Raw genomic sequence first — 131,590 nt, 5'->3', positions numbered from 1 at the left:
TGTGCTACCTGTGTTGAGCACCAATTGTATATAATTCCTCACATCCAGGCTCTCTTCCAGTCCTGTTGACTCCACCTTAAAAACATTGGCAGAATGCACCCTTTTCTTACTCAACATGCTATCAAAGCTCTTATCCATTCTCTCATCATCTCCCCTCTTGACTATTGCAACCTCTAGATCTGGCATTCCTGACACCCATATAATCACACTTCAATCCTAAATGCTGCTGCAAAACTGATATTCCCCTTTCACCACTTCACATCTGCTGCCCCACTGTGCAAATCCCTACACTTGCTCCCTGTATGCTCCAGGATCCATATTACTCACCCTTACCTACAAAGCCCTCAACACTACTACCCCTGCATACATCTCAAATCTCATATCAAAATACTCTTCATCCCACCCTCTTAGATCTACTTTTGACCTGCACCTTTTCATCTTTGTTAACCACCTCTCACTCCCATCTAAAAGACTTCTTCCGTGCTGCTCTCCACTTATGGAATTACTTAACATGCTCAAGCAGACTTCCCCACAGCCTTCAAATCTTTAGACACTTTTCGATAACCCATCTTTTTTTAGAGCTAACCTTATCCACAATAAAGCTATTCACACTAATGCACCCTTACAACTGTCTTCACTCTGAACCACATTTGCTCCTCTTATTTCACCTGTGCCTTCTTCTACTTAGAATGTAAGCTCTCTAATGATCAGGGTTCTCTGTACCCTTTGTTTTCATGTCTGCGTTTATTTTGTCTACCTTGTATGTACTGTTTTCTCTTCTGTATGGCCATGCGAAACACTGTGACGCCTTACAAATCTACGATAATCATAATAATGATTCAATTGAGGATAATGATTCAGAAGTCCACAACCACAAAGTACTAAGTACAAATAGCTTAATTCCAGGCATCAACTTATAAAGCTGTTACAGCTTCAAGAGTGCAGTTAAGAATTGAACAAATTTATTGAACACACAAGGAGGAAACAGATAAGCAATTTCATTTTGCTCCTAGTTGAATTCCTCTTAAGGAACAAATGCCAGAGAAACAGATGCTTCCAATATGAATTGCCATCACAAATATAATTTATTGACATGTTGTCAGGAATATGGACAGAGGCTGGGAAAGTTAGAAACAGTGGCAGACTCAGGTGCTCCACTGCATCTCAGACCATTTAAACTGTGTACATTGGTTGCTTCATCATTTCTCTGACTCAAGTGTTAGATATTACTTATCAGCATTATGAGGGCTGGACTGATCCGCTGTTGGGATTGGTTAGTGGTGGGTTTACTAGGCTGTCAGCGTCATTCACTTGTTGCTTGTAATAGTGTTAGCTTTTCTAGGCATTTGTACTCTGTTTTTTTTTTTACGTCGCCTCATTATCAGCAAGCTTATTTTGACTACTGCTTGCCGTCGGTCTTGAACTCCGCTTGTTACCATTTGTCTTTGTCTGCCATCTGCCCTGCCCTCGGTTTGTGACACCTACTATTCTGTTGGCTGCCTGTTGACCAGTTTTTGTTGTTTGTCTTACTCCTAGTATACCTATTCTACCTAGTATACCACCATTTACTGCTCAGGGCTTAGTCCGGCGGTTCTCAAAGTGTGCGCCACGGCTCCAAGGGATGCCGCGGCTGGGAAGAGAAGAAAAAAAAACAACAAAAAACTTACCAATCCGGCGGCGCCCGGGACCCTGCATCCTACCTACCTGCTTCTCACTGAATGTCGGGTGTGATGACGTCACGCCCGACATTCAGTGATAAGCAGCAGGAGAGAGGAGGATACTGGGTTCCGGGCGCCGCCGGATTGGTAAGTTTTTTTTTGGGGGGGGGGTTTTTTCCACTTCCTGGCTCCCTGGGATGCAGACGGGGCACAGAGTGAGGGGAGATGCAGAGGGGGCACAGAGTGAGCGGAGATGCAGAGGACGCAAAGAGTTTGTGGAGATGCAGAGGGGGAGCAGAATTTGTGGCGATGCAGAGGGGGCGCAGAGCGTGTGTAAATGCAGAGGGGGTGCAGAGCGTGTGGAGATGCAGAGGGGGTGCAGAGCGCGTGGAGATGCAGAGGGGATGCAGGGCGTGTGGGGGTGCAGATCGCGTGGAGATGCAGAGGGGGCGCAGGGCGTGTGGGGATACAGAGGGGGCGCAGAGTGTGTGGGGATGCAGGGGGGGCAGAGCGTGTGGGGATGCAGGGGGACGCAGAGCGTGTGGGGATGGAGGGCACAGTGTGAGTTAGCTGTAAATTATTCTTTGACAGATATATAATTGAAAAAAATATATATATTTCCTTTGGATTTATGTATATTATTTTTGCATACAACTAAATAAGTATTTCTGTCCTGACCTAAATACTTATTACGTTTTTTTGACCCAACTACTTGTAAAACAGGACTGCTCTGTAATTATTTTGGAGGGGTGCCTTGAAAAAATTATGGAGACTCTAAGGGTGCCGAGAACTGCAAAGGTTTGGGAACAACTGGCTTAGTCTATACTATACCATTTAATATACCATTGTATACACCACTCTTCATATAAACCCATACTATCGCATACAAGACCTGTGGTCAACTGGGTACCCAATGGCACCTATAGGGGCTGCTATAGGTAAAGACCAGATGCACGTCTCTGTGTTTATTAGGAAGTTGGTGGCAAACATTACATAAGACCCCACAATAAACTCTGCATCCTCAATATTAAGTCACACTCATGCAGAATACACCTGCACAATCACCTCCACCACCACCATCCAGTCACACTTAACTTTCATCACAAAAGCATTTCACACCTTATCAACAACAATCATATGAATGTTATGCCAACTGTCAAAGGAATTGCCAGCAAGTATGTATTCTCCATGCTCATAGACCGAATATAGCACCTAATTGTTAAAAATGCTGTTTTTACAAATGTTTTTATCTGATTAAACAATATGAGTTATTAATTTATAGTATTGTGTATGTTTTATTTCAAGCTAGGGATGTATTACACACTCTGCAAGGTTGTTTAAAGATGTACAGATAGAGAGTGGATTCCATATTTTAAGATCATATGTCACCAGGTTGACATTCCCTTTTTAATTATTTATTTTAAAAGTATAGGGTGTTTGAAATTCTCCAACCCATGAAGCAGAGAACTTGTTATTCCGGTAGTTACCATACTTCTTAACACTCCCTTGTCAGAATGATTGATTCATCAAAATGCAATACCACTCTGATAAGAGGATTAAACAACATAGGTTATTTAGACAGAAGTAAATAGAAGTAAAATAACAGAAGTGAACAGAAACGTTCGTTTGCATACACTGAAATTATTCCAAAGTGGTTAAGCAAAGCAACAGCAATACTGCACATTTCTGTACAATGTGATATTTTATTAATCCTTTGTCCATTTTTTTTGTTTGATATGAGGTGTATACTGTATGTTTCTTTTTTTGTATAATAGTCATTCATTAGAGAAATGCTGCTAAGCATACAATGAAAAATAATATAGCCCTATACATTTTATGTATTTTGCTAATTTTCATGTAAATAAGAAAACAATTATATTTGGGGTCTTGATTATTACCTTGTTAATTAAAATCTAAAATAATTTGTGCATTTATCATAAAACCATTCTTTGAGGTTTTGAAACGTTTTCAGGGTCATCTGCGTTCCTGGCTCCCCAATGCTTTGAGCACACAGCAGATCCTGGCTCCATTTGAGCTTTCATGTACTTATCCTGACATGTCTCTAAAAATCTATAACTAAAATGACTCAACTTTCCTGAGAGGAAAATGGGAAGAAATAACCGATTGTATGAATTTATTTCTATTAACTGTTTGCCTGGTTTATATTATTGTAAATGCAGATACTGTGTTTTAGGTAGTGATATGTTTGAGAGAGCATGTTTTGGGACATTTTGATGACTTTAATTTTTCAGGTAAATTAGCATCTGGCCTGGCTAAGGGAGGGGGAAGGCTTCACTTTGACAACTGCAATCCTTTGCTTGAATGTTACCATGGGGGTCATTATGTGTATGTGCCTCTGTCCTGTGGAATTTGTCCCAATGATGAGGCATTCAGATATCTGAAATATCACAGATAACTGCATATTGTATTTAAATCTTGCCTGCTGTATCTTGTGTGAAATTGCTCTCCGCAGGCTCAGAAATTGACTTTACGCCAGTGAACCCAAGTGCATATCATTCAAGTCCAAATACAAATGTCACTTTTGACTGCCTACGATTTGAAGGACAGAACGTGGGAGGGAAGGGAAGCGTATGCATGTAGAGTATTTACAGTAAGGAAGTGCCAAGATTAGGTGTACTCACATCAGATTCAAGCTCTGGGCATCTCTGATGTACTTGATTTTTAGCCGAATCACTTGTACCGGGTTGGGTATGTATTTACGATGATGAAACACTTAACCTGCGGGGTCCGGACACTGCTGCTTTAAATCTGGACCCTGCAGGTTACGTCTTTAAACACTTGAACTGCGGGGTCCAGACATTGTCGCTTTAAATTACCATTGATGTAAGTCGTGCTGACGTGAAACTGAAGGGCCGAAGTCCTGTGTCTTCGGAATGACAGCCTGTCATTGTGCCGTATCCATTGGAGATCTGGAGCTTCGGTGTTCAGGTAAGTCCCTTTATATTGTATTCGTTTTTGTAAGAATTCGGGTCTTTTTGTAGGACTAAAGCCAGTCGGAATTTTCATCATCATATATACGATTACCACTGCTTGTACGAGCTACAGAGCAGACATAAGTGCATTTTATGTACAGTGGGCATTAAGAATATTCCTAATATATGTATTTCATGTAAAAAAAATTATACATACATAAGCATAATGTCTATTGACCCAGTGAAATCTAGTCCTGATTGGTTGGCTCATCCACTAGGATTTATGCAGTATTTCAAGAGCTTACTTGAATTTATGGCATGGGTGGAAACTGGTTTGGCTCTACATAGAGCCAAACCAGGGTGATTATCATTAACATATAGTGTGATATGTAACAGTCTTCATAAACTCTACATATGGGTAGTATACAATACTCTTCCTACAAGATCCTGCACAACAGCTATTGTCTGCTGTAGTTCTGTGACCCACAGATCAGAGCTAACCCTTTAATCCATTCCCTGGCTGTCCAATGTGGAACCCATCTCCCTGATTCACTGCTCTGCCTGCTACCCTGCTGTACTGATCCTAAGTAAGCAGTCAGGAGGAACAAGAAGCAGGATTGGCAGCAGCTATACCAAACAACCAGAAGTAAGCAGTAAGCAGTGAAGATGTCTGATGGCACACAACTTTGCCCACAACTGGTGCTCAGTTGGCACTGGTGGTCTATGAGTATCTGGTGGCCAAGAAACACCAGTAGGAGAGTCAATAATATTAGGTTATTGAGGGCAAAGGGAATTCCAAGGCAAATCTGTAAAATCACAGATGAAAAAATGTATGGACAGGGTAGCAGAATAGACCCATCCTGTTACAGTATGTATGTTTAATCAAATAATAGAAAACAATATATTTTTGGCATTTACTGTTATATATATATTTTTTAACGTTATTGTTCTATCACTTCTTATTATGGCATATTATAATTTCCTTAGAAAAGTGCTATTTACTATGTTATATTTGGGAAAGGGTTTGTGACTGAGGTCACCATGGCTTGTGTATCTGGACAGCATGTTCCAGATCTCTCAAGTACTGATGTCTAGGACCTGAGTCAGGTGACACCTTCAAGTTCAAGCCACTCAAGATAGCCTTGAACTTGTCAGTTGTCATGTGGAGACAGAGTACTAACTTACACTATAACTGTAGGGTGTAGAGTGTAAGAGATAAACAATCATGTGGTCCAAAAGGGAGTTTCCAGGTCTCATAGACTGCTGTGCAGAGCTGAGAGGAGAAAAAGAGCACTTGAAAGTATGCTGGAGCTGCTAGTGCCAACACTGTCAATTTGCTGAGAGAGTGCAGAGACAGGTTACACAAATAAATTGACAAGAGCACTGGAGATAGGGAAAGAGAGAGTAATATAGAGAGAGGCAGTTTAGAGGCTAAGTAGGAAAGAGACAATCCCCATGGCAAGTAAATGTCAGCTCCAATGTAAATCTGTGAATCAATCTCAATATTATTTATTACCTATAACAACCTGTTTTAGACTGGGAAACCCATACAGAATTCTTTCTCCCCTGGGAACCCCCAATGTTTTGGCATATATATGAGTGTATAGATCGATGTCTGTCCATGCAATGAACTAAAGCTTCATGAAATTAGGTCCTCAGAACCATGCTTGTTATAGTCAGATGTTAATAATAGCCGATATACGGGTATACAGTCATACGATCAGTAAGACTGAGAGTAATTTCGGATAAAATGGGATATCTTACCGCAGCCGCGGCTACAGAAAATACTCGGATCCCGTGTGTGAAACCACAGAGCATACGTTGGACATCCAGCTGAGATATAGCTTCTTACTGCTTCAGCGGCTAACTAAAATATACGTTCCACATACCTCCAGAATATAACAATTGTGTCCATTCCGTGGTTCTCGTATATATGCCCAATTTCTTCAGAGTCATCTCTAGAGAGAGTTTGGTACCTTCTCTACTACATCTTAAAGGAACGAAATTTTATATATTTTTTCAATGATTTTTACCAGCTGGTGATATATAAATTATTGGAGTATATTCCTTTACATGTATGTATATTTGTAAACTAAGATCATGTGGTCTATATCTTATTGAACCTATATTAGAGTTCTTGTATTTTTCATCTCAAAAAGGACAAGTGTATACTTAACTTATTTAGTTTATACCACTTCATTGTGGCTGTGTGTGCTTGCTATATGCACTCTGCACATTTTATTATGAATTTTTATTAAATGCTTATTAAGGTACTTCTGCGCAACTCTCTGTTTTCTTTTTCTATGTATATGTTGTTGGGAGAATCAACACTATCTCCTATTGCGAGTTGCTGCATTTGATATCTGGGAGGCACTGTGTCCTATATTTAAATATTTGAACCTCATATTAGCGCCAGAGATTTAGTTTGTTTATTTTGTAAAAGTAGTACAATATACAATAAATGCAATTAGAAACTGTAAATGGCAAGATCACATTGGTAAGTAGAAGATAAACAACCAAACAATATAAACAAGTTGTCCGAGTGACAGATGAAGTGCAAACAGGTCTGTGCATGGCGAAAGTAACAGCATAGCACAGTGCTATATGGAGGGGATGATTGGGATTGATCCAGGGGCAAGGATGGGAGGGAGGGTGTTGGGGAGAAGGAAGTGACTATGGCAATAAGGCAAATTCAAGAGGTTCCAGGAAGCAAGGCATCATGGTAAGCATATCACGGATCTCCATGTAAAAGGAGATGACCTTATTATTCTGGAGGCTGGTGATCTATTCCATTTTGGAAATAAACCATTTGCAGTTTATAACTTCTTGGCAGGTTACGTTTCTTCAGGTTCCCAGTGATTTGGTATTCAGCAACGCAGGATATGTGTCAAATTAGTTTGTCAAGCGATTTTTCAATGTGTGGGATAGGGTCACAGAGCTCAGTCACCCCAAGAGAATGTTATATCTGCCATCAGAGTTTGTAGAGCAGGAGAAGAGCGTGGTCCAAGGTACAGGTAAACAAATCAGGGTCTCAGGCAAGGTCCAAGGTACAGGCAGGGGTCATACACAGAAGTTCAATCCAGAAGGTAAATACCAAACAGAACAGGAGCAGGTTAGCAGCAGCCAGGAACTAATGGATGAACTGCACAGAGCACATCTTGAGGCAGGTATTTGAAGCAGTGTGACAGGTGCAGTTCTAATTAGCATCAGACAAGGAGATTAACTCCTTCAGGCATTTTGCAGAGTTCAAGAGCAGGACAGCAGCACCTCTGATGGATTATAGGTACTGCTGCCAGATACAAAACAAAGGCAGTCATAACACAATTCATACATTCATTACTAAAATAACAGAGAACAGCTGCCCTCTTATGGAATAGTTTGTGCTAAATCCAAAATGGTGAAGACAAATCACAAGAAGAAAAAGGGGGGCAAAGAAAAGGCTCTGTTCTCTGAATATTTCAAAACACCAACCAATTTGTAATTAAAAGGTTTATTTAATGTAAGTAATCATCAATAACACATAGCCATTACATTTCCACAACATATAAAATACTCATCCACTGCAATATATTAAATAACATAAATAAAACATAATAACAAAAATCCACCTCTTAGAGCATTTGTAAATTATTTTTAGGATGACTATTTATTCAATCCTGGGTGTGCACTCCCCGGAAAGTCAATATGAAACACTCTCCACAGAGAAAAAGTCAGTTGAAAACCAGCATGGGTGTTAAATGCAGTCTGATATTAATTCAGACAGTGTGAAATCAGGTTGAAAAAGTAATGATAAAAACTTTCAATTCCTTAGCCACTCGTACTTCAATAAATTTAAGTGCTCTTGATGCCCACAATCCACTGATGTAGTTTAAAGTGCAAATAAGTTTAAAACAGATCTTTCTTGGATACAAAGCAATATTCCAGCTAATTGCCAACCACTGATAGCCAACCTTCCAATTCCTCCTGCTGTCTCCTTTTTGATCAGTCCTCAAGAAATGAGCAGGATATTCGTACCTGCATGTCCTTTTGTAGCAATACTCTGGCCAGAGATTTTCTATAACATTCAATGCTTGCAGACTCTTGCGGCGATATCTGCTCACCTTTGTAAATAAGGATCGTACAGTGTTGCATATTAAACTCTTTTAATTACAGCTATGGGGGTAGTGAGGTGGTAATATGTCCATCCAGAAATCAAAGTTTAAAAACTGCAAATAAAGCATAAAACCTCTTACGCGTTTCTCCACTGCAAAAACGTGGTTTACTCAGAAAGTAGCAAAATAGTAATAGTCCCCTTCTTTATCCAGTCTATGGGATTCTGGACATAATTAATATCAGGTGGAATCAGAGAGAGAAAAAAAACACTCAGCAGATCACTAGTTTCCAATTACCTAAAGGTTGATGTAAGCATGAAATCACATATATTTGGGTGTTAAACGGTTTAATACACAACATAGATAACCCATTATGTCACTTTAAGAAAAAAATATAGAAAAAAAATTTCACAAACTTAAAACCACATTGGATCATTATTCCAAAATAATGGTCTTTAGGACTAGAACTTTAGACCTTTCCCATCAAAAGCAGTTATTTTACTCATGAGCCATTGTGGGATGTTAATAATACAACCAATTTGTGATAATTGTAAGTGAAGTCAAAAGCAAGATAACTCAAGGATTAATACCTCAGATGGATCAAGAGATGAACAATGGTTTCTGCTGTGAAAAGTTCTATGTTCGTATCTCAAAGTAAATACTGTGTCTGGCCCGATGATGGTAATAGATGTCTTTATTTGTAATTTATGGCCATTATTGGTACTTTTGTGTTATCTATATATAAATGTATTCCTATTGTGTCTATGTGGACTCTTATGCCTTGCTGATAGTATAATTTAAAAGAAGGTGGTTGATTATTTACAGGTCATGCTGGCACTTGGAGAACCACAAGTGCCAACATGGCCTGACACCAATGGCTGGCTGAGACTTGTAGTTCCACAAAACAAAATGTTAAAAAAAAACCACAACTCTCTGTTTAAAACCCCAACGTTTTATTAAAAATAATAAAACCCCCCAAAATACACTAAACATCCTCATTTATACAACATAAATGTATTAAAAATAATAAAACTCCAATATACTCACCATTTTGATGTCTTCAACTGTTGTCAGCAGCTTTTAATCCAAATGTGTTTAAAAACCATGTCCCAAATAATTTGTAAGTCCAAATGTCCATGCTTGTAAATATCCTCTGTTCTTCTGGCCAGAAGTCCCCCCTTGTTGATTGCAGTCTTCTGCTCTTCTGGCAGAAGGGCCCCCATAAGTGTATCTCAAATACAGAACATGCTTGGTTAAAAAAATAAACCCTGATTATAAACTTAGCTTGTATCTAATACAAGCTCCGATATGCAATAAGTTTAGCACAGGCACAAGGTCTATTTATAGTCTAAGGGCTTTTCCCACGCTCTCATGGGGGAAAGTTTGGGATACAGTTATAGTTTGCCTAGTGCTGGCTATGTGAAAATCGGAGAGACCCCACGCAAATTTTTCCCCAATTTTCACGCAACCAGCAGTAGGCTAGCACTAGGGTTAATAGTGGTTGGTCGGGGGGACCCGACGCATTTTTTTTTAACATTTCTCTATTTTTAAACTTTTGAAAACTGCCGGACTTCCAGCTATATAAGACAGCCAGTGTAACAGTGATGTGTTTACTAATCTCGCAGCTAGGAAACACAGGAGAGTTTGCTAAACACGGGAGAGTTTGAAATCGCAGCAAATCGCCAGAGATGACCAGCGATTTTGAAGATCAGAGTAAAAATCGCAGCTTAATACATCTGGTGACTTGGGGACTAAAATTGCAGGTTATCGCTGAAAAAAACGGACCTTGATACATTTATCCCCATGAATCGCAAAAAGAGATTACTGGCTGTAGTAGGTCACATGAACTGAATTATTGTGTTTTTATCTCTTGAGAGATATGCCTCTTATTTACTCTGGATAATTCGTTATTACATATTTTATATCAAAATTGGGCATTGGGATGCTATATTTGCAGTGAAATTACGAGAAATAGAAAACACTATTGGTCGAATCCGATCATGTGATGGGATCTTTCCGTGCCCATATCCATTACAAATATACTTTTCTCCTTTAAGATATCCACATAAGGCTACACTGATTACTTGTGTATGCGAACCTTATGTTGTGCATCAGTGGAAAAGATGATTAAAAAAAATTGCTGTAATGATCCCTTAAGATATTATAAAGACTTATTGTGATTGGTCGAGAACAATCACATGATTGGGTCCTTCGGGATGTAGTATTTAATGAGTGTAATCAAACTACATTGGCTTGCTATATGTGGAAGCTTGTTTAAATATTATTTTTTAATGTTAGAATGCAAATAGCAGGTTTTTAGGAATATGAATTTGGATGATGCTATAAAAGAGAGTCTAGAAGCTATGGTCATTATTCACCTTGATAAAGACTCAGACGGGTCGAAACACGTAGGTGAGGACTCCCTGTGACAGGTTGAAGTGCCCTTCCTGCTTGCAGCTCTTTGGACTAGAACAACAGGGACCCCATTTAAAGAATTCGCTAAGAGACTTATGATCTGGACATATGGGTAGGCAGCTACTTCACATAGCATTGAGAGATGCATTATTCCGGTGTTCTATCTCATATTGTTTTTATCAAGATGTTTTATGTTCAATAAATATTGTTTGAGGTAATGCACAATTCTGCTATTCCTCTTATTTCCCCCCTTATCTTGATGATGTAGTGATCCATCCATTCTTAGTATTTTGGAGTGAAGAAATTGCGGCAATAGTGAACCCTTGGGGTGGAGATATGTGAGAAAATAAGCATACTAAGGGGATTTAAACTTCCCGGAAGATATTAATACACAGATTGTGTTTTATAACTTATAACCAAAGAAACTAATATATATCTCTTCTTGGGGAATGGTATCTTATTTGAATACAAGACAATATATTTAACATTCTACACTAGATTTTCTTTGTCAAGATAGCGCCAATGGTGGTATATATTTTAGTTATTTGATAACTCATTTGGAGTGTGTTTGGGTGATCACTCCTATATACTTCCAAGGCAGTCACCTATATCAAGGAGTGCTCCGTGCTGTATATTATTTTTCTTAGACAAAATGGTACTACCAAGAGCAAAAAGAATATCAGGCATCCTGAGGAGGATCACAGATGCATGAAGGAGGACCAGATTCCTGCAGGTATGTGAGCAGGTCCGTTCCTTCCCTGGGATATTTTAATGACGGCAGTCTTTCCATCAAGGTCTAGGTAAGCTTAAGGGGAATCCCCATCTATAGCATATCTCTTTGTCTCGAAGATTCTTTGTAAGATCTCTCAGTTTGCAATGTTTTGCAATGGTTATTGGTGCAAGGTCTTGAGAGAATTGCAATTTAACATTGTCATAGAGGAAGTGTGGCTTGCCCCGGAATGCGTTGATGCATTCCGTGTCCTTGTCCTTAAAACTAAGTAGGTGGATGATGACATCTCGCGGCTGCTCATTATCATGTCTTTTCAGATAAAGTGCACAGTGAGCCCTCTCGATAAGTACCATACGTATGCTGACTTCAAGGCTGAAAAAAGAGAAAGGTTTCAAGATTGTCCTGGGTAACAGATTGTGTGATATTGTGAATTTGAAGGTTATTACATAGCCAAAATTGGTAATAATTGAAAGAAGTTGTGAATGAAAATCATGTTCCCAGATGCCAAATCAGTAAACACAATGCTCCAGTGAGCAATACAGAAGTCTCTTCAGTTAAGGAGAAGTCCCATGCAAAAGATCCGTTAGTATGTGGATAAATAAGCCAGTTTTTGCTATATTTCCAAACATTAAAACTCAGTCTGTGTAGGCGAATAATGATAGATGACTCACCAATGCAGTATCCAAAGTTCCATACATAGGGGTGTGCGCGTTCCAGTGGATATCCCAGGCTTGGTACCGGAACGAGTTGACACTTTTGCAGGTAGCTCCTTTCCCAGCTCCCGGCGATAAGGACATGAAGCGATGTGGAGGTCAGACAATCACCGTCTGATAAACAATTGCGATGTAGTCAATTTCTATTAGTGAAATATGTAGCAATAAATTCAACGCGTTTCACCCGCTTGGGGCTTCCTCAGAGATTGGTGAAATGTGTGATATCATGGGATAGGTCCTCCCCATACTTTATAGGTAACTCCTAACAGGTGGAGGTCTGTGATTGGCTCTGCACTCGTGATTGATCAGTGACAAGCCTTCCTACTCATCATGTTCAGGTGAAATGAGAAGCAGAAAGTGCATAATGTGGAAACATAAATGTCATAAGAATGAAATTTGACACTTGTTTACAGGTTTCATTCAATGAATGCAAATACCAACATAGTAAAACCAATCCAGTTGTTTTTCATCAGGTTAAAAATCCAGTTGTTTTTAATCAGGTTAAAATGTCTCTACCTGTTTGTCCAATCAAAGGTCTACAGAATGATATATAATATATATGATATATAATATATCTTCTTCTACAGAACCTTTATCTATATCGTACAAATACCATTGCTAGGTTAGCAACATCAGTGAACTCATCTACCTATAATGCGCAATATGGAATATTTTTAAGACTGTAAGACTCAACATTATCAGAGATGTTTGCTGTGATACTGTATTGTTAGAGAAAGAAACCATTTTCATTTTCTCCTTTCCTTTTTCCCCAAAATAGCCAAAATGAATGTGATTTCTAACGTGCATTGGTGTGAACGAGTCCTGCACTATAATGCAGGAAGAGCTGTCATATGATACCAATTTACTGCACTTTTTTTTCTGAATGTTGTACATAAAGCAAAAAATAATGTCTAATGATGTTCAAAGTCTACTATAAATAAATGAATGCAAATCACTTGCTTCAAGTGAAGTCAATAACATTGATTAACTCGTTACAATGGTACCTGTCACAGTGTGGGTTAGGCAGCAAGTGAATAGTCAGTTCTTGAAGTTAATGTGTTGGAAGCAGGAGAAATGGGCAAGCGTAAGGCTCTGAGCAACTTTGACAAGGGCCAAATTGTGATGAGTATATGACTAGGTCAGAGCATCTCCAAAACGACAGGTCTTGTGGAGTATTCCTGGTATGCAGTGGTTAGTACCTACCAAAAGTTGTCCAAGGAAGAACAAACGGTGAACTGGTGACAGGCTCACGGACACCCAAGGCTCAATTATGTCCGTGGGGATCGAAGGACAGCCTGTCTGGTCCAATCCCACAGACGAGCTTCTGTAGCACAAATTGCTGGAAAGTTAATGCTGGCTATGATAGAAATGTGTCAGAACACACAGTGCTTCGCAGCTTGCTACATATGATGCTGAGTAGGCACAAACCATTGCCTATGCTGACCCCTGTTCACCGCCAAAAGCCCCTACAATGGGCATGTGAGTGCCAGAACTGGACGATGGAACAATGGAAGAAGGTGGCCTGGTCTGATGAATCATTTTGCTTTTATATCATGTGGATGAGCTGGTGTGTGTGGGTCACGATGTACTATGGGAAAAAGGCAAGCCGGCAGACACAGTATGATGCTCTGGGCAATCTTCTGCTGAGAATCCTTGGATCCTAGCATTCATGTAAATGTTACTTTGACACTTACCACCTACCTAAACATTGTTGCAGACCAAGTACATCCCTCCAGGGCACTGGTATTCCCTGATGGCAGTGCCCTCTTTCTGCAAGATTATGTGCCCTGCCACACTGCAAATATTGTTCAGTAATGGTTTGTGGAACATGACAAAGAGTTTAAGATGTTGAGTAGGCCTCCAAATTCCCCAGGTCTCAATCCAAATGAGCATCTGTGGGATATGTTGGAAAAACAAGTCCGGGCCATGGAAACTGCACCTCGCAAATTACAGGACTTAAAGGATCTGCTGCTAATGTCTTGGTGCCACGTCTCGACGAGTAAGAGCTGTTTTGGTGGCACAAAGGGGACTTGCACAATATTAGGCAGGTGGTTTTAATGTTGTAGCTGATTGGTGTATATAAATTATATGATGCTTCCCTCGTATATGGGGATATTCTAAAAAGGATAAGGAATACATTATTATTATTTTTTTTTTATGGCCAGTAAAAAATGAGTTTAGTTTAGTTGGTACTAAAAGTCTCTTTTATAGAACATAAATAATGTATCATGCTTTATGTATTTTTATGAGTTAATCAATACTCCACATTATAAAAGAGGATAGTAAACAACTATAGTATGTCTTCTTAACAAAGCATTGCAAAAAACAGTTATCTTAAGGAATAAAAAAGGGCAAAATGAAGTTTTTACATCCTAAATAATGACTTTTTAATAGAATGGGGTGTAAAATGTATAGTTGTTTAATCACAGGCATTGTAAAGGACATTTTCAGAATCCTCCACTTTTATAGAATATCCCCCTAGCAACCATTCCTTTTTCCGTTATCCCCTTTACATACATTTTACAAGCAACCAGTTAATTGTTTGCTATTAGCGTATTTGAAAAAACAAAGCATGTTGATTGATAATAAGAAGGGTTTGTTTTCCCAGCAGCATATATTTTACTAACCAAGCTCTTGTTAGAAAGAGTTTGCACAGAATGATGTAGGCAGCTGCATGGGAGCCAACTTTTTAAAAAGATTAAGGGTGCTCATGCAATGCATAGACATGGTTACTGGTCATGGCAGCACCAATATTGAGAGTGCTCAAGCACCCACATTACCCATCATCAGCATCATAATCAGCTATTTATGTGCCACTAATTCTGCCCCATTGGAGCTTACAGTTTAAATTCCCTAACATATACACACAGAGACAGAGAGAGACAGAGAGAGAGAGAGAGAGACTAGTGTCAATTTGATAGCAGCCAGTTAATCTACTACAATGTTTTTGGAGTGTGGGAGGAAACCAGAGCACCCGGAGAAAACCCACACAAACACAAACTCCACACAGATATGGCCATGGTCCGTAATCGAACTCATGACCCCTAGTGCTGTGAGGCAGAAATGCTAGCCACTAAGCCACCATGCTGCCCCACAGAACTGGCTCTTATGGGCAGCTATAAGTGTTGTTTTAGTAGTTTGTGAACAAGAGTAAAGGAAGAGTCAGTGTGACGAAACTAGTGTGATAACACTGTAAGCACCCTGTTCCTTGTTTCTCACATAATGTTTATTATAGCAAGTACTTTTTATAGCCCTTGCCCAGCTCATCAGACTACAACTGCAGTGTCTAATTACATGTGGATAAGGGGACACTGTAGCTGATTGTAAATATGTATATTGTTTATTGTATATTGGTGATGGGCCAGTGAGGTTGTTATTCATTGTCCTTAAAGTGAAGCAAGGGGGGTTATGGGTAGGGATCAGGTTGCAAGATACAGGTGAGGGGGAAAGATAATTAGAGTCCATTGTTCTCACAAGACTACTTCAGACATTTGGTCTACAATCAGGGAGGGGAGTTTCTGTGGAAATTAGAACCTAGATATAAGGAGCCACTCTAAGGGGGGAGGTGATACTCATTCTGAGGATTGATTCATGGAAGGTGTAGTGTAGCTGGTTTTGAGTTTTTCGTTCTCTACCAATGGACTACAGCTGCAGCTAAGAGAAGAACTCCATGGGCCTTTAAGTCAGGACATCCAGGTGACTGTAGCTCCTTAAGCTAGTGGGGTAAGGGACAGATGGTGTGGTAAACCTGCTTGGCATTTATTTACTGTGTGTGAATAATAATCTAGTGATTGTTTTTATTACAATAAATGTATCGCTTTACTTTCTAACTGCATTTGCCTGAGTGACTATACGAATTCTAGAAGGTACTGGGTAGACTTCCCTGGCATAGGAAGGAACCTGTGGGTTGCCAGACAGAGGGAAGTGGGTAGAATTGGGTCAGAAAACCTGGTATCTTCACAGTCAGTTCTTCCTTCATGCCTTTTAATATGCCAGCTAGTTGAACAACTTCCCACATCCCTATTGACCCATAACTCCCAACATTTGGGCAGGCAGCATTGGGACAGGAGTGTGTGGCCATAACATGATGGAGATGTGGATGCTTCATGATGGGGCGTGGTCACACCCCAAGGAGCAGACCTAGCTCTTTTAAAACGCTAGGCTGCTCTGTTCTCTCCTCTCCTTCAAAAATCTTCATTGCCATGCGCACTGCACTCATTCACCTCTGCCATGTAGAGCATCAGTGAAAGACAATACCTCCCAACTTTCACACCAATTAGAACAAAGTTGTCCTGATCGGGATGGCAGGACAGAGTCCTTAAATCGGGACTGTCCCTTTTATGGTGACAGGGAATGTGCGATTGGAACACATCCTGAACACTTTGAACACAATTCAGTTGGTGATTTAAAAAGGCCACCAATCACATTGGTCTGAATGTGCAGAGAAGCAGCACTAGCATCGCAGCAGCAAGTTTATATGCTGTCAGAAAAGCACATGATCTATTGAAGCTTAAAATACATAAATAATCTATTATAGATATGAAATTGTTCTACATATTTTATAGGCAATCTTGTTTACTCATTATTTTTACTTTTTTACAGATGGTCTGTGAATTTATGGATATGTGACAACTGTCCCCATATGAGCTCAAGACCTGCTGTTATTATTTTAGAGCACTTCTATAGATGTTTGATATATTGCCTTATTATTGCACTTAAATATAATATTTTCGAAACACCTAATCATTATAGGGATTTAAAACAAATACGTGAAGCACACTAATATTTTTTCTGTCAAACACATAGATATGTAAAAGAAACACACAAAATCCCCAGCACATCATCTTAATTACATGAATTTGTAAATATATAATAAGCCATCAACCTTCATGGTGCTTCCGCTAATAGAATGATCCAAACCCTAATCAGCGAGATTAGCGTACCCATATTGGGATATAATTATTTTTGCTTTTTTAATTGAGAGCACACTTACCAGAAAACTTCTGTTTTAGTAATGCAATTATTTAAAATTAAATAAATTGATACCACATATTATGTGAAATAAAACCAAGTTTATTTGGATTAATTTATTATCTTATTAGTTTAGTCATTCTACATGTGAAGCGAGGTAATAATTAAACTATTCCTCAAAGACAGAGATGTGTGAAGGGTTGCACAAAAACTTTAACAATCAATATCCTATTCTTATCCTGAAAAATTAATTAAATATATACCAAAAATATAATAAAATCAACCCCTTCATTAAAACCACATGGAATTATTGTGTTATGGGGAATATAACTAAAATGTACTATATTTCTTAGTTCATTGAGCAATTTACCCTTACTCATACAAAAATGTCCACATCACTCCACTGGCATCCTATATAACTGAAATTAATATATTTGTTTTCTCTAATATATTGCCTCTAACATTGTGTTTGAAACAAAATTAACACATCTTGCAATTCATGCAGATTGACCATAGCCTCTTAAATATTTTTCACAGCAGTATACAGTCGGGTCGTATTAATTGGAATTAACCTTTTATATATAATTTTAGTTTATAGGAATATTATCTTTAAGTATCATGTGCAATTGTAAAATAATATCAATATTTATTACGGCTCTGTTCTATTTCTTTATTGTGTTTGTTGTTCCGTGATAAAGAAAATCTTGTGGCTATTATCCCAGCAGATCTAGATGTTACAAGTTTGTTCCTCTCTATTCTACGTCATTTTCGCTTTAATGAGTTATTTCTGTTGATATCCCTAAGGCTGGATACACCCTACAGAAAATTTCTCTTATATCAGTAACGATTGAACCAACGAGTGTAGAAAAAAACCTTTCAATCAGCTAATTCATGTGTGCACACTATACATGTTTTAAAAGATTTACCTTCAGATCTGTGCTCTTCATCTGTCATAACCATCGGCTGAAAAGATCATGACTCTGTAAACTCTATGGAGATCCTGATCGTAAGTGCGTACACACTGCAGGATTGGAACAACGTTTCAGCGATGAACGAGACTTTTACTCCTGTTTAAAAATCTTGTTCAACGATATGAATGATTATCGTTCATCGTTGCAGGGTGTACACTATTAATCGGATGAAAACTCTATAGTATGTACCCATCCTTACAGCTAAATTACTTAAGTATAAAATCTGCTTTTCCATGACCTTTATTTAGTTTTGTATGGTTACGTTTTAGCCTACTAAATTAATCTTTGTGTATTGCTCTCAGCTATTGTTGCCTATGTTCACACCCTAAATATAAAAATGTGTTCATATTATATTTTTTAAATTGGGTACTTATTTCAATACTACATGACTGAGGATTCGCCTCTACTTTAAGATCAAGAAAGTACATTCGTTTTTTTTAAGTACATCACAAGAAAAGTGCAAATTAAATGATTTGTATTTAAAATAAGAAATTAATACATTTAGTTCAGATAATGTGCCCAATAATTATATCATTTTTATACGTATGCTATATAAAGTATGATTAAAAAAACATTATTGTGCCAAATATAGTCATAGTCCCACTTACCTAAAAATATATTGGCAAAACTTGATGCAAAAACGTATCAATCGCCACTCCACTGATCTATAAATATTATTCCTCTTCATAATAATTATAAATAAATTATACTTAATATGAAAACAAAACAATCCAAAATAAACTCTCTTTGTTTCAAGGGAATATCCTTTTTGTGATGTAAATAGTATTCAAGAGTGTGAGTACTTGTTGATGAGAAATGGAGGTGTATTATGGATCTATTGCAGATTACTAAATAGTCACTATGCCCGTCCACATCCTCATATATCCTAATTGAATAATTAGAATCCTTTAAATTGTTTTTGTAAAACTATTGGATTTTTTAAAAGAAGGTCAATATATGGACACATTTGATTTGAGAGATGATAGGCCTACCTGGAAGTTTAAAAACTTTATAAAAGATTTATATTTTGGGTTGTGGTACAAATGATGGAGTTTTGGGTTTTAAATGGACAATTAATCAGTTCCCTCCTTGTGTATAATTCCCCTCTTGTGTGCCATAAATATAAGTTGTTTAAGTGAATTATTGAATTTCCTGGTGGGATCTTTATTTAACTTTATTATCACTTAATAACATCAATCCCTTTTCTATACAGTCTTTATTCAATATTAGCACTTCAACTCCTCTATTTGTCTTTCTTTGTAGGTGATTATTCCTGCTCCTCTGATTTACTCAAATTCATATCACCCATTGTCATGATCCATCACTCACCTAAGCCTGTGTGACATGTGCATAACAAAGGGTTAATCAAAAACAACCACATGGTCTGGTTTAAATATAATTTAAACCATCTCTGTCGATCCTACACACTGACTTTTGCCTTACCATATATGCCACCACCAAGGTTTTTTCTGAAGAACTGACACTCTTACTCAGGAAGCCTTTGGTTCTCCCTTTAAACTGATCTATCACAATTTTCTTTCATCAGGGTTATCATAAACCAATTGATCTCATCTATTTCAACTATATGGAATTCCAATACCAAGCTAAGTCTAACATGTGAATTTGTAAAAATACAGAGATATGAACTTATTAAGTGTAATTTAATATGGAAAATAAATCCATAATGCTTAAGATGAAAATAGTTAACACAACGGCATACAAAGCTATAATACAGTAGCTTCTTGTAAATGAAAAAGGAATAAACAAGAGAAGATGGTATACTCACGAGTTGCAAAGTTTTCTATCCCTGGGAAAGCATTAATACTGGAACACTTCTAAAATATTGATTCCCAAAAGTGAACAAAAACTGTTAGATTTACAGGACATTTTAAACATGCTTCAGGTGCCGACACTCTCCATCCACTGCGTTGTCAGAACCAGAAAGTCTGTGTACATGCAAAACATTTTTGTTTTATAACTTTCAAACACCTTCCAAGGCAGGGTTCCTTTACACTGGCCTAACTTCTTACCACAATGCCCTACAAAGATCATATTACCTCCACAAAACAGTTCATAAGTTTCCCCTTCATTTAATACAGATATGACTCCTGTAAGTATAATATTCGCGAAAATATGAAATCTTCCTGTGTCCCTTTCCTTCAGCCTCCTGTCACTAAGTTGAGATATCCTGAGATGTCACAGAACCACAAAGAATGTTTTTGTATATTACGGAGGATATTTATGTAACCTTAAAGAGTGGTTTTAAGAAGTTTTAGCTTTTAAGACCTGTACCATAAATTGGTATTGGGCATTGGGGTATTGGTAAGAATGGTTTTAAAAGTTTTAGCTTTTAAGACCTGTACCATAAATTGGTATTGGGCACTCACCTGTAGCTACACATCAGGCTATTTCTATCTATAAATAACTTGCGGGTAGAGCACAATAATTTAGAGACAATAATAGATATAACAACGTAATTTAGTCTCTCCCTCTCAGGTTTTAACCCATTACTGGAAACAGAGTTCATGTAAGCCAAACCAAGCTAATACTATGAATTAAATTGCCAACACCTATTTACAGTTTTATATGACTTGCAAGGAGCTTGCATATGACAACCGCATTATGAAAAAAAATCCTAAACTCATCAGAAAAGATTTGATAAAATACCTCTGGTGCTGATCCAAGAGCTTGATGGGCTAAAGATACTAGTATGGTTACTCTGATAAATACCTTCCAAATTCTCCAACAATTATCCAATAATTTATTGTTCTTATATTTTTAAATAATGATATTGGTCCCACCGTGGAGGGTGTCACACATTGCACCAGCTAAACCTGCATTATGGTCACTGTTCTCACCCGTTTCCCTCTTTCTGCATTCACTTGGTGGGCTGAACTGAGCAGGCACACACCTGGTCTGCTCAATTCTTCCTGCATTCGCATGATTGGCTAATTGCCGTTCAGCACTGTCTATTTAAAAGACCTAATTCTCTACCAAGTAGCCATATCTTCAGGTCTACTCCTCTGTTCAGATGTCCTGTTCCCTGGCTCCTGTTTGCTACTTGTTCTCTGAAGTCTCCAGCACATCTATACACAGATCATCACAGGCTTTGTGACTACTCCACTACCCTGTGGTAACGCTCTGCAGATTATTGCTGCCTGTTCTCTGAAGTCTCCAGCATATCTATCCGCAGATCATCACAGCCTCTGTGCCTATTCCACTATCCTCGTGGTAAACGCTGTGCCAGTTATTGCTACCATCGCTACCAGCTACCTGTGTTAATCAGCACACTGCTCTACTGTCTCCTAATCTCTCAGCCATCCTGGAACTCTTCATCCAAAGCATCTTCAGTTATAGTCCTGGTTTTCTTTACAGTTTTGCTCATCACCTCCTAGGAGAACTGCGACCTGCGGTCAGGGAGCTGCAAAGACCAGGCATTATTGCTGGAGCCTCGGGCGAAAACCTCCCACTCCGTTAGACTCCACGCCTTCTAGGAAGTAGTGCCAATGTGAGCAGACTATACGGGTACTCCTCTGGTTCTGACAGAGGGTTTTTTCTGGTTTTAAAAAATCTTTTAAAAAATTCAAATCAATAAATAAATCTAAATTTTTGACTTTTACTAGGTGCATATTTGAGTCCTTTGTGTAACATTTGAATAACCTTTGCACTGGTAAGACTGGGCACATTGAATATGCCTACAGATATACTGCTTTGATCTGCTAATAATAGTGGACATTTCTCTTGCTCTGTAACCTCTTCTATCCCTACAGTTCTCTTACTTCATTCTCTCCAGTGTTCTTTTAGTGATTTCTGTTTTAGGTACAATTTCAGCCGAAAATTGCACAATAAAACAATACAAATAAAACATAATTGAGGGACCAATCAACAGGAAATGGAAGTCACCATTCACTAAAAGACGGATGAAGAATAAGTAAAAACCTATTCAAAGTGCCCAGTGTATTTTCAGCTGGCTTTGGCCACTCGCTTTTAATAAATATGTTTTCATTTTATCAGATATATTCCCTTGTATAGACATATTTTCATCATATATATGCATCTTTCATACGGTTGTTTAGCGCTGGATCATTTCACTTCTGAGCTTTGCTTATTTGACAGGTCCGGACAACCTGTAAGATCTGTAGCAGAAAAACAATCGTTTAATCTGTACTTACTGTGCACACAAACTTCTGTATTGTGTATATACTGTGCTTTTTTTAGTCAAACCTCGCAAACTAATTTTTATCAAATCTCTGTTTGAGATCCTCCTCTTGCTCCATATGATGAAATCATTTCCAATTGAGGACCCTTGTCAGGCACTCAGGCAGAGACATGCTGACATGCAATATAAGTGTTTGTTTTGTTTGTGAATATGTCAGACCAGATATTTGAGATGTCAATGGCAGAAGTCATCAGAAAGAATAGCGAATGATCAGACAAATAACAGAGACCAAGTGCAGCACACAGGGAACTGGATAAGATTACAGCAGTACTGCAGAGACACACAGATAGGAACACTGGTAACTGGATTCAAATAGTCAGCAGTCAGTTCAGACAAACCAAAGTTCAGTGGCAGGAGACAGATGGACTGGCCGGAGGAAGGCCAGAGATCAGGGAAAGCCACAAACAAAGATAATCAGGAACAGAAGCAGGGGGTCAGGGAGCAAATATAACATTGTTATCTAAATCCAGCTGGGTCAATGCATGTGGATTCCGGAACATAGGCAAACTGCTGAAAGACTGGAAGCAAAAATACAAAGTCAATGATCTGGAAAAGCATTGCTCTGAGGTAGAGCTTAAAACAGGCCACTGATTACAATGATCAGCACAACTATTTTTGTGGGGAAAAGTTTCTGGAACTGTAGTATTAAGTCTGCCCTTCCACACTATATAAATGAACATGGGTAGCACTAAAGACAGAAGTGAAATTATACGGATTATGGACTGCACAGTGCCTTAATGGTTAGCACCTCTGCCTCACAGCATTGGGTCATTAGTTCGATTCCTGACCATGGCCTTATCTGTGTGGAGTTTGTATGTTCTCCCTGTGTTTGCGTGGGTTTCCTCCGGGTGCTCCGGTTACCTCCCACACTCCAAAAACATACTAGTAGATTAATTGGCTGCTATCAAATTGACCCTAGTCTCTCTTTCTCTGTCTGTCTGAGTGTGTATGTTAGGAAATTTAGACTGTAAGCTCCAGTGGGGCAGAGACTGATGTGAATGAGTTCTCTGTACAGCGCTGCAGAATTAGTGGCGCTATATAAATAAATGGTGATGATGCTGATGATGTTTGAATAATGGATGGCCTGAGTTTGCCAAGGTTCAGAGTTTATAGATAAACTTAACAGATACTTTCACTTGTCCTCATGCCCTGTGCCGCTGTAAACTGTAAAACTTAGTTCTGTCAATTCTTTTGTATGGGATAGTGAAGTGTTTATGTGTCTCATTCTTTTTTCTAAATGTTATTAATGAAACTTAATATAAACATCTTTCAAAGAACTAATAAGAGAACTGCAATATCTGTGGATGAACTTTATTTCTTAGGGGACTAATTATACACGCAGATAAACACAACCCATTCTCACTTCAATGACAGGCATGTCAGTAAAGTTATATTAGCATGATATAAACCTCATTAATTACATTTAAAATTCACACTTTCTCTGAAGGTTTTTTCATGTCTCTTTTGACGATTGAATTCAACATGACTTTGCAATATAACAACCAGTGATTGCAAGATAACACCCAGTGTAAAACAAAATTAATTAATTATTAACAAATATGATTTTCATCAAAATCATACAGTAATAGAGTGTTGTAAATTATTTAAAAACTACTATAAATATGAACTGCCCCCTGACAATGTTGATCCCGAGCCAACCTCTCCATGAGAGAGGAGTTTGAAAAATGTTATGTCTCAAACTCTAATGAATAAAAAAATAATAAAAAGTTTAGAACAATAATTTTAATATGTTTTAGGGCGGGTAAGGCAAACAACAGGTGAGTTACAATTTAGGCCGCTTCATCAAAAGATTTGTGAATTCTTACAATAATAGCCACAGGCCCTCTGAGGTCATGCACCCTGTGTCCCCCTATGCGTCACGATAATGACCTTTACAGGATGCCACTGCCTGATATTGACGCAGCTAAACTGGGAGGCGTGGAGTCTAGCGCACCACCGGTATTCACAAGGGACCCCCGCAAGGAGGTATGGGTTTGGCTGCGTGAGGTGCGCAGGTCGCAGTTCTCCCAGTTAGCATACAGGGCAGCAGGAGAGACAGGTCAAAAAGCCAAACATTGGTGCAGTACAAAAGGAGTGATCCAAAGAAGATGTCAGAGGCAAGTAAGGGTCAAATACCGGGTATCAACAGAGCCAAATCGCAGGGCAGAGAGTAGTCGGGAGCAAAGCCAAGGAGTCAGGTACCGAAGAACAATATAAAGGAGGAAGCAGGGAACAGAGCCCTGGAGCTGGTGAAACCAATACTCTAGCATCAGACTCATGGAGGGAGGATCCAGAAATACCTGCTAGTGGCCCCTAATAGGTGTCAGATGCACCTGACCGCCGATAAAGAGGGGGAAAGAAGCGTCCTGTCCCATTGCCCACCAATGGGACGGGTCTACTGTGCATGCGCACCCAGGGAAAAACCCGGAAGTCCGAGCTGGGCAGAGACACAGGCATACGTCCCGGGCACGTAGGAGCAGTGCGGGGACAGCGCCTGACACTATGGATGGCCCTGGATGTACACCTTGCAATATCTAGTCTGTGTCAGATCAAATTAGACAAATATGATCTGTAATACTCAACCTCCCTTTGTTGTGGAGCACCGTGTGGTGCCTTGTAGATGAATTTCTGTGGTGATGTATAGCTGGAGCTGTGGGTCCGTATGGCTGTTGTAGGGTGGAGCTGGTAAAATGATGAGTCACAAGAAAGACGATGATTTGGAGTGCTGCGGGAAAAATGTTTCAGTGTTAAGCGCAAATTTATTTTGGACATGGTCAAGCATGGACTTTTAGATTTACAAATTTATTCGGTGACAGTCATTTTTTGATTGATAGCTGCTGACAACAGAAGAAAACTTCATTGGTGAGTATATTGGGGATTTATTATTTTTAATAAAAATATGTAGTGTAAATGAGGGTGTTCACTGTATTTATTGTGGGTTTATTATTTTTAATAAATGTTAGTGGTTGTAATGAGGATGTTGTGATTTTGTTAACATTTTGTTTTGTGGAAGTACAGGTCCCAGCCAGCCGTGGGTGTCAGGGCATGTTGGCACTTGTGGTTCTCCAAGTGCCAACATGCCCTGGCTGCCGTGGGTATGCTGGTGCTTGTAGTTATACAAGTAGCAGCATGCCCACACTATTTAGGGCAACCTGGCTGGCTGGGACTTATAGTTCCACAAAGCAAAATGGCGTCTGTTTTTTTTTTCTATCACTTATATCGCTGTTATTACCATACACCCACTGCCCAGGGGTGTAGGAAGAGCCCTAGTGCTATCAGCACTGGGCTGGGTGTCCGTAGGGGGGGTGCTTGTTTTTGTCGGCGGACCCCACTCCCTAGGGAATCCAGCCCAGCGCTGAACAGTCTGGTTTTGGTTAGTCATTATGGCAGAGGGACCCCTGCCACGTGTCCCACTGCTATAGTACCACCAACCCCGGCTGGTTTGCCTAGTGCTGGTTCTGTGAAAATAGGGGGGACCCCACGCAAAATTTTTCCCCAATTTTCACGGAACCAGCAGTAGTCAGGCAGCACTAGGGTTAAGACTAAATAGAGGGGGGACCCCATGCTTTTTTTTTTAACTTTGATCTGTTTTCATACAGCTCCGGCAGCTGTATGACAGGCAGTGTAACAGTGATGTGTTTATACAACTCGCTGCTACAACACAGGAGAGTTAGCTAACACAGGAGTGTTTTACATCGCAGCAAATCGCCAGAGATGACCATCGATTTTGAAGATCAGGGTAAAAATTGCAGCTTGATACATTTGAGAAAATTTTGACTAAAATCGCGGGTTATCACCTGCAATTTGCCGCGATTTTAACACCCTGAAAAAATCGGACCTTGATACATTCACCCCCACGTGTCCCAAATACTATATGTTGACCATGTATACGGTTGAACACAGAAATCATTTTGAAACCTTAAAATATACCAGTGTGACATCCAGAAACCCAGTATCTAGACATTGTCAACAAACAGAAAGGAAAGAAAAAAAAAATTATTTCTATTTCTTTGTGATTATGACATACACAAAGTAAGATCACATTTCCAGAGTCACTGTGAAGAGCTCTGTTAAACAACTTTTTGAGAAAGGGACAGGGTAGGGAAAACCAGAGGTACATTTGAAATGTACTTTATTTATTTCAGATTTAGTGCTATCATGGACAGAAAAACCTCATACTTTTATTTTTAATTTCTTTATGGTTCTCATGTAATTTCAGCAAATATATTTTGTGTTCTTAATGTATGAAAAATGATGTATTATATCTGCTAAGCCAGCTCAAGCTCTTATTATCAGCTAGTGCTGACAACACTGCTTTTTGTGCCAGTTTGAATGGTTTGTACGTCAACAGCCCGGTTAACTGGCACTACGTGCATGCTCTTGTTGGCAGGAAATTTGTCTCTGCTGAGAAGAAGCTTTAACACTCAGCCTGCAAATTTATTGGAGCTGTAAATGGACATTTAAAAACACATTACATATAGTTCATGAATCTTACTATAGACTGGAAAGCACATGTCCTTTTGTTTCCATAAATGCAGAAAACACTAAAGAATGTTGCTGCAAGAGTTTTTTTTAAAAAGACCATGGGCCTGAGTCATTAAGGCAAGCAAGGAGCAAATGTTCTCTGGTTACAATGCAAGGGGTGCAAATTAGTTTATTATTTTGCACATACATTAAATACTGGCTGTTTTTTCATCTAACACACAAATACTTAATAGCTTTATTATTACACTGAAATTTAAAGTTGATCTAGGACATGCCCTACCCCAATTATAAATCTGTCCTCACATTTAAAATTTACCTTCTCCTCCAAAACAACATGGTTTTGCCAAGGTTCAAAGTTACTCAATTTTTTTTGCTCTACTTTCCTTAATGAATCAGGCCCAGTGTGTCTGTAGGGGTGGTGAACGAGTATCAAGTTATCCTGAGATCTGAGAGGGATGCTCCAGATCTTAGTGAGTGCTGTGAAGAGCTGAGCGGTACTACCAGGCATGCAGTGGCAGCAGGGCCGGATTTACCATTAGGCAACCTAGGCAATTGCCTAGGGCCCAGCGGTCCCCAGAGGGCCCTCCCAGGGCTGGAGGTGAGACCACCCTTTAAAAATGGGTCGCTACTTATGGGCCAGTGCTATGTGCTTGCCCCCCCGGGCTAAAGTCTTCCAGATAGCCCCTGAATAGGGGTATATGTTATGCTAAAAACTAGTGCTATGGATTTTTTCAGGGAGGTGGCCCCAAACCAGTATCTTGCCTAGCGCCCCACAAAAATAAAAATAATTTGTTAAAAAACAACTTGATCACAATATACATTTACCTTCACAGCAACTGCATGGATTTCCGAAGACTCTGGTATGCGATGCGTGGTAATTCTGAAGATGCTGCATGCCGAACACATTTAAAGAGGTACGTTTATGTTAGGGTTAGGGTTAAACTTCCGATACTTACCTGACGTCACAATCCATCGCTGGCATGCAGCATCTTCAGAGTTACCACACATGAAATACCAGAGTCTTCGGAAATCCACGCAGTCACTGTGAAGGTAAGTGTATATTGTCATCATGTCGTTTTTTAACAAAACGGGTTTTATTTGTAGGAACAGTGCTTGTCTGTATCCTGAGCATCGGGATAACGTACCCCACCCCTACACACGCCACACCAGTGTAATTCTCTCTGTGATCAGTTTCTCATACCTCAAGCAATTTGCTGTATTCATTGTTTTGGAATTTCTCCAATTTTATAGTTTAAAAAATTGAGTCTTATCCCACATATTCTCACACCAAAAAAATCCTTGGGGTATTGGGGAATAAAATTAAATACTAAATATCACACTCTTGATATGACAGAAATGCACCAAGAAATGAGTATAACATAAGAACTGGTCTTTAAGTTATCCTGTCGTTACCCCTCTCCATCACTTGATGGCAGACTTTTACTAGACAGCACTTTAACTGCAGTAACAATCGAAACAATAACAGCCATGAAGCTGCCTGAGTCAGCAGTTTGCAGTTGGTACACATCACAGATTCAGGTATGCTGGCATTCATTAGGCACAGTGCCACATTCTCGAGGAAGTGGAGAATTGCAGCATTACTCAGAAAACATTTCCAATACCCCTGAGCAATGTGAATACATTTAGATTCCTGTTTATGAGCCTCACCCAGCTACAGAATTTGGAGTGCGGTGAATTATGGTAATGATTTAATTATGAAGCGCCAACAAAGTCTGCAGAGTTGCACAATCACAAAAGTAACAATATAACAGATGGAATTTACGAAGCACGTAGTTACTGTGGCTGGTTCAGACCATAAAACAAGAGCACTGCAATAGAAAAGCACTGAAAGTAATGGTCCGTGGCAAGAGTACAAGAGATAGAAGGACTGATTCAAGCCTGTACGCAACTTGTACGTAAGTTGTGTATTTAAATATTGCACTGAACTTGCGCATAGTTCCGATTCAAATCCAATGTTATCTCAACGTTTCCATTTGGATCTGGGTTCAAGTATACTAAACAGTATTTGCCAAACATAGACATGCAAAATAGACTGCAGTATATGCACAAGCGTATTTAAAATAAAAATTCACATCAGAACGCATAAAACTTTTATTTGATCATGAAACAAAATAACTGTTATCAGTATAATGATTAATCTAAATAATAATTTTCAAGCTACCAATACCTTAGCTGCCTTATACCTAACAGGGCTGTCAAGGAACTCTACATAATTAAACCATGTCTGCTCGTGCTGCATCTTTAATCTCCTTCTCCTCCGTGGATACCTCCCTCTCCTCCCTGAAGAACTGCCAAACTTATATAGACACAGGGAATAGATATTACAACTCGAGTGGCATTAGATCTGCTTCAGACAGACTGTGACACGGAACATCTGGGCAGCATGGAATCTGTCATGTTGGAATACGCTGCATTGAACAGAGATTTAAACCAATATATAGACACAGTTGAGGAGACCGAACTTAAGTTAAAACGTGACCCACTGGATGAGATCCCGGATTTAGGAGAGCTTGTACACGAGAGATACACTGCACTTCAGAAGAATAATATAGAGGAGGCCCTGAGGTAGGACAATAAATATGTCCAGTTAAAAGAACAGCTAAGAGACCTGAGAAAACAAATGGGTGTGTCACCGACCCCTGCAGACTAAGCTTTGGAAGATGCAGACGAGGAGATCGCGATCACCCAGAGCACTCCTATAACACAGTTGGGGATGGTGAACCCAGTGAAAAACAAAGTATGTGGTCACACATATGAGAGAGTGTCACTCACCGGACCGTGAGTGCCTCTGCGCTGGTGCGTGGTTCTCTAGCCTTCCTGCCGGCGCCTGTCCTGAGCCACGGCCGTCCACCATCTTGATGGAGTGGGCATGCGCAGCACCCAAGAACTTATGACCTTTGCTTTTAATCTAATTGGAGGATCAGGCACCTCTCCCTATTTAAGGCACCTGTGCTCATTACCTCGTTGCCTGATCTTGAGTCTCATTCCCTGTGAGTCTCTGAAGGTGTCTCCTGTGTCCTGCTAGTGTCTTCAGCTTCCTGCTGATTACCTGTGCTACTCATCGGTGGTTTCCCTACCCGCTACTGATTCCTGTATCCTGCTCGTGTCCTCAGCTGGCTTCCGATTACCTGCTCTGCTCACCTGCGGTTCCCATACCCGCTACAGCCGTTCAGCGTCCCTGCTGTGCCTGCATATCCTTGTGGACAAACTTCTCTACTCGTCAGCGGTATGCTTACTTGTTATTGACTATCAACTGTTACTTTGCATATCCGCCTAGGACAAGCTTCGCTACCCAGCAGCGGTATCCATACCCGCTATAGACTATTTGTTGTTACGCTGCATATCTGTTTGGAACAAGCTTCTCTACTCAGCAGTGATATGCATACTTGTGATTGACTATCAGTTATTATCCCGCATATCCACTCTGTGCAAGCCTCTCTACTCAGCAGCGGTATACATACCGTTATAGACTATTAGCTGTAAACGCTGCATATCTGTTTGAAACAAGTTCCTCTGTGCTCTCAGTGTCTTCATACCGTTATTGACTCTTTGCATGCCTCCACTCATCCGCACCTGAACGACTCCTCACTTACTAGCAGTGGTACAACTTGCTGTACGCAGACCACTGACTTTCCCGCTACCTACCTGCACCTGGACAAGTCTTCTCACCATAGCAGTGGTACAACTTGCTGTATGCAGACCACTGACTTCCCCGCTACCTACCTGCACCTGGACAAGTCTTTTCACCATAGCAGTGGTACAACTTGCTGTATGCAGACCACTGACTTCCCCACTACCTACCTGCACCTGGACAAGTCTTCTCACCATAGCAGTGGTACAACTTGCTGTAGGCAGACCACTGACTTCCCCGCTACCTACCTGCACCTGGACAAGTCTTTTCACCATAGCAGTGGTACAACTTGCTGTACGCAGACCACTGACTTCCCCGCTACCTACCTGCACCTGGACAAGTCTTCCCTTCATAGCAGTGGTACAACTTGCTATCCGCAGACCACTGACTCTCCTGTTACCTTCCTTCACCTGCTCACGTCCACCCTGGTCTCCGTGGTTCAAACCTGCCTTTCCACTATAGATGCAAGTCGCTGACTCATCTACCAATATAGCTGCAAGTCGCTGATTAATTTACCAGTATAGCTGCAAGTCACTGACTATCATCAATTCCATTGGCATCCTCTCTCCATCTGCTGTTATATACGTTCCACTATTCACCCTGCTGCCAGAGGACTGCTGTGCAAACTCCGCCTCTCTGGTAAGCATAGTCAACTGGTGAAATCCTGGGCAAGACCCCTAGTGCCCGTGACAGAGAGAAGCAATTGAAAGGCTGATTGAAAACAAACTTCAGAAGGGTAAATCTGCCAGGTGCCCAAAAATTGGCTGTGATCCCTGTGATATGAGTATATTGGATCTTGTTCCAGACAATGTACTAAAAAGAGCCATTGAAATTCAGAGCAAAAAGCAAGGTCATCACTGAGCTTTGAATCAGCCTAAATTCCCCCCAAAAAATTAATTGCTAGGTACGTTTACCGTAAAGTGCAAATTACAAACACTTTGGGGTCGATTCAGTTGATCCGCTAATATTATTCTAACGCTACGGTTAAAGTAAAAAAAAATACCGCTCTGCATTCTTTAATTCTTTTACAGTAGACCACACGAGGGGGGAAATGTATCAAGCTGAGAGTTTTCCGGCGGGTTTGAAAAACCAATCAGATTCTAGCTGTCATTTATTTAGTACATTCTACAAAATGATAGCTAGAATCTGATTGGTTGCTATAGGCAACATCTCCACTTTTCAAACCTGCTGCATAACTCTCAGCTTGATACATTTACCCCCAGATGTCAAAATGTTGTGCTAAGTCATCTGCATCATCAAAGGGTGTCTTTGAGTTTTGCAAAGCACACAACAGTATAAAGCACATGTAGCTAACAGTAGCACACAGCTGAAAGGAAAAGTGGTGTAAAATGGAATTGTCCTTGGGCCCTTCCACCCACCCTTCATCATCATCATCATCATTTATTTATATAGCGCCACTAATTCCACAGCGCTGTACAGAGAACTCACTCACATCAGGCCCTGCGCCATTGGGGCTTACAGTCTAAATTCCCACACAGACTATGGTCAATTTGATAGCAGCCAATTAACCTACTAGTAAGTTTTTGGAGTGTGGGAGGAAACCGGAGCCCCCGGAGGAAACCCACGCAAACATGGGGAGAACATGGTCGGGAGTTTAACTCATTGCTGTAAGGCAGAAGTGCTGACCACTTAGCCACCGTGCTGCTCTATAGCCACCCTTTATGTTGAATCTTAAAAAGGACATGCGCACTTTAACAAACCAAGCACTTAAGCGACAAGGAGTGCCACTTTTGTGGCTGAAGTGCTTGGTTTGTTTGAGCCCCCACAAAACAAGCTAACAATGGGCTTAAGGCACATAAGGTAACAGTGCTGTTAATGAACTCTACTGTGGCAAGAAGTTGTCATCATCCTCAGCTTCATCCTCACCCTCATCAGTGTGTACATCATAGTCACACATTATTAATTCATCACTGCTGGAATCCACCATTAGAGAAGTCTCTGTATTTTGATGTAATTGGCAGGAAAGGCCTTCCTCGTGGAAATTGTAATTTAATTTTATTAACATCATCTTTTCCACATTTTGAGGAAGTAGACTCCTACGCTGATCACTGACAAGGTTCCCGGCTGTGCTGAAAACTCTTTCCGAGCACACACTGGAGGGTGGGCAGCTTAGGTAGTACAAAGCAAGTTGGTACATGGGTCTCCAAATTCCCTTTTTTTCTCCCAGTATGTAAAGGGACTGTCTGATGTGTCTATTGCTATGCTTTCGCTAAAATAATACTCCCCCATCCTTTGGATGTTGATAGTAGGATCAGGGGGAGTTACGGCAGAGGTGTCACGTTTTTTGGTCAATTCCTTTAGACCAGGCCAGATGTCAAAATGTTGTGCTGAGTGATCTGCATCATCCCTGGGTCTCTTGGGAAAGCTAAGTTTTTTCCTAGCAGCAGTTGACTGAGAAAATTAAGGAGAAGACGCCGTCCTGTCACGTAACACTTGAGCTATCATCTTACTCACCAGGAGCTCCTTGCATCTCTTGAGATCTGAGTCAGTTGGAAACAAAGAGTAGACATAGCTCTTAAACCTACAATCAAGCACAGTCGCCAAAATGTAGTGATCCGATTTCAAGATTTTGATAACTCTTGGATCCTGGTGAAGCGAATAAAGTACTTGATCTACAAGTCCGACATACTTAGCATAATTGCTTTGTTTCATCTCCTCCTTTAGTTACTCACGTTGCTTTTCCAAGAGTCTAATTAAGGGAATCACGTTGCTCAAGCTAGCAGTGTCTGAACTCACTTCACAGGTGACTACTTCGAATGGGTTGCACCTTGCACAACACGGAAAGTATTCTACACTGCACTTGAGTAAAATATATCTCCCCTCCTTTCCCAATGTCATGGATTGTGGAGTAAGCGTGGATGGCTTTTCGCTGTTCCTCCATACCTCCAGAAACATATACAGGGTGGAATTCCACCTTGTTACTATCTCTTGCTTCAGTTGGTGGCAGGGCAAATTAAATTGCTCTTGTAACTGCTACAAACTTCTACATGCTTTTGCTCAATGCCGGACATATCAAGATAATTTACGTGCCACAGACAGCATCTCCTGCACGTCCATGTAATTTTTTTAAAAGCTCTGCACCACCAAGTTTATTGTGTGAGCAAAACATTGAATGTAATGGAATCCACCCAGCTGTAATGCTCTCACAATATTGGTGGCCTTATCAGAAATGACTTATCCTGAGGAGAGTCCAAGCAGGATAAGCCATGTTGCAATGACATTCCTTCATTTTTGTAACAGATTGTCAGCTGTATGCCTCTTGGAGAAGCTGGTGATACACAGAGTAGCCTGCCTCTGAAAAATATGACGTACTTGAGTACATCCTGCTGCTGTTCCTGGGCTGCCACAGTCATATAATCTTTAGTTTGCCCAGTTCCGCTTGTCCACATATCTGTGGTTAAATTTACAGTGGGTAGAATGGCATTTTGTAACCCAATAATTACATTTTTACGAACCTTCTGGTAGAGGTGAGGAATAGCTTTTCTAGTAAAATGGTGTAGTAATGGAATTTGGTAACGGGGACACAAGACCTCAAGTAACTGTCTAAAACCAGCTGCATTAATAGTGGATATTGGACGCACATCTAATACTAGCATAGTCTCCATGGCGTCTGTGATCCACTTTGTAACTGGTTGACAGCTTTCATACTTGCTGCCTCTTGCAAAGGATTGTTTAACAGTCAATTGTTGTACACTACTAGTAGTCTTCTTCTTGGTCTGTTTCTGGGATGAAGATCCACCCCCAGCAGCAGTAGCAGTGGGACTAACACTAAAGAATTCTTCTGAGGAATCCTGGATAGTGGAGGAGTTATCTAGCCTTAGCTACTTGGATGCAGGACTAACTCCAATCGCTACTAAGGATATTGATGAGGAAGGTGTTGTGGGTGTAGATTGCAGGTGCTGGGATCTAGCTGAGAGAAGGGATCTAGCTGATGCTGGACTGCTTGTTGTTATTTTTTTAGTATAAGTTTCAGATTTTCCCAACAGCTTGCCATTACCTTGCTTAAAATGGTGTAACATGGATGAGGTTCCTAGATGGTTAAGGTCCATACTTCTACTGACTGTGGCTTTACAAACGCTTCAAATGGCTAGACAACTGTTGTCAGGATTTGTGTAAAAATAATTCCACATATAAGAGGTGGATTTTTTGCCCTGGCATGGCAATTGCCTTCTTCTTATCACATGCAAGAACTGCTTCCAATGGTGCAGGACTTACATAAACAACATTATCCTCATCAACATCCTCATTAGCGCCGTCGTCAGCTACACAAATATCCCCCTCATCCTGTTGCAATTCCAAAGTGGCATCTTCAATTTGTGTATCACCGGCTACAATTGGGCTGTTCATCCACACATCTGCAGAAATGTTGAAAGGAGGCTTCTTTATGGGTACAGTATCAGAAAGGTCAGGCTTACACATAGCACTCATGGATAGACTCTCCTCAGGGATTTGTGTCATTTCTGAATCTGAACATACATTTTCTTCTAATGCCTTACTGTTTTCTTCCACCTCGGCTTTTATACATAAAAGTATTTGGGCACCACTTTTTTAGTTAGAATGACAAGGTCTTGTTTGGTCATGACTGACCTTACAAAGAGATGCCTCAGTGACAGTTGTAGAACTAGCACTCATAGAGAAAGGCGAAGGCCTGATTCTTTCCTTGCCACTGCATGTGTAGAATGGCATGTTGGCAATTTTATTTTTTTCTGCAGTTAACTTTGCCTGGATTACAGGTCTTTTTTTCTTTACCAGAGTAAAAAGTGTTTTTTTTACATTTTTGTTTCCCTGACTTAAAAACACTATGCAGTTTAACATAGGCTTTAGCAGATGACGTAGAGGGATTACTATCATCATGACTGGTGCCAGCAGCTGCTTGGTGCTCCTGGTCTTCTGTGTACTGCTGTGAATCAATTTTGATAACACATTACAATGTGACTGCAGCTTTTGAAGAACAATGACAGCCCTATTATTTCAGCAATGGCAATTAGCAATGGAGCAATGCCACGTGGACTGTAGGCTGGCAACAAAACTGGGACCTCTCCTGTTTATGTGTGAGCTATAACTCAGTAGAATGTCACTGGAGACTTTTAAGAAAACTGCCACCCATCCTCTTTCTGTTTTAGATATGATGCTGACCATCTGCGCTAGAGACTGACGAGAACCGTGCTACCCCTTCTGTGTCTCTCTGTGAAATGGTGCTGGATCGCCGTGAAGGGCGATACTTATAGAATCCAAAACTTGCAAGATCCGACGACGCAACAATGATGTTTTGCCTCGTTTTCAATTCCGAGGGCGCGTAAAAGGATGGCGAAGTACAGATGGGCTTGGTTCTTGGAGAACCGAGCCCGAGCATCTCTAACAGAGAGACTTGCATTTTCAGCCCTGCATTACAAAGCGTTAATCCCCTTCCTAGTCATATATTGCACTTGGACATTTTTATTATTATTATCGTAGATTTGTAAGGCGCCACAGTGCTCCGCAGTGCCGTACAGTAGGGAAAACAGTACATATATAAAACAGGGACATACAAGGTAGACACAATAAATGCAGACATGAAAACAAAGGTTATGGAGGACCCTGCTCATTAGAGAGCTTACATTCTAAATGGAAGAGGACACAGCTGAAACGAGAAGCTGGTGTGGCTTAGAGTGGAGATTGAGATAGTTGTGAGGGTGCATTAGTGTGAATAGTGTTATCGAGGATAAGGTCACCTCTAAAAAAGAGATGTGTTATCAAAGAGCTTCTAGAGATTTGAAGGCTGTGGGAAAGTCTAATTGAGAGTGGTAGGGAAGTCCATAAGTAGGGAGCAGTACGGGCGACGTCTTGTAGGCGAGAGTGAGAGGTGGTTACCAGAGACAAGACAAGGCGCAGGTCAGAGGTAGATCTAAGAGGGCAGGAGGGAGAGTATTTTCATGAGATTTGAGATGTATGCAGGGCAATAGCTCTGCTTGCGTCTTGTTTAAAACATCTCTAATTTTCTAACCTTTCTGATACTTGGAAACCTCAATTAGATAATTTAAATAAGTTACTGCAGAGCAAGCAAAAGCAAGTTTTGAATAACCAGGCAATTTGTGGAAAAGCAAGGAAAGGAGAATGATATTCTGCTTGGACACCCAATTAATGTAAGTGTTGTGTAGAGCTAGCTATAGGAGTCCCAGGACAACTGAAAATGTGGGGACTGCACCAACATTAGAGTGTCCAGTTGCTGAGGGAAGATATTAATTTGCAACAACTGTGTTTCAGCAATAATAGACCTGAGAGCAATTGGACATCCATCAATAGTCTCTAATGGAAGTAGAACCTGCTTGAATTGTTGAAATGCTCAATTGGTGAGCAGGTAGAAAACCAGAACTGTCACCCTGTAAGTATGGTTAGGGAAATATAAAGTTGTGAATGAACAAAGCAGCTAGGAATTTGGTCTATAACAAATTAAACAATAAAAGGAACAGACAGAACAGACCTGAATATCATCCTTTTATGATGTCTTGGTTGGAGCATTTCCCACTAGTTCTTCATAAAAGAAACTTTTGTAAAAAGTGTTTTGGGCTGGCACAATAGATACACACAGGGTCAGCGCTGGAAGTGTGCTCCCCCACATGCTCAATGAAGCTCCTTTGGAGGGCATAGGTTGCAAGTCCTCTGAGGATTTCTGGCCAGAAAGGAGTAGATAGATGTTGAAGTACTAGGCTACTAATCCCTTTGCTTTTATCACCCTCATCAATAGTTATGCAGCAGGCTATAAATACTTCCAAATTCTCTGGGAGATTAATTCAAGCTTGCTCATCTTTATTGTTGTCATTCAGTCCTTGTCAACTAGCAGCACTATTCCATTCAATGTCATCAACACAATGACGAAATTCAATAGTCTGCTCAATCACCAACTACTGACCTTGACACTGATTAGAGAGAGTTTCTTCAGCTCTAGCTCACTATGAGGATAATTGAAAGTAGCTGTGGAAATTGAGAAAGTTACTACTGGTTGTTATCGTTCATCTATAGGTATATAGTGGCCCAGGCTAAAGATTTCCATTTCAGAGTCAGAATCATTCCAATCTTTAGAGGATCCAGTGGATAAGTCCATGTCTTCAGCAAGACAATCAGAAGGATTAATAATCACAGGTGGTACTGGTTGCAGAGGAGCAGCTTTAGGACTGGAATCAATAAACTGCAGAACATCCAGGCGAGCCTACATTTCCACAAGTTAGAACTGGCTATCTTGGATAATCTGCAGAAGTGATGGATCTGGTGGTATTCCAACATAAGGGACATTTAGACTGGGGATTAATCTTAGAGGTTAGAAATGTTGTAAGACAGACCAATCTTGGTGTCTGGAGTGGATACTAGGAATAAAAAGGCAAATCAGAGGCAAGTGAGACAACATCAGACAACATGATCATGTGCACATGCAGAGTTGGCATTGTACTGCCACGGATGCCAGGGAAAAACACAGGAAAGCTTGAAACCACCATTTCATCCAGCACATGTACTTACAGGACATCCAAAAGAACCATACTGAAGGAGGAAGCTAATTGTACCTGCTGCGAGTGCCCCAAGGTCAAAGAACAGTGTGGCCAGGCCCTCAGTGCAATGGAGAACCTAATGCAACTAAACCCTGAAGCAACTGCCACAGCAAAGGAAGAGAGACTGGAAAGAGCAACAGCGGATGAGCTGAAGTAGGCAGCGCATATAGTACTGCTATTGAAAGGTACCCACTCTCCTCCTAATCCACCCCTACTCCCGTCTTTACACTGACCTATACCTTCTGTGCCATCCTAATCCAGCTATCCTCAACCAGTGGCTCTGATCCTGTTTGCTGCTCCTACAGTCTTGGGTACACGCTCAGATTGTGCTATTTTTGCTCCCCCACTTCTAATCATTGTAAGCAATTATTCCACGTTGTACACTTCATTCCCTCCTGAAGCTGATTTGGCTCCCCATCTGCTCTGTACTTTACTGTTTTGTCTATTTTGTAGTGTACTGTTTTTGCCTTTATTGTAATGTAATGTTTTTGCCTTGTACTGTTTTACTGTATCGTCTATGTATGGAACTGTGGACCCTTTGTGACGCCTTATAAATAACGATAATAAAAATAATAATAATAATAATAATAATTAAAAAAAGGTAACAAACATTGCCTAAAAACCAGCACAGATAAACTATACTTAGCATGTGGCGCTAGTTTTGTATTGGCAAAACTGGCAGACTAAGAGACCTGACTGGTTACAATATTTCTCAAACCAGTCCAAGAAAGAAGGCAAAGCAGAGGAGGGGAAGAAAGAAAAGCAGGATTTTATCCAGTACATACCCGAGTGTCACAAATGCCCATCCTGTCTCAGCTATGCAATCTGAAAAAGCTGGCCGTGACTGTATTTACCTTAGTTACTTACCAATGAATACACCTTTTCTGCCACCAAGAAGGATTTACTATGGAGTCCTTGTGTTCACCAAAACCACTTATTAATATTAAACACTTAAATCACATACACATGTAGCAGTAGCCTCACCTGGCTTCATAAATTCACAAAAAATCATGGAAAATATGCTAGATTTAATGTATTTAATCCGAAAAATGTTTCCAAGGCTTAAGTACAAATCAGTTAATAACAAGACATACAAAATAAGTTGCACAAATAAATTTCAGAAATAAAATAGGAAATAAAAGCAGAGTCACTAACTTACTAGTTTAAGATTTGATGTGAGAGGAGTACACTTTGGGAATGATGGCACATTCCAACCTAGATACATAGGTCTCCTCATAGAATGAACAATATTACTGGGTTAGGCAGCGGATTTTAACTTCTCACCCTGCTCCCACCTCCACCTATGGAAATTAACTCTCTCAATGTCAGGGCAGATTGATTCCCAGAATGACACAGGGCTTTTGGAAATGAGTTATCGATAGCCTGAGATATGTCTGGAATAGTAAAGGGCAGGACTGGCCAGCTAGGCTCGTTCTGCCTGGATGCCCAGGTTGTTTTACACATCCTGTGTAAATTCCCAGAGATGCTATTTGTTCATGGGCCTAGTTACTTTCAAAAGACTCTTGTCAATTGCACCAGTCACTTACGTTAGTCTGCAAAGCACACTTTAATATTACCTTACAAGTTTACATACAATATACACATTGTCATACATGAGTATTCAGGGGAAAAGTAACAACTAGTGATTAGGTGTAATACATAATCACCACACTGAAGAGAAAAGATAAATCTGCAAACAAATGCCAGGCTTGGAACAATGTAGAATGTAACAATGGAGAATTGTTTCTCTGCTCTGTTTACAGAACAAATGAAAACAATATCTAACTTGGAGTGCTTATGTCCTGACCCCCAAAGTAACTCCCTAGACTTCGACTTCTTCAAAGAATGGAAAGTTGAAAAGTTTGGTGATTTTCCCAGGTGTAGGTTGTATAGAGCTAATAGGAAGAGATATGAAGTATGAAGAGCAGTCACTTTGGAGAACATTGAGGCACACAAAGGGGGATCAGATTTGTTTGGCTCCACGACATTCATCAACAAAGAAGAATGGGTATGTGGGGAAGCAATATGGTCTGGTACAAATGATCATGTGAAGAATTTAGTGCTAAATATGGATATCAAAATTAAGAATTATGCTTTAATAAATTGAAAGAGGTAGAGTAAGAATTCACCAACAATAAAGTATGAAAATAAAGATTTATTTGAAACATGTTCTTGAACAGGTAAATTCCAGCACTCATGGTTTATAATTAATAAACTTGAGAGAGAGGGAGTGAATTTAAGTAAGATTAATGTGACTGGGAATGTGTTAAAACAAATTCTAACAGGTTTTCATTAGTAAATTCAATATTTGCATGCAACATTAAACTAATACTAAAAACATATTGTGCTGATAGTGACTGTGCCAAGATTGGATTAATTGTTTATTTCAAGACATTAAAGGCCAGATTTAGCGTTGGACGTAAATCTAAGTGTGGGTTGCAAATGTATGCTTTGTTTTACTGCACATATACTGAGGTACCTCCACTAATCTCCACTATCTATATTAATCATGCTACTGTTATGGTAATATAGGTTGAAATAATAAACCCCCTGGAACCACTTGATAAGGACTTCGCCTATAGCAGCATCCGTTCCAATAAACACAATGGGCCTGATTCATTAAGGAAAGGAAAGCAAAAAAGTTGAGTAACTTTGAACCTTGACAAAACCATGTTGTTTTGAAGGGGGGGGGGTGGGTAAATTTAAAATATGAGGACATATTTATAAGTAGGGTAGAGCATGTCCTAGTTTAACTTTAAATTTCAGTGTACAAATAAGCTATCAAGTATTTGTGTGCTATATGAAAAAGCAGCCAGTATTTATCTTATGTGCAAAACAATAAACTAATTGGCACCCCTTACATTGTAACATGGTCTTGTCCAGGAGAAAACCTACTAATTTTTTTGCCTTACAATCCTTAATGAATCAGACCCAATATGTTCCAGAGGACTCTGTTGTACTCTGTTGCAGGTCATAGTAGTAGAGGCTTATTACATCTAGATATTACTAAATTAGGTGGACAGGACACAGAATAAGGAAGAAAGTTAGATGGCAGGCAAGGGTGAGGTCCAATAATCAGCCCAATGTCAGGGCAGGCAGAGATCAATAACAGATCCGGTAATTTGGCCGAGCTCAGGACGGGCAGAGATCAACAGCAAGTCCAGTAATCGGGCCGACATAAGGGCAGGCAGAGGATAATAGAAAATCCAAAAATAAGTTGAGGCAAAGGGCAGGAAAAAGAATCAGAGTCCATTATGCGGTCCGAGTTCCAACAGAAGATCTGCACAGGATACGCAGACACTGCACACTAGTTCAGAATAAACTATCACCAGTTGGCATATGTAAATAGTAATGTTAATACTTAACACCATCAGGAAGAAAATTGATGGTATGATGTGTTGTGTTCATCCTATTTTTATTGTTTTATCATAGTAGTACTATGTATTGTTGTTGTTGTTTTGAATGATTATTAAACTGCTTTATTTTGTCAGTGTATTTTGGTTTGTGACTTAAGTTCACAAATCTAGCAGTCCGTGGGTATTTTAATTTTCACACCCTACATTTCACACCCTACTGGTCCCCATATATCAGCTCTATTGCTATAGTACTGGGGTGTTGATGGTGATATTTCTGTGGTGCTGGCGGTATTGCTGTAGTGTTGGGGTGGTGCTGGCACTATTGCTGTAGTGTGGGGGTGGTGCTGGCGGTATTGCTGTAGTGTGGGGATGGTGCTGGCGGTATTGCTGTAGTGTGGGGGTGGTGCTGGTGGTATTGCTGCTTTTGCCTATGTTGGACATAGTGAATGTGTTACTCGCATCTGTGCTGTGCTTGAAAAAAACATACAGTGCTTGAGTCATTAAGGAAAGTAAGGCAAAAAAAGAAGTGAGTTTTCTAAACAAACCATGTTACAATGCAAGGGGTGCAAATAAGTTAATTATTTTGCACATAAGGAAAATACTTGCTGCTTTTTCATGTAGCACACACATACTTGATAGCTTTATTTTTACACTGAAATTTAAAGTTAATCTAGGACATGCGCTATCCTAACTATAAATTGTCCCCACATTTTAAATTTACCTCCCCCTCCAATGCAACATGTTTCTGCCAAGGTGCAAAGTTACTCTTTTTTTTTTTGCTTTGCTCTCCTTAATGCTTCAGGCCCACAGAGTGTAATTTTTGTTTGTGTTGGTGTAAAATGGAGAGTACCGAGCTTACTCGGCTTGGTATTTGGATACCCAAAGTTCGGGTGGGTTCGGTTCTCAGGGAACCGAGCCGGCCCATCTCTAATTATTATTAATAATCTTTATTTATAGGGTGTCACAAGATTTCCGCAGAACAGTACAGAAAACAGACAGTGGACCATACAGGGTAAAACAGTACAGAACAGTAAACAAAAAATTCCAGTACTTTAAAAGCTCCAAACAGCTTGCACAGTGGAGTTTGAGGAGAAGAATAAGTAGCGAGACAGCAGGGAAGAGGGCCCCGCTTGTAAGAGCTTACATCCTAAAGGGAGGGTAATCAGATAGCTACAAGGGTAACAATCACAAGAGGAGCGAGAAGTGGGACAGGAGAGGAGAGGTGAGGAGAGCAAGCATGGAGAGAGGGTTAGGTGGATGGTTGGTAGGCTTTGAGGAACAGATGAGTTTTAGGTACACAAATTAGGGGATAGTCGGATGGAGAGTGAGAGGTCGTTTCAGTGGACAGGGGCAGCGGGGAGTGGAGGAGAGGCGACGGTCATTGGCCGATCGCAGGGAACGGGATGGAGTGTGAATGGAGAGGAGATTGGAGATGTATAGGGCAGCAGAGTGGGAGAAGGCCTTGTAGGTGAGGGTGAGCACTTTGAAAAGGATTCTGTAGGGGAAAGGGAGCCAGTGTAAGGCGGGGCAGAGAGGGGAGGCAGAAGAGGAGTGGCTGGAGAGAAAATGAGTTTTGCAGCCGCGTTGATTATAGACCTAGGAGGGGGGGAGGGACAGGGGGGGGGAGGCCAGTGAAAAAAAGGAGGTCTCCATCCTTGTCTTGATTAAAAAAAACATATAAGGCCTGCTGGTGGTTGAAGTGCTAATCTAGAAGTGGCGGAATGGAAAATGTAAGTGAATGGATTTTGATAGTTTTACAATCAAAGCAGTAGGACAAGTGGCGATAAGGCATACCACTGTATACCAGCCCACTTCGACCACTGAGGCCTGCACAAATATTGGAGATTGTTGCTTATTTTTGTGGTTGTTCCTGTGTCTAGCACTGCCTTTCATTCATACTGCTAATTTTACAGTATTCAGCATCTTTTCCTGGTTGTGTCTGAAGTCTTGTGTGTACTTGTCTGTCCTGACCAGCCATTGCTGTTAGCTTCTTTGGTTTCCTTCTCCTGCCTGATGGAATTCTGGTGTTCATCGCGCAGCTCAGAGGCCTCTAAGTTCCTGAGAGCAGACCTGAGGGTAAAGTTAACTGCGGTAGGCAGTGTTTGTCGTTTCTGTGTCCATTTTGACTCCTGGTATTGACCCCATCCTGCCTATTTGTTTTGATCCTCACTAATATCTCTGCCCACACTAGCCCCTTTTTTGTTGGCTACACTTTGGCAGATTCCATCCTTGCACATCCTCTGTGTGCTGGGAACGGTCACCTGTCTTTTCCGCCGGAAGCGTTCCGTTGCTAGCCAGCGGAAAGCTCTCCTCTGCCTCCCGACCCGGTGCTTTGTGGGCGCATGCGCAGAGGACGCGGTGTCCCCTTTCTAAGCAACAGGACGCTCTTACTCTTAATGTCGGCGGACCATCCGAATCAATCGCTTGTGATTCGGGGCTAACTCCACCATACATACAGGGGTCTCTAGCACCACTAGGGTGTCAGAGTATTAGGTCTCACTCTTAGCTACTGTGTATCACCACTTACCTGTACCTGCTCAAGTGTGTATTGGCTCCAGACTCGGTTTGTTTCCAAACCTTTCCTTGGATTGTAATTTGACACTTATAGACTCCACTGGTTTGACTCCTGGCTACCTTTGACCATTCTCTGCTTACTCCTCTGGTACTTTGCTTCCTGGATGGTTCTGACCTAGATTGTCCGACTACTCATCACCGACTTTGCTGGAGACTGTCTCAGAGAACCACGACCTGCACACCCCTTACAGTCAAGTCCATACCTCCTTTCGGGGGTCCCTGGTGAAAACCAGGTGTGCACTAGACTCCGCGGCTCCTTGTACATTTGTGCTGATACCAGCAAGTGGCTCCAACCGAACCCAGGACGTGGCAGACTCCTTGGTTTATTCCTTTGATTTGTTTATATTTGTTTAAAGATATGTATTAGAAATAAAACTTCCCTAGATTAATTCCCAACATACCCAACCTATCCATCTTTACTGATCCCTGCTGTGAATTAAATTACATTTTTGATATTAATCAGCAATCTCTGATCATTACAATTTTAAATATTTAGTCATGCGATTTGGTCTATGTAATGTCATTTTTAAGGATTATGTCAATAACATATTAAGACAATTTCAAGGGTGATTCGCAATCACTTATCTTGATGATATATTGAATTGATTTTACTCCTTGGAAAAACATCACATTAGTATAGCATTGTCCCAAGCTCAGAATTTTTGTTTGTTTTAAACATGAGGAACATATTTTGCAGGTTCTGTTTCTTGGATATCTGATCATCAATTCAGGTTTACATATGGACAGGGGCAGGATGGGAATTTAATTTAAAGTGGCCCTGGAGAGCAACCTTCTTTTGCAAGCTGGGCCAAATTGACAAGAGGCAGGTTAAGGCATGTGCCACCAGGTGGTGTCGGTACGTCCTTCATATGGGTGCCTCCTCATCGGAGACATGCATTTAACAAACCCACATTACATTAATTGCCCTATTTGACATTACATGAATACCCCTCCACCTACGCACACACACGTACATGCTCTGCAGACTCACAGACATTCACTATGACTGGGACAGCTGCCTTCTCCTGGTCTGTCAGCTATTTCACCTCAAATCTGAACTGTCCTGCCTAAATCAGGAGAGTTGGGAGATATAGTGACTGAAGCTCATAGCAGCTCGACTGAAACATTTCTCTTTTCTTCCCTCTGTCTGATTCTAGGGGAGAGCTGGTTGAGGTATGAGGGTTGGCTTTTATGTACCCTGTTTTCAGTGTACCATTTCACTTGGAATGCTGCAGGGTGCTGTCAGCTTCTAGTTGGCCATTGGATGCATGATGTCATATGAAACCATACAATGAAATACGAACCTATATGTTTGCATATGGGGCTAAATGGTGGTATGAGTTCAGACATGTACAGTATGGCAAGAAAGTATTTGTAGTTTTGTTGCACTGTAAGAAAAGTACATTTTGACAATAGCGCCAATACTAAGTGTTCACCTTCATGCTGCAATAAGTATATTCGTTTCTGCCATATCACTGTACCAGTACGCCAAACATTAACTTTACTGCATGTCAGGTGTTAAGGTTTATTTATTTTGTCAAAGGAATCTCACAGTGAAAAACATTCAAGTCGGCACATGTGCTGCTCAAACACGATAAAGCCATCCAGTACTTAACATACAAAACTCTTTGAAAATGGGTCAAGTATTCACCATGATTGCAGATGTACCAATTTGTCACAAAACATAACCATTTCAGATTGGAGTTTGCTCTTACACCTGCTCACTTTCCAGAATATCCCAGGACGACAGTGCCAGGATTATTACATCAGTTTTGGGTTCACTGAGTTCTGGAGATAAATGTATCAAGCTGAGAGTTTTCCGGCGGGTTTGAAAAGTGGAGATGTTGCTTATAGCAATCAATCAGATTCTAGCTATCATTTTGTAGAATGTACTAAATAAATGATAGCTAGAATCTGATTGGTTTTTCAAACACGCTGGAAAACTCTCAGCTTGATACATTTACCCCCTGGCTTTTGCTCAGCAGTCTTTAAATATAAGTGTCTCCATTCCGACTTCTTAGGCTGAAGTGGGGAGAACAGATCTGTACTGGTCAGTCACTTCGTGTGATGGGGTGCCAGCTGCTTGTCACTGATGGCTAATCAGAAGCTGGAGGAGCACATTTTTATGTCACATTATTCATGATAGTGGGCATGGGATGAAGAACTTGCTTATTTATGTTTACTTATTGTACTTAACTGTCGATTTCTATAAATAGACTTGTTTTTTTAACAGAAGAGAATCTCCCCTCTAGACCATTTACTGATTAAAATTAGAGATGAGCGGCTTGGATTGCGCTAATCCGAGCCCACTCGAACAGTGCGGATCCGACGGGATCCAAGCACTGTTCGGGCATTTCCAGAGGAAAAAAAAAACGAAAGAGAGGCTATGACGTCCAAGTCTCGCGTCGGATCTTGCGAGACTCGGATGTCATACATTCCCCGCTTGTGGCCGCCATTTTCATTAGGGGTCAGATCAGCGAAGGTTGTAGTAGTGGTGCTCCTGCTCCTGTGTCCTGTCACTCTGTCCTGCTAATCCAGTGGTTACTTTGTGGTGTGCTCTGTCCTGCTGATCAGTCCAGTGGTGCTTTGTAGTGGTGCTCCTGCTCCTGTCACTCTGTCCTACTAATCCAGTGGTTACTTTGTGGTGTGCTCTGTCCTGCTGATCAGTCCAGTGGTGCTTTGTCCAGTGCTCTGTCCTGCTGAGTCCAGTGGTGCTTTGTCCAGTGCTCTGTCCTGCTGAGTCCAGTGGTGCTGTGTCCTGTGCTCTGTTCTGCTAAGGCCATTGTTATTTAAAAATTATTAAAAAGTTATATAAAAAATTAAAAAAGAATTATAAAAAAATTATACAAAAATAATTTTAAAAAATTATAAAAAAGTATACAAAAATAATAAAAAAAAAATATAAAAAAATTATAAAAAATATCTATAAAAATTTCTACTGCAATATATAAATACGTTCACTGTTCCTGCAGTCAAGAAATATTAGTACTGCAATATATAAATACGTTCACTGTTCCTGCAGTCAAGAAATATTAGTACTGCAATATTTTACTACATTCACTGTTCCTGCAGTCAAGAAATATTAGTACTGCAAAATTTTACTACGTTTACTGTTCCTGCAGTCAAGAAATATTAGTACTGCAATATATAAATACGTTCACTGTTCCTGCAGTCAAGAAATATTAGTACTGCAATATATAAATACGTTCACTGTTCCTGCAGTCAAGAAATATTAGTACTGCAATATTTTACTACGTTTACTGTTCCTGCAGTCCAGAAATATTAGTACTGCAATATATAAATACGTTCACTGTTCCTGCAGTCCAGAAATATTAGTACCAGAGATTAAACTATAATGGAGTACAAAAATTTGGAGGATAAAGTAGGGAAAGATCAAGAACCACTTCCTCCTAATGCTGAAGCTGCTGCCACTAGTCATGACATAGACGATGAAATGCCATCAACGTCGTCTGCCAAGGGCGATGCCCAATCTCCTAGTAGAGGGCATGTAAAATCCAAAAAGCCAAAGTTCACTGAAATTAGCAAAAAAAGAAAATTGAAATCATCTGAGGAGAAACGTAAACTTGCAAATATGCCATTTACGACACGGAGTGGCAAGGAACGGCTTAGGCCCTGGCCCGTGTTCATGACTAGTGGTTCAGCTTCACCCAAGGATCTAAGCCCTCCTCCTCCCCCCCCCACTCTAAAAAATTTAAGAGAGTTAAGCTGTCATCAACAACACAGCAAACAACTCTGCCTTCTAAAGAGATGGCATCACAAATCCCCAAGGCGAGTCCAAGGGTGTTGGTGGTTGCGAAGCCTGACCTTCCCATCACTGTACGGGAAGAGGTGGCTCCTTCCAACCATTTGCAGCACGCCCTCTGCATATGCTGGAAGGATCACCCACAGTCCAGTTACAGATTTGGATAATGAAGGTGTGAATGTTGTACACCGGGAGGAGGATATTGATGTAGCTGGCGCTGAGGAGGAACTTGACGAGGAGGATGCTGATGTGGTTATCTTAAATGAGGCACCAGGGGGGGAAACAGTTGTTGTCCATGGGAAGAAAAAGCCCATCGTCATGCCTGGCCAGAAGACCAAGAAATCCACCTCTTCGGTCTGGAATTATTTCTATCCCAATCCGGACAACAAATGTATGGCCATATGTACCTTATGTAAAGCTCAAATAAGCAGGGGTAAGGATCTTGGCCACCTAGGGACATCCTCCCTTATACGTCACCTGAAGAACCTTCATAATTCAGTGTTTAGTTCAGGACCTGTGGCTAGGACCGTCAGCAGTCCAGGGACACCTAAATCCCTTGGTCTTGTTGTATCCACACCAGCAACACCCTGCTCGTCAATTTCCTCCACGATCTCGATCAGAGATAGTCCTGCAGTCCAGAAATATTAGTACCAGAGATCTAAACTACGTTCACTGTTCCTGCAGTCCAGAAATATTAGTACCAGAGATTAAACTACGTTCACTGTTCCTGCAGTCCAGAAATATTAGTACCAGAGATTAAACTACGTTCACTGTTCCTGCAGTCCAGAAATATTAGTACCAGAGATTAAACTACGTTCACTGTTCCTGCAGTCCAGAAATATTAGTACCAGAGATTAAACTACGTTCACTGTTCCTGCAGTCCAGAAATATTAGTACCAGAGATTAAACTACGTTCACTGTTCCTGCAGTCCAGAAATATTAGTACCAGAGATTAAACTACGTTCACTGTTCCTGATTGGTTTGTTAAAGTGCGAATGTCCTATTTCAACAACATCAGGGTGGGTGGGAGGGCCCAAGGACAATTCCATCTTGCACCTCTAGCAAACTCTTGCAAACTGCCATCCTGTCTGCCACTGCAGTGCCACTCCTAGATGGGCCACGTGTTTGTGCCGCCCACTTGTGTTGCTTAGCTTAGACATCCAGCTACCTCGGTGCAACCTTTTGGACTAAAAACAATATTGTGAGGTGTGAGGTGTTCAGAATAGACTGGAAATTAGTGGAAATGAATGTTATTGAGGTTAATAGTGTAGGAGTGAAAAAAAACCAAAAATGGATTTTAGCACTTTTTATGCTTTTTTAAAAAAAAATCAGAACCCAAAACCCAAAATCAGAACCAAAACCTTTCGTGGGGTGTTTTGGCAAAACAAATCGGAACCCAAAACCTTAAGCTAATCAGAACCCAAAACCCAAAACACCAAAAGTGTCCGGTGCACACCCCTAATTAAAATATGAACAACAATATTTCTAGCATTGTACAAGCAATCCACTGACTCCTATTTGCAGGTCAATGTGACTTATAGGCTTTCAAGAGCATACATATAAGAGGGGTGCATGTAGTGTTGGAAGCACTTATTTCTTACATAAAAAAGCATTTCCATACTGCCCATATATCATACTTGCCAACTCTCCCGGTATGTGCGGAAGACTCCCGAAATCCGGGTAGGTCTCCCAGGAGAGCTGACAAATCTCCCGCATCTGCCCACTTCCTAGTGAAATAGGCAGATTTCAAGCCTCCATGATGCATCATTTTGGTCCACCCGCTGTGGTAAAATGATGCGGTTGGGTCACTACGTTAATTCTGTATAAATGCGACTTTTGCATTTAATAATTACACTTGTCCAGACACTATTTTTATTTACTATAATTCTTATGTATATGACACGTCATTACATTATTAGATTGTGCACAAATAATGTGACTTTTGCATTTACTACTAACAACATACCAGCAAACTCTGCAGGAATGTCCGGGAGACTCCCGAATTCCGGGTAGGTCTCCCGGACTCCAGGGAGAGTAGGGCATTCCCATGCATCTGCCCACTTCCTAATGAAGTGGGCAGGATTAGAGCCGCCATGACGCGATTCTCAGTAACAGTACTGTCTGGCAGAACCAAAAATGACACAATTCATCAAGCTCTACCCCCTCCCCCATACCCTCCACCTCCCCCGCTAGAGGGTAACATCAAAAAAATTGGCAAGTATGACTAACATTGTCAAGCCACATTTCCATGCTATGTCTGCACTTTCTCTGTGCTATTGCAAACTTGCCAGAATTGGGGGGGGGGGGGGGGGGGGGCAGGTGGGTGTGTGGAGGCGGAGCTAGGTGACTTGCATTGTCAATGAAGCATGATTTGCGTCATAAGCCCGTTGCCCGCCATTTAAGTGTGTCCAGGACCCGGGAGTTTCCTGTACATTCCGGGAGAGTAGGCAACTATGTGCTATTGTGGTGTGGAAATGTACACTTATAACACCTTCCGCAAACCTTGCATATTTGCTAGTGCTGTACTGTACATCAACCAGATTGTATATAAAAGCGCTTTTTTATGCATGTGTCTTTTCTTGCTTACGTTCAGGGCGCAAATGTGTCCAACTCTAATATTTGCTGTGTATACGGTTTGTACAGTATTTATATATATATATATATATATATATATATATATATATATATATATATATATATATATGTGTGTGTGTGTGTAAAATATTAGTATTTTGATGAAAGGTAAATTAAACGCCCCTTCAGTTCTGTTTTGACTGATTCCACTTGGACTCCACGAATGAATTGATGCAAAAGGCTTTTTACACATAATTATTTCATCGAGTCCAAGTTAAGGGAGTCAAAATCTAATCTGAAAACCGGAACTATGTAATGAATGAAATAAGTCCGATAAAGTGTCTGATTTCCATGAACACCATATACCCGCATGTTCCTTATTTGTATAGTTTGTATTAAAATTTAAAAACGGTTAAAGTTTTGTTTAAAAAAAAAAAGAAAAAAAAAAGCTGAGGGTCAGCAGGTTTCAGACAGGGGGCGGGAACAATGGGTTGAAGCAGAGACTGCTACAACCTCGTCAGTCATCCTATCAAAACGAGAAGCCGCATTGATGGACAGTAGCGCCAGCCAATCCCTGAGAAGAGCGGCTGCAGTCTGCGAGCTTCCTTTCCCCCCTGATAAGAAGGAGTGGGGTGCCGGGCGGATGGGTGCGGGCAGCCGAGAGCGGGTACAGGAGAGATGCTGCGGGTCAGCCTCTTGCTGCCAATGAAGTGGTGAACGCTGGATGTGGAGTACGGGAGAGTGGCTGGCAGGGCTGGGCTGAGACTGTTCCTTATCAGGGCCGTATCCTGTGGTCCTGTAAGTTCTGCTTCCTAAGGACCTCTGGGCATCCTACCATCTGATTGTGATAGGGCCTCTGCAGCCTGTATCACCAGTGATGGACTGGGCACACTGATCACTGCTGCTCCTGCTTGCACCCTGTCATATAACCCTGGACCTGCTGATTAGTGATACTGGACACCCTGGTGCTGCAGCCTTTTATGCATGTTCATCTCTTCATTCTGCAGGATAGGATTTTTCATTTTAAGAATATATTGAGCTGCAGAGCACCTGCTCATAGGCCACAACCTGCTGTAGCCCCTTTCCAAATGGGTATGGATTGTAAAATGCTTTGACTTAAGGTTGTGAGAACCATAACTTTGTTACCGCAGCCTGAATTTTAGGTTGTCTGTAAACTTTCTTTCGTTCCCACAGGTAGAGTAGCCTGTGTTGCAGCACCAGCTGGTGCTGGAGATACCGAACCTGTCAATGTCCTATTTGGTGGGGTGCCAATACTGCTGATTTTGTGCATCTTTGTTGGTGCTCTTTTAGGCTTGTCTCCTTTCTGTAGAGGTGACTGACTGCTGTTGTTAACTACCTCCAGATTGCCTTCTCCAACTTGCCAACCTATAAAGTGCAGTGCATGGGCACAGGGCTCCATACACCAAGTCTCACCTATGGATCAGTTCAATGGAGCCCCTCAGATCTCTGCTCTCCCTGCCTAGCAGTAGCAAATCTTCTTTGGGAGTGACAAGAGGAACATCAAATGCATCAGTATTACCAGTACCATTGGTTCCAGAGGAAGATGAAGATCTGGATGACAGAGAGAGTACTCCCACTAGACAGGAGTTTTTGGTGGAATATGATGAGGATGGTGGAAGTGGTGCAGGGGTCATTGGAGGGCAACCCTCACCCTCTTTATCAAACCCATTTTACTGGACTGCAGTTTTTGACTATGAAGCCTCTGCTGAGGATGAGCTGACCCTGCGTCTGGGTGACCTGGTCCAGGTGCTCTCCAAGGACTCCCGTGTATCTGGCGATGAGGGCTGGTGGACTGGAAAGATCCAAGATCGGGTGGGCATCTTTCCTAGTAACTATGTGACCACAACACAAAGCTTCTCCAGTAAACTACAGGGCAAGAGAGTTGAGGAACTACCTTGCTGTCCAGCTTCTGCTCTGCAATGTAAGAATATCATAAACAAAATGTCTCCTTGTTGTGACCTCATCTGTTAGTAACACTGTTTTGTAATTTGTCAAATAGGGAGGTATAAGATGTTGAAAAAAATCTTCTTAAAAATATAATCATTTTACATACAGCAAAGTAGAAGATTGACAGTAGCGCCAGCCAATCCCTGAGAAGAGCGGCTGTCCAATCAGTTTCCTGTGTGCCAAATGTTATATTTAAATGCTTTTGGTTTCACACCAGCCTCTGATTGCTTTGCAGTACACAATAGGCAACAACCTTTTGTTTACACTAATGTCCTACAGGTATATGATTATATCCATTATAGATATCAATGGAAATAAGCTCAGATGTCTAGTACCATATCTTTAACCTGCACCAGTTACAGTAATGCCAACTTGGGACCAAAAATCAGCGTGTCAGATCTGTAGGATCCCAAATAATGCTGTTCTCAATGGAATGTATTGGATATCTGATAATTGGACCCCACAACAGATTTCACAGGGTAGAGCATTAGTTGTACAAATCTGCTGTATAACTGGAAACCGTATTCAAAAGTAAGCTAGATAATGACAAATTGAGCTCTTCCTCTCACCCCAATCCCCCCCCCCTTAAAATATTTATAGCTGAGACCATTTTCATGATGTTTTGATCGAGACCACCGGCTGACCTAAACAAACTTTCTCAGTAATCGCTTTGCTGAACTATAACTTGCACAATTCTAAACTATTCAGTTCATAATTGTAAAAATCTGCAGTGCTGATAGTTGCGTGGCCATGATTTCTACTACATTTCCCTCATACAGTTTTCCAAAATTTGTTGACCACACCAAAAAAACATGTTACTGTCGAGGAAAAAATATTTGCCTCTGGGACAGAAAGTGGCATTTAATCTATGCATTTCCTTTTCCATTTGATAATTACTCCAGATTTTAGGTTCCTGAAGTAGCACACCACACCAGTGTTACTAGAGCCTATGTCATAGGAACCTGGCAGTGACATAGTGTTTACTCTCAGTTGGCCCAAAAATACATGTGAAGATATGAGTAATATTAATATTAAGCTTAACACCCATATTTCATATTCTGTATTTAATGGTTAAAGTATTCGTATCACACATGTATTTTTTACTTCCACTATGTAATCCTATTTCCTGTTCATTCCCCAGACCTAATAAATTGTAACTTATGTATATGCATTTCTGATTTACAAATATTTTCTTAAGAAACCTGGAAAACATGCACTCTCGTGTGTGAAGCCTGTAAACACACATCTCTAGGGGATGTCCATCCCTCTGACAGCCAGAATGGTTTGTCTTGCTAATGGTTTATTCTCTAGACTAGGGGGTATATTTCTCTAGGCTAGGGGTACATTTACTAAACTGCGAGTTTGAAAAAGTGGAGATGTCTATAGTAACCAATCAGATTCTAGCTGTCATTTTGTAGAATGCTAAATAAATAACAAATAGAATCTGGTTGCTATAGGCAACATCTCCATTTTTTAAATTTTTTTTTCAAACCTGCAGTTTAGTAAATATACCCCTTGGTGTCTAGAGAATAAAAGCTTGCAGGTCCACAGCTTGGTAATGTCAGGGGTTCTCCCCACTCACCACATTTTATTTATTAGTAGATAGACAATTTTTATACATTCAAACAGAGAGATCCTTAAAACTGACACCCCCTTCAAAGAATGGAGGTGTGCAGAGAAATACAGGCCTCTGTCAGTTTTCTAGTGTGACTTTCATGGAAAAAGAGTAAAGATGACCACATGCAGATTGATTGGCCAAATGATCTTGCAGGACAGAAAGTGTGTGTGTGTTTGTTCGACCCGGAAGTGGATGGGGAGTGCAGAGAAACCAGGTACACAGTGCATTCCGGTCACTCAACGTATTGTGTAACTTTTGTAATTTACCTTACATATCCATTTCTTCAATGATCAGGCCAAGTGACAGGATTGCACCCCTTATGGGTAGCTTTAAGCTGCAAACACTATGGATAAGGGATAAGCTGAGTCAATGAAAATTGTTATTTTTATGATGGCGTCACTATTATAAGCAATCGTTCTCTGGCAAAAAATGTCTTCATAACATAAAATAACATTACGGCTAAGACAAAACCCTTCCAGTAGAAGCTGCATCTGTAAGACAAAGCTACTTAATCTCTGATACAGTGACACATTTGAGTGCACACCCAGTTTCTTTTCTTCCTTTTTTTTTCTCTAAACTTGATTGGCCTGTCATTGTAAACTGCTTCCACACTTTGTTACTACCACAGGAGGAAATCCCCCCCCCCCCCCCCCCCTGCCTAGCACGATGGTATGGGTATCCCGCTTTGTTCAGCCTTTGCATTGTTTCCTGTTCTTACTAACCCTAACCTTAGCAGAGTGCATGTGTCCCAGAGGAAGAGGTCTTGTCTGAGTTTTCAGATATCTGTTGTAAATAGGAAATCAGTCAATAATTGCTGTGTAGATGACCAAGTTGAAATCTGCAAACTTATTGGTTTTGAACAAGTCTGAAACTGGTGTAGATTTCACACTCCAGCCCTTTCTTATATAATCCCCTCACTCCCTGTAAAGCAGCAGCCTCCATATTGTATTTAACTTGCATAGCTGGACAAAGCCAGGAAGCAATGGCATATGAAAACTCCTGTCCACTTCCTTTTTCATACAGTACAGATCTCAATAAATGCACCTCCTCCCTGAATATAAGAATTTGACTTCTAGCTTAGTCTGGCTTCAAAATATTTCATATTTCCCAACTCTGTCTCTTTTCAAATTCTGTTGGTGTCTTACAAATAGAAGCACACTGCAGTTTTGCAAGTGGACAATGGGACCATAGCTGTACCTTTGTGCCCTACGAGAAGCAAAACCAGGATACAATCTTGTGTGGACCAATACATTTTGACAGTGCTTGTGTATTAATTCAGTTTCAGTTGACGTGGATGCTCAGTGACTGATACCCTGTCCATGTTTTGTTTTGTTTTAAATGGGGATGGGTCTTATATGCTAATCTGTCCTGTGTAGATAGTATCTCAATATCTTGAGGGCCATGACAAGTCCTTGTTTTGGAACACTATGCCCTAAAATGACATTTTTCATATATAATACCAAGAAGGTAAAATCTTTGTTCAGTGTAAACCTGACATTCCAATTATGGCTCTGTTAGAAAGTAAAGTGCCCCCCACATTACAAACCCCACAAGCTCTTCCCACATCTTTGAATGCAATCATTTCAGTTACTGTGACATCACTCGCCCTGCCTCTGAATCCGTGTTCTCCCCAGCACCTTTGTCGGGTGCTCCACCTGGCTATTTTGCTTGCCCTCTGCTCCTGGAGCACAAGAGAGTCCTATTATAATAAAATAAACCATTGGCTTTTATATTAGAACAAGCACTTATATGAGTACTACAGCCAGCAGTATGTGTTATACCAGTGTGACCAGTACTAGCAGGTGTGAGCAATAACTTCCAAAATTACAACTGTCCTCACCTGGCTGCTTCTTAATGCCACCCGGCTGGCAAAATTTTCTTGGTGGTGAATGAATCAAGCGCTTTACACTGTGTATTTTGGCAATGCAAGACTGCTAAGCTATAGCTCACTCTGTCTCCTCAGTTAGGTAACTTCCTCCTAACAATGACACAACCTTTGACACCTATTTATGTTAAATAGGTACTTTATTATGTAAGTGTTTTACATTAGCTAAAATATAGCAAGTAGATTAAATGTCTTTTAATGCGAGGACCCTGAACAAATCTTTCATGGCCCTTGGTGTCCTTGACCAACGCCACTCATTTATTGAAACCGAGATTTTCATCTGAATTATCACCAATTATCCTTAGTTATAGATAACATGATCAGTGAACACAAGGCATATCTTCACGTACTCACCAGTGGTACATTGAACTATGTAACTGTCATCGGACAGTGAGCACTGCTACAGCAACCCTTGGAATTGTAATTGATCACTATGAGAAATGTATTGGCTAAAGTCCATATTGACAGACATCTAACTTTTGGCTAACATGTTCATCATCTGGTAAAAGCTGCATGGTGCACCATACTATGAATGACCTATGTACCCTATGCCAGACAGTTTGAGTATAACCAGCTGGGAACTGCTGATTCTTGTGGGAATACAATCCAAATTAATTAAACGGAGGTGAAAAAACATTAAGTTGACACTTTTGTGACATTCATTGTAATCTGTACTTAAAACTTAGAAGACAATTTTTTTTAGATTCATGATAGTGTCCCTTTTATTATGTGATGTTGTGGTCTTCATTGTGCTCAGCTTGAGGTCTGTCTGTGGATTACAATGGTCGTGCATGCATTGGTCATCCAACTAATTATTTTATATTGAATTTCTAAAAAATGGATATGGTGTGAATGACAGATGATCAAATGTAGCTGGCGAAAATTTAACTATAATTCAGTCATCTTCATTGGAACATTTTGTTCAGAAAGCAATAACAGTAAAGTGTGTGTGTGCTGTAATTGCAGGTAAGGTCCAGCTATCCTACATTGTGTATGTGCTGCAAATCTAACTGAGGGATGACCGTATAGTAATTGCACCACATCAAATATCACTTTAACACATTACCTAAAGAGAGGTGTTGTAGGGCTATTCTAAGAGAGAAAATCTATTGTTGCATTGAGAGACTGTTACTTTTTTACAGTTTTTAGATCCGTTTTGTGGGAAATTAGCCCTGTTGTGTTGTTTTTTTTTTTTTAACTGTCCTTTAAGCTAGACAGCAAGTCCAGTCTCTCTTCCACTATCGGGGAAGTAACTTACCCTCTCCTATTTATGGTAGCCGGCCAATCAGCTGGTCCGTGGGGCCCTGTAACTATGAATGGGAGGGGCCTCATCTAATTATAGTTTGAAGAACCCAGCTGAAAACCTGGGGGTTAATGTATTAAACTGCGATTAATGCAAATCACTGATATTAAGAGACTTTGGGCTAGATTTACTAAACTGCAGGTTTTGAAAAACTGGAGATGTTGCCTATAGCAACCAATCAAATTCTAGCTGTCATTTATTTAGTACCTTCTACAAAATGACAGCTAGAATCTGGTTGCTATAGGTAACATCTCCATTTTTTTCAAGCCCACAGTTAAGTAAATCTAGACCTTTGACAGCTAAATTTAAAACGGCAATATCTTTAAGGTTAAAACTTATCCTTAAAGACATTGCTGTTTTAAATTTAGCTGTCAAAGACGCCGAATTTTGGCGATTTGCAGAAATCGCAGTTTAATACATTTACCCCCTGGAATCGTGCAGCACTCTTGCCTTTTGGGCACTTAACTAATTGGGTAGATCGTCGATGTGGCTGTTAATGCCACCCTAATGTAGAGTGAACTAGGGCCACCAGAACCCCCAACCCATTATGCCTATGTAAGTTGAAAGAAAACTAAGCATGGAGTTTTTACAGTTAACTATGTTATTACAAAAAAAGACATTTTAATAAAAAAAATACTGCAATGCTTTTTTCTTTATCAATGCCACTCATTGCACTACATCTCTAAATTTAAACTTGCTAGATATTCTAATTTTAAATTTCAGCTACACTTGGTAAACTAGTCTTGGTTGTGAGTGAAAGTGTTTTGTAATCACAACCAGATCTAAAAAAAAAAATCCCTACAAACTATACACGGAATAGTTTTGTAAAGGAAGCATTGCTTTCTTTTGAGTAAAATTAAAATTTGTTGGTTCTAGTATTTTTAGGCTTTTATGTTTTTATGCTGATCTTGCAAAGCTCCGGGGTGTATTTCAGTTGTCTATATCAGCCATATTTTTAAAGGCTCAATGTGATCAGAACTGATAAATGGAATTTCACGATGCCAGGAATTGTATCTCTTTGCAGACAGCTCTGATGCGCTCCAAAACCAGCCAGACCCACATGCACTGCTGACAGTATTCTGGGAGTTTGTGAAAACACTTATCATCCGTGCTTTCACAAAGACAATGATCTCAAAGAGCAAAGGCATCAAATGCTGCGCCAGCAAGTTGGATTCAGTACATGTTGGCAACAATATGAAAACTATGCCAGATGTTTTCTGGATGAAACCATTTTCAAATTTTGAAATGTGGATTTTTCATTACAATGAATGTGGTTTAATATCACAAGATGATTGGCAATTTAATTTTTTTAGAATAGTTGTAAGGGGGTGTTATGCAGATTCAGATTGTATGTGTATAGCCTGTGTTTTGTGTCTTTATTTTTATAGTATCTGTGTAATTTTTTTTTTTTATTTTTTTTACTTAAAGGTGCAGTCTACTGTAAAATTCTGCTCCCCCCCCCTTTGTTCTTTAACATCATTCTGAGTCTTTAACGAAGAGCTTTGTGACTGACTAGCTCAGATTAAAGATCAGCTTATACCAGGCTTGGCTAACCTGTGGCACACCAAGTGTTATGAAACTACAAGTCCTAGCATGCTTTGGCAATATATAGCAGCTTAATGCTGGAAAGGCATGCTGGGACTTGTAGTTTCACAACACCTGGAGTACCACAGGTTAGCCAACCCTGGCTTAGACTATCCAGGGGGCATGCAGAAATCAAACGTGTACATGGTGCAGCACAGTGGCTAAGTGGTTTGCACTTCTGCCTCTCAGCGCTGGGGTCATGAGTTCAATTCCCGATGGCCTTATCTGTGTGGAGTTTGTATGTTCTACCCGTGTTTGCCTGGGTTTCCACCGGGTGCTCCGGTTTCCTCCCACACTCCATAAACATACTAGTAGGTTCATTTCCTGCTATCAAAATTGACCCTAGTGTGTGTGTGTGTGAATGTTAGGGAATTTCACTTTGAAACCAAACATACATTTTGTCAATTGATTTCTAGCAAAAAAAGATGGTGACCTGTCTACAGGGCCTGTTCGAGTTAGATGAATCTGGTAAAAGTTGTTTTACTCAGCCTTTACTGTATAGTTTGCAAAGTGTATAGTGTGTACTACCTTAAAGAAAGTGATCCTCCTACTGCTTCCATTCCAGGAAGAAAAGTAAATGGTTTGCCAGGGGCCATCCCTCTCCCGGAATTACTTTAGCACTTTAATAAGACTGAAAGTAAATCGGTAACAAATAAGTGTCAAATATGTGTGAGTCTCTCAAACCTCTATAGTCTCTTGCATTAGAGTGAACTGGCCACAAATCTCAAAGAAAATTTGTCTGCATTCTTAAATCTCTATCTGATCTGTATTTACCTTGGGGATAAGATCCATTGGTGGTCAAGGAGTTTTATTGGGTGTCTGTAGCACGAAGTAGATGGCTTCATGAAGTACATAGTAGTCATCTTAAAGCCTACTACATGTGCCATTGATGGCACAGACCTTTGAGGTAATCATCAGGGTCCAAGAGTCCAGTATAAAGCTTGGATGGGTAACGGATAAAGGCAGTATTGGGAGGTAAAGTTAAGGCTAGCCCTCTCTCTAAGAAAACGTGGTATTACCAGGCAGATCATCAGAAAAATGTCAGGGTCCAAACTTCTACATGGGGAAGATGCAACAGGGAGATTTTGTCCTGTTGACCACTGGGAGGTCCTCTTAATCCCTGATGTACAATTTTACAGAACAAAGAGCAGCAATAGTGTATGCTCTTTGTGTGCTGTCACTGCCTAAAAAAAAAACTTTCTTTGTACAAAGTGGAGCCTGAGAGGTCTTGGTAAATGCCAATAGTGGCTCCATCGAAAGCAAGACAGCCTGTCTCCTTTTCATTGCACAGTATCTCCTCCTTCATGGAGAGCTTGGTGCTGAGATGCTTGAGATGAGCTGAGATGCTTGATGCTTGAGACACAAATCTTCATTTTTAGCTAAAGCATATTTTGTGGGATAAAGCTGTCAGTTGGTATGGGATAGGATTGCTGAGGGTGCTTTATTTTGGTTCCCTATCTGCTGCAAATAAAATCTTTAATTTTTTTATATTTGCTAGATCTAGGCCTCTCCTATGCTTAGTTACACTGGACATTTGCACAAATTAAGCCAGGGCCGTAACTAGGGCTGTGCGACAGGGGCTACGCCTAAGGGGGCGCAATTTAGGAATATTTTAGGTTCATATGGTTAAAATTGAGGGTTAGGGGGGCGGCATTTGTCTTTCTCGCCCCAGGCGCTAGAATTCTAAGTTACGGCTCTGCATTAAGCCCATATTTTGAGTTGAATGTGTCTTATACATCTGGCCTATTGTGTTTTGGGTGCCCTGAATGCATTATTACCCTAGATCTTGAGACACATGTAACTCAAAATAAAGCTGTGGAAACGTAAATGTACAGGTGCGTTGTTGTAGTACGCAACAGGGCTTTGTGTTCATCTGCCATAGTCTATGGATCAGCTACCCTTTCAGTAAATTGGTGCTTAGTAACATTGTTCCCTTGCTCCCTCCCTGCGTTTTCACAAGGTGAGCCTTGCTTGATTTAAGGGACTCTGCTTATACATATTAACTGGTCGTTATATTTGATCTTCATTGTAAATTGATATGTAGACTATTTTCAATCCTGTTTGTTCCCCTTCTTGCTGATTAGACTGTACTAATGTCGTCTAATTTAATAACCATCATTTTTTATTTTCCCTCTTCTCTGTATCACCACACAGTACAAGAAATTGACTTTACGGAGCTGCTTCTGGAAGAAATCATTGGTATTGGAGGCTTTGGGAAGGTGTACCGTGCCATTTGGGGAGATGAGGAAGTGGCAGTAAAAGCTGCACGCCATGACCCCGATGAAGATATCAGCCAGACTATTGAGAATGTCAGGCAGGAGGCCAAACTCTTTGCTATGCTGGATCACCCCAACATCATCGCACTGAGGGGTGTCTCCTTGAAGGAGCCTAACCTGTGTTTGATCATGGAGTTTGCCCGAGGAGGATCACTGAATAGGGTGCTCTCTGGGAAGAAGATTCCTCCAGATATACTTGTAAACTGGGCAGTGCAGATTGCTAGAGGGATGAATTATTTGCACGATGAAGCCATTGTTCCTGTCATACATCGTGACCTGAAATCCAGCAATAGTAAGTAGGACACAAAATAACTATATTTAAGAGGGAATTTAATTGTTACCTGTAACAGTATGTGCTAAGAGCACTGTGGGGCTAATAGCAAAGCAAAACACTAATGACTATTTAATAACTAATCTTATTAACCATTCGCAAAGGTATTTTCCAGTTTACCCCAAAAATACCCACCTCTCCTCTAAATAAACTCTGATTTAGACATATATATCACTATATATCATTCAGTCACACACCATCACAGGTATCCTAGAGGAGGGACTTGCATTCATTCACACAATACGTATAATATCCTTCCAGTCACTTATACACTGATTCTGCTATATCTTCATACAGTATGAATAGAAAACCATAATGTGTAGTTCCCCGTCATGCGGGTGAATCAGCTGTGGACTCCACAAGACCTCTGAAGGGGTCCTGTAGTATCTGACACCAAGACGTTAGCAGCAGATCCTTTAAGTCCTGTAAGTTGTGAGTTGGGGCATCCATGGCTCTGACTTGTTTTTTTTCCAGCACATCCCACAGATGTTTGATCGAATTGACATCTGGGGGATTTGGAGGCCAAGTCAACACCTTGAACTTGGTCATGTTCATCCAAAATTTTTTGCAGTGTGACGGGGAGACTTATCCTGCTGAAAGAGGCTAGTGTATATGCACAGTATTACGATCAATACCATTAACGCATATATGCAATCCTATGCTCCTAAACGCATCTTGAGATCCGCTTCAGTTTGAATAAGGTTGGAACTACGCTCCAGTTCCATGCTCCCCTTCCCCCCCCCCCCCACTCTGACATGAATTTGGCCCATAATGTGCTCAAGCATTGGACACAAAGTGCTGCGTGCTTCCAGTATCTCCCATTGTGGTCTTATTAGGAAAGTTCCATGCCATAATTCTGTATCTTTTACTTGCACAACAATATTACAACATAGATGGTAGATGGGTTTGCAGGCCCAAGGAGTATTACGAAGCCCTAGTTGTAATGGTTGTGTGCAGTTCCACACCAACCATTACCATGTGCCGTTTTGACTTGCTGTGAGTGTGGGGCAGAGGCCTTGGCAAGAAATTATTCTTTGATAGGCCAAATCCCCTCACAACTTGCTTATCACAAACTGGTTTTCTCAAGCAGTTGTGTTCTGCATCTGCAGGTATGCATTTCTTCTGTTACCTGAGCTAATCTCTAGCTAACCATCAACATAGGAGCTGAAGATCAAAATAACATCAATCCTTACCTATTCCTGGAATCGGGGGATTTTGGATTGTAATATAATTTCTTTACAGTATGACCTATTAGTGACGTTCATGAATTTACTCCTGCGTCGTGGCCTCCGTCAGCAGCAATGACTTTCATCTTGCAGTGAGAGTACAGAGTGTACTCCTATTACTGGCTGAAATGTAATATAATGTATAGTAATGCAATAATGTAACACTCTTTATTGCATTATCTGTATAATACATGAACATCTGATATTGCTGCTCGAAGGAGCTTCTGAGCCAGACCTTAGATGATGGATAGACAGAATAGAACTGTATTAACCTCTGAACAGGGCTCCCCACAGTAGTATTATTTTACCAGAGAAATGTGACGCAAACCTGTTCCCAATTGTGTCTCAAAACAAAGTAAAAAAAATGTTCAATTTAAACTAGTCTTGGAAATCTTATTGGTGAATTATGTCTAGTTTTATCTTCTCCCATGAGGACATGTCATTGGTTCTGTCCTTCTCAAATGACATATGGGGGTGGGCATATTAGTAATGAAAATATGATCACAATTAACAGCATTTAACATTGTGTTTTTATTTCAGGCATCAGATGTACAGCCCCCACAAATATTTTGTATATAGATAGGTATCTGACATGCAGACTTTGGTCAAAATTGACTCTGTTGACTCTCCAAACAGTGGTGCAGACATTTACAGTTGTTGAGGAGTAGATGGACCCTACAGCCAGGTGTAATTGATATGGTCAGCCCAGGGTCTCCATTTTCTAATGGAGGCTGCATTTTAGTCACCCAAGTCTATTTTTAAAGTTTAAAGGTCTAATTTATGGGCAACCGTGTTCTCTTTATAATGCATTGTATGAAGGTTTTCATCCCTCTTAGATCACACTGGTGGGCTCCTTGTGGACCGGTATGCTAGACATCTTGGGCACCAAACTAGGATAGGAGGTAGGAGGGGTTCCAACCTCACGCCCAGGTCCCCAAATTAGGGGCAAATGACTCTGCGCCATTAGGAGACCAAAGACTACATACAAGTCTAGATTACCTAACCCTTCAAAGTTATAATCAAGGCAATAGTTAAAAGTAGACTGGCAGGATGCCCAGGTAATACCCATTCCTAAAGGAGGCATAATGTGCTCCTGCAGAGGAGGAACGACCATGGCATCCCCACCGCATACTTTTTAAACATGACATTGCTTTTAACATTTCTTTACATCTAGTAAACAAGAGTTGTAAGATCCCAGTTATGAACAAAAACTGTCAGTTGTATTTATTTACATTAGACCAGCAAAGATCAGGGGGGTTATGATCACTGTGTGTCAATATATTAGTAGCCTATACAAAATATTCTGTGACCACCTGTTCTGTTTACGGTCTCCGCAGATGACATGCAGCCAGTCCTTGCCCGTGGGCAAAAAAAGGGTTTTTGTTGTTGTTGTTTTGCTACTGTAAGAGCTGCAGAATGCCTGCTGTCAAAGACTGGTAATGGCAGATACTGGAAAAACAATTTTGACAAGATCGGAGATTTTCCTCACAAAGCAGAACATACAGGGCTTACTTGTATTAATGACATAATATAGTATGTTGGTCCAGGTCCAATTGCCAGTATTTGGTCAGAAAGGAATTTTTCTCTCAAGGTAAATTGGACCACCTAGGTTGTTGTTTTTTTATTTTTATTGTTTAGTCTTTTGTTTGTTTTAGGAAGATTGAAATTGGACATATATCATTTTTGCAACTTAAACAATATATAATAACCGTAACACATTCGCAGACCGCATCCCTCCGTTTGTTCCTTTTTTAGGTGGAAATTCTATCTTTACACACTAATGCAATTTGAAATGCTGACTGAAGAAAGAAAACCAATGCAGGTTATGAGAGGCATTTTGTGAGTGTATAAAAGCATGGAGCTGAGTGCTTTTATACACGTTATGGAAGGGGATTTCTAATGATTTTATTTGTTACAGAAGGTGTAGTGGAAGGCAGGAATTACAGTTGTAAGGATTAACCCATAACATAACTGTAGTGAATAAAGCATAATCATAAGGAACTGCATTGTAAATACTGTATATCAAGTGACTCCATTTATAATTAGTTTTTCTGTGTACGCTAGGGTGTAATGCAAATGACTTCAAAGCAAAGCTCTGCTTTCACAGGGTTAATGGCTTAACTCAATGTGGCACTACAGACCCAAGCACTACAAGATAAGATTGAAGCTGTTCAGTTCACCCTAAAGGTGACAAAGACCCCGTGGGGTGAGCTATGTCCTAGTACTGGAATGGTTTTTGGCACCTAAAGGGACTTTAGGGAACCGACTCGGCCTAGGGGGTCTTACAACATGATGGTTTGCTATATTTTATATAGGCAAATATAATTCTATTTTCAAAATGCCACTTACAGTCAATATAATTAGTGATCACTGAATATATGTAGTATGATGAAGGGCAGCCCATACGTCAAATAAAGCTGTCTCAGGCAGGGAATGAGAGGAAATGAGTATTGGCTCATACAACTAATACACTTGGCCTATCTCTGTTTGGTATCTGTAGATTGGTAAATTTGTATTGGATTTATTAATGATAACATTGGCTCTGTGTGACGCTTCCCAGAAAAGATGTTACATTTTAGTATTGGGGATTAAACAGGGAAGACATAAATTATGGTGGTCAAATTGTGTTGCAGGCCTCCCCTGGAGACCAACCACTGTAGGAGGGGAAAGGTGAAAAAGTGTCTTTAAAATATTAGACCTCTTACAAGATATTTTCAGACTTTTGGGAAATCAATTAACATTGATAAACTGTCCGTCTTCCAAATCAGTTTCCCTTGATGCAGATTATAGAACTCGTAAGTTTACATTCTGAAATTTTCTCCCTTTTTTTTTTTTTTCATGTTTTACGTATGCTATGTCCTCTTTTATTGTTTTTATAACCTGTAAGCATTGTACTTTTTGTATTTCAAATCTAACATTTAATAAGTGATGTCCTTATTGCTCTAAATGAATTCACTGCCTGTTTAGAAGAGATTGATTGCTTGGATGAGTTAACCCTTTAAATACCAGTGTGGGAAGTGTTGACTCTTTTTTAGCTATCAGCACTGAGTGTGCACAATTGGGTATCTATGTAATATGTTATCTACGGGCCTTATATGTAGATGGTGGCAAATCAGAAGTGTGGATGCCTGTATTGGGGAAGGGACCAGTTACACCTGTAACCTAAGGGATAGGTGAGCGCAAGATTGAAATGTTGGCATTTTGTGTGTCCCTTTACAGTAAACTTCTAAGTCACGAGTGCGCAGAGTGCGGTTTGTGACCGGTAAAGGTAGTCAAGAGTGGTTTCCTAACAATATAGAGGTGATATATTGTTTGACTGTTTGATTATTGATAAGTTATCAGATCAGGGAGCCGACAGAGGCGGGTCTCCCTGACAGAAGGGGGTTACAAAAGGGACCGCTTTCCTTTTTGATTTTGATTTTGTGACACCTACCAATACCCCGGCTGTGCGTTGCATTAGCGTATCACCGTAAGTGTAAGATGATTGCAGAAAAACAAAATGTAATCTGATTGGTTGCTATAGGCAACATCCCCACTTTTTCAAACCTGCAGCTTTAGTAAATGTAGCCCCAAGTCTCGAGTTACTACTACCTGACCACTTTATCACTGAAGCTTACACAGCTTGGCAAATGAATGTCCTTAGCAGCAAATGCTTTTACACAAAAATAATGTACGTAGCAAAAACAACAGTCAGCGGGAAGTTTTGTAGTCCTTCAGCATAGATAAGAAGGCATAGATCAGCAGTACGGTGTTCATTCACCCTGGACCATAAAACAAAGTGAAATGTAAAACTGATGTAAGATCATAAAACCCAACTAGAGAATAACTTATTTGTCAGTCTGACTTTCTAATATATTGCTTTCCAAGCAAGCCACTGCTTTTCTCTCTCTCTCGTAATTGCCTTTTAACCTCCAAAATCCTTTAGTCAGTCTTATTCACAAGAAACTGCTTTGGGGCATAGCATGTAGCAAGTCTGCTATTGTCCTGGTGTTGATGATTGAGGTTGTGGCAGGGCAGCCAGGAGCCCCTATGTTTGCTACTAGTCTGTACATAGGGATAGCATAAAAGTGTCCAATGTGTACATATCGCTGTGTTGGGTAAAAATAAAAAGTTATATTACATATGTTATGCACCTTTTGTCGCTATCCAATAACGATTGTCGAATCTCGATTTGTGTTTCCAAAGCACAAAGTAATTTATTATCCAAAAGTATCAGAATAATTCAAGCAAAATAAAAATAAGTACAGCTGTTACTTATCGCAGGCACTCTGGATCCAGTGAACAGTCATTCAGGCCTGAAGGCTGTGGTCAAAGAAGACTGGTCACTAAGCCCAGAGCCCTTGCTTATATACAGTCAGAAATACAGTAAAACAATGCAGATGATGTGGCTTGCTTCTATAGGTCCAGGCTTCAGAAAGGTCCAGTGTACTGCAGGTCATAGGCCAGTTCAAACCAAAATATTCAAAGGTGAGGGTCATCTCTCCAGGGGATGTGCTCCGACTTTCCCTCCAAGAATCCAGTTTCAACTAGTCTATTAGCATTTTACAGTCTGTATCACTGTAAACATTAATTCCCTAACATCGCTAACTAGAGTATGCAATGTGCGATCTCTTCGACTAATGAACCGGACAGCTGCTGATGAAAAGGGGATTAAAATGATACTAAACATGACATAGTTCCTGCAACCTGAACCTTTGATTTCACGAATATAAATATAACTTATAATACTAAACATAAATACTGCTATATTTTGACATAAATGACTGTGTTGCAACTACAATTAATGTGTACTAATTACGAATGTGTGAATGTGTGTAAAAGTTGTTATTGCCACATGTTGCGGCTGGATACGCCCTTCCACGCCATAGCGTGCGCTACGCATAATTTCAGACAAAGACAACCAAATCTGCTCGATATTAATTGAAGTGACTTTATCCAATTTGCTGACTTCGACACATATTATGGTATATTCAGTTTTTTACTTGTATGTGGACTATGGTATACTATGTTTAACATACAGTACATCTGTTTTTTCTTTCAATATTTAATGTATATTTTATATAGTCCTGAGATATTTAATTGGCATAATGCCATTTCTTGGCTGTAATAATGTATACAATAGTCATCGTAGCACTTGTATAGCGTGTTCCATTGCCTGCAGGAGATCCCTTCGAACTGTGTAGCTAGGCGATATTGGAATCGTGTAACCTTTTCTTCCAACACTATGCTCATAAGTATCTTGTAAGTGCAATTTATTCTTAAGTACGTCAAACAGCACTTTATCTATCAGTGCCTTTTATTTTGGCTCTCTGCTCACCGACAAGTCTTACAAATGAGCAGTCCATTTTTAAGGTTAGCGTGCCTTTAAAGATGGCTTAAATGTATTGCTTCTGCATACTCTTCTGGAGCAAAGTTGTGTTTATTACCCTTGGATACAACCGAGGTCTGCTGTACTCTTTGCGTTTTCTGTAGTTGTATCAAGAGGGTTATCTGTCATATCTACAGGGCAATGGAAATAATTGACTATATAAATAACAAGCCATCTATAGATGGATACCTCGATTTATCTAGATAAAGAGAGATAGATATCTCTATTATCCTGAAGCTTGCACTCTCATCTCCTAATCCAACTTTTTTTTTATAATTCACTACAGCAAAGGTCAATGTTTGAGTTCCCTAATACTACTTTTCTCAAGAACAGCTCTATAAATATATATTTGCTGCATTTGCAATTAAAGGTTAGTCATATTAATTGAAGCTAGTCCTGTTGCCCTTTTTTATAGCTTTTTAAAGATGTCAACTATGTCTACAAAGGGATAGGGTTGCTAACATGGCGGACGTTAACACAAGTTATTTCCGTTGGGTACAGTATGTGAAAGACATTCATTTTTAATTAGTTTATTTTGTATTCGATGGACTTACTTGTGACCCAGGTCTACGTCACATGACTTCAATCAAGTGAATCCCAGGGTTTAGAAATAAAGGGCCTGAGTCAATAAGGAGAGTAGAGCACAAAACAAAAAGAGTAACTTTACACAGTGGCCAAACCATGTTGCATTGGAGGGGGAGGAAAATTTAAAATGTGGGGTGAAAATTTCTAGTAGGGATAAGACATGTCCTAGGTAAAAGTAAAGGTATCAAGTATTTGTGTGCTAGATGAAAAAAAACAGCCAGTATTTTTGTTGTGTGCAAAATTAATAAAACTAATTTGCACCCCTTGCATTGTAACATGGTTTGTTCAGGATCAAATAAACTTTGTTCAGGATCAAATAAACTTTTTTTTTTGCGCCTTGCTCTCCTTAATGACTTGGCCCAAAATGTTCTTGTAGGAGGGTCAGTAGTATTGTCGGCAAGTCTGTTTTACTTGTCTGTGTACATTTTGCTCTTCACCTTATCACTATATAAAATGAAGATAAGTTACTGCTGCTTGCATCTTTTCACTGTTTGAGTAATGCAGAACAGATCGTTAATGTTCTAGGAATCTGAGTTATATGATTTATGCTCATGTACTCGTTGTAGGATCTGATGATTCATGCGCATTCAGCAGGATTCCGTACAAATTGCAGCCCTGAATTATTTAATGCATGGCTCAGCATGAGCTTGTACTATTCCAGCCTCTGGTGTTAAGGAGCAGGAGAATGTTCCAAGGGAATGCAGATCAGCTGCTGTATAACACAGATTGTGAAGCAGAATTTTAACCTTAAAGCTGCATTTCTGTCTAAAGTGGAACCACTTTGAAAAGGCTTCAGAACAGCCATGTGAGCGGGTTGACCAATGAGAATTCACAGTGTCTGTGATTGCAGCTTCTCATTGGTCCTTCTGTTCACACCTCCCTCCAAAACATCACACAGCCCTGGTTTTCAGGCAGGACCTTGAGTTTTAACCACTGAGCTCGCCCCGGCGTCAAGGAGGGGACGGAGTTCTAATGTTCTGCTTCCTGCCTAGTTGGTGGTAAAGCATTAAGGGCATCTTTCAGTCATTTACTAGGAACATGACAGGGGCAGTTTGTAACGCAATCCCAGCCAACTTGTGGGTATTCAAATGTAACCTATCATTTCCTTAGGAGTAAAGAATTTGGAACGTTGTTCTCTTTGAATTACTGAATGTATTTTCTACTTAAAATGGCTGCTTCCACTGTGTGTAAAGGGCAGGTGCATTTTATTGAACATAATCGGACTTTAAATTTATAGACTGTAGCGAACTGCTCAGTAGTGGGTCTTGTTTAAAAAGTAAGCTTAATCTTAGAACTCTGAATTTATATACGCTATTTGGTAGATGACGTTACGTCATCCTGCACACTAATAATACAAACACCACCAGCAAGCAGAGCATATTAGTGGCAAACTCCTTACATGTCCTCTGAAACCTGTCCTCCTTAGCGGTGCATGTTTTATGGATGTCATCAGAGATCAAACCACTGCTTTGTGTAAATATAGTGGGATATAGAACATGTTGGTCAGTATAAAATGACTGTGTGACTCTTACATGAAGTGAGTGAGTATTTGGGGTTTCGTTTTCACTTTAACACTGGCTGATAAACACTTTGGGCTAGATTTACTAAGCTGCGGGTTTGAAAAAGTGGGAATGTTGCCTATAGCAACCAATCAGATTCTAGCTGTCATTTTGTAAAAGGTACTAAATAAATGAAAGCTAGAATCTGATTGGTTGCTATAGGCAACATTCCCACTTTTTCAAACCCGCAGCTTAGTAAATCTAGCCCTTTATCTTAGGAAGTTTCTTTATCAATAGAACTGTTTGCTCCAAAAGCTTGGTTAGTTCCAAGTCATTTTTTGTTCTATTTAAATTTCTGTTCCTTGTGCTGCATATAATTGCTAGAGTGGAAGTAGCACTTGGATCATAATTGCTGTGTAGCAATATTCCAAATTTTAAGGTCATCAACGTTATTTTTTCTTTATTTTCAACATCTTGGATGTGTTCTCATGTAAGTGGTAGAAGTAGTACTTTTATTGTAGCGCCATTGACTACACAGATGTTAAGTTCTCTCTAATGTGTAAGCTCCATTGTGACTTTCCTGCATATGATGTTTACGTACACTGCAGTGCTAACTAACAGGGGCCTTTTGCCACTGGTTACTTGTTATTTTAGCATAAAACCTTTCCGCAGGAAGCCCATTATCTGCTAAGGGCAGACTTCCTGTGTTGTCCATAAATTTGAATGATCTGTGTGTCGGCAGTTAACCACTTCATCCTTCAAATATTTCCAGGATGTCCTATCTGTAGGTCTATCAGTTATACTAATATCAATGAAGCCAACTTATTGTCAGTCCATATGCTAAAAAGATTCTAAAAATATTGTATGTGGCCCTTGTCTGGCATGAAAAGTTTAGAGGTAGATTAGGGTATTGAGGGTAATAATATAGACTAGGCTATTGGAAATCATACAGTTGGGGGAGCACAGTTCCTGCAGAACTACAAAGTATTTTCACCAGGATGATCTTCTTTTATAGGTCAATACTTATTTATGTTTATTGTTCACCATTCATTAGAAATACACATATGGACAATAGAATTTGTTTCTATGCATCATGAATGAACCTACAAGCTACAGAGAAACCATGGGTTTAGTTCCAGCACTAATGATGTGTACTCAATGGGAAACCATATTATCCCACATTACCTATATGGGAAAGGGGTGCCACTATATAGTGGCGATGAGACTCCTTAGGGCTCGTTCACATCTGTTAGGGTAATTTTACCTCTCCTTTATCAAGTCCCTTCAGATATCAGTGAGATAAGATGCTGGTTAACCAGGAGATCAGTAATCAAGACACAGACATGCCAATGTCAAGATGTATACTGAACTGTGCTCGTTTATTTCTGGTATACATTTATACATGAAAAAACGTTTGATCTGGTTATAGGATAGAAACACAAGATTGATATTTTCCTGAGTAAATATAAATCTTCTGACAAAGCTAGTTGGTTCTCTTCATGTCGCTTTTATGGGTTCTTCTTATCATGGGTTCTTATCATCTTTGCTGGCGCCAATACTCCCAATGCCATCATTTGTGTTCCTATGTCCTAGTACTCCCAATGCCATCATTCATTATCCCATGTCCTAGGCCTCCATCCGGGGTCTTTGAGATAGGTCAAAGCTGGAGCTGGTGATTATGCTGAATGTATTTTTAAGGCAAATACCAAGATTTTTTTAACTCCTTCACATATCATTATTACCATCATAATTGAGGCCCTAAAATTGCTCTCACACATCTTTCCTATTTTTTTCTCCAGCCTCCATCTCCCACACCAATCCTCCAGAACCTCAAGTGGAGGCCATTATACAAAATATGTATCAAAGTCCATTGGAGCCATTTTTTAACCTGTGATCCACAAAATCAGTTGAGATGCAATCATCTACCTGAAGGGGAGTCATCGCCTCCCTCTCACTCCGAGATCCTTTTCAATAGAATTCTGCTCGATTCTCAAAAGGATCCTCGCACCCAGCAATGGGTGCAGGCTCTTTCCTATCTGAGAGAGGATCTCAAAGCCAACGCCTGCTCCAGTGTCAAGGTTATTGTGTAATTTGTTGCTGGAACTGACCGTCTAGAGAAACAAAATAGTATGCCCAAAATTAATTTGCAAACTTTTCCCCTCTGTACTGATCTGTACCTAACCATAGATGAGATACACAGGCTAACAAGATTTATATTTCTTGCAGTCGGTTCTCCCAGTGATGAACTGCTTAAGATATACTTTTTCCAAACCAAGGAGAGCTGCTGGGAATGACCTCGCTAAGGATGGGCCCCCTACAATCTATTCAGCTATTCAAGGAGCTCTCCAAAGCCAAGGGAGGGATTTCCAAACATCTCTGAGAGCTAACCACAGATCTTCTGTGGATGTAGGCTTTCTCAAATCCTTCTGTCTCTTCATGTAATCCCAGACAGACTCGATGTTGAGATCCGAGCTCTGTGGGCTATATCATCACTTCCAAGACCCCTTTGTTCTTTTTTACGGTGAAGATAGTTCTTAATGATATTGGCTGCATGTTTGGGTTCATTGTCCTGCTGCAGAATAAATTTGGAGCCAATCAGATGCCTCCCTGATGTTGTTGCATGATGGATAATGTACCTGTCTGTATTTCTCAGCATTGAGGACACCATTAAGCCTGACCAAAACCCCAATTCCATTTGCTGACATGCAGCCCGCAACTTGCAAGGAAAGACCACCATGCTTCACCGTTGTTTGCAGACACTCATTATTGTACCACTCTCCTGCCTAAAACTTTTGCACAGTACTGTGTGTGTGATAGATATATCTATATCTATATCTGTCTATCTGCATCTCTATCGGGAGAGCTATAGATATGCACACAGTTCTTTTAAGAGCTATTTGTAATAACATTGCTACTAATATTATTAAATATTCTGCTCTGTTCCTGCGAAACTTCTACAATGAGACTGAATTCCTGTGAACTAGGGATAATGACTAACCCTATAATCCATCGCTTGACTTTCCTATGTTGAGCCCAACTTCCTGAGTAAATACTCTGCTCGCTATATAGTAGTATTGATCCAAAGTGAGCGGTCACCAGGATCCAGCCAGATTAACCACTAAAGCAGTTGTGCAGTGGTTTCATGCAATCTCCAGAAGCGACTGGTTCCAGGTCCAGGAGTAGGAGCCTGGTTGCATCAGAAACTATTTTCCTATAACTGGGTGGTATCACGTTGGCGCCAGCTTACATAGTTGGTAACTATGAGGTTTGGCCAAGATGCACCAGTAGGAATGGTCAGTAATAATATCTGTACGTGAAACCCCAAGCAATCTGTAAACTCCAAACCATCCGCCAGGGGCTCCTCTCCAATATCAAACGGTACTAGACCGGGTTGTCATGTAGTTTTGTACCCTGGTAGAAAATATTGGATCATCCATTATTGCTGACCGATCAGTGCATAAAGCTTCCAGAAAGTGTGTTTTGGGATGATATTTACTTTCAGTCACTAACTCTTCATTCATATTCATCACCTACATGAATGGAGTTTTTACTGTCAGTATCCCTCCTATATGTCCGGATTATTAAAAAAAAAAATCGCCAGGCCAAGCCCATGAAATACCTTGCTATCCAATACGCACTGCTTGCTTCTGAGATTGTTTTCCATTATAAACTGCTAACTCAAGAAATTAAAATCTCTGAGTGAATGACAGCCTCTATAACTCTTGTGGTTTGGTGGAATAGCCACCCCCAAATGTAGATCCAACCTAAAATCCTATACCTTTTCTGAACGATCTTCTTCCAAGCCCCTAAACAATATTTTAAGGAATTGTAATACCTTTTCTCCCTCCCAGTGGACCCTGGCTGCCAGGGCATGCTGGCGCTTCTAGTTCCACAAGCATCAATGTGCTCTGGCAACCATAGGCATGTTGGCAGTTGTAGCTCTACAAGCGTTGGCATGCCCAAGCAGTCAAGACTTGCTTGGTTATTGTTCCACAAGTGTGGGCAGCAGTGGTTAGCATTGCTGTCTCACAGCGCTAAGGTCGGGTTGGATTCCAACCAGGCCCTATGAGTGAGTTTGTTTCTACAGGAGGCTACGATTTCATCCCACAGTCCAAACACTTGCCTGTTGGTTAATTGGCTTCTGACCAAAATAATGGACCGTAGTATGCAGGTGGAAGGGAATTTAGACTGTAAGCTCCAATGGGGCACAGAATGAAGTGTATGATTATGTAGGACAGCAGCTGAGAGCACACACGGTGGCTGCCTCATCTTCTGTAAAATATGTAAAGTGCTTCGAGTTCTATTGGAAGAAAAGCTCTATATAAATAATAAAATTGTTATTTTAATGCTTTACTCATTCGCTAACGATGTGTGCCAGGATAATCCCATTGTCTTTTCAACAAGGGTCTGGTTTGCTCTGGGGGTGGAGTTTGCATATATTTTGTGTATCCTCTTCCCTTATAGAATTCTGCACCATGCTTACCAAGCTGAAGCTGGCATCACATTATGGCAGGAGTACCCCACGCTGTGCTCTCCCTGTTATAATCAGGTCAGCCTGGCATACTCTGCTGCTGTGGAACACAATGCTTGTGGTTAGCGGTGACCAGCCCAGACTACAAGTCCCAAGCATTCTGCCTGATGTGTACCCCTACCGGTACCATAATTTATGAATATAAGATGTGCTGAATTTTTTTAATAAAATCCTGAATACAGTGATTGTAACCCATACTCTCTCACACACACACCTGCTGCTAGTGTTGTGGCACATAGCATATACACATTATCATAGCACCTTTAATAAAATCTTTCACTAGTTTGTAGTATACCTTTTAACCTATACATATAGACATTCCTTATATGGTGTTTTATTCATTTGGGTTATTTCCATTTTAAGACTTTGACTAATGGTTATTGAAGATTTAGATTTGCTTCCTAAGCAAACACATTGTCTTTCCTCTGCTGCTAATCTCAGTGGATCTGCCCTTACATGTAACCTGACGGTAACATGTACACATGAACCACAGTATTCTCCATGACATCTGTGTTACCTTGGGGAGGAGGTGTTGGTGGTTATTGTCAGGAGTGCATACTTGATTTATTCTTCCTGTCTTGTAAATACTGTTAGGACCAAAACGTGGCTCTATTCATGGACGTTCAACTAAAACTTTAAAATACAGATCTGTTAAATTTTAGAACCTGTGCATGCATCATACTCTGGTGTTTTTTGGGTTTTGTTTTTTGTTTTTAAACCTTTTCTCACCTACCCAATATTTAAAACTGTTTTCTATATTGGTATGAAAACATGGACCTTTGTGTATTTCGTTTTCCATGCTCTGTATATTGATTGTATTTACTATGTGTCCTTTCAAATAGAGTTTAAAGAGTAAAATAAAATTCTAGTGCCCTTACAGAATAGAGCAGCTAAGTGCATTCACAAATATGTAAAAGTTATTTAACATTCCATGCACATTTGCTGTATCACGGCATACAAGCTATGGTTCTGTCATCAGGCACTTTCTGAAATAGAAGGTAGGTAACTGCTTCCTTCAATTGGCTTACAGGAAGTATGTTATGTATAGGAATATACCTCTCCTCAAGATGTCCAATATCTTCCATGCTGATAAGCTCCATCTATATTTGTTACAGTTATTAGTAGGTATTTTTATATAAGGCAATATTTTTATAGCTCCAGTAATTGCAATGATTATTTTAGGGAGATGAACTATAAGCCAGCACCTGCAGCTTTGTAGATTACTGTAAAGTCGTCTGATCCAGGACCCCACACAGTTCCTGGGAGTTAATCTTATGCTTTGTCTTCTGGTCGTTACATTCCATTTGTGGCAGCAGAACAAAAGCCTGGATCACATGTACTCCTGGCCTGCTGGGCTTATGGGAAATACAAGGCCAGAATAACACAGAGCTCTGTGTTTTCTGAGAGCAGCACTTTACAGCCAACAGAAATACAGATACAATACTAGTAATTCTTTAAACAGGAAGTATCTCTTAACAATAAAAAAAGGAATGTTGTAGTACTTAAAGGGAAAATTTACTGGTAAAATACGGTCATTACTTTTATATTGTTGTGGATATATCATTCATGATGGTCTCTTTTTTTTTTTTTCTTTTGGTTATTTAAATGTTTTATATCATATTGATCGTGTTTAAATTTAGTCCTTTTATAGACTCCAGTAGAACAGTGCTCCTCACTAGGATACTTGTTTTGCTTTGCTAAGCTTTGATGTCTAAGCGCTTACCTACATAGACGTAAAATCTCCATCCAGGGCTCTTCTTTTTCAGTAAGTCGCTGCCATAGATTTTACATTGCTGCTGATTTCTCCCAACATGCCCTTTTATGAGTGTTGGAGACCTTGATTGCAAACATCAGTAACAGGCAGTGCCCCTACTCATATATAGGAAACAATTGGGGGAACCTCCTGACACCCAACCGCTTCCTGAATGTAAAGAAAGGGTGATCTCAATTAGATTGCACCCTCCTGTGCCACATAAGGCACTTTCAAAGGTTTCCTTGCTGAAGGGAGTGACTTTCATACTGCGTCCTAAGTATTCGATCATATGATAAGATGCTCTAACATAAGCTTTGGATATCACTAGGATCAAAGCCTTTGCTGCCGCATATAACATGCTTTGTAGTAGTAAAAAAAAAAAATCTTTATTGTAAGTGGCTAACAAAAATAAAAGTGAATTAAAATAATAAGAACAATACATGCAATCCTAAATTGTTAATGCCATTGTCATTGTGTATATATAATAGAATTTTAGAGCGGATGTTTAACCTAGCTATGGTGGATGATTCCCAGCTGATGGAAGTTGTGTAACCCACCTGGTATGAAGGTCTTATTTGTCCTGCAGAAGTTATGAGAGGTCCATGAATGTGACATTTTATATACATGTATACCTATAATAAGACCTTTCCCCATGTATTTGTGAAATGCCTTATACAATGCATACAACATTCTTGGACACTTCTATTGTGCATGAGGTCTAAAGTTTATTTTATTTAAAGGTTTAAATCTGTTAGTTATGTACAACTTTTAGGACCCGAGACTCTGATTTGCTGTACAGTATTTATTAACTTGTTGCAATTTATGGGTGAAGATTTTTATTTCTGTTTAGAACTTTGTTTCCAATATTGTGTTGTGGTAATCTTATCGCATATTTTTTTGTCCTAGCTAAACTTTTTTTTTTTTTTTTTTACTATCTATTGATATTTAAGAACAAAATGCAGGATAATTCAGTAATAAATCTAGTTTGTACATTACATTTTACAACTATTTTGTTCTTGTAGTCATTTGATATTTACCTTTCTCCTGGCATGGGCTTATAACTTTTCCTTTCATCACAGAGTTTAATAATATATAATTGCTATAAGACGTGTGTGGTTTTTTTCAAAGCTGTTGTCTAATATTATGATTTACACATGGTGATGGCAGAATAACAGACAATAATTTTCTGATTTCAAATAAGTACATTTGTTTTGATACTTCAGCTATTTGCTTGGATTAGGATAGACATGTTTCTGCCACACTTGGTGAATGTTATTTAATTATACTCATATACTTGCCATATTACTTTTTTTCCTTTCATATTGTTATGATTTATAAGCTGCCTTTGATGTTGTTTGGGCCTGTAAATAAGCTTTCCTTTTCACTTCTGACAGTTTTAATCTTGGAAATGGTAGAAAATAGCGACCTCAGCAACAAGATCTTAAAGATTACAGACTTCGGCCTAGCAAGAGAGTGGCACAGGACAACCAAGATGAGTGCAGCGGGCACGTATGCCTGGATGGCACCAGAGGTTATTCGTTCCTCTATGTTCTCCAAGGGCAGTGATGTGTGGAGGTATGGCATTTACACAGTCATCTTCTTCCTATAGCTATTATTCTTCTTTCATAATTTGCAATTGCAGAAATGTAATAATCCTACTTTTAGGTTGTGTTGCCAATAAAGATGGTGAAACTTTGGCCAATCGCATTAAACGGAGTACTGTTGTTTGTTACATTTGAACCAAATTTGATTCTGATGTTCTGCATACCTGTGGGTTGTTTTTTTTCATTAATAAACATTAGGCTATATCTTTTTATCACAGTTATGGAGTGTTGTTGTGGGAGCTGTTAACCGGAGAAGTACCATTCCGGGGGATTGATGGTTTAGCTGTTGCTTATGGTGTTGCCATGAATAAGCTCTCCCTTCCGATCCCTTCAACCTGCCCTGAGCCCTTTGCCAGACTCATGGAAGGTGAGAATCTTTCTTTTAAAATCACATGTTAGATCGTAGATTTGTTGCCTTTCCACAGTGACTGCAGTGCTTTAACAACGGAATTACTCTGTTCTGTCATTGGAACAGCATTCCTCATACACTTTGTTCTGCTGTCTGAGTATGTTATCGCTTCAGAATGCTGAGGTCTCCTGGTGAGAATCTCAGTATTGCATGCCCCCTATCCTTAATAGTGTGATGCTATTGGCATTTTAGTCAATAAGTGATGAAGCACTAGAGCAAGTAGAGAACAACATCACAAACGCTAGTTCCGGTCAGTGAACAATGTTTCCTTTTGTAAAGTGTCACTTCCTCCACATATGGGGAAGCTTGCAGTATTTTTTTTACTGTTTACTGTGTTTTAGTACTATATAATACACTATCCATCTGGGACTATAGGTCCTTCTCTTGCTTGGTTTGGATGTGAACCTAATAATAATACAAAAGGAGGCAATAATTTAAAACTGTTGGTATATTCATCTTCAACAGTACCGTCTTTGTTATTTTTCAACCTATATAAAACTGTTTACAATATTTAATTAGGTTAGTAACATAGAAGTAGTTCCTGCTTTTAAAAGCATTGCTGTATAGTATAATCCAGTACATGTGACTGTATATGTTTTCTTCCTTGTTCCAGATTGTTGGAACCCCGACCCACATTGTCGCCCCTCATTTACTAATATACTGTTCCAGTTGACTACAATAGAGGAATCGGGGTTCTTTGAGATGCCCAAGGATTCTTTCCATTTATTACAGGAAGACTGGAAGCTGGAGATCCAAGAAATGTTTGACCAGCTGAGGGCAAAAGAAAAGGTATAAATGTTGCGCTACATTTTTTTTATGTGAAATAAAACTACTCCTTAACATTTTTAAGGGATATTTCTATCCAAAGACAAGTCTTGCGTCATATCTCTGTTATACTGGCGTCAGAGCACAGGTACTCACTTTGACTATGATTTGAGGTCCAGAGCATTACAGTTGAGAAGCCTAGTCTAGTAACTGATCAGATTATGTCCTCTTAAACCCAGGAGTTACGGAGCTGGGAGGAGGAACTGTCTCGGGCAGCCCTAGAGCAGAAGAACCATGAAGAACTTCTACGAAGAAGGGAGCAAGAGCTGGCAGAGCGAGAGATCGACATCTTGGAGCGAGAGTTGAACATCATCATCCACCAGCTCTGCCAGGAGAAGCCCAAGGTGAAAAAACGCAAAGGAAAGTTCAAGAAGTCGCGACTTAAGCTGAAGGACGGCAACATCATCAGTCTGCCATCAGGTGCGTCTATTCATGCAGCTCAGCAAACGGTTGTCATAATGAGGTTGCAATGGATTTTTATAGGAATTACAAGTGTGTGTTTGTTTTTTTTTGTTTGTTTTTAAATGTAATAATATAATCGTATGGACTCTTTATTTTCCCGGTAGAAAGGTAATGTGCTACAGGTTTTCAGATCCTCTGGGAATGCGCATAATGGAAACGGTATTAGTGGCACTTTAAAGACCATCCTCCTGACATATTAGGGCCAGCCCCTTCACTAATTTAATCTTGTCTTAAAGTATTTCCAGGAGTGAGCAGACATTGGAACTTTGTTTTTACTTATCCATACAAAAGACAAAAAACAACCTCACTGAGAGATCCTAATGTCTCACTACAAATAAAATCAATAATATCCAGCTATGACAGAAGAGATTACTTGGGAACTAGCTTCATATAATTAATTATAATTTATTAATAACCATATACCAACAACACATAAAATCCATATATTAAAAATACTTTAAAAGCCATATCTAAACACAGTTTCCTATTCGGTCATTTTTAAAATCCTCAACGTACACAAGAGAGCGCGGCAATTTAAAAACTAGAGGAATTATCTACTTTTGCTTTATGAGCGTCACAAATACCAGTTGCAAAGGTTCTTATTAGCCCTATGATGAGTGGTTCCATTAATTGACAACAAATTTGCCACCTGTGAGCATTGTTCGCCCACATACTTCTGGTGTGCGTGAGATCTGAGATATAATGGAATGTTTGTTACATTGAAAATCTATTTCAATTAATTTATATTTTCCGAATGTGAAAATTAATTTTGTTCTGAAGAACTGTCTAAACAGTTTATGAATGACACAGATGTTTGATTAATGAACAGGGGTGGGGATGGGGGGTTGCACTTGGAATAATAGCTTTGAAAAGGTCTTCTTAGCATCAGTCTGAGATACTTCTTCCGACATTGGAAAGTTTAAAATCTCAGATGAGCTTGGTGTTTTCTTCATAAGGAACACAGAACATCGATTCCCTGTGAAAGGGACTTTGTGGATTATATACACTCGAGTGACTGATAGTTATAAGTGCTGCTCGTTTTTACCAGTTATCAGGACTGTAAGTAACCTTTATTTGAAGTTGTCATTTTGGGGTGATCTTGTCTGTTTCTTAGACTGTGTTCCACAGGAGTGCATTAATTCAAATGGATATGTAACTTACAACTGCAGAAACATGGACACCTAAGACTAGATTTACTAAGCTGCAGGTTTGAAAAAGTGGGGATGTTGCCTTTAGCAACCAATCAGATTCTAGCTGTCATTTTGTAGAAGGTGCTAAATAAATGAAAGCTAGAATCTGGTTTGTTGCCCTATAATCTTTAATGGGACTGTAATAAGTCATGTGTGTGTGTTTTATAAGAGTGATGTATTTTTCCACTTTGAATTTATTCATACATCAGCAGAAACAGTCATTTACATTTTTATTGCTGATAGCCACTACTTTACTTTCTGATGCTCTCTACAGATTTCCAACACAAGTTCACAGTACAGGCGTCCCCGACCATGGACAAGAGGAAGAGCTTAATAAGCACTAAGTTCAGTCCTCCAGCAAGTCCCACCATTATTCCGCGGCTCCGAGCCATTCAGCGTAAGTAGCCACACACAGAGCTGGTTATACTGTACTTTGTCACAGCTCGGACATGGTGCTCGCTCACTGACTGTTGAGGTGTAACTATAGTGATGCATTTCACAAGCACAATTTGTTTGCTGGTTATTGCAGTTGGGTCTGTGCTGAATATTGTGTTGAGGTGCCTAGTACATTGGACACAGATTCATTCTAGATCAACCTTGAAAGTCTATTATAACAACAATATATATGCATCCTGGTAGTAAGCACAATAACCTGATTTGGACATTATGTCTGTCCTTCGCCCCAGTAATCTCTATGTTGCAGATGACGTTGTTTTATGGACAGCATAGAGATCAGTTGTTCTTTATGAAACTTTATCCTAAATCCAAGGTGACTCAACTGTAATTAATGCACTCAAAACATGTTTACAACTGTTATCATCAGTGTCAGTGTTTTGTTTTTTCTCCTTTTATCTAAAAAAAATAAAATAAAATGCACTATCTGCTTCTGCAGTCATGGCTTTGCTTACTACAAGGGAAGTGAACAGTATAATTTGAGCATCCTCCTAGTGTTTCAAATCACTTCCTTAAAGCACAATGTTTATTTATCGGAGGCTACAGTTTGACCAATAACACTGCAGCCTACATCACAGAAGCTACCCACCGTTCCCTGTAATTCCTCAGACATCTCACTTAAGTCTTACACTGGTGCTACTCTGTTTGCCAGTAGAATATATGCAAGGTAAACAATCCAATTTATATGTAAGCTGTGCCATTTAATGGATAACGAATCCCATACAGGTTGCACAGAGGGCTGAAGGTGACAGCTGAGCGGTCATGTGTTAGACTGTGTTGTAAACAGAATTATGCAGTTTGATTAAATTATTAGGGAAGGAAGGGGAATAAGGTGTGAAAAGCAATTAGAATGTGGGGATTGTGACGTTATGGGTTATATTGGCTTGTGGCTCACTAATTTTCAATCCTTTTTCCTAAATTTTCACTTCAAACTGATCATTCTCAATTCCTCATTGTTGTGATTTATAGAAATTGAAGCCCACGGGGTTGTCTGATTTTTTTTTAATTTATTTATTCTTTTACTTCTTTTCTGGCCTGCTGTGCCATTTTACTGCCCATTACTGCTGCTGATGCCATATTGCTGCCCATTTCTAGTCATGTTCCCATATTACTGGGGTTTATTATTGTAGTTTCTATATCACTAGGCATTCTTATTACTGCTGGTAACATTCTGTCCAATACTTAAATTATTAGCATATTACTGGGTGTTACTCCGACCACTATATGACTGCTGCCATATGGGCCTATTATATTGTGACACTATGGCACGCGTACACCATGTAATGAGCAGATATAGACCAATCTCAGATCTACAATTAGAAATGAGGTTTAATCTACAGACATGTCAAGTAGTGTGTACCAACGCTTCAGCCAGCTTGGGACCTTATAGATGTGCACCATATATATGAATACATCTATATGGTGTATGTGTGTTTTATATGTATCATCATCTGTTTATATGGCGCCACTAATTCCACAGCGCTGTACAGAGAACTCATTCACATCAGTACCTGCCCCATTGGAGCTTACAATCTAAATCCCCTAACATAGCACACACATAGGCCAAGAGAAACTAAGTGCAATTAAATAGCAGCCAATTAACCTACCAGCATGTTTGTTTGTGTGGGAGGAAACTGGAGCACTCAGCGCAAACCCCCGCAAACACAGGGAGAACATACAACCTCCACACAGATAAGGCCATGGTCGGGAATCAAACCCATGACACCAGTGCTGTGAGGCAGAAGTGCTAACCACTAAGACAGCGTGCTGCGCATATATATATATATATATATATATATATATATATATATATATATATATATATATATATATATATATATATATATATATATATATATATATATATATATATATATATATGCGCCCACACACAAACACATTGCAGCTCCATTACATCACAAGGCTAAATTTGTTTTTTTAATAAGGGGCGCAACTCTGTAATTAAAATAAATACTTATTTTATTTTCATGGTATTACTAGAACACCAGTATATTTATCATTCCTAGTGCTTCACAGTATATTAACACATTGGACAAGGACTTCTGTTTTCAAAATTGACCCTTTATCTTTCTATGCATTGAAATGAAGATCTTATTAGTGCTGTCAGAAGATGGCAGCATGCATAGGTTCATTAATGTTGTGCCCTTCCATATAGGGCAAACTCAGACCAATTGCCTGATGTCAACTAAGATACCACAGACTTTGTGCATACCTCCCAACATGCAACGCAACAAGTCGGGGCCTCTTAGAATGGACATGTGCATTACAATTGGGCATCGGTCATGCCCCTGGGTGGTGTCTAGTATTTCTGAAGCTATAGGCAACTCCTACAAATAAAAACTACCGCAGTGAGCAGAACATAACACCTAAAATTACCCAAAAAGTCGTTTTGATGGGACCGTTAACAAGAATTGGGACTGAACCACCAAATGAGGACACTTGGGAGTATGTTTATTGCATTAGTCATTAAATCTTACAGGGTGATGTACCCTTAATTATTTTTAAATATCTGTATAACCACAAGTGTGTGTTTGTTTTTCCATTAAAAATCTTACTGCGCTTTTCTGGAGTCTCCCATCAGTGTTTACTGAATGAATAAAGATTGTTAGCACAGTTTGCCAAAAGCAGATCATTTTACCTTGATCCTCCAATCTTCCTGTATGTATATATTAAGCAGGTGTTCTGCCTTTTCACCACTTTCATTTACTGGTTTGTACCTGCCCTCTGATAACACTTCCTAAATACATTACTTAAGCTCTCTGGTGTTTTTCTTTGTTATTCACCAGTGGCTTTTATATATACACTTATATGCAGTACACTTCTGTATAGTGTGTACATTAATAGCTCTTGGCTGCAACATCTGCTCTGCTTTGTACATTGAATCCAGTTGCGGCCACATGACATCTACCCTGCCTAGATGATATAAAAGCTTTAGTGAAAATCCCAGAAGCAAAAAATTAAATGAAAAATACAAGAAGGCATGAGCAAACAATGTTTAAGTGTTTTCCCCTCTAGATCACTCCAGTTATTCAGTCCAGTTATTTATAGTTATTAACACCAGTGTCAAGAAAGATACTGTAGTGTGGCATCACAATTGGATGTTTGCTAGGATGCTCCCATAAGGGACAGTGCAGTTGTCTATAATTTGGCTTTTTTTAGGAGCTAGTGAGGGCAGTAGATCCCTTCACATCTATCTGGAAAGTAGCTGTCATATACAGTATTAAGATTCATTAGGAGAACATGCACATCTGTTGCTAGCATTAAGTGATCCTCCTACGTTGAGTTACTTGAGAATGAATAAGTTCCACTATGGCACATGTGAAATAATAGATCACGTTACCCTTGGGTGTGGCCTCTTTCTGTACATGTGAAAGAGATGGATCAGCAGAATGAATGACGGCCTTTCCTGGGAGAGCACATCTATTACAGCACCCTCTATGTACTCTCTCTGGGGCCACATTTCCAGGACCTCAGTGTTACAGAGCTGAGAGATAGAGGAAGCCGGCCCAGGGGTAGGTATATCACAGTATGATACATTGACTCAAAAGCTGTGATGAGCTGTAATGTAGAGAGTGACTCTTCAGCACCACTTACTCTTTAGTAAATGAATGGCAGCAGATGACCCGGTGGTAGGTTCTCCTGACGTTGGTCGTCTGTAAATATCTTAGCTTTTTTTTTTTCTTTGCATTGTGGTTTCTGTAAATGTATCTCTTTCATTGTGAGCAGTAACTCCAGGAGATCCAAGCAAATCAAGAAACAGGAGCGCCGGTGTCCAGAAAGATGAAAGTGAAGATGACGAGAAAAAAGAGACCAAGAAAAAAGCTCGTTCGTGGGCCTCGGCCACTCTGGGTAGTAAAGACTCCAGCGCTGGGGAAGACCGGTAAAAGCCTTTACGAGTTATTGTGACATTCAATGCAAATCTATATTGCACTATGCCGGGTACACACCAACCCTTCTGAAACAAACACGTGTTTAATAATAGTACAAGAATTCTCTGGTCTCCTACACTTCTATATTCATCTGAAGTGGATAGCAGATGGCTTATAGTATGTCCTTCCTCTGATTACTTTAGTGTGTGTTAGGTTCTGCCTTAAAGTAGAATTAATTCCCTGGTAATGATTTTTAATTTTACCATTAATGTTTTCTAAAGCAAGTTAATATAAATCTTCCTGCACATAACTTAGTTACTCTATATATTTCAATACATTAATATTTAATATATGTTAATTGATGTTTATAACTTAATAAACATGGATGTGGGGTGCTTACTTGCGAAAGGTAAAGTTAAATTATCAGTCATGGGTTGAAATAAAACACTGCCCCCTAGTGGTCAAAACTTAAAATAAACTAGTAGAAGACTTGGTTGTCTATTGCTTTTAAAGTGCACCTTTCAGCTGTACACAGCAGAGACAGCCATTTTATGGGTTCCGCTAATATTCATGAGCGGTGGTAGTCGTTTTAACGATCCTGACGATGCCGAGAGTCTTCAGTCCTACAAGAGAAAACCGATTTGTGAAAAAAGCAAATGCAATCTAGAGACTTACCTGAAAACTGAATCTCCCAGTTTTCCGATGGAACCACCATTCTGACAGAATCACTGGCTGTAAGCATGGCGGTTCCATCGGATCGTACCCAACCCTTCATGGGAATGCACCATATCATTTCACTAGGCGACAGCTGCTCTTGAAGGTTAAGCAGTATTTACATGTACCTTTTTAAATGGCTCTGTAACAGAATGTACTTAGTAAGGGGAGCATAATAGAGAATTGATATTTTACACACACACACAGTTCCCGTAGATAGACTGTCATTGTTCTTTTTTTGTTTTTGTTTTTTTTTAACCTGCAGGATATCTTTGGAGAGCTCGAAGTCTTGTTCATCAAGTACATCAATCCATGGGAAGCCTAATAAAATGTCTGCTGCACCTGGGTTCACTACTGTGACTGAGACAGGTGAGCAAAATGATTTGATATCACTTGGTGTATCAAGCTGCTAATGGCAATACATTGACATGGGTATTATTAAGGTAATTGTAGAATATTTGAATGTATAACTGGCTATTTCTGTCGCTTAAGGCTCTGTTCTTGGCTTTCTGTTTTTTCTTTCTGTACCATTTCTCTTGGTGAACTAATACGCTCCTTTGGCCTCCCCTGCCTCCATATCTACCTGTCCCACCCTGACCACCTGCTTCTCCTCCATCTTCACTTGGATGTCCTGACAACTTGAAGCTCCACATGTCCAAAACTGAGTTAATCATCTACCCTCCTGCCAGTGTCACAACTATCCCCCTAGTCTTCCTCACCATTGACGACATCGCATCTCCCCAGTCCCACTGCTTTCATGACATCCTTGACTCCGCACTCTGATTCACTCCACACATCCAGAACTTTTCAATGTCTTGCTGCTTCAAAACATTGCCAAAATAAGCCCTTTTTATACTCAAGATGTTACCAAAACACTTATACATTCTCTAATTGATTCCCACCTTGATTACTGCAACCTCCTCTCATCTTGCCTTCCACTTATCCATCTATCCCCACTCCAATCCGTCCTAAATGTTGTATCAAACCAGATTTTCCTCTCACCATTCCACAGCTTCTGTACCACTCTGCAAATCCCTACCTGCACCTCACCTCCTCTCTAGTAACCACCTGGTACTTCTGCCTCCAAGACATCTCCTATGTTAGTACCTTTTTATGGAACTCCCTACCCTGCCTGACCAGACTCGCCCAACCTTCAATCTCTTAAGCACTATTTCAAAACCTAACTCGTCACTATAACCAATCCCATCCCCACCTGATATAAGTCCTTCTGCACAGTATCCGCTACCATCCCATCCCTCTAACTCCTGTTGTTGCAGTATTACCCTTTCCCTTTGGGTTGTAAGGTCCTCTACCCTCTGTTTCATTTCTGCATCTTCGTCAACCTTGTAAGCTCTTGTACTTTTTCTGTGTATTTTTTTTATTTTTGTATGATTTATTATACCAACTGTCCATCACGGAGGAGTTTTCTGTCTTCTTATAAATAAACTATGATGATGATAGTGGAGTGACAAGCGGGCAGTACCCCTGGAGATGGCACCTGCTCAGGCAATACCTCCAGCCCCGTTGGCATAAAATCTCATGCTGTCGCAAAACTTCAGTATGTTGCCGGTGAGGGCCTTAATTATCTCCCTTCATCAACTTCCCTACCATCCCCCTTCATCCCCTGCAGCTCCTCTTACTTTCCATAGTTGAACCTGCTTTGGGGACAGCATTCATTGTGATATTGGACCAATACTGCAGCCTATAAAAATGTTTGCTGCACCTGGCCAACTTAAAAAGTTTATCTTAGAAAAAGTTAATGTTTGTCATTAGCCTTGTGTACTTAAGTTGTCTTGTTTTTAACGATTTAGATTTAAACATTTTAAAGATTGTGATTTTGTTTGTTATAGGAAAGCTCAAATTATATTTTTCATTCCCTTTACCCTCTTTAGGGTCCCATATTTTGATATTGGACACTAGTTATAATTACTGTTTATAATGGTAATCCAGCACTGTTTGTTGCATCAAAATTACTCTGTATGAGTCCTGAATTCTAGAGGTAGGCGGTTATTCTTGTAGCCTTTTACAGATCTGGGTTCCAACTTCAACATACACCTATAACTATTATAACTTGCCACACTGTGATTGCCTCTTGTAGCACCGGTTGACAAAATAATGTAAAATGAAGAAGCCAGTCAGTAAATTCTTAGGAGACGGCAGTATATTTTAAGGAGGGAGGGAAGATGTCATGTGTTTACATCAACTTAATTGCTTACAAAAGTTAGGCACCAGCTGCAATTTTTACTCCCTAGTGCTTGAGATTTATCCAGCACTGCATTACAGTATAAGTCATATTATAGTGTTATCTCCGTAATGCTCATTATAATCATGTGCAGATGTCTGGGTAACAGATGGATGCTGGAGCCTGAGACCATTTGGTAAGCTAGGTTATATTTGAGTATGAGAACTTAAGATAAAATTTAGTTTTATGATAATGTTGACTGCATCTTTAAACATGGCTAGTGTTTAATGATTGTTAGAAAGAGGTTAGTGATCGAGAAAATAAAAGTTTTTGGGTAAGGAACCCATTTAATGCAGAATATGAAGTTAGAGGTACAGACCTAGTTAGTAATGTGACTAGTTATTTGTTTATTTTGTTTTGTGAGTATTGTGAACAAATTGTGTTTTGCTTGTTTTTGAGCAGAGACTGAGAATGCTGCTGATCCACTTGGGAATCAGGTGGATCTCAAAGAATCCCAAACACCCACCCCAAACAAATCCTACCTCTGCATACCATTCCACAAAGGAGAAGATTTGGAGGGACCTTTTAGCGATACAAGTGACAATCCCACACCAGTGAACTCTGCCACAAGCACTCCACAGCTTACTCCCACCAATAGCCTCAAACGTGGCTCTCAGCACAAGAGATGTTCAATGGTTCTTTTGGGATGTGGAGCTCTTCTTGCCACTGTTGGGCTAGGCTTTGACCTTCTAGAAGCAGGCAAATGCCACTTGGGTCAGGATGAACCTGAACCAAAGGAAGAGAAGAAGAAGAAAGAGAGCCTCTTCCAGCGTGCTGCCCGTCCTAGGAGAAGCACCAGCCCACCTTCTAGAAAGCTTTTTAGGAAAGAGGATTCCCCATCTCATCCAGCAGAGCCAACAACTTCTGTTACAATGCAGTCCCTGTCTTCCATTTCTGAATGTAACTCCACCCGTTCACTGTTGCGCTCAGATAGTGACGAGATAATAGTGTACGAGATGCCCACTACTCCCGTAGAAGAACAAGCACCGGTTGTCTGCAATCCACTGGTGAATGTTCATGTTGAAACGTTTAAACGGGATCCTAACCAGTCTCTTACACCAACTCATGTCACTCTTAATTCCCGATCTCACCAAGGACACAGAAGGACCCCTTCTGATGGTGCCATTAAGGCAGTCCAAGTCGTTGCTAATGGAACTTCACCTAGTAATTGTTTAGCAAGCTGTACAGGATCAAGTAAGTTATACCATATGTATTAATTTTGAGTTCATGCTTTATTACTTGTTAATTTTTGTTGTCTATGTACGGTTGATTGTGCCTTGTCCCTTGGTTCCACTGGGTGAGTCAATAGTCATTGTTTCCGGGAAGGAAATAGCAGCTGCTCTCTTGTGTTTTCTATCTACCAGTCAGCTGCTGACAGTGCTCCCAGTTTCAAGTCTAAGAGGAACTTCCAGATGATTGGAAGTTTGTGGTCACATGTCTAATATGCGCAGTCAGGAATAATAGTGGTTTAGCAGCTATAGATTCTCCACAATACACTACTATACACGTTTTTATTTTAAATAAAAAAAAAAAAAAAAGCAGTACAATATCACATTTTAAGTCCGTGATGGATGAGGAGAATATTTACCATAACTTCTTTTGTTTTTAGAGTGTTAATTGTTTTTTTAATTGATATTGTTTAATGCTTTCTTTCTGCTTTAGGTACCGTATCCCCAAACAGAGACCCACAAGAAGTTCCCCGTCTTCCTGACCCCAATGTAGTGTTTCCCCCTACTCCGCGACGCTGGAATGTTGAGCAAGATTCTACACTGGAAAGACCCAAAACTTTAGAGTTTGTTCCAAGACCTCGACCATCCACCAACAGACAGAGACTTGACTCGTGGTGGTTTGTGTCTCCGAGCAGGAACAGAAGTGAATCTCCTGCTAACAGCTCATTTGCTGAAACTCCAAGCAACATGGACTCCTGCTTTGCCAGCAGCAGTGGGAGTACCGTGGAAGAGAGGCCTGGGTTCTCTGGCTTCACTCCTGTCCATGTGGCGCACCCTATAAGCGAACGGACATTACTGGACGTGGACGTAGAAGGCCAGAGTCAAGATATCACTGTTCCGCTATGCAGAACCAAACTTAAAACCTACAAAACCTGTGAACAAAAACAAGAGTTCTGGTCTTAAAGCGGCATGTCTACCTGCAGTCAGCAGAGATGTGACATGGCCACATATCTTGCACTGAATGCACTTTGACGATTCACAAGATCACTGGAAGGCAATACGAGACTTAGTCATTATGCTGCTCGCCCTGTTTCTCCTTCTATATGCCTTTTCATCTCTTGAATAATGGGCAATACTGTAATATTCAGAAGCGTCTTTAATCCAGCAAGAGGTCCAAGATCTTCTGGGGGGAGGGGGGGGGGGGGGACATATAATTAGATCTAAAATAAGTATCAGAAATCAACGTTTTTTATTATAGTCTTTCTGTCGTAGTGTCAAATACATTCCTGTTGTTTTTTTTTTTTGTTTTCTTTTTTTTTATTTCAGTGAAACACATTATAGCTACTGTTCTCTGTGCTACGGTGAATTCCTTCTTAAAACCACAGTAATGGTTGCTTAAAATCAATTTGCATATATTAGATATTTTTTTTTTAATACTGACTGCTGAACAGATCTCTCCTAGTAGTGGCGTGCTTTTCTGGTGTTGATAATGAAGTCATGTACACTGGTTCACCCCTTCTATTGAAAGCTATAATTGAACCTACACTGGAGCATTTAAAAAAACAAAAGCAAGTGGTTGGCTGGGCAGGGAACAGGCATTGTCTCTCCATTCATGTATGTTCTGTTCCCTGGTTGGAAGTAGCTGTAAGATTTCAATCACCTGTGATATTCAAATAACTATTACAGCATTGTCTGTTGGCAAACAAAATGCCATTTTAATTCTTTTAAATGGATTAGCCTATTTATTAAATACCAGACCCAATCTATTTGCCTTTTAGCTTTTATTTTATTTTTATTTTTAAACCATGAACTAATGAAAGGGACTGCAGTACATTAGAGCCTTTGTATCAAACCCGTATGCTGTCTTCTGTACAACATTATATATTTGGTAAAGAGAGAGTCTGAAGTATTATTGATCTTGGCCAGTCCATGTACTAGATGATAAACTGTTCCAGGGATTATTGTTCGGGTTGGCAGTGCAGCAGGTCGATGTTGTTGCTTGAACACATTTTTATACCGGTCTGTGATTTGCAGTGCTTATGTATGGTTAAATTGACCAAAGGGCCGAAGACATATTTGCTGGATGCCTCCATACTGACCAACCGTAGCAGTCTCCTTTGGAAGAAAATGTCACACATTGAATACTGGGCCCAAGCTAATGTTGAGATAAGCTAGCTTCTGACATTATCCATAAGAGATATTTATATATACTTTGCTTTTTTTTTTGGTTTTTTTACAACATTCTGGCAGTACTCCTGCAGATTGATTAGGACTTATGCTGTAAGTACATCAACTTAGCCTGTGAACGTTACTCTTATTCGCCCTTCTGTGCCATGTGTTAGGTTTTTATCTCTTGTTTTTTGTTGTTTTTATATTGCATATATTTGCAAGGTTTGCTGTTATTGTCTGATGTTGGTCCTGTGGTAAAGGGAAAACATTAAGGCAACTGCTGTAGAGGGCAGGGGGGGGGGGGGGGGGGGAATTAACAATAATATTATATTCTCCTGGATTTGTGCTTCTTTGGATTTGTAAGAGAATTCCACGTATTAAGCTGTACTGATTGAGACACTAGAATTATTTTGTTTTTTTGACGGTAAAGTGAAACATTACCAGTATAAAAGAGTAATCTCTTTTAAAACAATTCATTACCTTATGTAAATTAACGTATGGTAGGAATTGTCAACAGAACACTGTAGAACAACTTCCTGGCTAAATTATAAGTGTTAATTCTAATTTTTTGTAGATCTGCCACTGTACCAATACATGTTTATTTTTTAAAAGTGATTTTAATACCTAGAAATCCTATGTTTACCCAGACTAGACCATATACCAACCACTTGTAACCGTCATTCTGCCATTTTAGTTTCTTCCTTTTGATATTTGTTAAATCATACTCTGGCAGCTTACTAACGCAGTGTTTTGAGTGTTATGCCTCCGGTCTGCCTATGTCACAAAACACACCCCGAATTGATGAAGAACTGTACTTGCAGGTCTTTGTAGAGAGAAAATCTTATGTGCTTTTTCCTTTTATTGTTATGGCTTTTCTCTATGACCTTCCCTCTTTACATTGTGATAAAACCGTTGTGCTTCCCCACAATGAATCACTTGCTGTAATTTTGTTGTCCTCATGAACTCTTAGCTATACTTGAGCAATATGGCTACACAGTAGCTGCTGATTGGCTGCAGGGTCAGAATCACTCTGATTTTTTTCCATGATAACCTGAGAGAAAGATGAGGAATAGTGTGCGCTCCTTTTTGTTTTGTGGTGTATTCAAGTCACATGGTGGAGGAAGCCATTTTGTGAGTGCCGTCTGTCAAAGCACTAAGGACCAGTAAAGTCACTGGGCCCTAATGAGTTGATATCCTGCATTCTCAGGGTTACTGGTTATACTCACAAAATGACTTCTACTAGGCGACAGTTACACATTAGACAATAAAGTGGTTTGTTACTAACTTGTGTAGTGGTAGAGTTTTAAGGGTTTTCTTTTTTTTTTTTTTATAAGCGCCTACAATGGGATTTTTAAAACTCCTTTTAAATGACGGAGTTACAAGGACACCAAGGGGTATATTTACTAAACTGCGGGTTTGAGAAAGTGGAGATGTTGCCTATAGCAACCAATCGGATACTAGCTATCATTTATTTAGTACATTCTACAAAATAACAGCTAGAATCTTATTGGTTGCTATAGACAACATCTCCAATTTTTCAAACCCACAGTTTAGTAAATCTAGCCCCAAGACTTTTTATGTTTAGTTAAACAACACACCCTGTCAGCTCTAAACTGTGTTCCCAAATGCAAACTCTGCCTTTCAGACATGTCTTCCAGTGAACTAGATCCTCAATCCTGCTCTGTCTCCAACATTTTAGGCCTGTTTTTAGACTTCAGCTATTATCTCTTAGTTATTTCTGGCGCCAGATGTTGTAGGAGTGTTTTAGATCCACTCCCGTCTCCAAATACAACTGAGTCATCATCATTACAAAAGTGTTGCTCGCTTTAAGCTACAACATGAGAATGATCACAAACCCATATAATATATTCAGAAGATTGCATTTCTTAATCTTTAGTCCTCCCTTTTAGCCGTGTTGTGGAAATGGTAGCGTAGGCTCTGTAGGAAAACAGATAGGTCTCACTCAGAATTCAATCTGTTGTTTTCATTGACTTTCTAATGGTCTTTCATACAGATGTATGTAAAAACACACTTTTGTATGAATAATGGCAGAATTTCTCAAATGGAAGAAGCAGGAAAAATGGTCTCGGCCTTGTGTTCCTTATGAAGAAAATATAATATGTAATAAGTAGGAGCAATATTTGTAATGTTTTTCTGCCTAAATTGAAAAAGGAAGAAATGCAAAGCCTATGGCTTCAACAAAGTCTTATTGCCTCTGCGGTCTCCTGGCAGCTGTGGATAACAGAGGACCACTGAAGATGCTGAGGTTGCATTTTCCAAGCCAATCTCAGTGGGGGTGGGAAAGGAGACCACTTGGCAGATTCTACTCTCTTGTATGTAGCTAGCTACCACGAGCCTGCACAGAATCTGGCCATTTACTGGGGACGGGGTGATAAGTGCCACTTCTGCTATGTACTTTAACTGATAGTGCATAATTCTGTTTTATATTTAGATGGCGAATATCTTTTAATTTCCTAGGACTTTTTTTTTTTTATGGATTAAAAGGCACATAGACATTGACTGCAGAGTACATGTCAGTCCTTCCCTGTACTTTTCAATCATTTAGTAGCTGTCGGAGGTCAAATCTGCAATGGCGCTAATAGATCCTTCTAGTTCAGGCAGGTCAAACTCGTATGAGACTGTGTAAAATACAGTGAGGACCACACGGAGTCTGAGGCTATCTGGAGGAAATGTTACTCTAAGAAGATACATTTTTTTATTATTTTTTCCATTATTCTAATGTACAGTTGTGTTTTCTGTGGCTGTATGTCATTTGGCATTCTGTGACTTTTCTATCCCATTTATAGCACTAGATAACCTTAGAACCGATAATCACTAGCTAATATTAGATTGCCCTGATGGTACAGCATCCTGCTTTGCACCATAATTACCATACAGAGTAGTGTGTACAGCAGACAGCTTTAAAAAAAGGGATAGTTGATTCCATTGATGATCGTCATTTAGAGCAGTGCAGAATAGAGCATAGATGCATCTTGTACTGTTTCGTCCCAGTGTTGTCTTTTTTTCTTTAAAAAAAAATACCCCATCATAAAATACAAATTGGGGGACGGGGCATGAATGTACGTAGTATTTCCATTTGATCAGAAGGTTGGAGTACATGGTTTTTAAATATTTTTATGTATTCCTAACAAATTATATACCTGTTGGAATAAACTGAATATCATCTTGTACGCTGGGTTCTGAACCCAGTTTTGAAGCTGCAGCCACCACATGATCATATAATTACAGTATAAAGCAATTACTGTGTCAAATTCTCTAAACTTGAAAGTAGTTTAACCTCTTTGAGCCAACAAGTGTCATTTGTGCACGGACACTTTCAATTACTTAAAAGAACAGAAACGTTTTTAAATGTCCCTAGGAGAAATATTGCATGTAATGTATAAATATACAGTAATGTAGAAGATATTGGCTTTCTGATAAAAAATAATAACAGGGGATGGATCAGCAGTGATTTATGAACCTGAAAATGTTTTTTCAACGACTGATACTTTCTTATAGCCTGAATGCTGTGCATATGCAATTTATGGCAGCTTTCCTCTCGTGTGGGTTTCCTCCGGGTGCTTCGGTTTCCTCCCACACTCCCAAAACATACTAGTAGGTTAATTGGCTGCTATCAAATTGACCCTAGTCTGTCTGTGTATGGTCTGTGTTGGGGAATTTAGACTGTAATGCCAATGGGGCAGGGACTGATGTGAGTGAGTTCTCTGTACAGCGCTGCAAAATTAGTGGCACTAAATAAATAGCTAATAATGTAAAGATGATTACAGCTGACAGACGCTGCTAAAGTGCCATCAGGCGGAGAGACCCCAATAATCAAAAGACGGGGTGCGTTAGTCATATTTGAATAATGAATCTCCTAAGAGGTGGGAGTACCTGATTGGTTAGTAATTAGCAGAAATACCCTAAAATGTTTCAGAATATATCATGCCAAGAAGATTTTTTTTTTAAGCAAAGCAAGTGCCAGTGTTCTACCCAGCTATAGCTCTACTTGGTATAGGGACTACATGGTATTCCTGGACTGAGCCAAATTCATGCCAAGCCGTAGTTCCACTTCATAGAGGGAAACCATGGAGATAGAGGTTAAATTTGAAATACACCTCTGACATTCCTCCAGTACAGTGACATTCATTGGCGCAGGTAAATGTGAATTTTGACCGTTTGTTGTCATTTTCCAGTATATTGTATTCCGATTGTGTTAAGGTGTTTTTTACTCTGTAGCAGGCAGGGGACCTTTTTGTGTATTCTTTGAGCAAGGTCTACATCTAATGCTGGAATATTCATTAGGAACTTTAGATATACATTGTATGTGCATGAACACATATATAATATGCAGTCTGATTTGAATTGTTATGTATTTTACCACTTTGTGTGCTATTCTACCAGAAATGGGTATTTTGTATTTGCACTAGATCACCTAGCAGTATTGGCTGTCTTGAGATTGCAGCTGTTGAACAGGAGCGAAGAAATATTAACTTTGATAAAGCCAAAATACATTTGCTAAAATATTCCTCTGTGAATTGTAGAGGTCCAGGTGCCCTACATGTCCCCAAGCCAAAAGGTCGCTCACAAATCTAACAATTAAAAATGTGCATAACCCACAGGATTTAGAAATCAATAAATGTAATATGTAAATGTAATGGCACAATGTGGGGAGTAGAAGAGTTCATGCTTTTTGAACATAGAACATCACTTTTTCTTTTCCTTACAAACTACCATACAGTTTGGAATGTTGTCTTGAATATGATATATAGTGGGCTCACTTTGTTGGTTAAACACGAATGCTCCCATTGGAAATGTTGTTTGAGGCTGCAAGTACTCCTGTAACATACACACACACTGTAAACGTTAAGGTCTGGGCATCTGATGCACCCCTTGTTCTTCGGGACAAGCATACATACCCTAGAGACTTGTATTAAATGATTACAAGGTTATCTGTAGCTTTAATTTACATAACTATCATTTGAGTTCAGGTTCACTTATAGGAATATTATTTTTAGTTTTGAGTAGTCCAAAAAATAAGCAAACTTTGCAATTGATTTTCTTTGGAAGCTGAATCTGTTTTGAATATATGTATTACTTTGTTCTAAGGCCCCTTTAGGTGCTGATAGCATCTTGTAACTTGCAAGTGTAACAGTTGCCACTGTTATGTTGGAAGAGCTATATTGGCTATATTGGCAAACAAACGGCTCTCTATAGACACTGATACCCAAAGCGCAACTATTAGATGGTGCTACAGTCATACAAATATTTACATATGTGCATCTACCAAACATTAGAAATTTATAACTGTATTTAGCCGGTGAAACCCTTTACCAGAGCGCTCATTTAAAAACAAAGTGGTCATTATTTACTGCAGAAAGCAAATTGGTTTGAGGATGTTTGAAACATTCCTATTCAAACTAACATGTTGTTTCAATGTTCAACTTTGACGTGTATTGCAAGTCTTCCTATTAGACATATAGCATTTATATGTGTGCTGACCAGAACCACCATTGTTTTGTAGGAGCGTTACAGCTATTGCAATGTGAACTTGCACATAGCACCTTTTAGACACACTCCGTTTTTTTGTTTTTTTTCTTGCTAGCAATAACTTGATAATGGCTACATGTGAGTCCTGCTGGTATATCATATAACGTATGTGTATATATTGTCTCTATTGCTGTATCTGCCTGTCGGACATTCTGTGTGTGTCTACAAGGTTCGGCTGTATGTTTTATATATAATGTATATACAGATACAGTTCAGAATTTAGCATATCCTTATGTTGTACTACTTTTCATAATTCAATTGAAGCCCTCTTTGGTAACGTTCTACACAGAGCAGTAGGGAGATTTCATTGAATGGGCCTGGTCTGGCTAGATCATAGTGAAGGCTATTTGTGGTTTGACGAGGTATGCTGGGATATGTAGTTACAAATCAGCTGATGAGGGCACAGTTTGCCTAAATCTGGCCTGGAGTCATCAGCGAGTACAACACTGCATTAAAGGCCTACTCACTCTTGCTCTGTGTCACTCCAGGACAATTTATAGCTTGTCCATGAAGTTTTGATAGTTGGCATGCTAAAAAATAAAAATATTTCCAAATACAGTTTCTAAAAACAGCAATATATCTGATCTCTTAATATGTCATTTAAAGCATGATTAGCATAAATCTAAAAGGTCTATGAAGACTGGCGTACTTGCAAAGCCAAGTATGTCCTTTCGCAAGACACGTTTTTTTTTAATTGACTATTCATATAGGTTTATCAGAGCTGTTCAAGTGTTTCTTAAGGTAGATTGCTTATATGCTGTATAGATAGGCTTGTGGAGCAGATTCTATGAAACCATGTCATCCCTTAGAGGCTATGGAAGTTCTCAGGAGCTCTGAGGTCCTATTATCTCCAGTTGGAGACTCAGTTTTAACTTTAATGCATCTAATACATTTATGTGCATAATTTATGGCTTTGACCAAAACATTTCCTTTTGTATTTGGGATTCGGGCAAGGCAGTATGTATTGATTGGACAACTCTAGAATGTATAATGTATATTTGCAGCTAATCATTGTAATACATTTGCACGCGTCCCACTTCTGAAATGTCACTAATTGTTATAACCTTCTCCTAAAAGAACAAAAATACAGACATTATAGAGGTTATGATCTACTTTTTTTAAACCACGTGTATGTAGCTTGGGCCTTCCTTGTATATTTTGCACAGGCCAATTTAAGAATCTTTACAGTTTCAAAACCACAGACTGAATGCATATTAGTGCTCTTCAGTAGGGAAGGGGTTAAGATTGTGCAAATACTACTTTTTATTATTTCCCATCTACTGTGAGTGTATCCTGTTTATTACTTGGAAAATGTTGTGGTTTTTTTTTTTTTTTTGTTTTTTTAATTAAATTATTGTATGTCAAAGTATTTAAATTGGAGCCAGAAGCTAATGAGATTCATTTTTATTTTGGTTTGTATGTTAATATTAAAATGCAGATTACCAAGCCGGCTTGGTGCAACTGGAAACTTTCTTATATATATGATGAGCTGCCCTAGGCCTGGTCTGAATATTAGAACACACAGACCGTAAATAAAATGGTTGAACACTCCTTTGATTGTCTCGTGTTTTCCTTGCACACACCACTATTTTAATATGGAATTTCAGACAAGATTCTTGGTGTACCTCAGGCTTATGGATTTTGTTTCTTTCAAGCTGTTGTTGAACTACTACTGTCAGCATGCCATTTTATGCTCTGAGAGTTGTAGCTCTATATTTGACATTTTTCAATTAACTTCAGGTTTAATTAGTGCTAGTTAGCCAGGAATACAACAAACGTTTATGCCTGTTGTCACAATTAGCACTAACCTGAGCCTACGTGACATGCATGTGACAAGGGGGTTAATGATTACAAGACCACCTGGTCTGACTTCAAAATTAAGTCAAAAACTGCCACCAATAAGATTTGGTTTCAAATATCCCACTTTGAGGAAATCTTGGGTTACTCCCATTAACTCAAAATTCCATCTTTTAAGTTATGATCTCTCTACAATTGAACTTAACTTAACCAGAGTTATTGTTAACCAAACAGTCTCCTGTATTTTAGCAATATAATAAACCAAGAGATCTAGCACATGAATTTGTTAATACAAAAGCAGAATATTATTAAACTAAATTTAAAATGACAGCGGGTCACATTGCTGAAAGTATAACTAAAAAATAAAATAACAAAAAGACACCCAGTAATACAAGATTATGCACATGAGTTTCTTTCAAAATAAAATTCAAGAAATACCGTATATACTCGAGTATAAGCCGAGTTTTTCAGCACTTTTTTTGTGCTGAAAAAGCCCTCCTCGGCTTATACTCGGGTGATGGAGATGCAGACCTCAATAAATAGTACTGAAGGGAATGGTGGTATATCCGGAGGCTCCAAACTGTATAGGACATCACAATAAGTAACAATGCTACTTCACTACTTCAACCAGCGCTATTGGAGTGGTAGGACCAAACGGAGCTAGGAACTTTCCTTCAAAAGACTTTGTGTCTGGACAGCTATTATAGTCAGCGCACCCCATCTGTTTGCTTGCAGTCTTTAAGGAATACCGCGGACGGACTGAGAACTGCTATCAAGAAATCGTGAGTAATACACTCCAACACTGCTCTGCATTGTTACTTATTGTTATGTCCTATACAGTTTGGAGCCTCCGGATATACCACCATTCCCTTCAGTACTGTTTATTGAGGTCTGCATCTCCTATATATCCTTTGTGATATATTACATGTTGGTATTGCTACACCAGTCAATCATCCTATTTATTTATCTAGTCTGGGAACAATACATTTGTTTTTATAGATTGTATATATCATTTTTATTTTTGAAATTTACCAGTAGCTGCTGCATTTCCCACTCTAGGCTTATACTCGAGTCAATAAGTTTTCCCAGTTTTTTGTGGTAAAATTAGGTACCTCGGCTTATATTCGGGTCGACTTATACTCGAGTATATACGGTATATAAATCAAACTTTTATGCAAATTCATCTCTGTTGTTGTTGGAGGATACAGAAACATTGACCAATTCATAGATTGGCATCCAGAAAATGGCTGCCCACAGCTCCCCTCCTGTGAGGTGGCTCCGAAAAGCAGTGTATATCTTAATAAGGGGTAGGTGTGAATCAGTGTATTCAGGAATAGCCAGAAATTCTTATTCTGGCTATTCCATAAATTTCCTCTCGAATATCACAGAATCATAACAAATGCAGTCAGAATATAATTTTATATAGACACTGCTAATATTACCTAGTTCACTCTGCATCATCTGGTACGCAGTATAAGCTGTTGGTGTTTTTGGAGGTGTACTCATAAGATTAACCCATTTGGTGCCGGGCTAACATTTGATCCTGGTGGAGGTCCATAACATGTGGTGATACAGTACATAAACTCTATTACACTATTTGTGTTTCTCTATTTTTTGACCCACATTATCGCTATTGTTGGAGAGGGGGAGACATTACCTCAGAAGAGGAACTCCGTTTCTACCATACGATCATTGATTTCATCTATATGGTACGCATTTTATTACATCTTCCCATATTACTATCAATACTACACATTGGAGCGCCATACTTGTTTATCTATCCGCAGTTACTACATCCCTCCGGATTAACCATCTGGACCCAAGTGATTCAAGGCTGCCGCTCTTAAACGAGCTATGTGTTTTTATCGGGACTGATTGTGTATATCTTGGTATATCTATCTACCAGTTATTTATACTGGTTGTTACGTTGAGGTTATTAGCGCTGTTTATATATCTGCTGTGTGTTAAAAAATATATATATATATATATATGAAACATCACTATAAAAGACTGAGTATTTGTGAAAATACTCCATTGTATCCTTTCTCTGCTGTGTAGACCTTTCTGTTTGTATTCAATGCAGTTCAGTTTTCTGAATATGAATATGCATAAGGACTTGCTTAAATAAGAAGAAACTGCCTTGATGTGGACAATTTTTATTTAAAAATATAGATCTGACTATTTGCTTTGAATTCAGTATAGACCGTCCTAATTGTCTGACATCTGAGCCCAGTTATCATATCACGAGATGGCTATTGTACAGTTGTATTTTATATGATCACATCAATATACAATTAAGGCACACATTACAAATTCGGTTTAACAGCTAAAATGCCTTTTCAATGTAACAACGGTTATTGGAGTACTAGACTTTAATTGCCAAAGAATAACACTGCAATCCGCTTCAATACAGATGTTTTGGATGGAAATGTTCCAAAAGAGCCAACCGGATTATTAATGCATTTTTAGTATCAACATTTTATTATATTGTCACCCACGCATATCAATTCCATAAGAAACAATGGGATTATAATGTTTGGCTAGTTTAGTTTTTTTGTCTGTGAGAGAGTAACATCCTACTGTATCTTCAAATATTTTTTTAATTGCAAGATACAATGGACACAAGAGGCTTGGACACAATATAATTATAATGCTAATATCAATACAAATAGGAAAAAATGTCCTGGCTTTTTTAAAATATAGAAGTGAAAATCATTTTCGTGTACATTTGTATTGTACAGTGCGGTGGTTCCCAAACATTTGCAGTTCGCGGCACCCTTAGAGTCTCCATAATTTTTTCAAGGCACCCTTCCAAAATAATTACCGAGCAGTCCTGTTTTAGAAGTAGTTGGGGCAAAAAAACGTAATAAGTATTTAGGTCAGTACAGAAATACTTATTTAGTTGTATGTAAAAATAATACACACAAATCCAAGGGAAAAGAATATTTTTATATATTTTTTTTTTTCAATTATATTTCTGTCAAAGAATAATTTACAGCTAATTCACACTGTGCCCTCCTTCATCTCCACACACACACTTTGTGCCCCCTCTACATCTCCACACACACACACACACACACACTATGCCACCTCTGCATCTACACACACACACACACACACTCTGCCATCTCTGCATCTCCACACACATCCTCCTCTCTGGTGCCGCTTGTCACTGAGTGTCCTGCTGCGTGACGTCACACCTGACATTCAGTGACAAGCGGCAAGAGAGGAGGATGCTGGGTCCCGGGCGCCTCTGGATTGGTAATTTATTTTATTTTTTTTTTGTTTCTCTTCCAGCCTGCACCACCCCTGGGAGCCGCAGCGCACACTTTGGGAACCACCGGCATAGTGTGTTTTGTTGTGAGGGAGGGTGTCTGAGGGCGACTAGGTTACTGGGCGAGAAGTAACTTTTATTTTCATGGACCATGTTACTCCAAAGGACGATTGCTGCCCGGGAATACAGTGTAAGCTGATTTAAGAATGACATACATATGTATGTGTCTTTGTGAACCGCATGTGTGTTTTTAGTGCAGTCACTTTTATCCCTGGTCCTCAGGACCTGTTCATTTTCACATGTTTTCAACATCGGTAATAGTGAGTGAATTACTGCAATTTATTTGCTAAACAAGGTGTCAGGTTTAGGGCACAGGTCATTTTTTTTAAAGAGATATTCAGCAAGAATCACTGTGAACCGAGCAGTTTCAGCCAGCTCCTTCCATCAGACAGTATCTTCTCAGGGGTGATCTTACTGAATGTACTTGCACTATTCACACACATTTCTGTCTACATTTTACTGCAGCATCCTATACATGAGTGGCTGTATTGCATACAGTGGCTGTGGACTGAGAATAACTGACATCACACTCTACCTTGACAATTTCCTTACTGTAAAATGTTACGTAGCTTTAATTGTGCTGTATTTATCTTCCACTCACATAGATAAGTTGCTGTTACATATGTTTTCTTTACATAATGATGATCAGCCTGGGGCAATTCAAGCGTTCCATATTTGTTTACATTTTTTTTTATTTTTTAGTAAATATTATATACAAAGGGAAGAATTTAATGTCAAAATAAAATTCAGTCATCCACAAACATAATGCAAATATAGAATTCTATGTTGTGCCCAGGAAAGTTAAGTGCCATGTTTTCACCTCAAACTAAATATATGTATTTAGTGCATCAAACCATGCATACATTACTGTTTTGAACTAAAGTTTTACCACTGAGAAACATGCATTTATAAAAACAATTGGCACATGTTCTAAAATTATATCCAGCTCAGCATACACTGAAGATGCTTTTGACTAAGGTAATCCATGTCCGTACCTTTTCAAAGTGTGTTTAGAGTGAGACTATCTTTTTTTTTTTTTTTTTTTTTTTATCATTTTATTGAAGAATTTCAGACACAAACAAAGAAGCGTTTATAACATTAAATGTGAGCATAAGACCGACATTCTAAGTTAACAATATCTGAGCCAATTTGGATCAAGTCCACAATGCAACATAGAGAGCCCTTCATGACTGATGTGTCAATAAAACAGTGAGGAAGGGTCTAGGAGCCCCAAGGTAGCACCTAATCACTCTGTCCCCAGTTTTAAAGTTTCAGGGGATAGTTAATCCTGTATTCAAAAGATCACAGTATTTCATGAGGTGATTGTACTGATATTGAGGGAAGGAGCTAAGCTTACTATTTGCAGGATAATGTAAGTACAGAAGTGCATGTTATGGGATAGTGGAGGTTGTTTACAAAGTAAAAAAAAAACGCATTTCACATTTTAATTTTTTTTTAAATTATGTTTTAGCATTGTCAATGGATAAACAGCAAATAAAAAAAAAAATACCAAAGGGAGAATTTGTGACTTAAAAATTCAGAAATGGTTAAAAATATTTTTTCATGAAACTGTTGGATTGCGCTTAATACAGATTGTGAATTCAATGATTATTTTATGTAAATAATATTTAATACATAAATGTTAATACAAATAAATATATGGGACAAAACCAAAAATACCAATAGTGTTTATTTGACATCCAAAAATTACAATACAAATATATCTATATAGTTCTGTGTGTTATCTGGTCGACCAATCTAATAAAATCACACAGGAATATAAATTTCTTATAAAACCATTAACACATAAATTAAAACAAATTAGCAGACACGTGAAACTTTTCTATTAGATTTCGCTGTATGTATCTGAGTATGTATGTATCATCATCATCATCATTTATTTATATAGCGCCACTAATTCCGCAGCGCTGTACAGAGAACTCATTCACATCAGTCCCTGCCCCATTAGAGCTTACAGTCTAAATTCCCTAATATAGACACACACTCACACACACACACACACACAGAGACAGACAGGCAGACAGAACGAGAGGGTGACAGACTAGGGTCAATTTTGATAACAGCCAATTAACCTACTAGTATGTTTTTGGAGTGTGGGAGGAAACCGGAGCACCCGGAGGAAACCCACGCAAACACAGGGAGAACATACAAACTCCACACAGATAAGGCCATGGTCGGGAATCGAACTCATGACCCCAGTGCTGCGAGGCAGAAGTGCTACCACTAGGCCACTGTGCTGCCATGTATATATGTATATATATATGTATATATATATATGTATATATGTATATATATATATATATATATATATATATATATATATATATATATATATATATATATATATATATATATATATATATAGTGTATTCCAATTGCAGCATAATGTAACAAACTCAAGAGAAATCCTATGATATTGTTCCGAAAGTTTGTGGAGCTACTAATCCCAGAAGATTGGAATATTTGTAGCAATAATAGCTTGTTTAGTGGAGAGGCGCTGTAGCACATATAATATTATATTCCAAGATGGTATAAATCATGAATTCCAGATAGTGAGGTAATTTTGAAAAAAAGGTAAGAAAGTAAGCACTTGTCCATCAGTGGATGTTAAGGTCCATTAATTAGCAATTGTTTGGTTATAAAAGGACTGCATTATCTACCAGACTTTGACGGTGCAGCCCCACAGCTCCCCACATGCAAAAACTGAAGCCAGGACCAGCCAGAGAAGCAGGTAAATATATAAATCTTTCTCTTAATTCCAAGATAACTGTTCGGTGTGTATATAGCCTCGCTATAGACCGAGCAACAAGTTCTGTTCTTTAAATAAAAAAAAATATTCCACCCAGACACCCCATCCATAGGGTCACTGTGGTTTGGTCATAGCTAGGGATACCCAAAATGTTCCCTTTAGGGAATATTTCTGTAATAATGTATAATCTAGTATGATTGAGTGTAACTCTGCTATTCATCACCACTGTAGCTTCTACCAAATAAAATCTGCATTTCATTTTGACAAATGCCACTTCCTAATTCATCTGGCATATAGATGGGTGAGCGCTCACTTTGGAACTGTTCCTGGAAAAGCACTTCTACACTTGTGATTGTGGATCTGGCTGGAAACGCACGTGGTGGAAATACATTACTTCTCTTTAGGACAGACTCCTTAATTTGTTTTAACTTTTCAGGTTTTCTCTTAAAACACTCCTCAATTGAGCCTCTTTTTGGTATCAAACTAAATGAAAGGACTTTGGGTTTTTATGTCATGTGTCACTATAGCACATTTGAATGATTTTATATTTGGAAAATTTGTGAGATGTAAAGTGAGCCTGGAACCTGGAAAAGGCTGATGTCCGGTCTCAGCCAACCCTTGAGTAAGGGTAAGTACAAGTCCCTTTCCCTTTTTTTGGGGTGGAGGGAGAGGGAGGCTCTGCGCTGTGCTGGGGGAAAACAGGGAACCATGTAATTTTTGCACAGCAGCATTTTATACAAGTCGTTGATATAGGTGTAACCATTGTTTTATGAAATATACATCTTATCCCAGCACGTCAGTTGATGTGGATTACATTGAAGTGACAATATATTCAACACAGTAATATAGATAAGTAAGGAAAAATCTTTTAACCACTGGCGCTGTCTGTATAGAAGTCAATTAACTAATTAAAAAAATAAGGGAACTGGGTCTAGAAATCAAAATTTGTACTTGGATCGAAAACTGGTTAGAGAATAGGGAACAGAGAGTTGTGATAAATGGAACATTTTCTAATTGGTCAAAGGTCTTAAGTGGAGTTCCTCAAGGTTCCGTGCTGGGACCACTCCTTTTTAATATATTTATTAATGACCTTGGTGATGGTTTAGAGAGTAAAGTTTCTATTTTTGCAGATGACACTAAACTCTGTAAGGTAATAAAATCAGAGCAAGATGTAGCTTCTCTACAGAGGGACTTAAATAACCTGGAGGATTGGGCGGCTAAATGGAATATGAGGTTTAACACAGATAAATGTAAGGTTATGCATTCAGGGATCAAAAACAAGAACGCAATCTATAAATTAAATGGAATTAATTTGGGAGAATCTATAATGGAAAAGGATTTGGGAGTGCTCGTAAACAGTAGACTTAGCAATAGTGCTCAATGTCAAGCAGCAGCTGCAAGGGCAAACAAAGTATTGGCATGCATAAAAAGGGGCATAGATGCAAGGGAAGACAGTGTAATTTTGCCACTGTATAAATCATTGGTAAGACCTCATCTTGAATATGCAGTACAGTTCTGGGCACCACTCTATAAAAAAGATAATTTGGAACTAGAAAGGGTTCAGAGAAGGGCGACAAAATTGATAAAGGGTATGGAGTCATTAAGTTATGAGGAAAGGTTAGCCAGTTTAGGCATGTTTACTTTAGAAAAGAGGCGTCTAAGGGGAGATATGATTACTATGTACAAATACATTAGGGGTCAATACAGAGAGCTTTCATGGGAACTTTTTACCCCAAGGACCATACACAGGACACGTGGTCATCCCCTAAGGTTAGAGGAGAGGAAATTTCACAACCAGCAAAGGAAGGGGTTCTTTACAGTAAGGGCAGTCAAGATATGGAATTCATTGCCAGGGAAGGTTGTGATGGCAGATTCAATAGATATGTTTAAGAAAGGGTTAGACAAATTTTTAGCGGAAAGGTGTATCCAGGGATACGACCGTTAATTTAAAATAAAGGATAGTAGTGGATATAGGGTAAAAATTGGATTGCAATATTGAGTCTGGGGGGATTTTCAAAATTGAAACAGATGGGCGGTTGCCTACTCCGGATTAATTTCAAATATAAGTGCAGGATCGCAGGAGATCCAAAATAGGTTGAACTTGATGGACTGGTGTCTTTTTTCAACCTCATCAACTATGTTACTATGTTACTATGTAATTAAGTGTAAGCTGCTACCAATCTTAGAGATGGTGTGATCTCTAATAATATTGAACAATAGGAGAAAGCAAATTTGGCTACGCTTTACACCAATACAAATCTATCACAGAATCAATATATTTAAAAAAACAAAAAACAAACATTTATTTAAACTCAAAGAAAATTCAAATATAACATTCATGTGATCAAAATAACCAGCTGGTATTACTAACAGAAATAACTAATCCATAGTGTTACAGGACATGTGCAGAGCTGTATGTAGTAGAACCAATGTATGTAGATATATTTTAAATGATATTTGTATAATATATAAAAAGGAATGCTCAATGGATGCTTGTGCAATATCTTCTCTCATGTTTTACTCTGCATAGTAAATATTGGTGGTAAACTATTAATTAACATTATCATCACCATTTATTTATATAGGGCCAGCAAATTTTGTAACGCTTTACAATTGGGGACAAACAGTAATAAACAATACTGGGTAAAACAGATGTAAGGGGGTGATGTAAGTATGCGCCCATGTAGAATGTACAGCGCTTTGTAAAGTACATTGTACATGCGCCTACTTACATTACCCCTTTAACAGCAGCCATAACAGCGTTGCAGATGCAAGTGACGACATCAAGTCGCACTAGATTCTTGCTTCATCGGGATTGGTTCCAGTCACTTCCCACAACAGTCGTCATCGATCCGCGTTGGCAAGGAGCCCTTCGGTGTCAAGATGTCAGGGTAAGTGTTGTCGGGGTAGTCTGCATCGATATGCATCGATATGCTGACTACCACCGATCAATTTAGCGGCTGCAAAATAGATTGTAGGGGTGAGACTCTGTTTTTGGGGGAAGACCAGCAAGGAGGGAATTACAATAGTCAATGTGGGAGATGATGAGTGCATGAGGTAAAGTTTTAGCACTTCACCTTGTGGTACCCAAACTGATAAAGGAAGTGGAGCAGAGGTGGATCCAGAGAATTTACCACTGAAAGAGCGCTTAGAAAGGTAGGATGAGAACCAGGATAGAACAGTGCCTTCAAGATCTAGGGATTGTAGCGTTTGAATAAGGAGAGTGTCAAATGCAGCAGAGAGATCCAGGAGAATTAGAAGAGAGTAATTGCCTTTTTTTTTTTTTTCTAGCAGTGATCAAATCATTGTCAACCTTAGTCAATGCAGTCTCTGTTGAGTGTTGCTAAGTGGTAGACTATTAAGTGCTACTCCTTTTTATAGCTATAAGTCATATACAAATATTATGCATCTTATCCTGTGAGTCTTGTAATAATTATGCATTTTTTTTAAATGATCTTGTGTCATTATAAATTGAATGAATTTGTAGGTACAATTAAGGTTATAAAAACATTTTTCTGTTGGGTTTCAAACATGCAGCTTAATTAATATCAGGGTTAAATGATTATTATAGTAGTTTAATTGATTAGGCATGCAAGTAGTGGGCGTGCAGAAGAATTGATAGTCTGTGATGTCTTTTGAAACACCCTTTAATTTTGTTACAGTAAACCCCGATACTGCAGCTTTCACATTCACGTGCAAAATGTTTGGCTTGGCCGCCATACATGGATAATGGGTGTTCCCCTTTTCTGCAGAGAAAATCAGGGCTCTGCAAACCATGCCCCAATGTGCAGCATTCCACAGCATCATGCTGCTGGCCCCTCCTCATCATTCCAGACTAATCGCAGGGCTTGGTGTCCAGTGGTGGCATTAAGCACATTGGAAATACCTCTGTGGTACACCCAGCACAAGGGAAGGAGGTACCAATGAAACAACCCCACTATTCATGGGCAGCACAGTGGCCCAGTGGTTATCACTTCTGTCTCACAGCACTGGGGTCATGAGTTCTAATCCCAACCATGGCCTTTATCTGTGTGGAGTTTGTATGTTCTACCTGTGATTGCGTGGGTTTCCTCCGGGTGCTCCAGTTTCCTCCCACACTCCAAAAACATACCAGTAGGTCAAGTGGCTGCTATCAAAATTGACCCTAGTCTGTGTGTGTCTGTTTATGTGTATGTAAGGGAATTTAGACTGTAAGCTCCAATGGGGCAGGGACTGATATGAATGAGTTCTCTGTACAGCGCTGCGGAATTAGTGGCGCTATATAAATAACTGATGATGATTATGAAATGCACCTAATTTTTATGAGGAAATGTCAAGCACTATTTTCCTTTAACTTTCCTTAATAGCTAGCTTCTTTGTGCAGCACTGTAATAGGAGACTCTCTCTAGTATTTCCCAACACTAGCCACAGAACTGTGATAGACTGTAGTATAGGAAACCTGAGAGATTTAGAGAGAATACATAGTGTATTGTGATGTGCTCCTTTGTAAACATCACCATAAGAACACAGACACGAGTGGTGGTTTGCTAGAACTTTACCACCAGATGGCACTAGATTAAAATGACAGTGATGGGATTAGAAACCCGGGTTCAATAAAAGTTTAGTAGAACAGTAGATTTAATGTTGCATCAATTACTCTGTTGCTCTGTAGGAACATTTTCTTTTTTTTTTCGTCAGATCAGAATGTATTTACCAGCGATGCTTCAAATCCCCTCTAGCTGCTGTTACCACACATGTTTTTAATGAGAGAGATTTCCCCATGATGGTATATGATTCCGTGGCTTTATAATGAGAGACCAAGTTCTGCTGTTCTCTAATAGGAATTAGTGTGTAGAGGAATTTGGCAATGTGCCCACCAACCTCTGTCTATAGAATAGTTATATGATAATAAATAGTCCTCTTTAAATACAGAAAATTGTATATTTCTGTGAGACACGATACAGCCCACTAGGGTTACACCAGGAATTACATAGATACAGTACATAGGATGTAAGGTGCATCTGTTAGGGGAGGGGTGCTGCTACAAGGAGAGAGAGAAGGGGAGAATGTGCTACTACTGGGAGGGGGAGAGGTGAGAATGTGTTACTACAGATATAGGAGAGAATGTGCTGTTACAAGGGGGGGTATAACTACAGGGTGGAGAGAGCAGCATTATTACAGAAGGGAGGCAGGACGGGCGCTTCCATTAGGCAAGCTTAGGCAGCTGCCTAAGGCGCTGTGCTCTGGGGACGCCACTGACTCAAGGTATAAATGTTAATAATGTATTTTAATATTAGCGGCAGCCGCTGGCATAATTAAGCTCACCGCCGCACATCGTTTGAATTAACCAGGAGTTAAGCGAATCATTGCACAGCAGAGAAGCAAGGCGCCCTTCTATCTCACTTCCGCACACCTATTCTCCACCCACGGAGGAGTTCATGAAGTAATAATGGCGCCCAGAGCCTCACTATGGGCGGCATCCCGGATAGTTACTCACAGTCAGGGTGATACGAAGGTTCTCCGGGTGTCGGTGGCAGCCGGGGGTGCTCCTTATTTACTATGGCCACACAATATTATGGGTTGGCAACTCCATCTCTGGTGGCGCAGACTTCTGTTCCTTGTGAGAACTTTTGAACAATAAGATTTAAAAAATATTCTCAATATTAAGAGATTAATAATCTCCTATAGCAAATTTTGCATATTTTACATGTTTAAACAAGCTCATTGTGGCCCCTGCCTTCTCCCTTGCACCAAAAACGAGTGTACACCCCTAGCTGTCAGGAACCTTATCTTCTACTGGTTTTTCAGGCCAGGCATGATAAACAATATTACTATGCACAGTCAAATAGTTTTCTTTTATATCGGTCTCACTTTAGTGACATGCAGAATCCTATTGTGAATGTAATTGTTAAAGAAGAATAAATGAAAATACAGCACATACAAGAGTGACTCCCTCTGGTCTCTCTAATGTTACACAGGGGTGTGGCAGCACATCTCTTATTTCTTAAACAAACTACTATATAAACTATTTGCATAGGAGCTGTGTGCACTTTAAAAAAAAAAATATCACTGTAGTAAGCATTATTAGAAGATTAACTAAAGAATCAATATTAATGTGGCATTGAGGCTATTGGTATATTTTTATTTTCTTCTTTGCTCTTTTGTAAAAAAAAATTTTTTTCTTCACTAAACAAGAAGCATATCAGTGATTTTCATTTTTGGGAAATGAAAATAAGTTGAGGCACCAGTCAGTTTGTCATGGACATAAGAGGAAACATATACAAACTAAAATATATAAAAAAATATACACTTCATAATAAAAAATATTGTGTACAAATAGCTGGGACTCAGAGTCAGCCTGACATACACTCAACAGGACCTTCTGATCCTTGAGCTTTCTCCAACATAGAAAATTAATGATACCATTTTTTTTTAAACTAAATTTATTAAATAACAGACTATATAACATAAATAGCATAAAACAAACATAGCATGCAATGTGCGACTGCTAGTAAGCAGAACACTGTGCTCATACACCTGCGAGGGAGGGCACAGCTAGGTTGTCAATTCCAATTATTGGATTCCCATATTGGCAATCGCTATACCAGTTATAAATTAAAACCATGGTCCCCCAAAAAACCTGGGAGATCACTCACCCACCGCTAATTGGAGAAGAGGTATTAAACACTTTTTTTTCTTCAGTATTTGGTAGAGAGGAACAAATGGTAGGAATAATACATAAAAATGAAATTGCATTTGTTCCATTAATTAATACTTGGCTGACAAAAAAGAAGTCCAAAGGTGACTGAATAAAATTAAGATAAATAAAGCTTCTGGTCCAGATGGCATACACCCAAGGGTTCTTAGGGAGCTAAACTCAGAAATAGCTAGACCGCTATTCTTAATTTTCATAGATTCAATTTCATCAGGCTTAGTATAGAGAGATTGGCGAATAGCAGATGTGGTGCCATTGTTTAAAAAGGGAATGAGATCGCAACCAGGGAATTATAGACCTGTAAGCCTGACATCAATAGAGGGGGAACTACTGGAAGGTATATTAAGGGATAGTACTCAGGATTACTTGGTGCACAAATAAGATATTTAGGGGAAATCAGCATGGATTAGTGAGGAATAGGTCATGTCAAACTAATCTAATTAGTTTCTACAGGGAAGTTAGTGGGAACATAGACCATGGTGGTACAGTAGATGTGGTCTACTTGGAATTTGCAAAGGCCTTTGATACAGTGCCACACAAGAGATTGGTTTACAAAATAAGGGAACCAGGTCTAGAAAACAACATTTGTACTTGGGTCGAAAACTGGTTGGACAATAGGGAACAGAGAGGGGTGATAAATGGAACATTTTCTAATTGGTCAAAAGTTTTAAGTGGAGTACCTCTAGGTTCTGTGCTGGGGCCACTACTTTTTAATATATTTATTAGTGACCTTGGTGATGGTTTAAAGAGCAAAGTTTCCATTTTTGCAGATGACACCAAACTTTGTAAGATAATAAAATCAGAGTAAGATGTAGTTTATCTGCAGAGGGACTTGAATAAATTGTGAGGATTGGGTGGCCAAATGGAGGATGACCTTATATTTAAGGTTATGCACTTGGGGATTAAAAACAAGCAATCTATAAATGAAATGGGATAAAGTTAGGGGAAATTAAAAAGGAAAGGGATTTGGGAGTGCTTGTAGACAGTAGACTTAGCAATAGTGCTCAATGCCAAGCAGCAGCTGCAATGACCAATAAAGTACTGGCATGCATAAAAAGGAGCATAGTAATTTTGCCACTATATAAATCGTTCGTAAGACCTTATCTTGAATACGGAGTACAGTTTTGGGAACCATTCTATAAGAAAAAGACATTTTGGAACTAGAAAGGGTTCAAAAAAGGGAGACAAAATTGATAAAGGGAATGTAGTCGCTAAGTTATGAGAAAAGGTTAGTCAGCTTAGGCATGTTTCCTTTAGAAAAGAGGCGTTTAAGAGGGCATATGATTACTATGCACAAATGAATAAGGGGTCAATACAGAGAACTTTCAGGGGAACTATTTACCCCAAGGACTGTACACAGGACACCCTGTCACCCCTTAATATTAGAGGAGAAGTTTCACAACAAGCAAAGGAGGAGCACTCAAGAGATGGAATTCACTGCCAGAGAAGGTTGTGGTGGCAATTTCATCTGATATGTTTAAGAAAGGATTAGACAAATTTTTAGCGGAAAACGGTATCAAAGGTTGCGATGGTTAAATAAAATGAAGGATAGTAGTGGGAGAAATCGGACTGCAATATAGGGTCGGGGGATTTTTTCCGATTGAAACAGATTGGTGGTAGCTTTATCTGGATGAAAGTCAAATATAAGAGAGGGCTCACAGGAGATCCAAAATAGGTTGAACTTGATGGACTGATGTCTCTTTTCAACCTCAACAACTATGTTACTATATATGTTATGAGCACATCCTACAGCCAAACTTCCAAACCTCCCTGGCAACCTATCCTAGATCGTTTTCCCCACCATGGCCAGAGCATTATACCAGTTTAATAGCTCTGGTTTAGTACACCAATTTCAGGGTCCTAGACAAAAGAAAAAAAAGGACAAAGTGGACCTCCCCTTATCCGGCAAATTTAAAATAAAACCCAACAGATCATCGACAAAACATAAGGGTCTGGCAAACACCTCTAGGAACAAAAAGGAATACAAACAGATCAAGCATTAGAATACTTCTTCAATGTTCTAACGGACACCAACTCCCAAAGCACCTTACCATTTCTATCTTCATCCATCATCAGACCTCTTCTAGGTATCTTTCACCTACGACCTGCATACCCAGTGTTTGCTGCTAAAAGTCTTCCATTTGGAAACAAAACATTTTGTCTGCAATTGAATGCTCCTCCCTAGGGAAGATGCCTGGTTTGAAACTATATACTTTTTTTTGAGGCCCACCCTCGAAGGCCAAACACAGTACCCCTTATATAGTTGGTGGAGAAAATGCCCACCGCCATACCCATACTCCTCTCTTTCTGAATTTTTGCAACTGTCACCACCCAATAAAGGTCATAGGACCTCAGATTACAGGTACACCTAGGCACTTCTTCATATACTCATGGGTTAATAAAATAGAACTAAAAAATTAGGATACCGGAGTAGCCACTTTTCGATCCTGTCACTCGAGCCTCCCTAGCTGCTGCTCATGCCACAACAAATTTTCCCTTACAGAAGCATGTAGATCCCCCTTTGACGTCCACACCATGGATCTTCCCACCCGGATCAGTACAGATTTCCTAGGCTGTGCACACTCTTAACAGGCTTTTCTTCATTTTGTCAGGATCTGGAAAAGAGGATGGAATAGACACCACCTTCCACACCATATAGGTTCCATCAACACATGGATGGTGCTCATTCATCAGTCAAGCTGCCCTTTGACCTACTTGCAAGATTTGGGGCTGTGAGTAGACAGTCCAGTCATGATTATACAACAAAGACATAAATCTAAAAAATGAACAGAATGTATGAATAGAAAATGTTAGATGTGTAAATCTAAAGTGTATGGTATGGTCTAAAAATTACATGTAGAAGCTGTTACGCAATCTGCCTGGATTTAATGAATGTTTGAGTAGCTGACAGTTTACCACTATTATGGTCGGATGATGAGCCATACACTGTCGCATGCGGTCATCGTCTGACTGTATTTACCATCTGTCCCGAACAGCGTCAGCTAGTTCCCGATAAGATGTTGTCTGGGGTTGTTTGTCTTCTAGGGCCTTCTAAATACAGAGATGGTCAGCTAATTAGGTATAAAGTTGTGATGTGTAAGTCTGAAATGACATGCAAGGCCATTTCAGCTTTTTGACCTGTATCCGCAGCATTTTAGTTGTCTTTTGCTTTTTACAGTTTGTCATGCAACTTACTAAAGAAGCAATAGCGTGTGTGTGTGTGTGTGTGTGTGTGTGTGTGTGTATGTAAGTAAAGGGGGCAATATTCAGATATACTGAATGAAATATTTTGGTCAAATGTGGTTAATATCCACAATGTTGTCCATTTCATAACATTGGTTTTTTAATGTTTCAATTTGTCGTTAACTTTGTTTCTGTGTCCACAAATAGCAAAATGACACAGAATCTGATCCCTACAAAAAAAAAGGAGGAAAATAGGAACACTATTTTATTTTCCAAGACACTACACACTCTGCAAAATTATCTTTGCTAGGGATGGAGCTGAAGAAATTCCAAGTTCGACTCACAAAAAAAACAAAACAAACTGCGTTAAACCAATGGATAGGAGACAGACGTTGTGGTATTTTAGAGACTTTGTTTAATTAATTGCTGGGTTTCTTAGATGCAGACATCAGAGACAATTTGCTGGCCAGCTCCTTATCAGGCTTCTGGCAGCTGTGGGCTACTGACATTATCTCTACTGAGGTGCAGCACCAGAAAATAAACACAATCAGTGACCTTGATTTTCAGAGGACGCGATGGGAGTGCTGTTGGCGGTGTTGATGTTCCTGAATGTACCCAAGGATTAGAAAAAAACAGTTATATGTCAGGTAAAAAGGGTGCAGAGAGTCCCATGTATAATGATGATATCTTTTGTACTTATCAACACTACCTCCTTCAACCTGGCCGTACATGTCAGACAGAATGCTAATATTACTTTTGGCATCAAACCAGTTAGACCGTCTTTTTGTACATATATATGATTTACGTTTTGTGCCGCACTGTGGAAGATTGTAATCCACAGTAATTACCAGCCAAGGTAGTACTGAGCAGCAGAGATTTTCTGCCGCTCTGTGAATGAGTTGGGGAGCATTAAAGATTTAGAGTAGGACTCATATCTACATTGCAATCAGAAGTCTATAATGGATTTCCAAAACCTGTATTTTATATGAAAGAAATACTACATGTCCTGCAAAGACAAGAATTACTGTTTATGCCATGGACATGAATATGACATTTTGTGCAGATGTATAGAATAATTTGTGTATGGTTATAAAATTGCTTTACATACAAAAGTGCAATATGACTTGTAAATCTTAAAACATGTTTGGCGTTTATTGCAGATCTACTGCCTATGTCTTTTGCTCTTCTGGTTATCGTCTTCTAGTATTTTAATATGAACTCTAAATATAGATTTTTAAGCAGTTCTCAATCTTCAGATGCCTTTTATTTACTGGTCTGTACATACCCTTCTGTAGCCTTTGCTTGATGCACTTTATATTCTCTTGCTTTTACTTGTGATTTCCAGCCATGTCTTTGTATAATCAGAGAGATCTATTTATGTTCATTGTCCTGGGATTGGACACACAGCTGCTCTTACTAATAGACTTGTATACAGGGGCAGGGGGGCATCTGCCCCCACGTGCCGGTCCCTTAGTGGGCTACCTTGGGTTGGGTCACTGGGCCACCTGCATTTTTTTTTCCTATAAAATTTTCCTAATAGGCTGCTGAGTTGAGTCTTGTCCCCCGGGCTAAAATTTGCCAGCTCTCCTCTGCTTGTATACAATGCCGAGCCAAAAGTGGAGCTGTTTTCTGGAATTTCTGGGAGGCTCCCAAATTTCAGGGAGTCTGGGAGTAGGCCCTATCCCAGATAATGAGCTGAGGAGGGGCATACACGACGCAATACCGTGAATTTCTACAGGGAGCGTGTGCTACAGTGACACAATTGTGTCACCAGACCCCCCCCCCTCCTCCCAATTTGTCACTTGACCCCCCTCTGCAATCTCCCGGAGAGGAGAGAGGAAAAGTTGGCAAGTATGGTTATATCTCCCAACATTTAAAATCAGTAAATTGGGACATGGCCTGGTCTCCTCCAAAAAGGGTGTGTGGTTGTGTCACATTAGGGGTGTGGTCCCTTCACAATGGTCAGGACCCAGGGCCGGATTAACCCTAGGGCTAACTAGGCTATAGCCCAGGGGCCTTGGGCATCCAGGGGGCCCTTCAAAGTTCTCAGCAGCATTATTGATCGGTCCGGGGGCGGGGGCGCCCCCATCCCAATCAATGCTGCTGAGCACTGTCAGTGCAGTCCTCCGCTCAGTAATCTGCTTACTGAGGAGATCTCGCGAGAGTTCACAAACTCTCGTGAGATCTCCTCAGTAAGGAGCTTACAGCGCGCTGCGGAAGGAGGACTGCACTGACAGGTAAGTGCTTGGGGGGGGGGGGGGCTTACGGTGGGCGGTTCACATTGAGAGCCTCACGGGGGGATGGAGGCCCCCTTAGCCCAGGGGCCTCCATTTCCTTAATCCGGCCCTGTCAGGACCACACCCCCAAGGGTGTATCTAGCACTTCTGACTCCCTTCAAAACACCCTTGAATTGCTGTGTGCACTAGAAGCACCATCATGATGAGCAGGGACACAACTTCTCACAAGTCAGGACTAATTGGAACTGCCCGCCGAAATCAGGTTAGTTAGGAGGTATGATTTGATGAATATTTTATAACTTTTTAATATATGTAGCTGTGGCCCTTCCTTGGGCTTTGAGATTGGGCCTTGCCAGCCCTAAATCACAGGTAAAAAACTGTGTCTCCCCAGCACCAATGCAGGACTGCGAGCGTAATCATGAATTATCCACACAAGATTTCTGAAATGAATATTTCTATACAGTTTTTGGCCTTCTAACAAAATCCAGTAAAAGAGTAATTTTATCATATAGGCCGTGGTGTTCTTACATTACCAGGCTACGGTGTTCAACATGATCACGAGGTCAGGAAGACCCAAGCAAATTGTGAAGAAAGCAGTAATCATGTTGTTGGCTAGTGGACCAGATTACATCCTTTCCTTATGATGGTAACACCAAGCTGTATGATTGTATGGCAAAATGCCTGGGTAGTGTGCTCTCCTCAAAACAGGCAACACCAAAGCAGTCTCTTAGTCTTATGGCTATACCTCTACTTCTTTCTTGTATGACAATGTTTTCAGTATAACCTGTACTACATATTTATGTACAGTATAATTTGTAGACATAAATTGCAATTTAATCCTTTAGTGAAAGTCCTAATTATCACCGAAATCACGGAACTACAACTACAATTTAGGCCTACAACATACAGTATGCTGTCTGGGAGGGTTCTTCAAGGCAGCAGGACCATATTATAAGACAAACTATGCCTTTACATAGGACCTAGTGCAGCGGCGGGCAACGGATGACCCCACTTCCCCCAGCTAGCTTATACCGATCATACTAGAATAGGGGCAGCCGACTTCTGCATCACATGTCCACAGTTTGAGGAGGTCACACGGCATACCTGGAGGAGGAAGGGAATGCACTCTGCTCTCCCTCTGTGCGGCCCTCCACCTCTTTCACTTTACTAGTGAGTTTGTGGGAGGTGAAGTAAACTGCGACAGCAGGAAGCACTGCTACCCAAATTACGCCTTTGTATACTAGGCTGGCAGTGCACGAAGAGCCAGTGGTTTCCTCCCACACTACAAAAACATACTAGTAAGTTAATTGGCTGCTATCAAATCGACCCAAGTCTGTCTGTGTGTGTGCATGTTAGGGAAGTTAGACTGTAAGCAGGGACTGATGTGAGTGAGTTCTCTGTACAGCGCTGTGGATTTAGTGGCGCTATATAAATAACTGATGAGGATAATGTTTGCAGTGACATGACCTGGTACATGTCACGGTAATGTTAGCGGGGTAAACGGGAGCAGAACATTACCTAACCACTTAGAACTAGTTGCACAGGCTAAGTTATCATCAACAATATCACCAGGCTTCATGTTCTTTATTCTTGTGGAGGCTCTACTGCAATACTGGCATAATCTGCATGGGTTTTTCCCCAGTATAATCATTATGGGAGCATAGCTGGTATAATCAATGTGTGTGGCATTGCTAATGTACAGGGGAATGCTGGCAAAGTTTAGCCTGAGGGGCATGACACAACTCAGGAGCCTGTTAGGAACATTTTAAAAGGGAAAAAAAATGCAGGCGGCCCAGTGACCCAGCCCAAGGTAGCTCATTAAGGGACCAGAACAGGGGGCAGGCGCCCCCCCCCCCCCAGCCCAGCCCGCCCCTGCTAATAGAGCAGTTGAAAATACTTACCCTACCTAGGGCTCTATTTTATATTAATCCTGCCTGGAAGCTTTTAATATTTTGTGAGATGCCCCTCATCTATACTGTTATATCATTTATAACAATAATTGGCAAGGGGAAGCTGCATAGATATGAAGTAACTCTGTCACTATGACAGATCTGGCAGAAAATAATTGTTTAATATTTTTGAAAATAGAAACACAGTATTCAAAGGTCTGGCTTTCATATTTAAAATGAAAAGGATATGCTATTTATAGCGTTTATTTTCATTATAAAATAGGACCTGTTGCCCACACACATTGGAGGCATCAATTTTTCAGTACCAGTATGCCGCCCACCTATCTGCTAGGAACCAGTGACATCACTGCCACTGCCTGATTAATATTCATGAGCCTTGACTTAAATTTTCATGATGTACTGGTTCCTAGTGAAATGATGGGCTACATTTACATTTATACTACTGGCTACAGATCCGCTGTAATGTACTAAAACTGTTCAGTAAAACATATGGACATAGGGTATACTGTATCAATACAGTTTTTCGTATCATATTTGCAGTTAAAAATGTACACAAGCTCTTCAACCAAGGTTAAATGAAATATACTTGTCTGTCTGTTGCCATGCAGAGTCACTTGCAAGTGGTTGTCGCGGTAACGCTGTACACGACAACTGCTGTAGATGGTGGATGCAACCAGGGTTCATAGATTGGGGATGAGGGAGAGGGGTGTTGATAGGCAGTTCCAGGTAATTAGTTCTAGGGGTGCAAAAGATATTAATGTGAGTGGTGGAATGAGCGATTTTATGGCTGGTTCTGATGTAATAAAGACACAAGTCATGGTGGCTTAGTGGTTAGCACTTCTGCCTCACAGCACTGGGGTCATGAGTTCAATTCCTGACCATGGCATTATCTGTGTGGAGTTTGTATGTTCTCCCCGTGTTTGTGTGGGTTTCCTCCCACACTCCAAAAACATACTAGTAAGTTAATTGGTTGCTATCAAATTGACCTTTGACTCTCTCTGTCTGTGTGTGTATGTTAGGGAATTTAGACTGTAAGCTCCAATGGGGCAGGGACTGATGTGAGTTCTTTGTACAGCGCTGCGGAATTAGTGGCGCTATATAAATAGCTGATGATGATATAACTGTGTATATGGCTAAGTGGATTTTTTGGAACATGAGATGGGCATAGAGTGGTGTGGATGGTGGAGATGAAGGTGATAGGTAGGGATGTGGGGGAGAGGGAAAAAAGAGGGTTAGGAGATATGAAGTAGGTTTGGTAAGAAAATGAAAGGGGAAGTGAAATGATAATAGCGAGTAGTACCGAATAAAGGTTGGATGTGTCCAGATAAATAAAATAAAGAATGGAATTATATTATGCTATAGATTATAGTGGAATTTATAGAAAAGGAGTACATACATCAGAGATATTATATGAAGGTATAGAAATGATAAATAATATTAATGGCAAACGGGTGATGAGAAACCAATAGAAGTAGATGCTGTTAAACTAACAATGATTAATGAGTACAACATAATACAATAACTTGAAATGCAATAGAATAAAAAATATAGATGATCTACTATTTTCAAATTAGTGTTCAAGGAATAAGTAAAGTGAACTGTTTAGTAAATAGGAGATGTGACATATGTAGGCATAGTCACCGATAGGAGAGGGATCATTTTTAAATAAGAAAGAATATAGACATAAAAAGTATTAGATAATAAACAGCAGTAAATAATAAATAAAAATACTAAAATAGTGTACAGGGATTAGATAATGTAAATAACAGTAGTTGAAAGGAAATCAAGCTATTAGAAGTACAGCCAAACGCGCTTCGCCACTGATCTGGGTTCTTTTTCAAGAATTCTGTTTCCTTTTATTCTATTTCATACTCTTTTATACACTTTTACATAACCTCCCTCAATAGGTAATAGGTTCAAGGTAAAATGAAATATGATCCATAGACTATAAAGGAAGGAATGATTTTGAACATTTCACAGTCATCCAAGGATTTCACTCGGCAAGGAGACCTATACAAACATATATTATTTCAACACGCTTGAGTATAAGATTTCCTTAGAGGAAATTCTATCTTTACTAAAAATCCATCCGCAAGAGAAGTGTGTTACATTTACAACATTATTGCAACACTGTATATGTCTCGTGGTGTCTAATGTTGATGACTAATGTTTTAGGAGATGTTATAACTGAAAACAGTACTAGCAAACCTGAGCAAATTCTAACACATTATTTTTATCACCTGCTCTGATTTGTTTAGTCTATGAAATTGAGGGTATTACTTATACAGATATGGTATTATCCAGAGTGTTTGGGACTTTTGATTATTTGGAGCACAATGGCTAAAGTAATAAAAATGACTCTCCCAAACTATGCCTGGAATTCCCCTATTCACTAAATGTTTTAGCAGAAAAAAGAATAACTTGGTGATCATGTCTGTGTATCTCAATATCACCAAACAGCAGCAATAATTTACCCTTTTCTTTGTGACTACATCCCCCAAATTACATCCATCAATTCTGAAGCACTTGGCCTTGTTTTAGAATCTTTCTGTAAAATGGGTAAATAGATCATAAATCCCACACCTCTATGCATAATATAGATATGCTGACAGATCACAGAGACCAATAGCAGACAGATTCCAACTGTATATACCAACATTCCCTAACAGGGACCAAGTGCATCAACTTCAGGTCAATTTCTCAAAGTTGTCTGCAATTCCACAGCATGTGTGGCCAGCTTTGGAATTAATTAATTCTGGCTAGATTCAATTAAAATATATTATGAGACCATAAAATCGTATCTTCAATTGCATATAAAAATGTCTGTTAAACCCACCTAATAATAAAAGCATCTTAATAATAAAATGCTTTCAATATTCAAGAATGTTGTTAACAATACAGTATAATGTAGGATTTTCAGACCCGACTGCATCTCTTTTCTGCTGTTTACAGAACACTTTCATCTCCAGGGTGACCCAATCTCAGGCAGAAAATCCTAGATTTTTAAAGTAGAGCAGCCTCAATAGTTAGACTGATGCACAGAATGAAACATTGCACAGTAAAAAATTACAGTTTTGATGGATATTTTCTCTTTCCTTTAACATCCCTCTTGGCAACCTGTCTGATGTATGACAGTCTAATTTAATGGCATTTCATTGCGCTGCTGGTAATAAGTCTAAAGACTGAATTAGATTCATGCTATGGTTTAGGATATTTAATTGGTTTTCCCGATAGGGATATTCCAAGGTCAAATGCTGTCAGTACTGCTCAAATAAGTATGTGCAAGATCATTATATCCAAACTAATGTAACTCTGGTAACTATTACCATTGGGAAGTCAACAACTATGGCAGCGGTTTGGTGTATAGTTCAATTACCTTTGTGAGGGTCCACTAAACCCAAAATATGAATTGGGGGGAGAGTTTCATTAAAGGTCTAGCAATACAATTTACGAATAAATATGTAAAAGTTTAGGAGCTTATCAGAGCTAGTACAGGACCTGATAAGGGCCACATGGGCCTGGAACTGAAACTTAAGGAGGGCCTATTGTGAGCAGCAGCATGCCGTCAGAGGGGGTGTGGCCAGCATCAGGCATGGGTAGCGCCTCCCTCCAATCATCTCCGCCTTCTTTACACACACACCACTAACTGGTTCACAAAATGTTTACGGGAAGTGAACAGTGGCAAATACCTCCCAACTGTTCCACTTGTTCCTAGCTGGGTAGGGCAGTCCGTCAAAATTCATAAAATACATTCACCTAGTAATGAAGCATGTTCATAGAGATAAAAAATATATATTAATGCCAGATAGCTGGAGTTTACTTTATGAATTAAGCGTAGCACTATGATCAATAACAGAACAGGTTTCTATGGTTGGACTTGGTGACTGAACTGCAGCACCAGTACACGATGAGTAGTCTGACCAGCTAAGGGGATGTATATGAACATCATCATCATTTATTTATATAGTGCAAGCAGAGTCCGTAGCGCTTTACAATTGGGAACAAACACAGTAATAAAACAATACTAGGTAGGACAAACAGGCAGAGAGGTAAGAGGTGCCTGCTGGCAAACTTACAATATATAGGAAAATGGGAGTTTGATACATAAGGCTAAGTGCTACATATTGCACATTGGTCCAGCCAGAATGCAACCGTAAAAAGTGCTAAGTGGACTATATGATCCAGTCTCATAGCAATGTTGGTCAAAGGGTTGTCGTCTTGTGTGCACAGTTTAAAGGGTGGTAATAGGCTAACCTAGGGAGATTAAGACGGTGGATGAGTTTTATAAGCTTGTCTGAAGAGGTGGGTTTTCAGAGAATACTTGAAGGTTTGAAGACTGGAGGAAAGTCTTATTGTGCGAGGGAGTGAATTCCACAAAGTGGGTTCAGCCCAGAAAAAAATCTTGTAACCGGGAATTGAAGCATGTGATGAGAGTGGAAGAGAGACGCAGATCTTGTGCAGAACGGGGTGTGGAGTTGGGAGATATTTTGAGAGAGTTTTATTGATGGCATTATATGTTAGTAGAAGTATTTTATATTGTATTTGGCAAAAAACAGGCAACCAATGTAGAGACAGACAGAATGACTCAACAGGGGAAGAACATTTGCAAGGAAAATCAAACTAGCCGCTGCGTGCAAAATAGATTGTAGGGGCTCTAGTCTGACTCGGGGAAGACCAGTAAGGTGGAATTGTAATGGTCAATATGGGAGATGATGAGTGCCTGAATTAGAGTTTTTGCAGTGTCTTGTGTGAGATATGTGCGTATTCTGGAAATGTTTTTTTAGATGTATGCAACATGATATAAATATAGAGTCGATGTGGGGAACAAAGGATAGTTCTGAGTCAAGGATCACACCTAAACAGCAAGCTGGTGAGGTGGGATTTATGGTCATGTTGTCAACAGACATAAAAATGTCAGATAGGTAACTTCTGTTGGCTTGTGGGAACATTTTTAGTCTGTTTATGGAAGATTGACAGTATCACAAATCTCATTGGTTTAGTTCCATTCTGAGCCTTGTATACATGGGTTTCCCATGGTTACTCCTATCTGTTGTACAGCCTGGCGTTCCTCTATCCTCGGACGCAATCTTGCCAAGCATTCTGCACATGCGCAACCCCCGGGAACCTTTTATAACCTCTGCTCCACTGTGATAAGAGGATCACCAGCCAGTTCCCTTTATAAGGGTCCTCCTCCTTTCTATAGGCATCAGTTCATTAGGTTTCCCTACCTGATAGGAAGCATCTCCTCTGACTCGTGCTCATACTTACCTTCGTTCCTGTGTTCGTGACTTAGGCTGTTCGTTCATCGGCTCCAGCATCGCTCATCATTGGTCCTTTTCTACAGTCAAGACCTGTGGCCTCACTGCAGGGTATTGTTCATCATCGCTCCTGTTCCAGAGTTATAACACCTGTGTGGATCTCAGTACTTCTGCTCACCGCAGTGTCACTTCACAGCTATATCTGTTCAGCTTATTCCACTGCTTAGACCTGTGACTGTACTACCTGCTTAGTCTATCCTATTATCGAGATTCGTGGCTATACTGCTGATCATTGCACAGCACCCGTCCTGTTCCGGAATTCCATACACCTGAGGCTACATTTCATTCTGCCTTACAGTTACTTTGTACTTCTCTGTATTATCTGCTCTGCACCCCCTAGAGGACCCTGACCTGCGGTTGAGAGCAGACCATATTCCCTTGCGGGAATCCCTGGTAAATACCTCTCCTCCGTTAGACTCCGCACCTCTCTGGGGGTAGCTGTCACTCAAGCAGAGATCAAGACCACTCAAACTATCTGGCTTTCATGACAGATAGTTAGTAACGCGGACCAACACAGATGGTGAGAGATCCGGAAAGGACAGATACATTTGAATATCATCCGCATAGAGTTGATACTGAAGTTAATAGAGGTTATAAGTTTTACTCATAATAAAATACATTCACAGTCAGGGCTTCCATATCATATATTACCTGGCATATTTTGGAGAAATTCAAACTTCCAACAGAAAACAAATAGAAATGTTTCCTGCAAACCTGGTATATTTTATATCTATGTTTGAAGGAGATGATAAGATTCTGACTACCATGAATATTTGTTGCTTGATTCCAAAGTGTTTGATGAGATAGGTAACTGAATGGAAGCAGTTATTTTGCTATGCTGGAGATTTGCACTTTATATTTTTACCACATTCTAGTGCAGTAGTATTAAGGTGAAGTCAAGAACTGCATTTATAGATTTATGTGGGGACTTTTTAACACATATTTAAATGGGAATATCAAGGATTGTGGTGACTGTCCATAATTGAAGTGACCATCATGGGTCATTTAATAAAATTCAGGTATCTGTATGTGAACTTGTCATCAGTAAATGTTTGTTCAGAGGAACCCTAAGAGTAATAGAATGGAGACTGGCTTATTTTGTATGTCGTCATGTAATGTTTATTTTCATTTTGAGGATGTTGCCTCTAGTGGAGTAAGCAGATGAAATTATGTCTCAATCTGCTTAAAAACCATCAGTCTTATATTCACTCCAATATGTCAGCTATAATAATAATAATTAATAATACTAATCTGGATATAAATTGTAGAATTCTTATAAACTGTGAAAGGTGTTGGATCTGGATTTAGTAAACATTGTGAAAAAATAATGTGATTTTGAGATGTTTTAGCTCCTTTATTACTATTCATATCATTAACATTATTTTCCAGTCTATTTTCTAATGATTCTTCAGAACTGTCCCAATTGTCACCAATTTTGGCCAGAGTCTGCAGCAGAGGCAGGCTTTGTTGGGGGACATCTTATAGTGAGCTACCTTGGACTAGGTCACCTGCATTTTTTTTTTTACTTTAAAATGTTCCTTATAGGCTGCCGAGTTGAGTCTTGCCCCCTGGACTAAAATTTGCCAGCCCTCCCCTGGTCTGCAGTAGCTGTCTTAATGAAAGTGCGACAGGATGGACCTCCTATACCACCCTATCCGTGCTGCTGGGGACCGGCTGGACTTGCCTTGCCACCATCCCCTTTCTTTATCACAAATTGCACCCCTCTAACCACAGTATGAGGGTCTTGTTGCCACCACTAGGCTCCTTTACCATTACCTAGAACCGCTTCCTTCTGGGTAACTCTCGCTGCTGGTGTACCCTCTCACTGGGCACCTGGACTGGTATCCCTGACTTTTTCTTTTAGATCAGGGTTGCTGTGGTTGGTTCCCCCTGGCTTATCACACTTACTAGAGCTGCAAGGTAGGGGACAGAGCATTGCTACTGGATGCTGGGTCCCAAACTCAGAACAGCAGCATAATGGATTATATTGGTCTAATCTGTAGGTGACAGGAATTTCCACAGGTACGTAGGCGTCAAAGCAGGATCTTGAAGCAGTGATGTTTTATTAGCTCAAGTGTCCTAATAAGGACAGTTACATACACTAGTTTGTGGTACTATAGATCTCCAGAAAGTACAGATGGAATAATACTACAATACATCGTTAAACAGTCATGGCCAAAAGTTTTAAGAATGAAACTAATATTATTTTTCACAAAGTCTGCTGCCTTATGGCAATTTGCATATACTCCAGAATGTCATGAAGAGTGATCAGATGAATTGCAATTAATTTCAAAGTCCCTATTTGCCATGGCAATGAACTTTATTCCAAAAACAACATTTACACTGCATTTCAGCCCTGCCACAAAAGAACCAGCTGACGTCAGGTCAGTGATTCTCTTGTTAACACAGGTGTGAGTGTTGACGAGGAGAAGGCTGAAGATCACTCTGTCATGTTGATTAACTTAGAATAACAGGCTGGAAACTTTAAAAGGAGGGTGGTACTTAAAATCATTGTTCTTCCTCTGTTAACCATGGGTATCTGCAAGGAAAACGTGCAGTCATCATTGCTTTGCACAAAAAGAGCTTCACAGGCAAGAATATCGCTGCTAGTAACATTGCACCTAAATCAACCATTTATCGGATCATCAAGAACTTCAAGGAGAGAGGTTCAATAGTTGTGAAGAAGTCTTCAGGGCGCACAAGAACGTCTAGCAAGCGCCAGAACCGTCTCCAAAAGTTAATTCAGCTGTGGGATATGGGACTTTTGGAGAATTATTATTATTATCGTTTATTTGTAAGGCGCCACAAGGTTTCCGCAGCGCCCTACATGGTATGAACAGTAGACTATACAGGGTAAAACAGTACAGAACAATAAACACAAAGTACCAGTACTTCAGAAACTCCAGGCAGGCAGATACAGTAGAGACGGAGCGGAAGAACAGGTATGGAGACAGGAGGGAAGATGGGCCCTGCTCATACGAGCTTACATCATAAGGGAGGGTAAACAGAATCAGGTACAGAAGGGAGCCAGTGAAGCAACGGGGAGAGAGAAAGGGGGCAGGGGAGAACCAGAAGAGGTGAGAGGTTAAGTGGATGGTTGGTAGGCCTTAAGGAACAGGTGAGTTTTAAGTGCCCGCTTGAAGGAGCACAGATTGGGTGAGAGACGAATGGAGCGAGGGAGGTCGTTCCAGTGAAGGGGGGCTGCACGGGAGAAGTCTTGTATTCTAGAGTGGGAAGAGGTGATCAGAGTGGAGGAGAGGCGGCGATCATTGGCTGAGCGCAGGGAGCGGGCAGGAGTGTGAATGGAGAGGAGGTTAGAGATATAAGGGGCAGTAGACTGGGAGAGAGCCTTTTAAGTGGTGGTAAGGAGTTTGAAAAGGATTCTGTAGGGGAAGGGGAGCCAGTGTAAGGAAAGACAGAGAGGGGAGGCAGAGGAGGAGCGGCATGAGAGGAAAATGAGTCTCGCAGCCGCATTGAGTATAGAGCGGAGGGGGGCAAGGTGGGAGCAGGGGAGGCCAGTAAAGAGGAGAATGGCCTGTTGTCAAGAAAGCTAGCAAAGAAGCCACTTCTCTCCAAGAAAAACACCAGGGACAGACTGATATTCTGCAAAAGGTACAGGGATTGGACTGCCGAGGACTGGGGTAAAGTCATTTTCTCTGATGAATCACCTGTCAGATTGTTTGGGGCATCTGGAAAAACGCTTGTCCAGAGAAGGAAAGGTGAACACTACCATCAGTCCTGTGTCATTCCAACAGTAAAGCGTCCTGAGACCATTCATGTGTGTGGTTGCTTCTCAGCCAAGGGAGTGGGCTCGCTCACAATTTTGCCTAAGAACACAGTCATGAATAAAGAATGTTACCAAAACATCCTCCAAGAGCAACTTCTCCCAACCATCCAAGAACAGTTTGGTGACAAACAATAACTAAGTGGGTCCATGGCCAGGAAACTCCCCAGACCTTAATCCCATTGAGAACTTGTTGTCAATCCTCAAGAGGCTGGTGGACAAAAAATCCTGACAAACTCCAAGCATTGATAAGGCAAGAATGGGCGGCCTTCAGTCAGTATGTGGCCCAGAAATTGGTTGACAGCATGCCATGGCGAATTGCAGAGGTCTTGAAAAAGAAGGGTCCACACTGCAAATATTGACTCTCTGCATTAACGTAATGTAATTGTCAATAAAAGCCTGACACTTATGAAATGCTTGTAATTTTACTTCGGTATACCATAGCAACATCTGATAAAAAGGTCTAAAAACACTGAAGCAGAAAACTTTGTGAAAACCAATGTTCGTGTCATTCTCAAAACTTTTGGCCATTACTGTACAGATTTACACAGGTTTAATATTGAATGTTTGCCATCAAGATATAACATTTTCTCTCATCTTGCTTTAAACACAATTTAACTTTATATATCACTTTATATATACTATTATATATGCATGAATAACAACCAGTAGCCACTAGTCTGCCTAAACTCACTGCAATATTGAAATTAAAACAAATTGATCAGTATACTATTCTAGCTGACTGATCTCTAATAGAACTGCTTTAAAATAATCACACAATTCATAGTCATATACTTTTTGTCTCCCTCTTTCCCGTGCACCAGATTCCAGCTATAAGAGTGCCAAGCACCTCTCCGTGGTTTCCAGTTTGTTACTTCTAGCTTTCGGCTGTTAACTGAAATACAGGGTCCTTGAAGGAATCAGTAATTGAAAATATTTTACTGAAATATTTATTGGCTAAGATCTGACATTTATATTAAAAACGCTGAAGATGCTGGGCCGAAACGCGTTGGTAGTGACAGAGCAATTCTAACAAGCCTGCTATCCAGCTGATGACTGAAAGTATTGTCAGGCCGTAACCCGGGAGTATATTGACATCCTCAGAATGCTGACTATCTCTTCATGTCTCTGGTAGGAGTGGACTTGCTGTTTGAATAAGAGGATATTTATTATGTGCAGTCTTCATGATCTCTACATTTGTTTTAGTACTTTTCTTTGCTTTTATTGATCTATTTATGAGAATTAAACCAGTTTTTTTAAAAGGTAACAGGTTAGATATGGATATGATTTTGTTTTTCATATGTACCATATTACACGGAGTATGGGATTGTAAGCAGTTGGAACTATTTTACCCACTGCACGCAAGTCTGCATGAATATAGAGTAAGCTGAATTGAAGGGGCATGTACCCCGACATTACAATTGGTCTTAATGCTTCTCACGTGGTAATACTATAGGCATTTCTGAATCTCCTTCACCGGGTCTTCTGCTTTGTATATTTAGATACATTCTTAGGTATGTTATACCGAATACATTTTTTCTTTCCATTTCTCTCCATTTTGCCTGTTTCTACTGACAACATCGTAGGAGTCTCTATATGATTCGCCTTTCCTTTAAAGGATACAAGAACTTTAACAAACATTATAATTCTCAAAGCCATTTGAATTAGACAATATTTTTTGATGTATCCTTGAATAAGTAATAGTTAGATTGACTGTTCTGATGTTTGTGTTAGCAGACAGTCTATCCATCCTACTTGCGCTTGAAATATACACATTGTTTATTAGTTATCTATGATTGTGGGGAGAAATGTATCCCTAGTGTTATATTAAGGCAGCAGTTTGTGGAGCGCTTGTAAAAGGTCACTTCGTCCCCTGTCTATTCTAAAAGGGCACTTGAGAAAACGAGGAGGGCTATATATAGAGTATATAATCGCACACATTTTTGCATTGAAATTTTCCCGGAAATTACGTTTTTCCTCATTTTGTGATCCAAAATTGGAGAGCAAAACAGAGTCATGACTCTATTTCACTCGAAACCCCAAAAGGGGAAACAAGCAAAATCAGCAAATGTTGCAACTTGGGTATCCCTGGTCTACCACTATGAACTTATGATGCCCAGGTAGGGTCAAATTAAACTAAGGAAGAATCCAAGCACAAAAATAAAGTTTGTCCAGGGGCATCTTATGTGCCATGACTGATGGGAAGAGCTTTAATATCTTAACTCAAATCTTTACTACAGGCAAGCATCATAGACATCATAACCTACCATACAACCACTTTCCACAGAGAGTCAAAGTCCAATGCTATTTGATTTGGTATTTGTTGGTTGGAAGAAATGCCTTATTCTTATAGCTTAGAACCCATTGGATGATATTTTTGATGCAATGCCGAGAGCTTCCCAGAGGCCGGTTTGGTTGTTATGAAGCAGAGATGGGATAAGGGTTTGAAACAGATTCACCAATATCTCAAGAAGTCATTTTATCTACATTCAGCAGAGCAGTAACTGTTACTTAAGCACTGTGCTGGGGGGCTGTACTATTTAGGAACAATAGTTAATTTGTTTTTTGACTATCCAGTTTCAATGACTGCAACACTCTGCTGGTTACCTGCCAAGAGTGAGAGCTAACTGAAATGAGGGGAGGATATGAAAGACTAAATGGGTTCTCATGAAGACAAAATGTGTTGAGAAAGCTTTAGGGTATACTTTCTGTAAACTCCTCACCGTCCCCTAGGAGAAATGTGATTTTGCTGAGCCTAAGCCATCTTGTTATCTGTCAGCCATTTTGTCCTTGTACAGCTTAAAGACAGCTTAAATGCAGTTAGTTTGTAGAAGTTATTCATTATTATTTTGCTGTTTGCAAGAAGCTGTGCCCATGATATTGGATATGGCAGACAGGAGATAAACCACCAACCCTCTTGGGAGAATTGCTGTGAGAATGTAGCAAGGTCTGTGTAACGCAAACATGCACAATGAGTGGTTAAGACGAAGATAAGACAGTTAGGGGTGTAGTTTGCTGAAGTGCGTGATTTTGAGTGCTATAAGTATGTGAATTTGTAAACAATAAAGTAGAGCTAATTGCACACACAGAACTTGCAGTGTCTTTTATTCTCTCCGGCTGATAATCTCATAAACTGATGCTTACAGGTGAACTGACTGATTAGATTCAACACCTACAAGGCCCTCTCCCACCCCACTGCCCCTTATATCTCTAACCTCCTCTCCATCCACACTCCCGCCTGCTCCCTGCATTCAGCCAATGACCGTCACGTTTCCTCTGCCCTGATGACCTCATCCCACGCCAGAATTCAAGA

At 39.8% G+C, this 131,590-nt stretch overlaps 1 protein-coding gene and 1 long non-coding RNA gene across 2 annotated transcripts; both read left to right on the top strand.

Moving 5' to 3' along the window:
* Window positions 1-51,234: 51,234 nt before the first annotated feature.
* On the top strand, window positions 51,235-91,941 carry MAP3K9 (mitogen-activated protein kinase kinase kinase 9). Its single transcript, XM_075193307.1, has 11 exons — window positions 51,235-52,588; window positions 61,159-61,572; window positions 77,968-78,148; window positions 78,396-78,544; window positions 79,200-79,375; window positions 79,591-79,831; window positions 81,338-81,460; window positions 85,264-85,417; window positions 86,386-86,489; window positions 88,765-89,556; window positions 90,025-91,941. Exons 1-11 carry the CDS (start codon window positions 52,096-52,098, stop codon window positions 90,492-90,494), a joined length of 3,297 nt encoding a protein of 1,098 aa, XP_075049408.1. The 5' UTR covers window positions 51,235-52,095; the 3' UTR covers window positions 90,495-91,941.
* Window positions 91,942-92,011: 70 nt separating this feature from the next.
* Window positions 92,012-98,801, top strand: LOC142109328 (uncharacterized). Its single transcript, XR_012680337.1, has 2 exons — window positions 92,012-92,696; window positions 92,759-98,801. It is a non-coding gene; the product is annotated as an uncharacterized LOC142109328 (long non-coding RNA).
* The last annotated feature ends 32,789 nt before the right edge of the window (window positions 98,802-131,590 follow it).

The sequence above is a fragment of the Mixophyes fleayi genome, chromosome 12, assembly GCF_038048845.1.
Source record: "Mixophyes fleayi isolate aMixFle1 chromosome 12, aMixFle1.hap1, whole genome shotgun sequence".
Lineage (NCBI taxonomy): Eukaryota > Metazoa > Chordata > Amphibia > Anura > Limnodynastidae > Mixophyes > Mixophyes fleayi.
Note: the sequence above shows the minus strand (reverse complement) of the source record. Positions and strands in the feature narration are given on the sequence as shown.

Coding starts and splice junctions, on each gene's coding strand:
- MAP3K9 (XM_075193307.1), top strand. CDS start 52,096: ATGGAGCCCCTCAGATCTCTGCTCTCCCTGCCTAGCAGTAGCAAATCT. Junction 78,149..78,395: donor AAGGGCAGTGATGTGTGGAG/GTATGGCATTTA, acceptor TTTTTATCACAG/TTATGGAGTGTTGTTGTGGG. Junction 79,832..81,337: donor CATCATCAGTCTGCCATCAG/GTGCGTCTATTC, acceptor TGCTCTCTACAG/ATTTCCAACACAAGTTCACA.